General features: G+C 52.2%; 4 protein-coding genes and 2 long non-coding RNA genes across 13 annotated transcripts; 3 read left to right on the forward strand and 3 right to left on the reverse strand.

Moving 5' to 3' along the window:
- Positions 1 to 1,719: 1,719 nt before the first annotated feature.
- Positions 1,720 to 70,556, forward strand: sema6cb (semaphorin 6Cb). Of its 4 annotated transcripts, XM_029838370.1 has the most exons (21): positions 1,720 to 1,945; positions 13,377 to 13,426; positions 33,441 to 33,534; positions 44,397 to 44,597; positions 46,561 to 46,675; positions 46,937 to 46,994; positions 49,013 to 49,069; positions 49,601 to 49,702; positions 51,401 to 51,491; positions 52,885 to 53,007; positions 53,101 to 53,189; positions 53,279 to 53,496; positions 53,983 to 54,114; positions 54,257 to 54,412; positions 55,786 to 55,962; positions 56,204 to 56,341; positions 58,601 to 58,678; positions 61,962 to 62,023; positions 62,219 to 62,269; positions 63,854 to 64,009; positions 67,532 to 70,556. In XM_029838370.1, exons 4-21 carry the CDS (start codon positions 44,456 to 44,458, stop codon positions 68,830 to 68,832), a joined length of 3,246 nt encoding a protein of 1,081 aa, XP_029694230.1. In that variant the 5' UTR covers positions 1,720 to 1,945; positions 13,377 to 13,426; positions 33,441 to 33,534; positions 44,397 to 44,455; the 3' UTR covers positions 68,833 to 70,556. The 4 variants fall into 4 exon arrangements, with proteins under 4 accessions (XP_029694230.1, XP_029694233.1, XP_029694232.1 ...); XM_029838373.1 differs by lacking the exon at positions 63,854 to 64,009; XM_029838372.1 differs by lacking the exon at positions 33,441 to 33,534.
- Positions 70,557 to 73,548: 2,992 nt separating this feature from the next.
- Positions 73,549 to 76,430, forward strand: LOC115250534 (uncharacterized). Of its 2 annotated transcripts, none has more exons than XR_003889110.1 (3): positions 73,549 to 74,002; positions 74,112 to 74,258; positions 76,062 to 76,430. It is a non-coding gene; the product is annotated as an uncharacterized lncRNA (long non-coding RNA). The 2 variants fall into 2 exon arrangements; XR_003889109.1 differs by lacking the exon at positions 76,062 to 76,430 and adding an exon at positions 74,366 to 74,922.
- Positions 76,431 to 81,743: 5,313 nt separating this feature from the next.
- LOC115250533 (uncharacterized) lies at positions 81,744 to 88,493 on the reverse strand. The gene is made up of 3 exons (XR_003889108.1): positions 88,366 to 88,493; positions 84,876 to 84,989; positions 81,744 to 82,085 (listed from the first exon to the last, which is right to left on the reverse strand). It is a non-coding gene; the product is annotated as an uncharacterized lncRNA (long non-coding RNA).
- On the forward strand, positions 88,465 to 98,949 carry ptpn23a (protein tyrosine phosphatase, non-receptor type 23, a). 3 transcript variants are annotated; one of them, XM_011605237.2, is made up of 25 exons: positions 88,465 to 88,696; positions 90,061 to 90,135; positions 90,408 to 90,535; positions 90,641 to 90,717; positions 90,875 to 90,924; positions 91,094 to 91,225; positions 91,306 to 91,386; positions 91,464 to 91,595; positions 91,683 to 91,730; positions 91,945 to 92,001; positions 92,075 to 92,133; positions 92,238 to 92,317; positions 92,424 to 92,538; positions 92,614 to 92,679; positions 92,779 to 92,924; positions 93,000 to 93,317; positions 93,392 to 93,546; positions 93,615 to 93,946; positions 94,021 to 96,430; positions 96,643 to 96,827; positions 96,902 to 97,006; positions 97,131 to 97,269; positions 97,349 to 97,456; positions 97,885 to 97,911; positions 98,005 to 98,949. In XM_011605237.2, exons 1-25 carry the CDS (start codon positions 88,613 to 88,615, stop codon positions 98,569 to 98,571), a joined length of 5,676 nt encoding a protein of 1,891 aa, XP_011603539.2. In that variant the 5' UTR covers positions 88,465 to 88,612; the 3' UTR covers positions 98,572 to 98,949. The 3 variants fall into 3 exon arrangements, with proteins under 3 accessions (XP_011603539.2, XP_029695259.1, XP_029695260.1); XM_029839400.1 differs by lacking the exon at positions 88,465 to 88,696 and adding an exon at positions 88,718 to 88,856; XM_029839399.1 differs by lacking the exon at positions 97,885 to 97,911 and having other exon boundaries at positions 88,613 to 88,696.
- Positions 98,947 to 113,780, reverse strand: scap (SREBF chaperone). 2 transcript variants are annotated; one of them, XR_003889107.1, is made up of 24 exons: positions 113,592 to 113,780; positions 110,480 to 110,680; positions 108,466 to 108,586; positions 108,065 to 108,222; positions 107,617 to 107,837; positions 106,938 to 107,043; positions 106,683 to 106,855; positions 106,193 to 106,319; positions 105,302 to 105,414; positions 105,135 to 105,229; positions 104,937 to 105,035; positions 104,636 to 104,848; positions 104,173 to 104,558; positions 103,945 to 104,094; positions 102,798 to 102,999; positions 102,614 to 102,729; positions 101,995 to 102,541; positions 101,825 to 101,910; positions 101,647 to 101,729; positions 101,404 to 101,570; positions 101,236 to 101,316; positions 100,944 to 101,150; positions 100,371 to 100,869; positions 98,947 to 100,125 (listed from the first exon to the last, which is right to left on the reverse strand). XR_003889107.1 is itself a non-coding variant. In XM_003965824.3 (23 exons), exons 2-23 carry the CDS (start codon positions 110,599 to 110,601, stop codon positions 100,624 to 100,626), a joined length of 3,819 nt encoding a protein of 1,272 aa, XP_003965873.2. In that variant the 5' UTR covers positions 110,602 to 110,680; positions 113,592 to 113,780; the 3' UTR covers positions 98,952 to 100,623. The 2 variants fall into 2 exon arrangements, 1 of the variants encoding a protein (XP_003965873.2); XM_003965824.3 differs by having other exon boundaries at positions 98,952 to 100,869.
- A 113-nt stretch (positions 113,781 to 113,893) lies between these two features.
- Positions 113,894 to 115,862, reverse strand: elp6 (elongator acetyltransferase complex subunit 6). Its single transcript, XM_003965811.3, has 7 exons — positions 115,570 to 115,862; positions 115,414 to 115,492; positions 115,273 to 115,343; positions 115,061 to 115,185; positions 114,734 to 114,938; positions 114,500 to 114,661; positions 113,894 to 114,372 (listed from the first exon to the last, which is right to left on the reverse strand). Exons 1-7 carry the CDS (start codon positions 115,621 to 115,623, stop codon positions 114,247 to 114,249), a joined length of 822 nt encoding a protein of 273 aa, XP_003965860.1. The 5' UTR covers positions 115,624 to 115,862; the 3' UTR covers positions 113,894 to 114,246.
- Between the last annotated feature and the right edge of the window lie 1,827 nt (positions 115,863 to 117,689).

Below are 117,689 nucleotides of genomic sequence, written 5' to 3' on the forward strand. Positions count from 1 at the left end.
TGAAGTGACTGGTGTTGTTTACTCAGCAGTGACGGGTGATGACCTTGGCTGACCCTCCACACCTCTGCTGCTTCACTGGGAGGCTGATTCTGCTTCTGTCAGGCAGAAACGGAGCCATTCCCTCTCGTTTGTCCCTCTGGTTTCTCCGAGGTGGGTGACTCAGCCATTAGAAAGGCTCGCCCCACGCAGCTGCAGCATGGGAGGGATGGAGCTTCATCCTGGCTGATGCATCGCCAGCATGGTGGGAAGATCCATGTCTCAATGCTAAGCTAAGCTAAGCAGCCTCTGCCTGCAGATTCAAATTGGCCTTTGTTGAAGGAAGTGAGCTGTACTCAGGTGCAGGTTAGCTCCCACTTTGCTTGATTATTTCTATATTTTCTGAAAATTGCGGAAACGATTCAATTTCCCAAACTGTGACTGTGCCGTCTGCTGCTGGAGACATCTGAAGAGCGCCGGGCCCCCGGGCGCTGGAGGTGTTTTACATGCAGGATGCAGCTCGGTCGCTCTGAAGAAAAAGAGCCAGGAAAATGTGAAATATGAGAGCAGCCTTTCAGGCCCCCTTACAGGCTTGGACCAGAGACTCCAGCAGTCCGCGTGGATCTCAGCGCTCCGAGCTGCTCTCCCGTACAAAAGGGCCCCACCGCAGCGTCGCCAAACGACCCGAGCAGAGCGCGTTAGCTGCAGCGTTGTCGCTGCGCTGACCCAAAAGGAGGTCGTGTTACTTGTTCAACAGTATCATAACTGGGGTAGACAGTGGCTGCAGGAGCCCCACCAGCTCCTTTTCCTCATCACAGGGTTAGCATTTTAGCAAAAGACTGACGGGCATGAAAATGAAAGTGATGAAGTCTGAAGATAAATGATGCCACTTGCACTCGGCCGTCTATGAGATTACCCTCAAACGCCGAGTCGACCTTTGTTCCTCACAGGTGTCTGAGTAACGTTTGTGTGTAAATAGTTTAAATAAAGTTTAATTTAATCATGCAAACAATGATGGATTCAGGCACGGTATAATTAACAAACCCCCACTTCATTATTCCGATTTAGCTGCAACCTTCAAAGTTTAATTGGTTTAAAATTGTTCTTTTAATTGGTCCATTGATACAACAACATTGGAATATGATTGTCAGCTTTGATTAAAATGGCAACTCAGATATCCCACAGGGTTTTGCTTATTCGTATCTAGACTAAACATCGTTTATCTGAGCACTAATTTTTTGCTAATTTTTGCTACTGCTCAACAACTGTGATCATTTTGCAGTGTAAAAGAAATGCAACCTTCGTACAATTGACATGCTATTGTATGCTATGATCCAACCCTTAACCCCAACGTTGTGTGGTGGTATTTTGAACATTATATTTGATTTGTGACAGTAATTATTGAGGCTAAATTGAAAAGTCACAGGCAAAAACCGGGCTAAAAGCTCAAAAGTGGGTTATAAAACAACCCATTTACCGCTGTGGTTCACCATTAAACAAACTCCTCCCACAAAGTGAAACTATGCGCGTGTTTAAAGCTTAAATCTCCTCTCCTGCCTTCTGATTGGCTGCTCACAGTAACAGGCTCCAACTTTCTGGCTTCCAACATCTGGGAAAGTGAGCCGCTGTGGGCGGGACAAAACCGACCAATGGGCGCAGAGGCAGTCTCGACGCCGAGCCCTGATTGGCTGTCGCAGCTGTCAGACGCGTGCGGGTGGGCGTGGCCTGGGCGGCTGCTCGGCTGTTGTGCTCTCAGTCTGGATCAGGTCTCGTCGCAGCATAGAGGGGCGCCGCTCCGCCGCTCCGCCGCTCTGGGATTAACTAACCGCTACCTGAAGAAAACTAGCCTAAACTAACCCAAGTCGCCCCCCGGGCGCCACTTCAGCGCTCCTTTCCGGCTCCGTTTAGCGAGAAGGCGACGGCGGGGGTTCTGCGTTCACAGCGGGGGAACGAGGAGAACAATAAAAAGGTGAGCAGAGGTTCGGTTCGGTTCGTTCGGCTGGCGGACGGTTTCAGAGGTTGTTGCTGCAACCTCGGCTGCAACAGTCCGGGTCTGAAACTTACCGCACCGGAGTAAAACCACACGCCATCACCACGTAAACCAGAGCTAAAGTGTGTTTAAAGTCAGCGCAAGTTGCGTTCACGGTCCGGAGCGTCGGCTCGGCTCGGTTCTGGCTGGCTTGGCGGTTTTCGCTGGCGCGACGCTGTTTCTGAGGCTTCCCCGACAGTTTCCCTGTTATTATCGGGATGATTTCGCTGCTCCAGCGCACATTTCTGAACAATATGCGTAAATAAACGCCTCATTAATTCGCGCCCGCAGCGCCAACTTGAGCAGATATTGAACTAATAAGACGTCTCCTTGTGTGGCTCCGCGGTAATTGAATTTGGACACCCGGGTTTATTTTTTCCTCGCCTGTGTTTGGGGAAAAAAAAATCAAGATCAGATTTTGCAGATTTATGGGGAACATATTAAAGCCGAGCGCAGGAGGATCGTGATTGCTTTAACCCCGCAGCTGCTCATTATTGTCTCCGGGATCTGCGGGATTATTTGCAGGTTGGAGCAGCAGCAGAATCCCATTAGACAACGTGTGTTTTTGCCCTCGGAGGAGCTGTTCCCTGGAGCAGCTGGTGGTTATTTGTGTTGGAATAGATGCTGGGAGCAGCTCCGGAGCTCATCCTCTGCTGGAGCGGGACTGAGAGCTGCCTCAGCAGCCTGGTGTGCCATCAGCCCCTCGGAGGGTCTTCGGTTTCAGCCCGACCTCGGAATATTCCACCGCGTTCGTCTGTAATCTGTTATTCCCTGTAATTCCCGGCGTCTTGCGAGGTGACATTCTGCCCTCTTCTGTCGGAGGGGCTGCTTCCCTTCTGGTCGACCCTGCAGAGTTGGAGAACGCCGAGTGACCTCTGTCGTGTTTGGGTTGTTGTTCTGGAGGAACCACCAGGCTCTCCGTCTTCCCGGTCACCTGGTTAAGGGGAGACACCGCGGTCGGGTCTTGTGATTCGTCTCCAAGCTCTCTGTCGGCCCTGCAGCGTCTCGGCTACAGCCGGGGTATCGCAGCGCCATCGGGCCGCCGCGGGGCTGCGGTTTGTTCACCGCCGCCGCTCTGTGACTGAGCCTCTCTGTGTTGCTCAGAGGTCACGGCAGGAGCCGCAGGTATCACTTCCTGAGTCCACGAATCCCCAGGTTAGTTCTAAAAGTTGGGTTTTAAATCCCAAATAGCATTAAATGGCAGAAATGCTAACACTGAGAAGTGAAAACGTTAGCTTCCGTTGCTGCAGGGCGAGTCATGCCCCCCCCCCAACGGCAGGGGGCGTGACATGCCCCGCCCCCCAACGGCAGGGGGCGGGGCCCAGCGCTTGTCACGGGACGACTGAGTTTGTAGCGCTTATTTGCGACGATGCTACAGCAGGCAGGCTCGTCACCGTGAAGCTCGCTTTTCCCCCCGACAGACGAGTTAAATGTTTTTGAAAAGCGCCAAATGGCGTTGTTCATTTCCCCGCCACCTCTGACGGCCGGTCGCGCCTCGCCGCGCCGCGCTCCCGTTTACCGGCCACATTGCTCAGTTAGCACGGGCGATGGAGCGTTTTTCCCACTTAGCTTGTTTTTTTCCAGATTACCATTCCGCCTGCTGCTTTTTGTTTGAAATGACAGGAAGTGGGGGCAGATTCCATCACCCCCTAATGGCTCCTCAGGGTAATGACGTCTGAAATGGGCTCTAACCGAGGGGGCCGCGGGGCCGCCGCCCCTGGGTGCCATTTCCATTTCCATCTTCCCAGATAGCATGTTGATATCGCCCAGTAAAGTGTGGGTCCCCCCCAGTTTGGACTGGTCACAGATGACACCTTTGATCACCATTATTCATTAATTATCCGTTTGTTGGGAGCAGGTTCCTGTCAGATATTGATCATTTCAGAATTGTATGGCGATATTGATGTATGTGGAAACGCCGGGAGCCTCGGGTTTCATTTCCGTCTAGACTGGTTACCCCTGGCAACCGGACAGCCAATAACATCCTGGTTTCTTCAAGTGGAAAAAAAATGGGGGAAATGAAATAAAAATGAGACGGTTGTGCTTCACAGCCGGGGGGGGGGGGGGTTATTACCTGTATGACCTGCTGCCCCCCCCCCCCCCATGATCCAAGGGGGGCACAGCAGAGCGGCGGCGGCTAATCTCTCCGTGGCCATCGGGTCTGGTCTGGCCTGGTCTGGCCTGGCCTGGTCTGGTCTGGTCTGGTCTGGTCTGGTCTGGTTAGGTTAGCAATCACATCAACAACAGCATCAGGTTACACACAGGAAACAGGTTAACCTGCGGACCCCCCTCAAGAGGGCCCTCCATCACTGCCCCCCCCTCCAGCAGCAGAACCAGCAGGAGCACTGGGACAGAGGGTTAACGACTGGTTATACTGGGACAGAGAGGGTTAATGGACTGGTTATACTGGGACAGAGAGGGTTAATGGACTGGTTATACTGGGACAGAGGGTTAATGACTGGTTATACTGGGACAGAGAGGGTTAATGGACTGGTTATACTGGGACAGAGAGGGTTAATGGACTGGTTATACTGGGACAGAGAGGGTTAATGACTGGTTATACTGGGACAGAGAGGGTTAATGGACTGGTTATACTGGGACAGAGAGGGTTAATGGACTGGTTATACTGGGACAGAGAGGGTTAATGGACTGGTTATACTGGGACAGAGGGTTAACGACTGGTTATACTGGGACAGAGAGGGTTAATGGACTGGTTATACTGGGACAGAGAGGGTTAATGGACTGGTTATACTGGGACAGAGAGGGTTAATGACTGGTTATACTGGGACAGAGAGGGTTAATGGACTGGTTATACTGGATAGAGGGTTAATGACTGGTTATACTGGGTAGAGGGGGTAACGACTGGTTATAGTGGGTAGAGGGTTAATGACTGGTTATACTGGGTAGAGGGGGTAACGACTGGTTATAGTGGGTAGAGGGTTAATGACTGGTTATACTGGGTAGAGGGGGTAACGACTGGTTATAGTGGGTAGAGGGTTAATGACTGGTTATACTGGGTAGAGGGTTAATGACTGGTTATACTGGGTAGAGGGGGTAACGACTGGTTATACTGGGTAGAGGGTTAATGACTGGTTATAGTGGGTAGAGGGTTAATGACTGGTTATACTGGGTAGAGGGTTAATGACTGGTTATAGTGGGTAGAGGGTTAATGACTGGTTATACTGGGTAGAGGGGTAATGACTGGTTATACTGGGTAGAGGGGGTAACGACTGGTTATACTGGGTAGACGGTTAATGACTGGTTATACTGGGTAGAGGGGGTAACGACTGGTTATACTGGGTAGACGGTTAATGACTGGTTATACTGGGTAGATGGGGTAACGACTGGTTATACTGGGTAGAGGGTTAATAACTGGTTATACTGGGACAGAGAGGGTTAATGACTGGTTATACTGGGACAGAGGGGTAACTGGACTGGTTATACTGGGACAGAGAGGGTTAATGACTGGTTATACTGGGACAGAGGGGTAACTGGACTGGTTATACTGGGACAGAGAGGGTTAATGACTGGTTATACTGGGACAGACAGGGTTAATGACTGGTTATACTGGGTAGAGGGGGTAACTGGACTGGTTATACTGGGACAGAGAGGGTTAATGACTGGTTATACTGGGACAGAGGGGTAACTGGACTGGTTATACTGGGACAGAGAGGGTTAATGACTGGTTATACTGGGACAGAGGGGTAACTGGACTGGTTATACTGGGACAGAGAGGGTTAACGACTGGTTATACTGGGACAGAGAGGGTTAATGACTGGTTATACTGGGACAGAGAGGGTTAACGACTGGTTATACTGGGACAGAGAGGGTTAACGACTGGTTATACTGGGACAGAGAGGGTTAATGACTGGTTATACTGGGACAGAGGGGGTTAATGACTGGTTATACTGGGTAGAGGGGGTAACTGGACTGGTTATACTGGGACAGAGAGGGTTAATGACTGGTTATACTGGGACAGAGAGGGTTAATGACTGGTTATACTGGGACAGAGAGGGTTAATGACTGGTTATACTGGACAGAGAGGGTTAATGACTGGTTATACTGGGTAGAGGGGGTAACTGGACTGGTTATACTGGGACAGAGAGGGTTAATGACTGGTTATACTGGGACAGAGGGGTAACTGGACTGGTTATACTGGGACAGAGAGGGTTAATGACTGGTTATACTGGGACAGAGAGGGTTAATGACTGGTTATACTGGGACAGAGGGGTAACTGGACTGGTTATACTGGGACAGAGAGGGTTAATGACTGGTTATACTGGGACAGAGAGGGTTAATGACTGGTTATACTGGGACAGAGAGGGTTAACGACTGGTTATACTGGGACAGAGAGGGTTAATGACTGGTTATACTGGGACAGAGAGGGTTAATGACTGGTTATACTGGGACAGAGGGGGTTAATGACTGGTTATACTGGGTAGAGGGGTAATGACTGGTTATACTGGGTAGAGGGGGTAACGACTGGTTATACTGGGTAGACGGTTAATGACTGGTTATACTGGGACAGAGGGGTAACTGGACTGGTTATACTGGGACAGAGGGGTAACGACTGGTTATACTGGGACAGAGAGGGTTAATGACTGGTTATACTGGGACAGAGGGGTAACTGGACTGGTTATACTGGGACAGAGAGGGTTAATGACTGGTTATACTGGGACAGAGAGGGTTAATGACTGGTTATACTGGGACAGAGAGGGTTAACGACAGTGGGACAGTGTTGTTCCTGTGCTTTCCTGCCTCTCCTCAGTAATGGGTTATTAGCTGTCAGCTGGGGGGGTAATTATCCTGATGTCTAAAGCAGGCGTGAGCGTGCTCACGTGCTCCTGCTGCGGTCGGGGACGAGTTTTCCTCACAGATGAGCTGACGAGCGTCGGACTCCTCGGGTTGTCGGTTCAGCGGAAGGCTGAGGAAGGAAAACAAAGATGGCGGCCAACCAGCACCTGGAGCTCTGACAGGCCTCGGGGTCCGTCCTGCAGACTGGCCGTCTTCCTGTGGTTGACTCACCCGCTCCGTACATTAACCCCTCGGCGGCCGCGGGGCTTCACCACGGCAACGCGGGGCTGCTGGCGTTAATGAGGCAGCTTTAACGAGAGCAGGAAACGACCTTCATCCTGCTGCCGCAGGTTTCCCTTCCCTCAATTTCTGCGTGTTTCTGTTCCCTTCGTCGCCCCCTGGTGACTCCACGGTCTCTGACCTCACGCCATCCCCTCGCCATGGCGACAGGACACCATCACGGTGACAAAACTGTGACCCGTTTGGCCGTCTGGAGACGCAACACCATGAAAATATCCACTTTAAGAAGCCTAACTAGGCTAATTAATTAGCAAAATGGGCTAACTGGTTTCCTGATCGTGGGATTACAACGATTATTTGTAATCTGGGATCAAAACGAATGCTAATCAAAGTAAAAGTTCCCCTGGAGGCAGGAAGCTGCTCCAGAGACGCATACTTGTCATACTTTCATGCATATTTCATACGAGGACGCGGTTAATGCAGCCTCATATGTGCAGGGGATTTGGGCGGGTTTAGAGGATTATTAGCTGATGACTCAGCGCTGTTCGTCCCAAAAACGCATCGCCCGGAATTCTGTTTGTTGTTCTGGGAAAAATCACCTGCGCCATGACGATAATGCCGAACTTTCAGTCCTGCTCGCTCTCGCCTTTTCCCGACGAGACGGAAGAAAAACGACTTCTGCTCGGACCGAAACGCTTATTGATCCTGTGCGTGCGAGCAGGAAAATCGGAATCTGTCCATAAATTAGGAGAATTCCTACGCCTGTTCGGACAGGAAACATGTCAGCAAATGCAGCAAAAACAGCTTTTGCATGTGGTGGTTCTACCTGCTGGTTTTCCTGCCTCGGTGGCCGTCACGTGCACGCTCACAGTCCCCCTCCCCCAGCAGCTGTTGCTGCAGGAAGTGTCTCCATCCATCTCTGTGCCGGGGGTCATTTCCCAGGGAAGCCCGTCTAGCCCGTCTCCTCGCTCCGACGTGCAACGGTAACGTTAGCCCTCGTCCGGGAGGACAGGCGCAGCGCTATCAGACACCCGTCGATAAAAGTGCACGTGTCTGCCGTCTGTGACGCACGTTTAAATCCCTCAGGTGAAGGAGGAAAGAAATCCGGGCCGGTTCCGCCTCGGTTCTGTTTGTTTAAACCTTAGCAAGTTGGACCAACTTTAGCGCCAGACCGGCGTGAACGTGACTGGGGAGGGAACGGCGACTCGCCGCCGCCGCCGCCACTTTGTGCAGGGGTGAGATAAGAACACTTCCTGTGTAGAACTAATGCAGGTAATCTGTAGAGAACGGCCCAAGGGGAGAACGCCGGTGTCGGGAACAGGCTGTCGGAGGAGCTGCTGCCACCATATTGTTTAAGTAGCAGACCGTGTGTGTGTGTGTGTGTGTGTAGGTGTGTAGTTGTGTGTGTGTGTGTGTGTGTGTGTGTGTGTGAGAACGTTGTCTCCATCTGCAAGTTAGAAAACTTCCAGTTTTCCAGTAACATCGCTGTTTTCCTGCTGGAAGACCAACAGTCAACAGGAATAAACCAGTGTCGGGGGGTAATTGGCTCTATCTTTCACCCCAGATTCCCACAGGATGCACCACCGGGGCGTGACGGCTGTGCCGCGGCAGCCGGAGCTAATCCGCCACCGTTCGACTCCATGTTTGTGTTTCCACAAACGGCAGCGCCGAAGTGGGTCCGACAACAAGCGGAAGTGTAGTTTTTATTACACAAGCCGCCTGGAGCAGGGCAGGACGTTCCAGTTCATGTTAGAACTTGAGTCGGAACAACTTTTAACCCATTAGCATCACAGCGGATCGTGTGCTAACCACCACCGAAGCCAAGGAAAACCTAATTTATGGAGCTGACTCTCGCCATAAAAGCATGAATGAATGCTCCGAGGGGCACATACGTGACACTAGCATGGCCGGAATAGACAAGAGCTAGCTTAGCATTGCTTGAAGTGTGATTTTTTTTTGTGGGGGGGGGGTGAGTGTTGGGAACCCGACAGGATGGCGATCACGGGACGTTCTTTAGCTCGTCCTCCCAGATGTTCCCGCAGATGTTGTTGTCCTGGCTGTTCTTGGCACAGCTGTCAAACAAACAAACCGGATTATTCTACTCGTGGTCCTGGATGGGCTGAATTAATGAGGCCTCCGTGGCGTCGGGCTGTGGCGTTCTCCTCTGCTTTTCTCCCCAAACATGTGTCGGCCTGTTAAATTTAGCTCCTGACGATCTGCGATGAACGAGGCCTTTTACCTGTGCGCGAGCGTTCGGGGGGGCTGCGGCTCGCTCCAGTGCAGCCCCCACATGCTGGTATTCCTGTCTGCTTTAGCGGTCACCATATGTGCATGTGCATATAGATATTTGGCTCAGGCGCCGTGTCAGAACAGTGCCCGCCCACATGCAGCCGGGCCGTTTTCCTCCGTTTCTCAGAACCCTGGCCCTGTTTCTATTGAACCGGGGCTATTTTTAAACCTCTGCGGGGCGGGTGGGGGGCAAACGCCGGGGCTTTTTAGGGGGGGGGGGATCAGTTGGTGTCATATGAATCCAACCCAGGCATCAGTCCAGGGTGAGTAAAACACACCTCCTCCCCCCACGCAGGCCCTGAACTCTGAGTGTGTGTTGTGACTCACTCCTGCAGCTGTGTGTGCACGGCTGCACGCTTGTGCAAAAATCACGTATCGATCACTTATTGTGGTGGATCGCCTTGTGGCGAGACTTCCATCGCCCGGGGGACGGCGGGTTATGGCGCGTTGCTACACAACGAGTCCCTCTCGCCAGAGTTTAGCCTCCAAATTTAGCAACGCGTCGTGCTAATGCTCTGCAGCGCCTGTTTGGGGTGATGGACGTCCACTTGGGATGTTTTGACTGGTGGGAGGAGAGGAACCACTGTCTCCAGACTGGGGGAGAGTCCGTGGAGCCGGCGCTGCTGCCGAGGACCGTCTGGAGGGAAATTGGCGGAACGTCGATCCGTAATGACGGGAGGTAATTTTAGCCGCGGCTGTGCTTCTCTGCCCTTGTGCCTGCAATCACGTGGCTTCATTAGATCAGGCGGAGCGGCGCTCTGCAGGCGGATGAACATCTCGGACCCCGGTGGGCGTTTGATTTCGCCGCCTGTCCCCCGGGGACGCCGTCCTTGCGGCGCTAACGTCCCCTCTGGCTGTTTGTGCTGCCTGGCTGATCTGATGGTTGGGTGGAGGTTCTTGCAGCATCGGTGGTTTTAATCCAGCTGATGAGTCTATTGACAGGAACAATGATGTTGCCTGATTGGAAATATCGCCGAGTCGTTTGTGAGGAACAAGCTTCACGTCAGCGCTGCTCCACAATGGCTGATTTTCTCCGTTTGAAGAGTAATCACGCTGGAAGCACAAGTTTAGCCTGAGAGATGACATTTAATCAGCTCCCGTGCGGAGTTCCATCCACAGCCTGGCGGAAATCACAAGTTGTGGAACGAGCGTCGGCACCAGCGCTTCTGGGGGGGGGGTTGTTTTCAGCGGAGCCCCTCACTGATGTGGAAATTAACTGTATGGAAGCGCCCGACATGTGCCGCCGACACAGGTCAGCTAACTGCGTGGAAGTGTTCCATTCAGAGGGAAGAGCGCTTTAATTAGGCCGTGCTCTTTTAATTAAGCAGCCAGCGCAGCGTCTGTGTCCATTTATCACCTGGTGAATGCAGCCTCTTTGTCTGCTCTCACTTCCAGAGGTCTCTGCTTCCCATTATTCCCGCTCATTGACTGAAATGTATTTTTACATCTTCTCCTTTAGATTAGCATGATAATACCCCCTGATGGGGGGGGGGACCATTGAAGAGCTTCTGCAGGACCTCTCATCACATTCTCCCTGGTTATTATCACCCTGAATGCACCATCGCTTAAGCTAACAGCCTGAATTCCGACATTTATCTCCAATATCATAGACTAACTGTCAATCGCGTTGGGAGCATAATGGCAAATTATCGGTTGTGTCTTGTTCCTGGGAGACCGAAGCTTCCCCGGTGTAATTATGCTATGCTAATTCAGTTGCTTCCATGATAGAACGAGGCCCCGGGTGTCGGGGGGGAAATACGTGTGAATTAATGTGTCGGTGTGTCCCCGAGGCCGAGACGCGGAGGGAGGTGGGACGCGGGTCAGGCCACCTTGAACTCCTCAGCTGGATTCATTTATCGGAGGTGGACGGGCCCGGTCCGGGGGCCAGGGGTCGCGTGTTCGGCCGCGTGTCCCTGGAGCGTGACCCGTATCCTGATTGATGCCCCTAAGTGGCTGTCATGGGAGGGATGGAGCGGGCCGTGGGCACGCCACTTTCCCCAGCGGCGCCACGCAGGGAGCACGTGTGGAACATAGAGACGGGGAGGAGTCGCAACACTTCCCTTTAACGGACAGCTGAGAGGAGAAAGTGCACGCCTGTCGGCCAGATGATCGCCGCTGTCCAGAACAGGCCACGCCCACACCCCCCTCCGCAGGATTTATTAGTTGTTGCCGACACGGTGGTCACGGCGACGCATCACCCAGCTGATCGGATACAACCAGCCAGGTGGGCGAGGAGTCAGGAAGTGATGTCACACGTGTCTGTTTAATGACATCCTGATGTTGGCGCTCGCCACACGGCGCTGGAATCCCCAGCAGACGTGTGACATGGGCCCAGCACATCTGCTAAGGGGGGGGGGGCATGACGGTACAGACACTGGCTCCAGCGCCCGTCTCTGTTCATGTCCTCGGCCTGGAGTTTCTTCGATTTCCTCCGAGGTCTCGCCACAAATTGTCGAATATCCCACTCAGAAACTCGATATTGAACGCACCGTCTCACTCGGATCATTACAAGTGTTTGATCAAGGTATCGATCCCACATTTAGAAGTATAAAAGCTCATTTTACAGCACTTATTTTACAGCCCGGTCCCAAAATGTGAACCGAAACCCCCATTAATCTTCATCTGGAGGAAGAGAGCCTAATATTCTCAATAATTAACCAAATAAAAGACGGAAAAACCCCAAAAACTCATTATAGTAAAGTGGCCGAGCGTCTGTCCTCGGGCTTAACCTGCTAACACTGTTCTCAGCCCAGCTCAGACACCCTGGAGTTTTGATCTGGGATGATCATCGACGCTGAGCCCGGCTGATTAATTAAACTGCAGTCTGGATCGTTTCAGCGCCCCAGCAGCAGTAGCCCGTAATGGTGCGGTGGTACCATTTGACCTCCAGCCTGTGAATGCATCACCGAGGAGGCTACTGTGTCCCTGTCAGGCTGCCCTGGGCTTTGCCTGTCCAGATCAGCTGTGTGTTCACGTTCACGCAGTTTACAGCCCAACGTTAAGGTGATAATTAAATTTCATGACCTTTAAATGTGAATGGGAGTTACTCAGTGTTTAATGGAGCCATTTTTGATTGGATTACATGAAATATTGAGCAGAATCACACTCGTGTTTTATCCCCTGGACTTCAGAGGTTCCTGAATCTGGCCTGAATACTTCCTGCTGAGGATGATGATGGTGACGGTGACGGTGATATTGTCCCTGTTATTGCAGACGGACAGACGCAGATGCTACAGTTGCTTTAGCATCGCTCTCTGCTAAGGGCTTTTCTCTCGGCTCGCCAAATTTGCCTGGTTTTTGTCCTTTTGTGTGTGTCTTCACCCGGGCCTGTCCAAATTTATTTATTTCACTGCCACAGAACAAGGACCATATGCTGCCTGTGTCATGTGACAAACCGCTGTTAGCATGTTGCTACCGGCTAGCCTGCTAACCCAGAGTCACCAACATCAGGTGGCTGGAGGTCAAACCCGGCACTGGTGTGAGAAACTGTGCACAATAATCTCAGTTTTCCACAACGTTGAGCAGGTTAATGAATTTCTGAAATTATAAGTGTGAATCCTCGCGTCTCCACATTTTGTGGATAAGTAAAAAGTCTGCCTGAGATATTCAGGGTAAACATAATCGCCAGCATGAAGCCGGAAACGGTATTTATTTGTTAGGTCTGCAGGATTTAATGGAAACCTGCTTCACTTTACACTTTATCAGTTTGCAAGAGAATAAATAGTTTCTGGGGTAATAATATGCAGCTTAGTTCAGCTTTGTGCTCTGGGAAAGTGAGGATGCTTCCTGGAATCCAATTTGCTCTCTCAGCTTCTTTGATTTGTTGAAACGTGTGTGAAAGTGTCCTGATTGGTGCGAAGGGCTCTCATCCTCGATCCGGCGCCGACACGGGCGCGATGCTGCTGCCAGCTCCACTCAGCGCCGGGACTGGGATCTAGGAGGAAAACCCGGCTTGATTGCTCCGACTGCTCACAGCTTCTCTGGGCGAGCTGAGCCGCTTCACGTCAGGCGCAGATGTAGCAGTGATCTCTTTATTTCTGCTCCGCAGACTCGCTGACAGCTGCCGTCTCCGCCGTCCTGCTGCCGCTGAAGGTGAAGGTAAGTGAGTTTGTTCTGCTCCAGGCACGCTCCATCCCACATGAGCGTTCATGCCCACTGCAGTTTTACGCTCGTTTGTGTCCGTCTGCGTCGCTCTGTTGGGACTGACTCTGAAAGCGCTGTCAAATAATTCAGGGTGCAGTTCCACCCCGATGCACTAGTGGGCAGTAGTCGCCCTGGTTGGCGGCGGCGCTGGGCTTCTTCCCGTCCTCGTCGCTGCCCCCCAGCATCAGTGGTTGTCCTGGAAGGTCAGGGTGACGCCGGCCGAGGCCACAGGAGAGGAACACCTGCCTGTTTTGACTGTTTTAGTCATTTCTGATGAGCCGCTCAGCCTGTTTGCTCACCTGGTCGGCGTGGGCACTCGTCTCGGCTCTGTGTGTGGGGGGGGTTGGACAGTAAAGGACGGGGGGATGACGGGACGCCTCTCGGGAAGACTGGAAACAGATGGGTGACCGGATGAGTCTGCTGCAACCTTCAAGTTGGACAAAGACAGGAAAATGTCTGGGACCTGTGCGCCGCCGCCGCCGCTGTTGCCAGGCCGGTTAGAGGGTTTTATTTCCTGAACCAAGACCGCGGTGCTGAGGAGATTTGGAGCCACTTCATCTTCTCCGGCCTCTGGAGGGAACCACTTCATGACAGTGAGTGAGCAGCGCTGATCTTTTGTCAATAGTTGAAAAGGGACGTTCCTTCATGCATCAGGCGGCACGCTGAGAGGAAAACAGTGGCGAGCTGAGCTGCACAGGCCTCTGGGGGCTCTGAGCCCCAGCAGGGAGAGCAGTGATCAGAGCTGGAGCTGGTGGGGGGGGGGGATGAGAGGAGCTGGTGGAGGGTGGAGGTGTCAGGCGTATAATTGGGGTGAGGAGATCTCAGGGGTGGATGGAGGGGAGCTCTGGAGTCTGAGGTGCTGGTGTGTGTCCGCCCGGCTCCTCCTCACAGGCCCACACCAACACAGGCACCAAGGGCAGAACTTCCAGCTGGGCTCCTCGGCTGATGAGACAGAAGAGCCCATTATTGGAGGAGCACCACACCCGGGATGGGCTATTGATTCATCCTCCCCACCTTTCTGGGAGGGTTCTTTTTTTGGAGTTTGCTTAAAGAAAAAGACTTCCCGCCTGTGTTTTAGTGGCGTGTGACTCCTGGCTGACGTCAGGCGGTCGGACGTGAGAGGAATGGCTTCTGTTCGGGCTCTGAACAGCCCAACGTCCACCCTGACTGATGCACTCCCGTCTGATGGCCAGATTACAGTGCCTGGTCTTTTCTGCCCTTTTAAAGTGTTCCATTAGCATCTCGGAGCGGCTGTATCCATAATTGAGGGATTCTTTTTTTGGGGGGGGGGGGGGGCTATTTGTGTGAAGCAGGAATCCTGAGACACATTTCAGTGATTCCACAGGTCCAAGCTGGACTCACTTACAGGGAAACCGCCACCTCTCCCCTCCTCTTATAGTTTGGTTCTCTTCCTCTTTGGTTTTTGTTGGCTACCCCCAGCTCTGGCTGGAGGGGGGGCTGCTTCCACATATAGATTCCTGGTGGTAATGGCAGCGTTGCTCCTCCAGCTCTCCTCTGTCCTCTCCCTGCTCGCCCCACAGAGCTAATCCTCTGACTGGTCATGGTCGGAGATTGCGCTCTTTCTTCCCAAAACCCTTTGCTGGCTAGACTTCAAAGTTACAGGGATACGTGGAGGGTCGGGGGGTGGGGGGGGGGATAATGAGGTGCAGTGTTAGCGGCGATGGCGAGGTGGGGGGGGTCACCTCGGCTTTTTCATGTGCCGGTCCCGAGGTGACCGCTGTGGTCTCTGAGGAAAGGCGCCAGCTGATTGGAAAATTCAAAGAGGCAGTGTTTGGCGTGTGGATTAGCATTAGCATTAGCTTTGTTTCACTCCCTCAAAAGTGGCACCGGAGGATGACTCACGGAAACATTTCCATTAAAGCTCTAATTTCTTCAGCAAGCGACAGTGTCACAGCTCCTCCGTTGCTGTATAAGAGCTTGCTTCCATTTGTTAGCTAGCTGCAGCCCAGTGTGTTTCTCTTTTAAATAAGTGGCTCTAATCAAGTGTCTTAATTGCTTCAACAATGCGCGTCTCAATCCTGATTACAAATGCAGATTTCCCTCTGCTTTCAAACTTCCTGTTTTGCTTAATGAAACGCAGGTAATTACGTTTAAGTGGCCTCCTGAGGTTTGGGATTACACAGCATTTACTTTGTTGATGCGCCGCCTCTATAAGGAAGCTTGATTTGACCTTTGTCTCTCTCTCTCTGTCCCTCTCTGTCTCCTGCTCATGGATGTCAATAAGCCATTACAGCTTCACCCTGGCGTAACCCTTCACAAAGGTTTGTTAGATTAGCAGCAAAAGGGGGATTACCGATGTCGTTAATTCTGGCTTCTTTGGTTGCCGTGGCGATTAAGATTAATCTCATCCCGTTGAGCCGCTGTGATTAGCATGGCTCACTTTAAGTGGAGGGTGGATGATAACTGCACCACCGGGGTACCATCAGGCCCCAGCTTTATTTACCCCTCCGAGCTGTAAAGCTAACTCGGGGCTAAGTTGATTAGCTTATTTTCCAACTCGGTTTTTGCACAAAAGAAATTTGGGGATTTGTAGCTTGAAAGCAAAGCAGATTAAATTCCAGGCCAATAGGAAGCAAACAAAGCATTGTGGGTAAGAGGGTGCAAACGGACGCCGCGCCACTCTTGTTGTGGTTAAAGAGAGGCCTCGTCTGATGGAATTATCCTGGTTCCTCTGATTCTCTTCCTGTTTGTTGAGCAGATGTGGGCGGCCGCGTCTGATCCGAACTTTCTTTCACCTTCTTAAAGATTTAGACTTTGAGGGAAGCCGGGTTCTTTTCTTTGTGCGCGAATGATTGGGCGGAGGCGTTGATGGAGCCCCGGGTCTTTGATGGGCTGCCGAGCAGGAGACGTCCCCATCCATCACTCCTCGTGAGCGCTGTTTACAGGATCCCTCTGTGGAGCATTAAGGAAGATGGCGTTATTAATTGCTAATGTATGCCGTCTGAACGGCTAATTTGCCCGTTGTTCCGCCGGAGCGTGAGCGCCCTGCTGGAGGTTGATGGAGGATGTTTACCGAGACGGTGACTTAAGACGCCTCCACTGATGCCCTCAGCTTTTAACTAATCGATACGTTTTGATTGTGGAGGCTTTAGAGCCACAGATGAATGTGCCCATTTATTTAAACGGCACCAGCAGTTGGCCCTCACAGGACCCCGCACCTTGGCTCTTGTGGGCCGGTCACAGCCGAAACGGCCGCCATCAGAGATCACGCAATCAGCCCGTGATCGATTGGGAGGAGCCTGATGGAAATCGGATTCTTATTAGTATTTTTGCTGTGTGCTTTTGCCCAGAAGAGCCTCTAAATAAGCCGCCACTTTTCTGTAAATGCAATTTTCTCATGTCTGGCCCGAATTAGGCGGCACTTTATCACAACTGTACCCCTGCGCCGCGTGACCCCCCTGTGATGGATGAGTCCTTTGTAGCGGTCGACACAGGCGCACGCGTTGATCACATCTGTCTGCCCCCGCCCCCGCCCCCGCCCGCTCTTCCCGCTCACCTCCACCATCTCCCGGCGGCTGGTGCGCGTGGGCGTGCGAGACGCGCCCGCCTCCTCGGCAGGTTCGGCCTCTGCTCGTCAGGACGGGCGGCTGCAGGCTCACACCCAGACTTCCTGGTGCACGGGAAGGATCCGCAGAGAGGCGGGTTAAGCGCTCTCCTCGGATGAGGGGGGCGCGAGTGGGCGGGCAAGATGCAGAGCGAGGAGGAAGCATTTGAGAAGGTGAAGAAGGTGATTACAGAGGGCCCGCTTCACAGGAAGTGACACGGGAGGACGGGGCGGATTTATTTTTTCCTCTGCAGCATCTTTATTTTCCCTCTCATCTTCCTCTCCATTGTCCTCCCGTGGTCTTCCGGCTCACCTGCTGCCTCCGCCTCCACACACTCCCGCGAGTGTCCTTCAGCTGTCTCCGACTTTACATTTGTGCGCCGTAAACCCGGTTTTAGTTCTTTTTTGAGATCTTTTCCGATAAAATAATTACGAAACCGCAATAATTGTTTTAACCTCCATAAATTCGTAGGAACGAAGAGCAAAAATAAGTCTAATTACTGCTGAAGGAGCGGTTTGGAGGACGTCGGGGTGTCGGCGGGATCGTCATTAGCGACGGTCTCTGAAGACGTTCTTGCAGGACCGGGCTCTGATGATTGCCTCAGCGAGCTGCCGGGGGCAGGCGGCCGTCCTGGAGAGGAAGTCCGTGCAATCAGAGGCTTTTGGAAGCCCAGGGAGAGGCTGGAAAAGTCATTCAGAGAAAAGCCTCCTGTCTCCTCCGCCTGTCAGGTCTCTGTTGCGTGTGAGCGTTGCGGCTGCGGGTCATGTGACCGGCGCTGCCGTTGTGAGTCACGTGTGGTTTCCCTGCTGGATCTGTTGTCGCACTCTCCTGCCGGGTCAGCGGTGACGAGGCAGGCGGCTGAGGTGTGGTTAAGCGAGGGTCCCGTGTCCGGACTCCAGGCTGGGTCGTCCTGAAGGTCGTTGGAGCCAGATGAGGAACAGACTCACGACTGCAGCAGAACCGGAACGACGGATTATTCCCACGTCAGCCCCGCGTGGTCACGGTTCGAGCAGATCGCCCTTTCTTCTCCCGTTTGTTCCGTTTCATCACTCATTTTCATGACGAGGCGCAGCGTCAGAACCTGCTGCCGATGGATCTCTTGACTCATTCCTCCACCCTGTTTGCAGCCTGTGTGTGTTGGGCTCCACTCTGGTGTGGATGGGGGCGGAGGAGTGCTGGAAAAGGCAGGAGGGCGGCAGCAGCACTCACTCAGCGGGTCAGAGCAGGTGAGGGATCTGCCCTCGGTCCAGACCAACCGGTTTGTGACACAGGAGAGCAGCCAGTGGAATCTTCCCTCTGGCTCTGTCAGCGCCAGCGAGGCCCCTTCATGGTCGGGCTGCAGGTGTCTGCAGATGGAACCTGTTCTTTTTGTTCCGCCTTCCCTCCAGCAGACTGTAAAAGCTCGGCGCCTAAACTCTGTGTCGCCTTTTTGTACCATTTGAATTTCTAATTTTCTGCTTTGCTGAATTCATCGCCGCGATCTGCTCGTTTCCAGCGCGCAGACATTTCGTTTGGTGTTTTTCTTTAGGCTCTGTTATCACATTCCACATCTCTGACCGTTTACTGCCCCATAATTTCAGGCTCTTTTCTTTATTTCCACCCAAAGGTCAGTCGCATAATTCTGAAAATGGGCTCAGAAGCACTGAAGCCGTCTTTTCAAAGCCAAACTTTGCTGTCTGCTGTTCCTGCCGGGCAGCTCTGCCTTTTATTAAAGTTCATTTGCAGAGTTTGATGAGGCTGCCCCAGCGGGACGATTAGCTTCCTCTCTTTTTTTGATTTGCTCTGCAGCCACATGAAACCAGCAGGCTGATGTTGTCTGGAGGCCAAGGCTGGAGTGGAACTTGACGCGTGTGCTGAGGGAGTCGCCCTTCTTGCCTCCGCCACCGACCCTCCGGCCTTTCTTTCTGCCTATCTGCCCCCCCGCGACTGCACTCAACTTTCCCCCTTTTCAAATGGTAATGGCACTGGAGCGTGCTGGGGTCCTTCAGCCGACTCGCCTCTTTCTTAGAGGAGAATTTCTGGACAGTCGTGCTGCGTTTGTAAAGTTCAGCTCAGTGGGCACGCAGAATTATTTCTTTTGGCTGAATAATTTTTGGTCCCGGCAGCACCTCACAGCCTCTGCTTTTCCTTATTGTGGAAGAGACGCCTGTTTCTGGGCCCGCTCCACCCTCTCAGCGCAGCCTTGCGCAATCCAAGACGAAGATGATCAAAACCCGAGCTCCGCTCAGAGGGCGGTTCCTGGGATCCTGCTCCACACCACACATCAACTACACACGGAATATTTTACTGGCTGCTACGAGACCATGTCGAGGCCAAAAACTGTCCACTCTGAGAGGTCAGCAGTAGCTTTAGCATTAGCATTAGCAGCACCAGCAGGACCCTTCACGCCCAATGGTGACTTGGGTAACAAGTCGTCTAGAAAGGTGATGCCAAGTCAGCTGTGCCGACTGTTTGTGCTGCCGTTAGACTGAAAGCGAATGGAGGCCGGAGTTTCTGTTAATGTTGCTACAGGAGCCCAGAAGGGACAAGAGAGGAAGTCCAGTTCAGCCCAGCGGGACCCTCTACGGGGGCGGACCTTCGATATGTAAGCTGCCAGTTTGCATTAAAAAGCCCCACAAAACCAGCAAGTTCCTCTCTCTTCACTCCCCCTCTCACCAGTATCAGTGTTTGAACTTGTATTCAGCTTAAATTTGAAGAGGGAGGTGATCCTGCAGCTCCACTCTTCCAAGGTCGGCTTCTCTAATTAGCAGTTCTATCAGCCCGGGAATGACGAGCAGCAGCTGCAGGCTTACTTTCTAACATGTTTTTATGACAAACACGCTCTTCTTTTTTTAGTTTTTTGGGCTTCTCGGGTCGTGAGAGAGGCCAGAGCAGCCGGAGAGTTCACAGAGAGGGAAGTACAACAATCCTGAGCTCGTTCCAGGATCTGACGCCGAACTAACGGAATACAGGAGAATGATCCGGAACATGCAGCTCGGTGTCACTGACCCAGAGTGATGAGGAAGAAACAAAAGGTTAAGATTTATGGATGAGCACAGTTTCACATCAGGACTTCTGATCTGAAGCCATAAACCTTTCCTGAATCCTGGACCCAGGATCTGATCCCCCCTGAACAGGACCGCCACGGCCCAGAGCAGCACCTATCATTGTGGCACTGTCGACCCCCCCCCCAGACCCTTGTTACACTCCCACAGGTGTGTTGAGCAGCAGCTTGTGCCCAACGACGGTTTCCCTCTGAAAATGAGCGAATTCAGCGTCGGTCTTTCCCGTTTCGGAGCGTCGGTCTTTCCCGTTTCGGAGCGTCGGTCTTTCCCGTTTCTCGTCTATCAGAATCAGATTCAGAGTACTTTATTGATCCCTTTAGGGGGTGTCCATTAGGGAAATTAGCATCTCCAAAAAACGTACAGCACTGTACAAAATTACCCACCACCACTACACCCCATAAAAACCTATTAAAGATAATAAAAATAGAGTAAAATAAGAAATAAAATAGAATAAATAAAAAATAGAATATAAATATAAAAAAAATAATATCTAAGGCAGCAGAGATCCTTGTTTGACGTTGTCAGGACGTTATTGGGAACCATAAGGAGGCCTTTTAGCTCCAGTAAGGTCTCCTGCTCCTTTAAGAGTGTCACACAGTTTTAAGCCTCCCCATCATTAAAGAGCAGGGTTAGCAGCATTAGCTTCCCTCTCAGCTGTTTCTGCCTTCCTGTTGAGTGCCCCCCCCCAAACAGTCAGTTGAGCCTAGCAAATGCGGCGACCCCTGCAGGCTTCATGGATGATGTGACGGTTGTATCATCCCTACACATAATTTCCCCTTTTCGCTGCTACTTTGAGCTTCTTTCTCATATTCATCGTTCATTAAGAATGTATGAATCTGTAATTCCGGATCAGTCGGCTGAAACGTTGCCAGGAGGGAGGCTCGGAGACTTATGATGAATTCAGAGGAGGACTGGTGGCGCTCTCGCAGCTTTTCTTAGACGCCGTTCCCACTCAGGCTCCCACTGGATTCGGCTCTTTAATTGAATGCCGCCTTTAAGCAAATTGTTCATAATTCATTACTGCACCATGATGAGAAATGAAGAAATCCCGATGTTTACGCCCGAGACCGTGTTCGTCTCGGTGTTTCCGCTCATTTTTTAAAAATTTCATCACTCGTTTGTACCCCTTTTGTTCTCTGCTCCTCGCCATTAATCACCCCCAGAAACCTATCATTGACTTTCCATTGACATGCGCTGTAATTGGCTTTTAATCACCATTTTACATCATGTTTTGATGTTCAAATCAAGGGTGTCGGCGCAGAGAGAGGCCCCTCTTCACGTCCCCGCTGACATTCAGCGTTATCGGTGCATCTCCAAAGGCACAAAGACTTATCGACGTTCTGAGGAGAGGCTTGATTCAGCCGGTCGGAGCTGAGCTTCTGAAACGACGACTCCTGAAGCTCAAGGTTGAAGCCGGCTGAATGGCTGCTCATCTGACGGCAGAGCCTTTATCGCCATCAGGAGTCTTCCCTTCCATCAGCTTCTGTCAGGGTCATCGATGCTGCCACGCTCCCAATTGCGGCTCTGCAGACAGACACAGCGAGGACATGTTGGGAAGCTCCGTATGGGAGTATTTAGGCCTCTGCCGGTGGGAGGAATGGGCTCTGTATTGATCGGCGGCCATCGCTAAGCGCGTTGGCAGGTGGCCACAGCAGATGAAGATGTGCCGCTCAATGAGCCGGGCTCGGGCCGCCGCCTCGGCTCAGCCTCCTCACTCATTCCCACGCTCTCTGCTCGCGCAGGGAGAAACACCAGAGTCTTTCTTTTGGGCCTCCAGGAGCTTTGGGACCGTTTGGGACGTGCGGATGGTTCCGGAGCCGCGCTGGGGCTCAGCATGTATGGGGCTTCTCTTTCTTCTGACCCCTCTCCTCTCCGACCATCTTCTGGCCGTTGTGGGACAAAGGCGCCTCTTTTCAGAGCCGCGCACCAGCCGTCAGCCAGCGTAAACCCTTCAGTTCCCGAGACCTCAGATGGATTTTTTTATTTTCCGTCCCTAATATGACTTTTTCCTCACTCCTTTCATTCTCTTCTGGCATCTAGAGGAGGGAAAAAAAACCTGTTGCTGGTGGAAAATGGAGAACAGAGCCGACACTCTTCGTCTTCCTCTTCCTCCCAAACCCTCCATTGCTCTGAGGTGTCAGAAACTTTATTTCTTTTGGTTTTAGATTAACCTTCATGACAAATCTGGCTGGAATCCTGCACCTAGAATTCTCCTCTTCTGGGCAGAAAGGCTCCATTTCCAGATCCATTCATCCAGCCTTATTAATTTGGCTGGAGATGTGTGGGGGTCTTTTTATGAGCAATGGACGCCCTGTTTTTCATGATGAATGACTTCAGGTCAGACCGTGGCCTCCAGATTAACTGCCAGGCTGCAGAGACCACAGCTGATGAAGAAGAACGCTGCTCAAAGGCGTTAAACGCTCTGGAATTAGACCAGCTATCACTTTTTTTTCATTCATCTTTATTAAACAGAAGTAAAATAGTTTGGATGGCTTCCGTGAAACAATGACCAGCAGGCGGACGGTTCCGCTAACCCTGAAAGCTACGCTAAGGCCGCCTTCAGCTCCCAGTCGTTATTGAAAGATGACACTGCTAAATTCCACACGCCGGACCTTTAACGGAGCCTCAGCGAGGTTTCATTAGACGTGTCACATTATCTGAGCGTTGGACCTTCGGAGGCGGTGAAACCAGGCTGATAACGAGCGCGGCCCCCTGAAAGGCCACCGCTTTCTCACCGTGTCATGTCTCATTACAAACCTCGGCAAATTCTGTTTGGGCTGCTCCTCTGGCCTCTTATCAGACCTGCTGCTGCGGGAGTCTAAAGGCACCGTCAGACAGTTGGCTGTGAACATTGGTACAAGCCAGCTAAGTGCTGCCGCCATCTCTGCCCCACCATCCACAAGCGCTTTAACAACATCAATCCTGGTTCTGCACCGCTGCACCATTGTAATTCATTCCTGCTGATAGAAAAAAGAGGCTCGACAAGAAATAGAGTCATTCATCAAATAGTAAATGGCTGAGGAGGGGAGGAGAGGAGAGCAGAGGAGGAGAGGAGGGAGGAGGGGAGAGGAGAGGAGAGCAGAGGAGGAGAGGAGGGAGGAGAGGAGAGGAGAGCAGAGGAGGAGAGAGGAGAGGAGGAAGGAAGGAAGAAGGGTGAGGAGATCCTAAAGTGACTTGAACTCAGTGGAGGAAGAGTCAGTGCAGTAAAGGTTGTGCTGTCTGTCAGAGCCTCCCTCCTCCCTCCTCCCTCCTCCCTCCTCCCTCCTCCCTCAGGAGGTGACATCGGGGCTGCTTCATCATTAATATTCCATCTTGTACGCCGGCGCTCCTTCAGACGTGTTTCCTCTGCCTCCGTTGTCGTCGTGGCCGCTGTCGAGACTGTTGGGGTCTGTGTTGCGTGACGGCGCTCGCCTGCTCCTGCCGCCGCCGCCGCCTCAAATGTTCCGCTGAGGTCGTTCGACCCGGCGTTGTCGGGCAGCGGTAACCATGGCGACGGCGTGCGGCCCGCGACCGAACTGCACATCAGGTCAGTCAACGAAATGTGAAATGTAACTGGTATCTGTGCAGCAAAGCATGCTGGGACATTTGTACAGGACAGTGCCTGCGACACAGGCGATGACAACTGAGTGGGAGGAGCCACAGTGGGAGGGACCGGGGTGGGAGGGGCCAGAGTGGGAGGGGCCTGATGGTAAATACACACCTGCTCCGCCAGTGAAACAGACAGGAATCAGAGTTGTGGCTATTCCGTGCAGGTTATTAAAGCGTGAACCAGTCAGCGTGATCCCAGTGGGAACACCTGGTTTTCTTGTGTGAAAGTATTGGATTTTGTTCTAAACATGGGCGGTTACACAGCAGGAGCCCACGCAGCAGATTTAATCCAGTTTAGCAACAATGCAGTGAATCGCGGGGCTGGTGGTGGTCTGGCTCTACAGTTATTTATTCATCACCTCACTGTTCGGCTGCTTATCAGCAGCACAGACGAGTGCTGAGCCGGTGGAGATGACAGAACTGCTGAATCCGTGAGCCCGGAACAATAGACGCTGAAAATGAGAGTGGCAGTGTGGGCCTGAGGTGTGTGTGTGAGTGTGTGTGGGGGGGGGGGGGGGTCAGGGCTGTGAAAGATGGATGCCGCACAGAGCCGGGGCCGAAAGTGGGACAGCTCTCAGAAGGACGGAGGCGCGGGGCAGAGATACCCAATCACCCCTCGGTCCAGATGTCAGAGGAGGCAGGATTATCAGCCTGGGCCCATTCTCCCTAAAACTCTGCTACATTCTGCTGCTCCTCAGTCTGAGCTGAGGTTTAGGTCCAGTTGAATCAACAATGCGTTCTCTGTTGTGTTTGTGTGCTGCTGGTGGACCCCCCCCCCCCACACACACACACACACACACTCGCACTGCTGGTAAATTCCACTGACATTCTGACATTTACCGTCTTTGGAATTCTGGTTGTTTACTCTGAGTGTGAGCCGGTCCCTCCTGGCTGGTTTCCACCGATCGATTCCTCGGCCCATCCGGGCTCGTTGGCAGGGAGCCAGAAGACCCCTCACAGCGGGGGTCTTCATCAGCTTCCTGCGTCTTTATTACCTCGTCCACCCCCCTCACTAGCAGCACTTCCTGCTTCGATCATGTGACCCCTCGGTTGTCTGACGATCATTTGGAAGCAGGTCCCATCTCATTCTCAGTGGTTTGCAGGGGGTGTTGAGGTCACTTGTAGTGGTTTTCTGGGGGGGGGGGGGGGGGGGGGGTCAGGTGTTTCTCTGTGAATGGAGTGGGTCTGCAGAGAGTCCGCTCTGGCCGGGCACAGGCCTCCGCCTGTTGCTGGATCCCAGCTCTAAGCCCATTTCACGGCCACAGTGGAGCCATTGTGCCGCCCGGTCCTGGCTCACCCACCGGCCCTGCTGAAGGCTGCATCCCAATTACCTCCACCAACGTGCCAGCGGGCGAAGAAGGGAACTAAAGAAGTGTTTGCTCACTTTCTGACTCCGTGGTCGTGCCGTCCTTGTTATTCACAGCCACAGGTTGCAGAGACGCCGGCGCCGTTGCATCCCGCGGACATCCTTGTGATTATCCATCTTTACAGAATATCATCAGCCTTAAGTGCTCCGTGAAGGAGCCATTTCAGCTGGGCTGAAAACATCCCTGACATCCTGACATCTTGCTATTTTATCAGCCTTCAGTGGTGCTTCTTTCAGCCCGACGAGCTCACTGGCGCTGGTACGAGCCCTGAAGGAAATGAGCACTGTCAGAGAAGAGTTTGAAGAGCTACAATTAATTCCACTGGAGACCTCGCCTGTCTTCCGCTAGGCTAATGTTTATTAATAAAAACATGAACACAGGTACACCTGTGTGGGTTGTTGAGGATTTTATATTCTGCAGGAGAACGCTGCACCGGTGAGCCAGCTTTTCTTATGTTTAGCATGTGGCTTTAGCTGTAATGCAGCAGCAGCTGTTAGCGTCCCCCCCCCCCCCCACACACACACACACACACGTCCTTCACTCTTGAACTCTGGAGCTCCTCTCAGCTGTTTTCTATCACACTCATTTCTTTTGGGATGCAGCTCAAACATCAGGTGACGTCAACACCCCAGCCCCCCCCCCCCCCCCCCCCCCCCCGTTGATCTGTCACCGCCACCCTGGCAGCATCATGTGACCTCGGAGCCACATGACTCTGGAGAGCATTAAGATGAATGCAGCCGTCCTGGCGTCAGATGATGAATGGCAGGCTCCTGGGGAGGCTCTCCGCTATGTAAAAGAATCGCTTTCATCAATCAGACGTGGGGGGGGGGTGGGGCAGTGGCATTATTGCTCCCCAGAAGATGAGCCTGTCTTTGTTTGCTGAGTTCTGAAAGCTGGATGGAGGAGCCGTGGGTGGAGGAGTCAGAGGCGCTCTCATTTAGTCGGCAGCCTAGTGGACGCTAATATGGAGGTCTGAATGAAACACCTGAGATCTCACTTCCACACCTTCGTGAAGTCCCCCCCCCCCCCGGCGGAGCCGCCTGACGGGAGCGCTGCTCTGCTTCTCCAGCGCTTGATCAACCCTGCAGGTGACTGAGCTTCAGGGAAACGCTTTCATTTCCTTCTGGTTCCCCCTCAGAATCCTGGGATCTCCTCCTGATCAGCACCTCTCCTGTGTTTTGACCTTTGTGCAGCAGGTGTAGTCACATCTTCTCTGACCTTTTCTCTCCGGTGTGACGGGTTCCTTCCCCTCCTCTCCTGCTGGAACTTTACCTCTCTGTCGCCGTTGCTACCCTCTCATTCTCCCTGCGTGTGGCCGCTCAGTGGTGGCAGTTGTCTCAGCGGGAGGGGGGTTTAACCCCGGCTGTTGGGGCAGATAAGCCTCAGCCTGCTTCCCCGCTGTTCCTCAGCCACACCTGCGCCGTCGTGGACGTCTGCTCCTCTGCAGAAGCTCCAGCTGCAGCGTTTTCAGCATAGTGCCTCAGTTACGTTCCACACAGTCACCTGCATTTAAATAATCCAAAGCTGCGCTAACCTTTAGAAGGGGTCTCCTCGGTTGTTCCACTGATGCAGCTGAAGGAAACAGCAGGAGAGCAGCGGTGGTCCGGCTGCTGCATTTATTAAAGAGGAACCTGGGCTCTGTTGTTGCAACCACAGGCCTGAAGCGACCGACACACACCCTCGTTGTGCCTCCAGCCTTACGTAACAATTAAACCTTAAATGGTTTGTTTCCCTTTTAAACCTTCAACTGTGAAACCTCGGCGGCATTAGCAGCGTCCTGGTTTTAGACACGGGTGTGTTGGCGCCCGGCTGGTGCTGAGCCGCGCCTGTGCGCCTGCAGCCACGGGAGCGGCTGCCTGGTGGGAAACGGGCCGCTAAAGGTCAGCGGAACGCTGCGTTGTTGCTCTGCGGAGTGGAGGGGAAACGTTAGCGGCGGCGGAGACGTGTGTTTTCATACGCAGCTTTTCTGTGTCGTGAGGGCTTTCTGGGTTTTCCATTAAGGCTTTTTCTGTCGGCAGCGTGTCTTCCAGCTGACCTGTCGGTGTTATTCAGCTGACAGGGCTGTGAAATTACCCACCACGGGGCACCCCGGGCCCCTCTGAGTGCCCCCCCCCCCTTCACGCTGTCGCTTCCCCATCCACCTTCTTATTTCTTGGACGTCACCTCCTGGTGACCTCATGTTCTCCCATATTCTCGGCGCTCCCTCTCATATAGGCCCATTTCCTCCAGAGACCCGGTGCTTCCTGCTTGGATCCTGTTTGTGCGCCTTCAGTAACGTTCGCTTAATGCTCCGAGAGTGCGAGTCAGACCCTTGGATTTCCACAGACCCCTGAAAATGTTCCAGGAATTGTAATAGCCTATCTCAACAGTCGGAGCTGCTCTCTGTGATTTTTTGGCTGCGTCTGATCTGTTATGTTGGGAACGAGCGTGCCAACATTTTCCCTTTGTTTTCTCGTTTTTCGGTCCTGCAGTAAATCTATCGTTTATTCTCTCCGTTCTCAGCCCTCGTCTGTTCCCACCTGCGCGTCTAAATCTATTTTTACTCCGTCAGTTTGATTCCGGGAGCGTGTAACGGCTCCCCTGCTCGCTGCTCCGTGCTTGAGCGGCAGCAGGAAGAAACGATCCTCACGACTCAGACATCAGACCCGGTGACAAATGTGGCCCCAAACACGGAAGACCACGACCGGGCCGACCCGGCCTCCCCCGGTGACCATGTTAGCCACCGCTGCTAACAGCCTGCTAGTACCATGACACATTGGAAGCATCAAGTGGTTTGTGTTTCCATTAGAAATGTTGGAGCTGTGGAGGAGCTCGATGGGGGCTGAACGCCGCCCTGCTAAACCTTCTCACGTGAAGTTCAAGATTTGTTGTGTTGTGCTCGTGCTCATCTCTCTTCCTGTTGGACTCATTTCCTTGACTTGGACAGGCCAGCGCAGCTTTGTGGCGACATGTGAGGGGTTAGCTGTTCTGCTTCAGCCTGAGCTCCACAGAGCTGAGATCTGCTCCCAAGACTCCAGAACCCGCCGGTGACTTTGTTTTAGCAGCTGCTCCTGAAAGGAAACGCTGGCGTTTTATTTTTATTCAAACAGTCGGGAAGCAGTGCGGAAGAAAGGAAACATTAGCTTAAACCGCGCTGTGCCAGAACTCTAAAGTCACGCTGGATGTACCAGTGGGTGGGTTCTTTAGGATTATCTGGGGAATGTGTCTGAGTTTGCTGCTGAGAGGAACTATTCTGCCGCAATGCTGCGCAAATAGTGGAGCCGCTCGTGCGCCGCTAGGAGTTTAGCCGCGGGACTGTGCTAATGCAGATGCTTTGTTGAGGATGAAATCTTGTGAATAATTATGAGGAGACTGTGAACAGACACTTAAAGGTGTGATGTTTTACTTCCGTTGCCTCATAAAAGCGGTGGGAGCTCGAGTGCCTGTGTGAATCTGGCACTGTTGTGTTGGGGGCTGGAGTGTCAGGCGGGTCGGGGAGGGAATGCCGCCGTACAGGAAAGGCTGCACGTGTGGAATGCTGCCCCGTGGAGGATGAGTGATCGGCCCAGGAGCTTTCAAACCTCTGCTTCTCTGTAAAAGGTTAGTTACTTTAGCTTTTACCGCCCGGTGGAGGTGATTGTAGACGGGCGTCCTCTCAAACCAGCAGGATGGAGGAGAAGAGATCTGCACTCATGTCTGTAAGTAAAGGCTGAACTCAGGGCAAGGCTCTATTGATCCCACAGCCCAGAGGTCACAGACTCAAAAGGACTCCAATCAAATTAGAGAAGAAACACTGAAACGTGTGCAGGAGCCAGACTCACCTGCTCTGATGCTAACTAATTAGGAAGTGTGTGAGTAGGAGTCATTGTTTAATTCTATGGGGACGCTAGCACAGCAAGGGTTGGACAGTATGATGGTGATAGCAATAAATGGAGTCATTCAGCAGCTTCCATTATGGTAATTAAAGAATTGAAGTCAGAACGTCCACTTGACAACCTGAACAAGCGTCTGTGCCTCGGCGTCTGTGCCTCGGCGTCCGTGCCTCGCCGTCTGTGCCTCGCCGTCTGTGCCTCGCCGTCTGTGACGTCAGTTGTTGTTTCTTTGACTCGGACGTTCTAAATGTGAAAGGTTCCACTTCTGAAGCAGTGTCCTGAAAACGAGCCCAGACCTTTTCTGTTGTGTTTAGTGTTGTAGGAAAGGCGACTCAGAAATGACTGGAAATGGCTGCTAATTTTGGGAGCCGCCCAGCTGGACTGTGGGGGCTGAGTGTGGGGGGGCTGCCGGGGGTTTATGAGACAATTAGAAATCTCATCCAGCTTCCAGATGCTTTGTTTACTGAGGCGCTCAGGGAATCTGGGGGGGTGGACAGATACTGTTGACAAGGCAACCAGCGCTCATTATCTGGACGGCTCCGCGGCGAGGAGGACGGGTCGGACCCTGGTCTTCACAGCCCGCTGTAATCCTGGATTTACCTGTCTGCGGCGCCGTCCTTCCACGTGTCCCGGTGACAGGATGACACGCCGCTGCCAGCACGCGCTGGCGGCGGCGTGCGTGGTTGCTGCTGCGGGTCAGGGTGGGGGTCGTATTTGGGGGCGAATCGTTTGAACGGGGGTCAAACCCAGAGGACTGTGGGTGAGGACGGTCCACAGCGTCCTGTCCTGGGCTGCCTCTGCCTTGGTTAGGTGTCTGTGTCGGAGCTGCTTTGGGAGGATCTGCTCGGCTGCGGGTGTTTGCTGAGGGGGGGGGGGGGGTAGTGCCTCCCTGCCTGCTCCCAATTTGCATGATTTTGGTTTCCGTCTCATTTAGTTGGCAGAAGAACTTGTTCAGCTCAACCTGAAACCTGGAGGTTTTCACCTCAGGAGTATCACCCCCCCCCCCACACACACACACACATGCACGCAGGCTGACAGAGGACCTATTGATTTAGGAGCAACTCATTATGGAGAGGACATACAAGAGGGCAGTTCTGCACAACCTGGAGGGGTAAAAAGACAGAAGCTGATATTTTTTAGGCTTTGTGAGGCGACTGCATTATTCCTGTTGTACACACACATCAGACACTCTTAACGCTCTGAAGAGATTTTTTTTAAAAAATGGAATTTTCCTTTTTATGCAGTTGGAATTTAGAGATGATGTTTCAGGAATGAAAACCTTTGACTCTTGAATCGTTTATATCAGTCAAGTGTTGCTCAAATGTCCCAAACCTTCAACTGCTCTGCTCTGGCATTCTCCAATTTAGCTGTCAGGACAGCACACACACACACACACACACGCACACGCACACACACACACACACACACACACACACACACACACACACACACACACACACACACACACTGCTCTTGTTTAACATGCACATTCATATGCAGGATTCTCTAATCAGATAGGAGAAGACAGTCAGATCCAAACTGACGTGTCTCACTGTGGGAGGGACACAAGTGCTGTAATTGTGATGCTGCAAGATGAAAAGATAAAAAAAACCAACACACACACACGCGCGCGGAGTGTGTGCATAAATGTGTTGTGAGCGTTGTTCATGCGAGGCAGCTGTGAAGGAGAAAATGGGAGCCTTTCAGTGTTTTTAATAAAGACGCAGGTTGGCAGGTGTGTGTGTGCGCGTGTGTGTGTGTGTGTGTGTGTGTGGGGGGGGGGGGCAGCCTCTTCCGCTGATTTATAAGCACACTGCTCAGCAATTACATATGGGGCTGAGCAGATAAGAGCAGCGGCGACGAGCTGCTGCGTTTCAGTAGCAAAGACCAACGCTCAGGTGTGAAGGTTCCATCAGGTGTTTCAGGGTTTGACCTTGAGACAATGTCGGGCAGGTTGAAGCCCTCAGCCCCCCCCCCCCCACTGGTCACAGTGAGAGAGCGCAGTGAGGGAGGCCTCGTTCCACAGCGCCAAAGCCCAAAGGCCAGTTGTCAACCGGCGGTGGAGGGAGAACCACAGGGCGCCAGGCGGGGCGGCTTGGAGAGAGGACGAGTCAGGGTCGCTTTCAATTAGCACAGCGTGTCCACACGGCAGAGAGCCACGGGGGTCCGAGGAGGAGGAGGAGGAGGAAGGGGAGTCTCCTGCCTTCAGGAGAAAGAGCAGTTCCAGTCTGGAGACCAGGCGGGCCAGCTGGACCTGTCGGTGTCTGCAGACTGTCCTGGTTCTGATGAATCAGGACCTGCCTTTGCTGTGGTCTCATCCTTAAACAGATCAACTCTCGTTCATCTGAGAGCTCCCGCTCAGCAGAACCGACCCGGACGGCGCTCTTCACCCTCGCGGACGTTGTGTTGTTAATGTGTCCCCGGGCACTCTTCTTCTTCTCCTTCCTCATCATCCTCGCCGTCGCCCGCTTCCAGAAACGTCGCATCTGCTCTGCTAAACGCACCGATGCATGCTGGGACTGCTACTCCTGGAGCGAGCCGAGCAGAACGCGGCCCTACGTGGGTTTCCGCCAGAGGTCGACACCCACCCACTTCCCTTGGAAGGCATGAGCCTGCGCACGTGTGAGGCTTTTTATGTAGAGAGTGGGTGTAGGTAATGAGTGTGGCTATACCAACCTGCCAATTAGCCTCATACTCTCAGTTCCTGCGCGCCCGCTTCGCCAATTTGCGGGTATAAAGATGTGATTTTTGTCAGCTGGTGTTTGCAGGATTTAATTAAGCTAATGCTGTATTTAGTAAAAGTTTCTCTATAATGGGGCGGAAACTGTGATTAAACACAAGCAGGAGTGCAGTAGCGGTGCTACGTAAATACGGTCCTGCGTAGCGCCAAGCTAACGCCTGCTGGTTTCTATAGATCCAACTCCAATGTTACAGTTTGACAGGCATCTTATTGGCTTTGTCTCCAAAGCTCAGCAGGGACACACACACACACACACACACACACACACACACACACACACACACTGCATTTAGACCAGATTATCTCAGGAAAACAAACTAATGGATCTTATCATGCTGCATTTGTCTGATAGTTACAGCTGATGAGACTCAAATGTGGGAACTGGAGGGGAAAGTGCGGGAGAACGTGGAACTGGTGTTGGATTTAAGTCTGTCCTCATTACACGGACTCCTTTTACCCTGTCAGGCTTTGAGGAGAAATGGATCTCAAAAATGTCTGTCTTTAATCAGCTCTTTTTATCTGCTGCCTTCACACTCGTCACTCCATTAAATTCTCCACATTTTCAAAAAAGAAGGCAATTAATCTAATTAGTAATCAGTCAGCCATCAGACCTCCTGCCTCATTGGTGCTAATGGAGGCTATGACAGGCCTGGATGTTGCATTATTAATAATTCCATTCCTGACCCCTTCCCCCCCTCCCACCCAGCCCCTACTCGACTCACCACCGGGGGCCATTGATCACCACAGCAACACGGCGAGGACGGCTTCAAGTCCTGCAGGGACATTTATAGCTGTGGGCTTCCAGAGAGGTCCAGAAGGCTGGTTCGGTTCATGTGGCTCACCTTAGAACTATTATGGCAGGATGGGGGGGGGGTCTCTGTCATGCAGGTCCTCCTTTGGTCCTCGTCTGTGCTTTGAACAGTGGCGCAGCAGCTAATGCTAACACAGATTTACAAACGGCCTTGCAGATGCGTGGCGGCGTCCTGGTTCCGCCCTATAGAACGTGGCTCCTCGCTCTCTGCCGGTGCGTTTTGATGAGGAAATGGTGCGTCTGAAGCAGGAAGTGCGTCGTAAAACCATGGAATGGAAACGTGTCACTCCTCAGTCGTTTTGATGACATCGTCGCCTTTAATCCCTGAGAACAACGTTAAGTCCTGGTGTTGTAGCCTAACCAGCTGTGACTTAAGCACCGCCCCCCCTTAAGTGCTGCCGCACGGGTTAGATCACCATTAGCCGACGCGCCAAGGCTGTCACGCCGCGTCGTTTGATTGGCCTGAGGTTGGGTTGGTTAAGCGTTTACGGGCCTTTGGTGGCTTTGTGGAGCCATGATGGCGGCGCAGCTGCCAGCGAGAGCTGAGCGTCATCCACACCTCCTGACCTCCAAACCTCTTCCCTCGTGGATGCTCCACCCGCCCGCAGAGGTGTTGGCGCTGCCGTACCCCGGGGCACCCGCCATTATTCACTCCTGGTGATCGGGTATGTGTTCGGGTCGCTGAGGTCGCAGGACCAGGAGCAGCCGCTGGCCTGAGTCGCAGGAGTCGATCTGTGCTTAGCTTCAGGTGTGTTAAACGTGGGGCGCGTGCACCAGGGGGCGGCCACGGGCACGTGCTCCAAACAGGTCGGTGGACTTCAGGTGTCAGTAGGTGTGTTGATGCGTATGGAGGCAACCAGGAAGCAGCTCTGGGGCTGCTAACGTCAACAGTTAGCACATCTGGCTGTGTTTAGCTCGGTTGCGTAAGAAACCCAGCTGCGTCCACCACAACTCTTCCTATCGTGTCGACGTCAGCAGTCACCCTTTTTTTCTCTCTTTCAGGAGGGTGCGATCTAAGAGGGGACCCTCAAAGGGGGGTACCGACCCCACGACCAGCTGAGCATCAGTGGGTTGGAGAAGCTTTGGACAGGACCTGGTGAGTTGGGGTTTCTCACCATGTGACGCTGGTTTTAAGCTTGATTGTGTTTGTTGCTCAGAACGATGCTGGTTCTATACTTTAATTAGTCTCAGAATGTTTCTACCAGAAGATCAGAACACAGCCGGCTTGAGGCGATATTTGCAAATATTTGTCTCGTGTTTGTATGAAAAACCTTTAGTGGTGAAGCTGAACAAGCTTCATCCATCGATTGTTTGGGCTGAAATGAAACTTAAACTGGGAGGAGGAACCAGGTCCCAGCCGACTGGTGGTTCTGGAATTCTTTGTTTTTGTTCTGTTCTGTTCACACCCGCCAGGGAATTGAGCAGAAATGTTACCCAGAATGCTGCGGGGCGGTTGGGTTGACCCTCTCAGAGCCCTGTGAGGTCCTGCTAATAGAGGAAAGTAGAGGTTTGAACAGCGCTCCTCTGTCCTCGCCATCCTTTTGAGCGTTTTATTTATGTATTTGTCGGGGAGAGAGCGTCTCCGGGGAGCTTCAGTCATGATTCTGCCTCCCAGACACACAGATAAATAAACCCCCGTGCACAAGAACCTTGTTTTTGCACGTTAGCGCCTGATTCTGACAGTACAAACGCTCAGATTGGACAACCTCTTTATTCACGTGCTCTTTCAAATCTCCCCAATTGTGTCCCGATCCCTCATCCGGCCGGCCGAGGACGTGTGTAGCGGCGCCGTGCACGTCACTGGAAGTGAACTGACACACACGCCACTTTCCCAGTGCAGCCTGCTGTCAGCAGCGGGACAATGAGGGGCTCGCTGAGGCGCCACGGCGTGCCAGAATGAGGTTTTGAACCCTCTGTTGGGTGGCGCGAATGGGGTTTTTCTGCCTGTCCTTATTGATGACACAAAGTCGCATCAAGGGACGGTGAAAGCGGGACCGAACGGCAATCAAGGCGCGCGCAGGCATGAAACATGATCAGACTGAGCAGATGAATGGACGTATTATCACGCCAAGCATGCGAGAGATGGAGGCAGAATGAGCTGCATTACTGTCACATCCTTCAGCCGCACGCCCGACAATGGCGCCCTGTCCTCCCCACCGCCAACTCTGATGCATAGTTTGGATATATGACATTTAGTTTGATGCCATGTGACTGTCAGGGTGGGGGGGGGGAGATCATTGTTGACCAGGAGACGCGGGAGGAAAAGACTCCAGCCAATAATCTGCCCGGTAAACCTTCGTGATGTTCATCCACTTTTAGTCTTTCTGGTTCCCACCCTCCCCCTCCACAAACTTCCCTCCTGCTTCCTCTGAACAAGGGCACCGATGCCCCCGGATGTGCCCTGATACACCGGCAGGAGGGGGGGGGGGTGTGAATGGCTGCCATCCTGTTTGTGGCTGCGACTTGAATTGATCTTTGTGTTGCTGCCTCTGTGCCTTTGGATCCCCCCATTCACGCTAACACGCCCCATCTACTTGAATAGCAACCCTTCCTTTCCCATTAGCATCAATGATGTGCGCAGCGGCAGCGCTAGCTAACTGGGGGGGGGGGGGGGGGGGGGGGGGGGGTGAAGAGGCGGTGGGGGGGCTGGGCGCGCTGACGGAGCCCGGTTGACTGGTGGGATACGCCTCCACTGATGTACCCTTCTGTCTGCCGGCTCTTCTGGTTGCACAGTGTTTACCCATGAGGCTTTGCTGCAGCAAATCCCCTGGGTGTTTTACATGGCAGCGTGACTTTTGTGGAGATCACAGAGTGTCTGACACGACAGGCGCTGCTCATTAAAGCCCGTCCCAAGCGTGTAAAGAATATTCCCAAATTTCATTACAGCTGTGATGGCGAGGGACTAAAAACACACACGCGTCTCTAACGGGAACAATTTGTCAGCTCAGAGAAGAGGAAATATTCAAAACGGGCAGATAAACATGCTTAAAGGTCAACAAATAAAGGCAGCTTAACTTGTTCATGCTGGATCTCTGGGGGGAAGATCACATGCTGCTTAAATAAATGACACTTTTTCAGATTCAGTGTCATTTAAAAAGGAAAATCCAGAGTAATAATTGCTCTCCTGGAGCCAACGTGCACGTGTCTAACATGGTTCTTCTCCCTCCTGCTGGCTGTAGATGGTTGCCTGCCGTCTGTTTTTAGCAGCGTGTCGGTAAATGGAGGCTGGCTTCTCTGCTGCGTCCTGTCCTGTTGGATCGGAGTGTGAAATTCCCGAATTATCGGCACTTTTCTGCCATCCAGTAGCAAAGGTTTCACCTGGAGACTCACCAGCTCTTCTGGTGTTTGCGCAGATCCAGAGTGGCTCGTAAAAGTGCAACGCTAACGTGCGAGTTGGGAGTTGCGCTGAGATTCCCCCTGCGGCGTCTTTTGGCTGCTCGGCTGAAGCCGCAGAAACGCTGGTTTATTTTATTTAACGTCGGCCGTCTGAGGAGTTCTCAGGTGAAACCCTCCCAGTAGCTGCTCCTCTTTCCCACAGATCGCTAACGTCTTAATGACGTGACAGTGGCCGACCCAGTTGTAGCCCCCTAAACCAGAGCAACACTTCACAGGCACGGCGCCGGATTTCTCTGGTATTTCTCATCTTTCTGTGATCTTTCAGGACGGAGAACATTTCAGCTTCAAAGAAGCAGTTTGCTGCTTTTATCAGGGAATGTTCCTCATGACGCGACCTCATTTCCAGCCTCTACGCTTAAACAGGCTGGGACAAGAGTCGTGCTGTTCCAGGCAGAAATACAGGCTTGTCCTGGAATATCCGCACCTTCTGCACACCCCAGAACCAGAACCTTTGAGCTGAGGTGTGATGAGGTCTCAGACCAACTGTGGTAGATGGCGGGTTTGAGGGACTTGTGGAGGTGAGGAGAGCGTTTTAGACGTAAGAATGGAAGATTCCTTCCTGCCAAAGGTTGGTCTGCTCCGAGCAGAACCTTCTGTGAGTGAACGTGGTCTCATTTCTAAAGGAGGTGATTGAACTACTTTTAAAAGGAGCAAAAATGTGAAACCATCTCATTACGCAGACAAGATGCTCATTATGGAATTAGGAAAATCAAGGGAAACGCAACAAAAACCACCAAATCATCCAGTAAAACCAGGCCAACGCAGCAGAACCGGATGGGCCAGAGTCGTCCTCCGCGACCCCACTGAAGCTCATCTTCGGCCCCGGGATCGGTTTCAGCACCGGTCCAGTCGACTGTGGCCAGCACGGAGGAGGAGATGAACACGACTCAGTGGATTCGCTACGCTCAAGCGAATTACAAACCCAACTCAACTTTCTTTCTTTTTTTCTTTGGCAAGGCAGCAATCTGTCCCAGTTTCGGGCCGGAGCCTCAAAGCCTGGTGTTTTTAATGAGAGAATGTGCTCCGTCATGGAGAGCGCCGCTTTAGAGCCGCGCTGTGACGCTCTCAGGCTGCAGCATATGGCCGCCGGGCTTAAGCACACACAAGACATCTGCAGACACAAGCGCTGAAAATGAAATCGCCCAGATTAAAGCGGCCCTGGCTCAGCCTCTTCCAGAGGAACGGCTCGTTTGTGAACAGCAGCGGCGGCGTTCCGACCGGAACGCTGCGAGTGGCGTTGGAGACGCAGCAGAAGACTGCGTTCGGTCCGCCTGAAGTATCAAACACTTGTTTGGAGATGCGACTTTACACCGAGTTTGTCGGGGAAGAGCCCATAAATCATCTCCAGCAGGTTGGAGCTGCTCATTGTTTCAGTTTTTCCTTCCTGCTCATCCGGAATATTGATGCAATTTGTTTAAAAGCGCATTAGTTGCCATGTTGGCGGGGGGCCAGCGGGCAGAGTCCGGACCTGGAGCGGCGCTGCTCTCAGTCTTTATGACAACAGTCAAGTGAGAAGTTCCAGAGGCTCCTGTCAGAGTTCCTCCATCTTCAGGCTGGAATACCAGCCTGCCAGCTTTACTCCTGCTCAGGGAAGTGTTTACCTGTCCTCTCAGGTCAGACTGTTGGGTCCAGATTTCCACCTGGAGTTTAAATAAAAGGAAAAGTAAAAGGTCTCCTGATCCAAGCAGGTTTTCCTCAGAAGATTCCCTGCTGCGTAACCTCAGATCTTCTCTCTAAAAGCTGCTTGATATTTCAATAATATTCCCGCCCTCCCGACCAAGAGACTTAAATCATCTGATAAAACATACGTTGAGCGCCGAGGTCACCGTGGCAACGGAGCGGCCGGCTGGAGAACTCCCAGAAGAGGAAGTGCCGTCGCGCGTGGTCCCTGGATGCGTGGATCCTCTCATACGGCCGCATCCGCGTCCGTTTCCCCCTCAAACACTTGAAATCCATTTCACACCACGCCTGTGTTGTCCTATATGTTTTCCTGCTCCGGCTTTGTGTCTCCGAACACCTTCACAGTTCAGCGAAGAAGCGTCTAAAAATAATTGCGAGTGAGATAAGAGTTTTGAGAGCGGCTGAGACTGTTGCCGTGTGGGCGTCTGTTGGGTTCGGGCTGCAAGAAGCAGCGCCGTTAATTTGATGCTTTGTTTATCGTGGTTCAGAAACTCGCATCTTTAGGCGGCCCGTGGAATTTACATGGCTTTTTTAATGTTTAAAAGTTTGTTTGGAGGAGATTCCGCCTACGCAAGAAGCCGCAAAATCTGAGGACGCCACCTAATGGCCCACCACGGTAGACTCACCAGCGCCACCTTGAGGCTCGGCTGCATCCATTTGGAGCCCTGTGTTATTGGTTCTGGAAGCCCGTTTTACCTGTTGGCACCTATATTTCTGGGTTTTGCTTCCTTGTAGCGTAGCATCTTAGCTCGCTAATACATTTAGCGTGTAAAGCATGAAAAATTAGAATGTGTAGAACGTGTCATCATGTGGACATGAACGGACCACTCAAGCTCAGGAGGAGGAACACGCTTAATGGCTTAATGTGTTTGTTTGCTGATCCAATGATTAACAGTTTGATCTTCTAATACAGTAGATAAATTCTAAGGGGTCGTCGCTGATTCTGTCCTTGAAACGCCCTTGAACAGAAGCAGCCTTTCTCCTGACACGCGGACGCGAGGCGGAGTGAAAAATGGCTGCAGGTCACCTGGTGAACGCTGACTAATGACGGGCTCCAACCCGACAAGCTGAGCACATTTATCACACTCCGACCACCCGGGCTCACGCCGCCGCCTCGCTCTGCTAAACGCGCCCCCGTTTGTCCCCTCTCAGGATTCCTGATTCCTGTTATTACTATCATAACCTCTGTAGCGGAGCGCCAGGAGGGAGGGGACGGGAGCAGCCGTACGTTTGTTTTCATCTGATTTCCTGTCGTTGATCCTCCGCTTCCTCCCTGAGCGTAGCGGCGCAGAACGCCGCGGGACCGGAGAGACGGATGAACGCCGCGCGGGCCGCTTTGATGCCGGCGTTTGATTCACGGGGCGACGCCAGGTTTAGCGTAAAGACTGCCGACTCCCAACTTGAAGGGTTTCCAGGTGACGGGACGTGTGATGTCGGCGTGGCGCCTGATATTCGGAACAAGCGTCTTCATGTTCCACGCCGCTCCGCTTCATCCGATCCTGTCACGTTAAACTATTGTTTTGTTCTGTCCAGCTTAAAGGGGGCGTCTAAACCACCTTTCATAGACCTGTAGGCGTAATCAGGCCGCGCTTGGCGGCCGCGTTTGGCGAGCGTCTGCAGAGCCTCACTAATCTGTGGCGTGCACACTTCTGGCTGCTTCCCTGATTGAGGCAGATGTTAATTCCTCTGGATGTAGGACATCGAATTAACACTGAAGCGGGTCAAACCATCTGTGCTAAAAATACCACGTATATTTAAATTACCTTCTTGGGTCCGTCTGATGGCGTCACTCGTGCGTCACCTGATTCTCCTCACTTTGGACCACACGTCTGAGTTCTGCGGCCTGTCGTTAAAGCAATTTGCCGCCGTGACGCTCGGGGCGATGAAGCGGGAGCTGCCGACCTGAATCTGAGGGGAACGGATGATTCCAGACCACTGCTTCCTCCTCCTCCTCCTCTCCACCGTCTCTCCCCACCTCCGTCACCATCGATGGCGGTAATGTGCTGAACCGACGACCCCCCCAAACATTCGGCGCCTCGGTGATGTCACCGGTGGGAGGCAGTAATAAGAGGTCAGCTGTTACCATCGGCCACAACGGTCCCGTATGATGAATGGAGCTCAGGGATGTAGCGTTTGGGCATGAGAAGCCTCCCATAATTGTCTCCAATCAGCTCCTCTTGGTCCCCAAGACAATGATAAAGGGTTTAATCTCCCGCCAAACGGCGAGCCGCGCGCCGCCGTGATGATGCCATTATCTCTGGAAGCCGCCGCCCTGATGTATATTTGCCTGCGCCCACTCGGGCTGCAGAGCTCATCCATGTGTAAATGCTGGATACTTTTGTTCTGAAAGGCTCCAGATGTGCTCCCCAACACGTCTCCTCGCCAGCGCCATCCCTCCTGCTCATCTAGGGGCCGTACGGGTGCCTTTTTTTATCGCTTCTGCTAACGCAATGTTTGAGTTTTCTTAGCATCTGCTGGTCAGAGCCGGTGGCTGTGCACGTGGTCAGGTGTGTCTCATCAAAGGCCGTGCGAGAGGAACACCTCTAACTTTGGCCTCTTCTCACACCTTCTCGCTCACCTCGGGAGCTCCTCCAGGGACTCTGCTTGTGCTGGAGTTGATCGTCTTTCTGACTTTGACTGCTGGGTCAGACCGAAGTTCCTGAAATAGAAACACATCAGCTCTGCCTCGCTTTTCCTCTGGCCGACTTCGGGGGGAATCAAATTATGACGCCTTGAAGGGATGATGCCTGGATTTCTGTCAATACAGACTTCAGGTGCTGTTTCTCAATAACACTGTGAATTATTGATGGTGGAGCGATCGAGAGGATCTAAAATTCACTTGTGTGAGGAGCAGTGATCGATGGCTCGCAGAATAATTTAGACGGAGCTTCATGGTTGGGTGACGACTTTGGGGCGATTACGCTGAAACGCCAGCCGAGGGTTCAGGTGCACCCCGCCTGGCTCAGAAGCTCCACCAGATAAATGTAAATAATTAGCACGAGGCAAAGGGGGATGAAGAACATTCCTTCATCTTCTCGTTCCTCTGTTGAGAAGCCGCTCCCGGGCTTCTCCGCTCGGGGTGAAGACGGTGGAGAACGCCTGCTGAGGTCTGGATCCATCAGAGAGGCTCTCATGCACCGCCCGGCCAGCTCGCTGCCTCTACAAGGACTGGGTCTGACTGCAGGCAGAGGTTTTGGGGTCCATGTAGAAACTCCTGCGTCCTCCTGTTTTGGCTGCTTCGGTCCAAACCACCAGCTGATCTCTGGGGGTTCTGCTCCGTCTGACACCGGGTTACAATCAATGGCCGCTCTGACAGATCGACGGCTCCCTGCCTGAACTCCAGAGCTCCCGAGGTTACGGCAGCGCTCCTCTGTGGACGGGTTGAGTGGCAGTGATGGCCGAGAACGTCCCGGCGTCCCCTGACAGTCGGACCTGGACGGCCTGTCTGCGGCAGCGCCGCGAGGACGAGACTGACACCAGACAGCTGACACAAAGCCAAGCAGTAAACAAAGAGGGAGCCAGTAATTCTGCTCTTCTCTGGGGGAAAAAAAGAAAAGCCAGCCGTCATTACAGAGATGCTAAGAAAGGTTGCCACGGAGACCCGTCCAGCCCCGTTTCCATCCGACCCGAGTGTCTTCAACGACACCACCGCAACTGACGGGAAGTAAATCGCAGGTTTTCTCCCAGCCTTCTGTCCTGAACAGGAAGTCTGCTTCGTGGTCTCCTTCCACGCTCGTGCACGTCCCGTGCACGCGTGTGTCAGACAGTTTTCTGCAGGTATGGAGCACGTGTGTGTGCCTTGTCACACTCTCACCTCGAAACCGACCCCAGATCTGCAGCTGTGAGCATCTTCTTTTAAAGACTTCCTTAATTAAAAAGGGTCTCTAACCACACGGGGGTCTCTGCATCGTCCACCCACTCCCACCTCCTCTGGGGGATGTTCTCCTAATTATTGCCCGGTCCTCCTTGATTCCAGATCCACTTTGCCGTGACGACGCGTTCGTGGTTAGCCATCGGAAATGTAATTAGCAAACTTTCTGCTGCAAAGTTGAATTGACTGCTGGGTCGAAAAAAAAAAAAAGTAGCTGCAAGTGGGAATAAAGGAAGGAATCTATCTTTCCCGAAGGGGCCCTTGTGGCCGATATTCCTTGTTTTCCACCACGCACCAAGCCTGAGCTTGGAGGAGTCGGCCTAAAACCATCTCTGAGCAGATGATCTGCTGTGTGATTCGTGTCATGGGACCACCAGGAGACGGTGGCCTGACCAGCCCTGCAAAAGAGCAGAGCAAACAACTGGGCTGGAAGCCTCAACAACGGCGCTCTTGTCTCGCCCAGCACCCTTCACATCATGTGTTGTTTTTCCTCCTGTCACATTAAAATTCTCATGTGGTGGTTTAGACGCTGACAGGAACCGTTGGGCAGGTTCGTGTGCGTGTCATGAGGGAGCTGAGAGGAAAAACAGCTCAACATCCTTTCATTGTGTTGCGTAACTGCTGTCACACCTGTTTATGGGAGCGCTCCCTCCATACGGTCACATGGTTGACGGGCGGTTGTCATGGAGACAGCCATGTGATTGATATCCTCTCGCACTAATAACCTTTAATGATGAAGCGGCTCCAGGTCCTGGCTGCGGCTGCAGCTCCAAGGCCGGAGCCGTCACACACCGGCCGCTCCATGTGCAAAAGCAGAACTCGACCCGTCAGAACCAGGAGTTCTGGGAGGGTTCCTTTGTTGCTGCGGTGACGTCGTGGACCGTGTCTGAGGGCCCACAAATCATGACTATCATATCTGGGACATGTTGCAGTAGAATTTCAGCTGTTTTCTTCGCGTTTTTATGACGGCTCCAGAACAGGAATGTGTTCTGAAACAGCCCACTGAGAGACGAGGCTAATGTGGCTAATTGTGTTTAAAACTGTCGGGGCGGTGGGAGAGATGAGATCATTATACTGGCCGAGGTACACAGCACAGACGTCAGGCTGGGACTGGAATGGTTTCACAGCCAACGGGCTGAGAGCACAGCTATCGGAGGCTAGCAGATTAGCTGAGGAACACTTTCACTCCTCGGTTGTGTGCTGCAGGTGTTGGCAGGAATCTGGCATCCCGGGAGGAGGCAGGTTAATTAAACTGCTTCTTCCTGCTGATCTGTCTTTAGTTTTTGCAGCAGCTGAAACTTCTGCAGCCGCCCAGAGTTCCCGTTGACACCCGCTAAACACACAGTTCTGTCAGATGCTGCTTCTGTCCCACCTGCCCCCCCATCACCCACACACCCTCCCCGATCCTGCAACACAGAGGTCAAAGACAAGATGGAGGAGCGGCGGCTCATGTCGCTGGGGCAGCTGCTGCCGAGCGTGTGGGACGTCATTAGCTCAACTGTGGTTTAGATTAGAATAACGTAGCGGCGCTGGTGGCTAATGCTTCACAGCCCAGGCGTAAACACGCTGGAGCGGAGCAGCTGTGTTCCTGACATCCCTCTGTTTCACAATGCGACCTTTAGACGACCCCTGAAGATGGTTCCAAAGCTCAGACCCGCCCAGTCGGGGCTCAATTAACCTCGGCTGGCTCGCACGCTTGTGCTGGGGCTGATTTAACCTTTGTCACTCCTCAGAAGTTTCAACAAGCATAACTTTAGAAGTGTAAACCTGATTAGATTAGGATTTCACTGGTGAGGAACTAAACCAACCCAGAGCTGATCAGGTCGGAGCAGGTTTATAATCTTCCTAACCAAATAAATCACGCCTCCAGCCTCAGCCGGCTGACTGCTCCGGCACCATTTTATGTTTCTCTCAACGGCATCAACGCGCCTTTAATTGTTTTTGGATCATCGCAGGCTTTTCTTCCTCTGTTTTCCTTGGCCTGTTGCCTTGTTCTGCTGGCCCACGGCAGTTCCCTGACACAGGGTTGGTCCTTCAGGCACCCTCTTTGTTCCTGTCCTGTTGAACCTGTCATCAGCTCCTCCTGTCTCCACACGCAGGAGGAGACATTCCCACGTTATCTGCACCTTCGCCCTTTCTCCCTCCGTGCACAGCGTTCCGTGCACAGCGTTCCGTGCACAGCGTTCCCTGCAGCGCCGTGGCGTTCCCTGCAGCGCCGTGGCGTTCCCTGCAGCGCCGTGGCGTTCCCTGCAGCGCCGTGGCGTTCCCTGCGCTGGGTGTGTCCCCGCAGGTATTTGAGTGGTTGCTCCACCTTCTGCTGCCGGCCTGGAACAGTTTATGGTGGTTGGTATATATAGTGTGTGTGTTCCCTGGGACAGAGTAAACAGCAGCCGCGGCCACACCCCCCTCGCCGCTGTTACACCACGTTTGATTCCCCCCCCCCTCGTTAAATGCACGTTTCCTCCCTGCATGTAAACGAAGCACGGAGGGCCGTTAACAATATTGATGAGGGATCGTGTCCCGTTGACTCGATTTTACAGACCCACTTAAAATCATTCGGCCACACGTCTGGTTGCCAAGTGACCCGGCGCATAAAATAACCCCCCTCCCCCTCCCCCGCCCCGTGGGGACGCGCTTCTTTACTACCTGCAGGTCAACAAGTTTCAAGATCCCCCAAACGGCTCTTTAATGCGGCTGACGTGGAAAGGTGGTGTTTTATCCTTGTGAGGAGCTTCTAATCCCAGCTCGGACGGGAACGTTGAAGCGTGTCATCGTTCCACGAGACTCACCGTCGTGGTGCTGAATGTCCCTCGGAAGCTTTCACCTCTCCATTTACGCAGGCTCTCTTTGATCAGCTGCTTTGATTGTTGAAACGCTCCCCTTTTCTCTGCTCACTTCCTGCTTCTGAATGTTCTTGTATCCTGTCATTTGGGAAAAACAAAAAGCTTTAAAAAAAGTTTGAACAGATCTGAAAACTCTTCTGACCCTGACGACCTTTTGTCTCTCTTTAGGTGGGAGGTGGAGTTGCCGCGGGCCATGAGTTTCTGCTGAGGTCTCATCTTATTCCAAAATGAGGCCGACGCCCAGCTCGCCTCGGACGGGCCTCCCCGCCATCCTAGCTTTCACCTTCGCCGCCTTCTTACCTCAGCTCTCCTCGGGGGGCACGCCGTTTCCCCAGGACCTGGAACCACTCAGCCATGTGGGCAGAGAAAGTAAGTTCAGAATCTGCTGCGTTACCATGGCGACGCGCCTTTCAGAAGTAGCGCTAAAAGCAAAGCAGAGCATTATGACTCTTCACTGGGGAGCCGGGAGAGGTGGTGGTGTTAAAGTGGATATTCACAGGAAGCAGGCGTGCACGCACTTATTTAGCACCGGCTCCTCCAGGTCCGTTGGTTTCCTGTTCCGTTTAGCTCCAAGAACTGAGGACAAGGTGCAGTTTGGAGACAAAAGGTCCTAATAAAGAAGCTTTTTATGGAAAGTGCTGGAGACAAAAACATCTGTTTTGCATTTTTAGATGTCTGGGTGGCTAATCAGAGCTGATTCAGAGTGAAGCCAAAGGCAGCTGATTTCTCTCACACTCCGGCGTGTCCTCACAGGAGCTGTGAGTTTAAAGCTTGTTTTTCCTGATGTTTCCACATCAGGAAGTACAGCCGATCCACGCAGCTTCACCTCACCTGTAACATGAGCCTGACTCAGCAGCTCACCTGTTGACCCCATGTACCTGGCTCCCCCAACCACCCTGAAGAGCCGTCAGAACCGCCGCAGAGGTCCGGTCTGCTAAAGTAATGGCCCATAATTGATTTAGGAGGGCGCTGAGAACATGGCCCGCATGCTGTAATTGATCTATCTGGAAGAGAGCAACGCAGCCATTAGCGGAAATAGCTGCGCCCATAGTGCTATATGTGGAGGCCGTCCCAGGTGTAATAGGAGCAATTTGTCACCTGTGGCTGCAGCAGGTGACAGTGTGGTCCTGAGGTCCCTCACAAGTCCGGGAGAGCTCCATTATGGACCGCAGCTCTTCATCAGGCCGAAGTCTATGAAATCACATCTGACTCACTTTCTTCTTCCGGGCCTGGAGCGTCTCCTCCTGACGGGCGTCCGCCCCGTCTGAGTGGAGCGATTAGTAAACCCAACCGGTGCACAGGTGATCTGACAGAGATGATTTACTGTGTGTTTCTGGGGTCTGAGGCGGCCTGAGGATGTAAGATCCTGGTCTGGTTCTGATTCTCCACGTATCCTCCCAGAAAAGGTGACCTTAGGTGACCTCTATCTGCTCCTCATCTTCACCCTGAGTTGTCCCCCGCGGCCCTCCTCTTCCTCACTCAACTTTAGAGGATGTGAAAGTGCTGAGGAGTAATTAGAATCCTCCGGTGGAAGCACCGCCGAGCCTCTGGAAGAGCTGGTACAGTGAGGTCCGGCACTTAAATCTTTAAAGAGCCGATCGGCACCGGCGGTCGGAGGACTCCAGGACCCCCGGGTGGGAGAGTGATTGCAGCTGCTGCTGTAATCCTGGGGAGGGTTGCTAATTCAACAAAGGCTGGGCTCAGACGGGGGGTCATTAATGCAGCCATTCGCTGATCCAGACCCGAGCTGAACCTTTAGAACGGTTCAGAACTGGAAAGCAGCAGGTGATGAGGAGGCAGCAGCAGGTCCGGCCAGTCTGATTTCCGGCTCACGCAGACTTTAGCAAACGCTTGAAAAGCCGTCGCTCTGCCAGTGAAAGTGGAGAACGTCACCTCCTGTTGGCTAATTAATCTCTCAGCATGACTTATTAAACCGCTGACATCTGTTAACGAGCACCAGAGTCCAGGGAGCCACGTTGCCGATATTTAAAGCACCCAGATGTTCGGGTCAAGTGAGGTCACCAATGCACAGTTGTTTATTTAAGTGCTGCTATTGATTTAAAAAGGAGGCTGACTTCTGTGACACGGTCGGCTAATTTGCTGAGGTGGATGCTCCTCCGACGCCCCCCCAGCTCATCCACCTCCACAAACCCTCATCAGCATAGAGTATTATTCAGAACAAAAGGCCAGATGTTAGCCTGGGTGTAGTGATCCTTTTAGGATGTTTGTTGTTTGGACAAACACAACTCTACTTGTGAGGGTATTTGTTGGAGAAGCTCTAATATTTGGATTAAAATCGGGCCACTCACGGCTTCTCTCTTCTCCCTGGCAGCCTCCTACCTGTACCCCAGCTTCCAGGGGCTGATGTCGGACAACGACACGGTCCGCCTGGGCCTGGACTTCCAGAGGATGCTGAGGATCAACCACATGCTCTACATCGCTGCCCGGTAGGTCGCCGCCTCCTCCTAAACACAGATCTGATCAGATCCAAACAAGGATCTGTGGCAGCACCAACAAGCACAATCATTGATTCCAGTTCTTCAAATGAATATTTCTGCTCGGCTCATCTGCTCCTCAAGCTTAAAGCTACATGTATGCTAATAACTGAAGCTCTCCAAACACTTGGAGATAGATTTGAATACAGCAGGTTTGACCAGAGGCCACTGGAGCTGGACTTTACCCCCCCCACCTGCCTCTGTCTCTTACAGGGACCATGTGTTTGCTGTTAATCTGGCCGTGTCCTCTGAGCAGATAACCCCACAGCAGGTAGGAGAAACGTGTGTTCCAGGTGAGGTTCTCTTGTTTACTCGCCAGATCCCCGTCTGCTCCGTTCAAGGATGGAACGCGCTCTTTAGAGACGCCAATGAAGTCGCGTTGAGTTTTATTTCCTCGTCATAATAGTGTGATTACCGTGTTATTACCAACACCTGCCGGCAGTGGAACAGGTGCTAATGAAGCCTCTCCTCCAGCGTATCAGTCCTCTACGTGAACATGAAGGAGCCTGTCAGGATCAGACAGCGGATCAGCTGCTTTTCTTCAGAGGAAGAATGACCTTTTTCTCTGCTATCTTCTTCTTTATGAAGCCATCTCTCCTCAGAGGTGCGTCTGATGTGAGCAGAGAGCAGCCGCTGCCTCCTATCTGCGTCTCATTCCTCAAACATGGCCGCTCCTTCATAAAACCCTCCACAGATCCGCTCTTTGTTTGTATTTAGATCAGGGAGCAGCTCGTTATTCATCCTGGGAGATCAGGCGTATTGATTAGAGTTACTGGGCTCTTTGGCTCCTCCATCTTTTCTCGGCTCCTGAAACATTTTTTTTAGCTGTTCAATCAGACCCGAGTGGCCACGGGTGTGACATTAACTATGGAAGCCTCCGCCGACCGTCCCTCCATCCGTCTGAGTTTGATTTTCCAGGTGCGGTCCTCTCCCTCGCATGTCCGATCCTCCGCCGGGGCTCGTCCTTCAAAGCAGTTTTTCATTTTTCTGACGAGGCGTGCTCTTTTATATTCCGCCCTTCGCCAGCCTCCGCGTCGCCACAGGTGATTATTACTCACCCAGACGGAGCTCGGATGAGACGGCCGCCATTATCATAACGCTGACTCCCTCCGGATCTTTGGTGTCGTCCGCAGCCGTTCGGTGAGCGCAGGTTTATCAGGACGGGGGGACGGTTCCTCTCCTCCACTGCTCATTAGCTGGCTGACTGAGCTCAGTACTGGCTGGAGTTTAGTCAAGGGGATCGGATTTGTTGTAGAGTGTTAAAAAAGTTGAGTATCATAAAAAGTCGTCATTGTCTTAATGAGCCGGAGTCTTCGTATTTATCATAAATGAAACGCTGACATTTAATCATCTGTAACCATCATATGACATTTAGAAATTAATGAAGGGACTATCAAAAAAGACTGAAACTAATTTTCTTTTTGATGGATTAATCAATCAAAGCACGGCAATTAATTCGCCCAGTTCTGATTATGACAACACAAGGTGTGTTGGGGGGGGGTCTGGCAGTTTTAAATAGATTAATATCTTCATTTTCCCTTCAAAGCTCTGCTTCCCATTATCACACTGATGTCAAACATTTAAGTTGATGTTTACTGTTGCCATCATGCTCCAACTAACATCTTCTAAGCTGAGTTTGTCTTTTTTTAGCTAATTTGACCCCAACTGGATTAAAATACTTTCATAATAAAAATTCACTATTATTGCCATAAAATTACCATAGAAACAACCAAAAAAGTTTCATAGTTAGCAGCCAAGTGAGAGCTCACGTTCTGTTTGCTGGCTATTAATAAAGATATTATTAAAATGTATAACTTATTATAAATATAAATTATTCTAAATATATTAATAAAGATACGATATGGACTGGAACCGCAGTGATGGCGTCCTCGGTCAGGTTTCTGAGGTCTGAGAGTCTGATAATTTCAGCAGTACCTGCGACTGGAACAAAAATAAACTGTGTGTGTGTGTGTGTGTGTGTGTGTGTGTGTGTGTGTGTGTGTGTGAGAGACAAAGGCATGGCCGTGGTCAGGAGGTTAATTGGAGCTAACGGACTGCTCGTCACAGTGACAGCAGAGCACTGCAAACATCTTGTATGTGTGTTTTGGTAGCTGTTTATCTCTGAACAGCTTCGCCGGGCCTTTAGTGCCCGAGGCCTCCTCGTCTTCACAGTTTGTGTTTTTATGTTCGCAGCAGTTTATTGATGTTAATGAGATTTTCATCACAGCTGCGGTGCTGACAACGGGATCACGTCTAAGTTGACGCTTTGCTGCTTGTTCTTCCTTTCAGAAACTGACTTGGAAGACGAAGGATGTGGCAAAGTGCACCGTGAGAGGGAAGAACAGCGTGAGTACTACCTCCGAGGAAACACCTCCTGATCAATAAACGGCTCCGAAGGGGCGCGGCCGCATCACCTGCGCTAGCATTCCGGCTAATTCCTGCCTGCCAGTGCATGTCTTGAGGCAGCAGCCAGCCGAGCAGTTGTAGACCTCAGATCCACACCCGCGTGAACAGATGCAGCCTGTTTTGTTAGAGGCGCTGAAACACAACGTGAGACTTTTACTTCCAGCGAAATAAATGGAAAAAAAACAAGCGGCGGTTCACGTGTCGCAGCCACACAGCTGCATACTGGAAAGTTAAATGGTCTGAGTAATTGGATAACTGGGCCGACAAAACATCGGAGCGTGAGGTTCTCGGCAGAAGTGACCACAGAAATGGTGGTAATTTCAAGGGCAGGTTATTTTTGACTCCTCATCTGCACAGAGATTAGCTTAGCTGTTGGCAAACCGCGTGCGTGCGTGTGTGTGTGCGTGTGTGTGTGTCCGGCTTTGATTCGTTCATTCACACAGTCCCAAATGTGTGTTTTGTCCCTGACAGGATGAATGTTACAACTACATCAAGGTGCTGGTGCCGCGCAACGATGAGACGCTGTTTGCCTGCGGCACCAACGCCTTCAACCCCACCTGCCGGAACTATAAGGTGAGCTTCACCTTCGCCACCGCCACTTCACGGCCGTACGGATAAGCAGCCGACGCAGACCCCAAACCGGATCTGACCTGGGTCACCGTGCTCGCGTCTTTGTGTTGCTATGGAGGATTTAGATTATCAGACATCTTCTTTTTCTTCCTACATGTTTCAATGTTTAATATTTAAAGCCATTGTGGAGCTGCTGTGGTCAAAACTCTTTCAACCAAATTCCCAACACAGTTCTGCCAGGGGGGGCGTACGCGTGCACGTGTGCAGAATGAGGCCAGCAGGACGTCCATAACCACAGTGCAGCTGTGGGACTTTGTTGTGGACGGAGACGCATCCATCATACACTCTGTCAGCTGTCAGGATGGATAGAAAATGGTGCCAGACTGGTGCCGTGCACGGTCAGGCTGGACGCAGGAGCAGCGACCTGGATACTTTCCAGGGGGGTTTCATGTCCCAGGATTGATGCAAGGGACTCCTAAAGAGCTCTGTAGGTCCTCCGTCCGCAGCCGCCCTGTTTGTCCTCCTCATCGGGAGGAAGCAGAACGGTTCGGTCTCCTCAGGACATCAAAAAACAAGAACCGCTCTCTTTTAATTTGCTTCGGGGTTCTTATTTACCTTCTTTCATCCATCTGCTTCCTGCTTTCAAGGTCTGTCTGGAGAAGGCAGGAACCTCTGGCTGAGCTGCACTTAAAAGCTTTTTCTCTTCGTTCCTAAATTGAGCACTTTCCACCAAATGTGACCGGAGCTGTTTTGTTGCCGTTCTGGCCGACGTTGATCCAATTACAGCCGCAGCGCCGCAGCTCCGTGGCGCCGGGCCGGGCCGGGCCGGGCGCGGACACGCACCTTCTTTTTTCTGGCTCATGAAGCTCGGATAGATTTGGTCCCACCTCTGATTGGACTGTGGCGTGTTCACAGCCAGCTGCAACTTGTCCTACATGAAACCTGTCAGGACCGGCCTGCCCCCGACACGTGAAGGTCCTGATCACCAATAACCACCAATAAACTGTGACACCTTCCACCGGGACCGTTTTCCCAGGCTGTTTATCTCCTGGCTAAGCTCAATGCGGTCCGTTGAGCCGACCGTGGGTGATGAGCCTGAACCAGTCAGCGTGCAGCCTGGATGGTCAGACTACCCCAGAACAGGAGCCAGACTCACCTCTGAGAGAGGGTTTCTGCCCCGTCAGGTCGTTCCTGTCTCGCTGGTAGACCAGATCCAGCATCCAGCACCGTGTAGCTCGTTAACCTCCGGGATTGATCCTGTCCAACGGGATAAAACATCAAAGGCAGGCGTGTTTGAAGGCAGATGACGTGCCGGTGTACCGGGGTCACCTGTAAACAGAGCGGCTCCAGCAGCCTCGTGCACGAGGGAGGAGCGGTTTGAAGCTCCTCGGTGGAGCATCAGCAGCGTTAATGAACTGATAATCTGCTGCCTGTGTCACCTTGTTGTTACCGAGGGCGACGGAGAAACGGGCTGGAACAAGTTACAGCAGCGGGGCGATAAACCCTCAGACTTCACCGCTCAAATAAAGCCAGGAGCAACGCCACGGCGCTCGCCACGTTGATGTTCCTGTTTTATGGCGGCTGCGTCCTTTTGGTTTTACAGGTCTATGATCCCGGTTCTGTGTTAACAGTTGTCTTTTATGTCCCCGGGCTGGTTTTATGGTTCCGTGCGTGTATTTATGAAGGATTTTCTTCTCCCAGATGGCGACACTGGAGCAGGAAGGGGAGGAGGTGGTGGGACAGGCCCGCTGTCCATTCGAGTCTCGCCAGTCCAACGTGGGCCTGTTTGCAGGTGAGCGAGGACGCCCGGAACACTTTTTATACCCAAGCTGATCGCATGGATTTATAGAGGTGAAACACGGACAAAAACACCATTACAGGAACAACAGGAAGACGGAAACGGTCACGCTGGAAGCACAAATGCTGTTTATTGTCTCTCCACGCACGCCGTTGATTCATTATTTTATGTGTTTTGAGGTTGAAATGATGGCCAGTAATAAAAGGGTGAATAACAGATTTATCAAGCCTGTTTTTGAAGGAAAGGACAGAGTTCAAACACAAAGAATGAAACAGATGGTGGAGGCACATCAACGCCCAGAACATGGAAGAAGCAGATGGGTTTTTAGCAGCATCCATAAAGATCCGACTGACTCGGCACTTTTTTCATGCGCGAGGGTGACGCGTCCAGACGGCTGCTGCAAGGCCTGCTTTGGTCCCGCGCGTCCTCTTTTGGCAGGCAAAGAGGGACAAAGAAGTTCTGAAACGTAGACACGACAGTCGGTGCGGCAGATGAAACGCAGGTTGCTGCTGAAACACCAGCGTCGAGGCTGCTGCCGCTGCCTTTGCCCTTGAGCCAGGCAGCCGTCGGATCGGCCGCTGAAATAGTACTGACGGGGAGGAGGAAAGTGCTGAAAATGTTGTTGGATCAGTTTTTGGCATCCGATGTTGCAGGATCAAACGCTTCATAAACGTCAAACCTGAAGTTTTGCTGCAGGAAAACGGTTTAAATATTGGAAGATTTTATCTGGGAACAGTCAGAACGTCCCCTCGGGTGACCTGCCAGGCCTTTGGTCTTTGTTCCTCCAGTGTGTCCTGGGTCTCCTCGTGGAGGTTTCTGGGCGGTAGGTTCCCTGAAAGCCCCCTCCTGGCAAAGAGGAGATTTTGGAGCTGACTGAGAGGAACAGTGAGGTGGAAACACAAAATGAATCTGCTGTTCTCGCACGTTAGAGCTGACGAGGTGCTTCTCAGGGCCGGCGCACATCTGCTGGGTACGATTCAACACTTTCTGCTCTCTCATTTCGCTGGATGTTGTCAAAACCAAATGTTTCTTTGAAACAAATGACACATTTCGATTTGGTTATGGCTCAATAGTACGGCAACCGCTCCGCCTCAGCCATCAATCGGGCTGAATAACCACAGGAAGTGATCAGAAGTGCTGGATGTGTGGAGGAAGATCGCGGCTGGGGGAGGTGTGGGGGTGAGAGGGGTGAGGAAGCTGATCCTGCAGCTTTCCTCTGACATTTCCTATGCAAAGTTCAGGCACGCTGGGTGTTATTAAACAAGACGCCTGTTCTCCTCCGCCTGTTTCTAAAGGCCAGTGAAAATCACCTACCTGAATAGACACTTGAAAGGAGTTTCTTTCTCCTCAGGAACGCTGATCCCGCCCGTGTGTTCTGTCTCCCCAGGGGGCGATTTCTACTCGGCCACCATGACGGACTTCCTGGCGAGCGACGCGGTGATTTACAGGAGTCTGGGAGAGAGCAGCCCGGTTCTCCGCACCGTCAAGTACGACTCTAAATGGCTGCGAGGTGAGCGTCCAGCATGCTCATGTGTCAATTTCAAGCTAACGGGGTTGTGGCGCTCCGGCGGGGATGGAGTCTGAGCCTCTTTGTGTCCCACAGAACCCCATTTTCTCCATGCCATTGAGTACGGGAACTACGTCTACTTTTTCTTCAGCGAGATTGCGGTGGAGTACACCGCCCTGGGCAAGGTGAGGGCCCTCACCTCCCTGCTCCTCTTTAATGCAGACTGAAAGGAAGCCAGGCTGTGAATAAGAGTTCCCCTTCCTGTCGTCACCAGGTGGTTTTCTCCAGAGTCGCCCGGGTTTGTAAGAACGACAACGGCGGATCTCCGAGGGTCCTGGAACGCTACTGGACCTCGTTCCTCAAAGCTCGGCTGAACTGCTCCGTCCCCGGCGACTCTTTCTTCTACTTCGATGTCTTGCAGTCGCTGACAAACGTGCTGCAGATCAACCGCCGACCTGCCGTCCTGGGGGTCTTCACCACTCAGGCCAACAGGTGAGGAGGATGGATGGGGGTGGGTGTTGGGGGTGCTCTTCAGTCTCTAAATGAAATGATGAGCACAGCTGAAACAAATTAAGGATTTTTTTGATACACTGGCAGAGGAACAGAGATGGATCCCTGAGGAACGCCTCAGAACCGACATCAGTTTTGTATATTAAAACTTGGTAATAGCGGAGTCCTTCTGGGACCCATCCTTCTGTTATTAATGTATCTGAGAAGGGCCCCAGACCTCAGAACTGGCTGTGATAATGACATTCTTTAGGTTGTTCTGGGAAATCTTCCCCGTCTGCGTGACGAATGGGACATTTAACAAGTAAACATAAAATTAATTCCCGGAAAATGTTCTTTGAAGACCAGCATTGTTGACAACGTAACAAAACGTAGGCAGACGTGTCGCACAACAAACAAATCACCTTCTTTCGCGAACAGAGAATGTCTCTGACCTTCATCCGTGCGCTTTTACGCTTTTTCTCTTGCCAGCATCACCGGTTCAGCCGTCTGTGCCTTCTACATGGACGACATAGAGAAGGCTTTTAGTGGCAAATTCAAAGAGCAGCGAAACAGCGAGTCGGTGTGGACGCCCGTCCCGGACGAGCAGGTCCCAAAGCCCAGGTGAGGGACACGTCTTTCTCTGTCCCTGCTGCTGTTGTTCTGCACAATCATCCACAACAATAAACAGGCAGGGACACAGGGCACCTGCCTCCCGCCTGTTTCCACGGCAACAAACGGCTGATGGGACGTACGTTTGTTTTAGACCGGGCTGCTGCGCCGGCGAGGGCTCGGCCGCCGCGTACAAGTCATCGACCACCTTCCCCGACGAGACTCTGACTTTCATAAAGACGTTCCCACTCATGGACGAGTCGGTGCCGTCGGTCAACGACAGGCCGTACTTCACCCGCACCACCAGCAGGTACGGCCCCGACATAAGTGAGGCGTTATCAGAGGAATCTGCCGTTATAGATTATCTGTAACCATGTTATTACCTTCAGGTGGGCTGTTTAAACGATACGGCCTCATCCCCCAATGAAACCCATCAGATTTACTCTCCCATCGATCTCCAGTTACATCAGAAGAGCGGCCTTGCTGCCCAGAGAGCTCCACCTGGGCAGCTGCTGTGTGTAGGAATAAGGGACTGATGACTCTGATCATCGGATCACATGATTCCAGGAGATCCTCAGATCAGGAATTCAGCTCAGTTCACACAGAGAGGACGGAGCTAAACTGTCTGTGCTGCTGTGTGTGAGATATTAGCTCAGAGGGTAACTGGGTGCATTAAATTACACTGTGTGTGTGTGTGTGTGTGTGTGTGTGTGTGTGTGAGTGATGCATTTTAGCTGCCACTGGTATCAAATGACAATGGACCAAATGTTGAATGTCTGATTGAGTGTTTCAACCTCAGACTTTGGTAAACACTGCAGATATTCATCTCACACACACACACACACACACACACACACACACACACACACACACACACACACACTCTATGCTTGCAGAGGCAGAGCCAGGCTGACAGCCAGCCAGACACCGCAGTGGCTCCACACTGGGGAAACGTTCGCTGCTTCGCATCTGGGCTCCAAAAACATCCCATCTGCCTCTCGCCTCTCCCCTGAGAGCAGATAGATAAATGAAATCTAACCAGCAGCGTCTCGCAGTACTGCAGAGTCATTGTGGGACGTGCTGGCCAAGCCGATGTGGGTAAACACAGCAGGCTCAGCGGGACCCTTCAGGGAGGGACAGGGGTGAGGACACGCAGGCTGATGTCAGGAGAGTGTGGGAAGGATGTGACCGGGTTTGTTAGAGGAAGAGTGTGTGTTCAAATCCCAGAGCTGTCAGTAAGTAAAGCCGTCCTCCTGTTAAACATCCAGCGGGCTCAAGGTGCCCTTCAGCACCAGGCTTAATCCTGATCTGCTGCGGTGGATGATGCTCCGAACGGGGGGGAAAGTTCCGACCAGGAAAGATAATAAACCCTGGCTGGACAGTTGCTAAACAGCAGGACGGACGGGGGGATCAATGGGACGGCTGTGGGTGGATGGGAGACGAATTAAAGGGAGCGGGAGCGGATGTAGGTGCTGGAGGAAGCACACCTCGTTAGATGAAGTGATTGATTGCACAGCGATGAGCTCAGTGTTCGCCCACTCTTGTTCTGTTTATCAGGGGAAATCGACTTTGACAAAACAACAACAGCGCCGTTGACGTGCTGACATTTGGCAGCGCCAGGCTGCTCCTTTGGCCGCAGACATCAGCACGTTTCTAATCTCTCTGCTGCTGTTTGCTCCGCAGGTTTAAGCTGACCCAGATAGCAGTGGACACGTCTGCGGGGCCGTATAAGAACCACACCGTGGTCTTCCTGGGCTCGGACAACGGCCACGTGCTGAAGGTCCTGGCCAGCACCGAGGGGGCCAACGCCTCCTTCAGCACACTGCTCCTGGAGGACATCGACGTGTACAACCCCAACAAGTCAGACCATCCCTCCTTTTCATTTCTTTTTTCCCCTCCTTGCTCCTTGTTTGACCGCTTTCTTCTCCTCCTCTGCGGAGCCGTCGTGGGGCCGTGCCCCCCCCCACCCCCACCCTCTATTGTCATGCGTTGCGTCACCCCGCGCAGCCACGGGGGGACGTTCTTTTGTTGTTTTCTCTCGTAAATTCTCGTCTTTTTCCAGAGCAAACCTCTGATCTTGGCCGTTTCCCTTCTTCCGCAGATGCGATGTTCGTGGAGAGGACCGGAGGGTTCTGGGCCTGGAGCTGGACCGGGACCATCACGCCGTGTTCGTGGCATTCTCCAGCTGTGTGATTCGTGTCCCGCTAAGCCGCTGCTCCGACTACAGCACCTGCAGGAAGTGAGTCACCTGTGGAGGAAATGAATAAGAGGCTGGTACAGACCAAGCCCAGGTCTCTTCAGAGGTACCTGTGAGCTACGTGTGTGCTCGGGGGTGTGCACAGCACAGGTGTAACGTGCACTGAGGTCAATCGCAACATTGTAGCATTGTCTCAACAGCTGGAGGATCTATTCTAGCGGACGGGATCCTGCCCATTATTTAGATCACATTAGAGCTCCATTTGCAACCCCATCCAACTGGAGCAGGTGATTTGTAACAAGTGTGAGCTTTGTGTAGTTTTGCTAACAGGACAGTGAAGAAGAATGAAGTCAGGAGGCAGAAATCCTGCTTCTCTGCAGAAATGACTTCAGATAACAGGAGAAGCTGCATCAATTTCCTCCACAACCACCAATTGAAGGAACGCGTCGGCTCTCTGTGTCGCCCACGACATTTTCCACAAAAGCCTGTAGAAAAATAGCAGATGTTACGCTGTTATCTGCCTGGTTCACCAAGGCCCAATTTCCCCTAAAAAGCCCTGACGACGATAAGAGCGTCGATGTTCCCGCCTGAGCGTGCACGATGGCGCGTCTTTAACACTTTTCTGTTTTTAACTGGGCGATTGTGACAGTTAGACAATAACATGTTTGTGGGTTTAGAGGCGCCGTGTCTTCAGGTGAGCTGGAATCAACTGTCGGGTAGCAGCAGAATCCCGTCTGAAGCAGTAAATACGAATCCTCCCAGCAGCTGCTTCCTTTCCTTTCCTGCCTTTATTACATTTTTACAGCCAGACCGGAGTTGTTTTTGTCCCACTGCTGCTAATTTACTCGTTCCGTGTTGCCTTCATGAATAAAGGTCAATGAGAGATGCGCTTACTAAAGCATCACAGGCTCGGTACTGGATAAACACAGTTGGAACTGGATCTCCCTGTTCAAAGCAGAACCTTGAGTGCGTGTTGTTTGTTTCTCTGCGTGGACGGCCTTCTGCCAGGCCCTGCTTCAGCCCCCAGCTCGTATGCTTTCTCCCCAGATTCTGCGTCTATTTTTGGGGCGGTGAGGAATGTTGCCCCGTGCAGGTCAGAGAACAGATTTCTCCTCGGCTCCCCCAGGGAATGCTAGCATGCTAACCCCTGGCCGCAGCGGCCTGGAGGAGCTCAACAACGTTTAGTCATAAATTGGATTCAGCTGATTGGCTGGCAGCCAGCGTGGCGACGGCCTTGTTTTCTTTTTCCCCCTGAAGTTTGAAAGGGGGAGAAAAGAGGAGGGGGGGGGGGGCGTGGTGAAAGCTTATGGAGCGTGTCCATGTCCAGATCCATTTTAGAGACTGGAGTTTCAGCACAGCTCATCCCAGGATTAGGGGGCCCGTAAGGCTCATCAGCACGGAGCAGCAGCTCAGGTTTCATGTCTGCCCTCCCCCTGAATGTCTGCCCCCTCCACACACACACACACACACACACACATCAGATTTACACCACCTCTCATCCTTCTTTGCTTTTTCTGCATCATCAGGACTTTTTTCTCATGCTAATGGAAGTCCTGCTGCCAAGATTTGCTTTAAAAACATTGTTTTTAACTGCATAATTGCACTTTTATTTTGAAAGGAATTGAATTAAAACACAGACACAGACAAGCAGCTACTTAGTCTGGCTTAAGTGTTGGTTTAAATATTGGAATAATTGCTGCTGTCGGTGAAGATAAATTCTATTATTCTGTAATTAGACTGAAAGATTAATGTTTCAGTCTTTTACAGTCACTTTTGTTTATCACATCTTTTATTCTGTTAATAAATCATGATGCTAATCCCTGCAACTGCGTCTGATCCAAGTCCAAAAGCCACCACAAACCGACCGTGGTGGTGCAGGAAGGAGCCCTCCGCGGAGGTTTGTTAATGTCTGGTGACGCCGGGACGCTGCCGCCTGTCGTCCCTCGTTCCTCGCTCACGTCGGTGTTCTGAGGGTGGAACCGGCGTGGCGCCGAGTTCTGATGGCCGTCGGTAACTGTAGATATTCAAGAGGAGTCCTGGGAGCCTCGTTAAAAGGCTTTGGTTCCTCCGAGGTTTTTATTCAACACAAAAGACTAAAACGGTGTTTTAAGTGAAAGAGGGGAGCAGGTGGACGCCGCTGTCTGAGAGACTTTCATTGTTGTGAAGGGTACGCCGGTAGTTTTCAACGTTTTCGAGAGGTTCCATCTCCCCGCGTGCGTCTGAAGGTCGGCGCCGGGCCTCGGCTGAAGGTCGGCGCTGGCGATCGAGCTCTGAGAAGCTGTCTGGTTTCTGTCTGTGCAGGAGCTGTCTGTCTTCACGGGACCCCTACTGCGCCTGGCTGAAGTCCGGCGGCTGCGTCGCCGTCTCGCCCGGATTCAAGTAAGTGGTTAAGGGTGGTCCTGTGGGAGGGGCATTGGCGGTCACATGACAACAGAGGGGCTCCACTGTGGCGTGACTGTTGCAGCTGCACTGTTCTGATTCATGGTTTATTAAAGTCTTCAGTCAGGAAGCGCCAGGAGACAGAAGCGTGCAGATTAGCTCCCTGATAAAAACACTCCAGCGGGCCGTTTGAGCGCTTAATTCTGCTGCGGATGAACTGGCACTAATGAGGGAGTGGAGTCGGGGGTGTTTTGGGTGGATGCGGTCTTATAAAGAGGTTATTAGAGCTGCAACTCACTGTCACAGCGGGCAGATTTGCAAGTTGGTCAATAACGTGTAGCCGAGCAGCTGCAGGAGCCATCATCTCCGCCCCCCCTTCAGCCAGTCGTCTCTCCCTTAGCATCGTCATGCCGACGCACGGGGTTGCACCTATCTGTCAGGGATGAAACAAATGAACGTGTGGCTGGATGCACGAATGGATGAAGAGGCTGACAGACAGCTGCAGGAGGAAGAGGAGCGTTCAGAGGAGGAAGAGGAGCGTTCAGAGGAGGAAGAGGAGCGTTCAGAGGAGGAAGAGGAGCGTTCAGAGGTGCTGTTTTCTCCCCCTATCGGCATCCTGACAGTCAAGGACTCATCACGTCCTTGTTGATGTACAACCTGTTCCTGGATCACCTGCTGGGACGATTCCTACCTCTGTGCACCGTCTGACTGACATCACACACACACACTCTTTCTGTGGTTTCCCTTCTGCAAGTAGTTTCTATATTTATCAATTTCTGTTTCTAAGCTCTGCTGTCCTCAAAAGTAACCAATAATAATGCAAACACGACTGTGGAAACTAGGAAAGTATCAGATATTGGATATAAAAGGTCATTTTCAGTCTGCATTCGAGAGCCTGTGGGGGGTCCAGGAGGACCTCATCACACTGCCATTATTGTTTCCATCTTCATTAATAACTTCCTTCTACTTCAGTCCAAAATCAAAGTACCTGATCAGGGCAGACGACAGTGTTATTGAGGAGGAAGACTGACACAAGTCCTCACAAGTATAGGAAGATGGCGGATCGCTTAGCGTTTCTCTATGGCCTTCGATTTATGGTTCGTTGTCATGGCGCGCAGGACTGAGACGCTGTAAAACCCAGCGGACCAGAACGTAAAGAAGATCAGCCAAAATATCCAGTTTAGGCCTACAGAGGGGGGGGGGGCACGGAGGAAGAGGAGTTTTATCAGTCTGTTTCAAACATCACAACATCTGTTTTTCATTAAATCCACCACACGCATGATCGTTGGTGGACCGGGTCCTGGTGGACTGGGTCCTGGTGGACCGGGTCCTGGTGGTCGGGGACGAAGGGGAACCGGGGGATGAGGTTCTGTGGACTGAGGTGCAGAATCAGACAGTAAAACCCTGGAAACACACGTGTTTGTTATTTTACGGCTGTTTCACTGCTGCTCTGCTTCAGACCTCTGAACCGGAGCCTACGGAGCAACATCTGAGGCCCACGCTGGACCTGCAGCGTTCCGAACATAAATAACACATCCAAAGAACCATTCGGACGGAGCAGATGGTCCAAAAGTGTTTCCGCACCTCCAGGCGTCATTCTGTTTACATCCAACCGGACTAACTGTCTGTTCCGGTGTGAAAACACAGAGTGAGCCAAAACCTGGAGCAGGATCCTGGTCCAGCAGGATTCAGCTGGACTCACGGCCCACACTGGAGCCCGGCGGCACCAAGACCATGAAGAAGAAGACTTATTTTGACCATAAATGCTGACGCCCGCGCGGACTTGAAGCCATGTGAAGTTCCGTTCCCGGGAACGTTCTGGAAGGTTCCCAGTTCTGGAAGGTTCCCAGTTCTGGAAGGTTCCCAGTTCTGGAAGGTTCCCAGGAGCAGCAACAGGTTCCCACGTCCCTCCCGTAACTCAGCCGCCGTCCAAATGATCCGGACAAGGCCGGCCGGTTAAACAAGATGAAGGAGCCGTTAAACGCCGCCGCGTCAGCGTCTTTTATCCCCGACCGCCAACAGCGGCTCCGTCTGAGGCCAAATCATATTTACGCTCGGCACTGGACGCAGAGCGTGATGACAAACAAACAAACAAACAAACACTTTAGTGTGGGCTTTCAATGCGGATCTTTGCTCCGTTATTAAATCCGGGCCGTATCGATCTGCAGCGCCGGCTCCTTCAGACAGGAAGCAAATCTAACGGCGTGTCATCCATCAGGTGGCGGCGTGAAGTCATTAACGCGCTCTGCGACCTGTCATGTGTTAATGAGCGCACAGATCTGTCATTAATTATGGGATGCTGCGGTGAAGCAGGTGGAAGCTCGCTCAGATTGGCAGACGGGCCCTTTAATCTGGGACGGCGCTCCGACATTCCCGATGCAGTCGGATGGCGGCGGAGACAGATGTGAGAAATGCCAGACTGACGCTGACGGGAGCCCCTCTGGACCTTCAGGTCAAAGGTCGCTGCCGACACACAACCCCTCCCAGTCGTGACTCCAGCCGCAGCAGGAATGTTGCTTTTCCACCCCGATAAATGGAGGCGGACTGACTTCCTGTTCTCCCGTTGCTTCTCCGTCACGGTGGTTCGTGTGAGGACGGGAAACGTTCGTCGCATCTGTGGGTCGAAGCATCTGCCTGGGCTTCCTGATGAGGATGATGATGATGATGACCGGTTGGTTCTGGAGGTGTCAGAACTCTGCGGTTCCCCCTGAAGCCGTGTTCTGCCCTCCCACCTCGTCCTTGGTTCCGGCTCTGTGAAACAGGAAGTCCGGTTGTCACTGGAACACAGGAGTTCCAGATGTTTGACAGAACAAAGCTCAACAAAGGGCTGAGGTGCAATGCATTGTGGGACGCCTCGATGCTCCGAGTCAGGAACGTTGAGGAGCAGCTTCTCACCGATCTGCTCCATTTAATGACACGTTCAACGAGTGAAGCCCGAGGTCGTCTTTGTCCTCGGCGTTCCGTGAACGCGCCTGGAGCGTCTCCGCCCGCAGGCGGCGGTTTCAGCCCGAGCAGGTCCGAGAGCCCGAGCAGGTCCAAGAGGGCGAGAAGGACGAAAACCGTTTCGCCGCTTTGCATCAAACTGGCTCTGAAACCTGCTGAAACGCCTGAAATCCGACCTTGGAGGAGGACCCAAGGTCGCTGTTCCCCTGCTGGTCCCGGCAGCAGAAGGCTCGGCTCGCTCCGACCTCAGACGCAGACCTAATTAAACTTCCTCACGCTGCACTGGGCTCCCAGAACCAGGTTCGGGGGATGGGCTGATCCCTTACTCTTTGTTTTCCAGAGGCGGCTCGGAGCAGGACGTGGAGAACGGCTACCACCAGCTCGTCCCTGACACCTGCCACGGTGAGACGGCTCGTTCAGCCCGCCCACGGGATTTTGCTGACTCGGCTAAAAGCTGCAGCGATGCTGAGGAGATTAAAAAGTGCTTTGATTTTGTTCCTTTAATCTGCCGGAGAACTCTTCTGGTGGAGCGTCTGAGGCGCCGCTTTAATAGAACGCCTGATAAGAACTAAAGTCGTGTCTCTGTTGTCTTTGCAGACGTCCTGGCAACCACTCGCAGGCAGAACACGGCGCTGGACTCTGCGTACGGTCAGTGGACTTCCTCTCTATGGTGCCGCGGCGCCGTGGGCTCCTCCTTTATAAACCTGCCTTTTTATCCTTGGAATCCCCCCCCCCCTCCCCCGACCTCGTTCTTATTCCGGTCAGACGCTGATGTCGGGACGTTAGCCGTTTTAACCTGATGCGGCTATTTTTAATCCCACAGACTGGCAGAAAAGACTGAGGTAAAAGGGTTAGCATGCTAATCAGCTAGCCTGGGTCCAGTCTGGGTCGCTGTGGTCATGTGACCTTAAGTCCTCCATGTCTGAGGTCGTCCTGGAACAGATGTAGTGATGCTTTTAATGTGGGAGGGGGCGTCTGCAGCGACGTGACCACGCAGAATCCTGCCTAATTCCCAGTATCAGCAAGGATCATCCTCCCTGTCACGTCCCATTACCAACCCCCCCCCCGGCCACGCCGCACTGCCCCTGGCAGCCCCTCCCAGCAGCAACGGAACCGCTGCCAAAGCCAAATGGATCAGAGCGAGCAGGCGCTGCTCCAGGGGTGTTTTAACCGCCGCTGCGACATTTAAAAACCAGTCAGTTTTAATGGGAGACCCACCTCTCTGCCTCTGGGGGGGGGGGGTGAAAATGGCAGCAGCTGATTGGTGGATGTTGGCCAGTTAGGCTGCGTGGAAGCTGAACTGGTGCGATGGGGACCCGGCGTCTGAGGCGGCGCCGCTAAATGCCCCCCCGCCGTCCGCTAATAATTCGGCCGGTGCAGATGGCGAAGTGACGGGGCGCCACATTAAGAGGGAGCGGCGTGGACGCCGCGCTGAGAGCGAGCGCGCTCTCTTCCTCAACATTACGGCGCCTCGTTATCGCCAGTGACGGCACGCCGCCGCTCGTAACCTCAAGGACGCTAACAAGGCGAGGGAGGCCAGGACGTCGCTTTGATGACGACGCTCAGCGTGCACGTGCGTTTGTGAGTGTGATGTCTGCGGAATCCAGTCAGTAGGTGGTTAGGCTCCGCCCACCCGGGCCTCTACCAATCAGCTGCTACCAGACTGAACAAACTGGCCAATCAGGAGAGACCAGTTAAAAGACACCACTGGGTTTGTTGACTAACCAGTTACACTAAACGGGTGCTGAGTGATTGTAACAACCAGAGGCACCAAAGTTGCCCCGCCCACACCGGCTGAGCTGGAGGCGACGCAACTGACTGTGTCTGAAGATGGTTGCCGTGGAAACTGCTCTAAATGAACGTAAAGCGCCGCCCCTGCTGCTGGGAGGCTTCAGACAGTTCTGATTGGCAGCTGAACTTTGACCCGGGACAGGTAACGGTGACAGTGGCGGCCCAAGTTGCCCCGTTGCTTCGGCGTTGCCGGTCTGAGTTGCTTCCTCCATCTGTGTGTGCGTCCGCTGGTGAAGCTTCCTCGCGGTGCTCCTCATCCTCACCGGGGCTCCATGTTTACGCTGACTCATTGTTCCCCCTCAGGACTCCTCATGTCTGAAGTTGACTCTCCAGGCTGATTCCCATTTTCACTAATCATTCACTCTGTTGCCCCTCCTCCTTCCTCCTCCTCCTCCTCCTCCTCCTCCTCCTCCTCCTCTCCCCCCTTCGCTACAACCACAGGGAAGACCACACCCACAAGTGCCACCACAACCTCTAAAGGGGCAGCATTTCCAAAGGAGGCAGGTGACCCCGAAAGAGGTACAGGTCCCGATGGCCCTCTCCCCACGGGGGGACACGGGTCACCTGACTCGGAGCCAATCAGTGTGGAGATGGAGGGTAAGGGGGAGGGACGCCCTGTCCTCAGTGAATCCCAGTCCCAAACGCCTCATCGCCCACCACTAACCAGCCTGACCACTAACACGATAACCACGCACCAGTGCTTCACGCTGGCAGAACAGTCTCCTGATGTTAGCATGCACGCATGAATCCGGCTAGCTACATTTTAAAATGATCGGATCATTCTGGCATTGACAACAGTCAATTTCCTTGGAATTCTCCAAGTAATAACAGTTTAAAGTGAATGTTAAAAAAAAATGGAACTGGTAGCTTTTGACGCTAACGTTCTAATCTTTGGAACTGTTCTTCCGGTATGAAATATCACTTTCATTAGCTCACTAACGCTTAACGCACTAGCCAAGCTAATGTCTTAGCGAATGTTCATGCTAATAACTTTGGTTTGTTTTATGTCTCATTAGCCGTAGCATTGCAATCCTTCAGTGTCACTGAAAAACATGTAGTTTGTTTAGCTACATGTAGCAATTTATTGCCTTAAATAAATAAATAATAATGCACTTCCTCTAATTAACTCTTCAAATTAGCCGGAGAAGCAGGCCGCTCCCGTCTGGATCGTCCTCATTTTTTATTTCGAAAAGTCCCTTTGTGGTTTCTGCTGAATTAAAGTCTGAAGCTCTACGTGAGCGTTCATTTACATTTATAATCCTCATCGTTCCCATCGGAGTTTGGATCCATCTCAGAGTTTTATCTGTTCTCCCCAAATCGACACGTCTTTACTGCAAAAATGGTTTAATAATGTTAGAAAACCAAATTCAGTGAGGATACGTGGCAGATAGATCAACGTTAGCTATCTCGCTATATATTTGGAAAACAGCTCATTAGCTTACCATGTTAGCTAATAGTGACAGTAGCTGGTGGGTGAAGGCTAAGTGTGATGGATCCTAGCTTTGTGACTTTGACGAGCGGATTTTAGAATAACAATTATAATTATTTGAGCACAAAGAATTTTTCTTAAATGTTCTCATCTGTTTCCTAAAATCCACAGTTGGTTGTTTTTTACTTTCTGATCAGACGTTAAGGCAGCGATAAACGACGCCACCTACAAAACCGTTGAATTTTTCACCACGTCTTGATCTTAATGATCACCACTCGTTATTTCTCACATTTTTAATCTGTCAGTTTGGCGCCGGCTCATTAGCGTGCGGTCGTCACGTGAAGGTTTTTCAGGTCACTTCGCTCTGAACGTCCCCAACGTTTCAAACGGGCGTCCCTTCAGCTCCGTCAAGCTCCCCTGGAGTCACGGCGAGGCGTTAGCCGCACGCCGTAAAGGTCCGGCTATGGAAACAAACCCTAAAGTCTCCTCACAGAGCCGCCCCCATCGGCAGCTTCTCCGTCTCCACCCTCACATGTTCCTCCTGCCTCGGTCTCACTTTTAAGGCTCGATACTCTCAAAATAGATCTTTGGAGGACCACGAGGGTCACGTGACCTCTGTTATCGGTTCCGAGCGGGGAGGGGGGGGGCTGCGGGGGCTGTTCCTGTCTCGTTTGCCGCTCTTGGAATGAAGTAGCCATTAAGGGAATAATTACATGCACTCGTGAGCTCGCAGAAGCAGAAACTAATTAGAGTCTTTTTTTTTTACTCTCCATTTGCCAAAAAGGAGAAATGAAACGGGGGCCAAGTTGTTGTCTGTGTTCCAGAGCGTCTAATCGCCCCCGCGAGGGAGGGGGGCCGAGAGGAGGGTTCCTCACGTCGGGACTGACCTTGGACACGTTAGCGTCCGTTAGCACTTCTTTTAAAGCTGCAGGACCAGTTCAGATTCCTGGTAATTGGAGTCTGAACTGGAGAGAAGAGCTGGTCCATAGACCCAGTCCTGAAGCTTCTTTAGATGCTGGAGCTCCCCACAGATCCAGTCCTGAAGCTTCTTTAGATCCTGGAGCTCCCCACAGATCCAGTCCTGAAGCTTCTTTAGATCCTGGAGCTCCACACAGATCCAGTCCTGAAGCTTCTTTAGATCCTGGAGCTCCTCACAGATCCAGTCCTGAAGCTTCTTTAGATCCTGGAGCTCCTCACAGATCCAGTCCAGAAGCTTCTTTAGATCCTGGAGCTCCTCACAGATCCTCAGATTACACTCCAGATTTTAATCCAGATTTTTACTGGACTTCATCAAACCCGTTTGAGTTGTTTTTGGCTGCTCTGAGGTTTGCAGCTGAGCAGAACATCCGGATCCTCCCGGAGGTTCGCTCCAGCCTCGCTGTCACTCGTCTCCTTGCACACTCAGGTCCTGGAGCGTTGTGATTGGTCGAGGGCGGTGGGCGTGGCCTCGCAGCTGGTCACTCCCAGAATGTTCAAATGTGTGCTGCTGGTTGTTCCAGAGCCAGGAACCTGTCTGAAACGGCGCCCGTGCCCCCCCCCCAGCTGCTCCCCGCACCGCCAGCCAGCTTTAAAGGCTTCCGTTTCACCGTGAGCGGCGGCGCCATATGTCCCGCGTCCCGCTGATTGAGTCATCGCTCTTCCTCACGCAGCGTGTTGTGACAGCTCGTCGTAGGCTCCACGTTTGTTTACCACAGCGTCTCGTTTGACCCCCCGTCAGAGCGCTTGACTCATGCACCCCGGCCAGGAGGTGACCCCCGGTGATGGGTGTGGGGGGGGGGGGGGTGACTCAGCGGTGAGAGGAGCTGCAGGGCTGAGAGGAGGCAGAAACATGGCGAGATAAACGCTGGGCTGGGCGGAGCCTCGTCGATTGTCCCCACACCAGGACACAATCAGAATTTATGGCTTCTTAATGTGGTCGTAAGTCGCAGCGGCCGTCAGAATAAGTGGATCAAACGGAGCCTTTTACACGGCCGCCGCGTTCGGGAAGATTAGCACGCCGCAAATCAGAGCGCGGAGACGTGTGACGGCGTTTAGGGCGACGCCCACCTCCAGCAGAGGAGGGGAGCTCCAGCCGCAGGTGCATCACGCCAGGCTGAAGAAGGAGCTCAGCACAGGAAAATAAGGTTCTGTGCTGAGGTATCCAGGTGCATCACGCCAGGCATGGCTGTCATCAGCATGTCTGGAACACCTGCGCCCCCCCAGGGGAGGGGCGGGGGGGCACGGACGCCACAGATGGCGGCAAACGAGCTCTGACGGGCCCCGCCCCGCTTCCAGGCGTCATTAGGCTAACACGGCGCCGGGGTCACAACACCCACGGACGTTCACACGCCGGATTTAGCGCCGCTAAATAACCCAGCGCGTTATTCAGCCCGACTCTCACGCCAGAGAGAGGAGGACGGCAGGTTCCCGCCGCCGAAACGCCATCAATATTTCACGGCGAGCGGATTTCCTCCCACCCGGCAGCTCCGTGGCTGCGCCCGTCTTCAGCAGAGCGCAGCTCCAGGAATAAAAGCTCTATTGATCCTCTAACAGTGGAGGGATGTGAGGCTGGGGTTTAGCTCAAACATCTCTTTCATGGGAGCAGAACCCGTCTACCTCGGCTCCTTCTCGGCCTCAATGAGCTCCTGGAATTGTGTTGAATTCCGCCGTACTCGGGGAAACTCTAACCCAACCCTCTTCCTGTTTCTAAGGTGTGAGGCGGCCGCCAGAGCTGGACAAGTCCAATCACAGCGTCCACTACACCCTGCTGATCGCCTGTGTTCTGGTGGCCTTCGTGCTCGGGGCCTTCCTGTCTGGGTTTCTGGTCTCCTGCTACTGTAACCACACCGGCCACAAGACCAAGAAGCTGTCCAAGGACCCGGAGGCGCCCATCCCACACGCCCTCTCCCTGCGCAGTCTGGCCAAGCTCAACGGGCTCCTGGACAGCCAGAGCAAGGATGAGAAGATGGAGGTGTCCTCCCCACAGATCTACAACTCTTTCTTCAGCAGCAGCAAGGAGCACCACCCATCCAGGAGGCCCCACCACCACCACCACCACACAATGGGGGACCTGGTGAACGCCCACCACCACCTGCACCACTCCTCGGAGCTGTCGGGCCTGCCGACACCAGACTCCACCCCTGAGCTTCCCATAAAGAGCATGAAGGCCTTCAGAAACCAGTGGGAGAAGAACCAGAACTGCAACAACGCCAAGGAGCCAAAGTCTCACAACATGGGCTCCCGGCCCGGCTCGGCCCTGCTCCACCAGCAGGTCTTCCCGTACTCCCACGGCCTGTCCAACGGGCCGCCGCTGGTCGGAGGCCACCTCCAGGCGGACGAGCGCAAAATCCCCAACGTGGAGCGCGTGCCGCCGCCGCAGCCGTTCCCCGAGGCCTGTCAGAAGGTGATGGAGGTGACCTCGCTGGACGAGCTGCTGCGGCACATCCACGAGGGCAGCGGCAAGAGCTCGCAGCTCATGAGCCCCACGGGGCTGCTCGCCAGCGGCGGCCAGCTGCCGTTCTCCAACCGCATCCAGCCGCAGATCCCCGAAACGGAGTCGGCGCCGTACTACAGCTCGTCCACGCTGCCCCGGGACAGCCTGACCCGGCGCATGGACGTCCCCCCGGACATCCCGGCGCACCACCAGTCCACCCTGGAGAGGAGGCACTCCTCCCAGAGGCACTCGCTGATGACGGCGGCCGGCAAGATTCCCGGCGGAGTCGGGATGATCCCGCGCCAGCACAGCTTCAGCCAGCGGAACGGCGTGCCCCACCAGCCGCCCCCCCTGCTGGCGCGGATGAATTCCACGGGCAGCGCCTGCGAGGTCCACTACCCCCTCATCCCCAACGGGTACCTCACACGCCAGCAGGGCTACAGCGCCGAGCAGCAGGAGCTCCCCCACCGCGGCGCCATCGTCCGCCGGACCTCCTCCCTTAAGCCCGACGTCCCCCCCAAGCCGCTCTTCATACCAGCCACGTCGCCGGTCAACCAGCAGGGGAAGTTCAACTACTGAGGAGCCTCCCTCGCCGCCCCCACCTGAAGGAGCGCCGCAGCGTTGAGGATCACAGGGAAGCAGCTCACCTGTGGACAAAAGCCTCAGCAGAACCTCTGCCCCCCCCCCACACACACACCCGTCCCTTTTGTCCCGAGAATATCTTTGTACCATATTGGTATTGCTCAGCTACTCGCTATTATAGGACTGCAGAGTCGGCGGCGTGACGCCCCCGGACGCCGCCGCCACCGTCCCCGGGTGGATTCACCATGAGCTGAGGGTTTGGACACGTTGGACCAGATTTGACCGTGGTCACCTTAAGGCTCCTGCGGCGTTTAGATTCATGCTTTTGCTTAACCTTTTTTGATGTAGTGTTGGTAACCCCCCCCCCCCCCCCCCCCAGATGTGTTTATATTATGCATGTGTGTGTATATACATGTGTGTTTATATCCACACCGTATATGTATACATATACATATGCAGTTTATGTAACCTGTGGTGAAAAAGGCCCCCACAAATACCCATGTTCTTGCCTTACCAGACTCCAGCTTTGGGTTTAGTCCCCTGACGCCCCCCCAACACCCCCCCCCCCCCCCCCCTTCCCCGGGGGACCTGCAGCTGATCCAGATTCAACAACGCAGCTACACGTTCGTTACACCTGAACAGGTCCCTGGGATGTTTTTCTTCTGATTGGTGCTCCACTAATGGACAGTCCTCCAAACGTTCTGGGCCCCCCAGGGCCAGGGCCAACCCCCCCCCACCCCCCCGGGCTCAGGAACAGAGCCCAGAGACAGTACTGCCGTTCCTGACTAACTTTGTGACTCTCGGCTGTAAATAAAGGAATACGTACTAGCCAAATTTTTACTGTATGTGTAAATGTGTGCCTTATTTAATAATAGTGTGGTGTTGGGGGCGGGGCCACCGTAGAGCATAACTGTTGGATCTTCTGTTGTTGTTGTTTACATCCTGTTGTAAATCGGAAGAGTTTCGCTCCAGAATTAAGAGTTAGCGGAGCTAAAAACATTGTTTTATTTTCAAGCTTTTTTTTTTTTTTTTACAGAGGAAATTGATGCAAATTAAACGATTGAACTATTATTTTTTCTTACATGCAAACTTAATTTTGGAGTGAAACTCTTCTTTTCCCCAAACACACGAGCCTGCAGGTATTTCTTTGTGGGGAGGGGCTCAGCTTCCTGTGCCATTGTTCCCCTTCTCCTTTAGCTGTAGCATTAGCTTCTCTGCGGGGAGCCAGCAGGATGGACCGGTGTGCTGCCTGTTCCTCTGAAGGTCACCTGTGTGACCTCACACTGGTGACCTTTGACCTGACGCCTGGGGGCTTCTCTCTGGGCTCAGGTGGATCCTGTTGCCTGGTGGGTGGATTCTGCCAAAACCAGCACTGTGATTGTTTCCCGGTTCTGAGAGCGTCCGTTTGACCCGGAACACAAACGTTTTCCCGCCAATGCGGGTCTTTGATGTGTTAACGAGCATCAAAGAGATTTCCCAGCCCCCAGATGCAAACCGTCCAGGCTGGTTCCAGATCTGGGATGAGTCCTCCCAGATTGGTTTTTGGGTTTTTTTTGATCCGCCTCTCGAAGCTCCATCAGGATTTGATTTGGTTTGGTGTAAATATGTTTGTGGGGGGGTGATTTCTCTGTTTGGGTTGGAGGCTCCGCCTCCTCAGTAACTGACAGAAAAACATTGTATGTCTCTTATATTAGGAATAAAATAAAAATGTGACACAAGCAGCTCAGGGCTGGTGAATGTTGGGTCACCTTGGGGGCGGGGTCACCTTGGGGGCGGGGTCACAGCCACATCAATTACATTTAGGGTTTAAACCTGATGTTAGAACCCCAGAACTTCTTTCTGGTCTTCAATCATTCCCTATCACAGATCATTCCCATTTTTAGCTCCAGACCTGATTAAATGAGTCAGAATTAGCCTGATTGACTCAGGTGAATTCTGGGAAATTTTCCAGCCCCTCCCTTCACTGTTTTTGACCAACCTGAACAGGAGTCGACGCGTGCTGTTTTCTTTTTTCAGTCATTATCAGTCATGTTTGACCTTTTTACTGTTCTAATGAGGCGCTATTGATTAATATTGGACTGTGTGTGTGTGTGTGTGTGTGTGTGTGTGTGTGTGTGTGTGTGTGATTGAATTCCAGCAGAATCTCCGCTGCTGATGGGAAAAACAATCCTAAATCCTCATAATCAGTAGTTTTCTCTTTGATCTCTGATAAAGTGCCTCCACTGGTTCCTTCCAGGGGCAGAACTGCACCAACCGGACCTCCGGGCCCGTTTCAGCAGGAAATAAGACAAACGCTCTTAATTGCCTTTTAGCATCTTTCTGATGAATCCGGGCGTCACAGCGCCCCCTGGAGGTTCCAGCAGGCCCATCAGTCCCAGGAGTCCTCACCTCTCTCAGGGTAGAACCTTAGGTTCTGTTCAAACCCAGGGGGCTCAAATGAAGGGGCGGCGCCGCAGCGAGCGGACCTTAAGTGAGGTTTGTTGAGCTCTGCTTTCATCCGGAGGTTCTGGATCTCCTCCCGCCTGGGCGGGCCGTGAAAGAGACGACCCAGAACCTTCCGCATGTCCGGATTCTCATTAACTTTTGGAGGCTTTGAAGCTTCCTGTGTGTCCACATCTGAGGATTTCATCACGGTGCGTTTGATGACCCCGTAACCATGGTAACGCCTCGGTCATCCACTGAGATCAGAAACCGCACAGGCTCCATGAGAACCTGCGGACTCCACATCCTCCAGTCCAGAACCTCCAGTCCATGTTTGATGTTCAGAACTGGACCTCCAGCTCTGACCAGACGCTGGAGCCAGGTTTGAACTCTGAGAGTGTCGAGTCAGCACGTTAGCGCCTCTTCATTAGCAACAACACAGCTGTCCAACAGTGGGGGGGGGGGGGGGCGGCCTGTCGACCCCCCTGAAGCTACAATTAGTGGATCCTCAAAACTAGAACCCTCCACAGGAACCACCAATGTCTGAAGGTCCCTCATACTGGGACGAAACCAGAACCAGCATCTGAAAATCACAAAACCTGCACCGAGCCTCTCCCTCCTCTCTCTCTCTCCCTCCTCTCTCCCTCCTCTCTCTCTCTATTCCTCCCCTCTCTCTCTCCCTCCTCTCTCTCCCTCCTCTCTCTCCTCTCTCTCTATCCCTCCTCTCTCTCCTCTCCCCCTCTCTATCACTCCTCTCTCTCTCTATCCCTCCTCTCTCTCCCTCCTCTCCTCTCCTCCTCTCCCTCCTCTCTCTCCTCTCTCTCTATCCCTCCTCTCTCTCCTCTCCCCCTCTCTCTATCCCTCCTCTCCTCCTCTCTCTCCCTCCTCTCTCTATCCCTCCTCTCTCTCCTCTCTCTCCCTCCTCTCTATCCCTCCTCTCTCTCCTCTCCCCCTCTCTCTATCCCTCCCTCCTCCTCCTCTCTCTCCCTCCTCTCTCTATCCCTCCTCTCTCTCCTCTCTCTCCCTCCTCTCTATCCCTCCTCTCTCTCCTCTCCCCCTCTCTCTATCCCTCCTCTCCTCCTCTCTCTCCCTCCTCTCTCTATCCCTCCTCTCTCTCCTCTCTCTCCCTCCTCTCTATCACTCCTCTCTCTCCTCTCCCCCTCTCTCTCTCTCTCTCTCAGCATCTGTTCTGTTTGTTTTATTCACACGCCCACACCGGACGCTCGCCCGTGTGGTTTGTGGACTTGTGGGCCGCAAACTGTCGCACATTTGGAGGCTTTGACATGTTTCATAAGCACTAGTGAGAAAAACACACACACACACACGTACTGTTGCAAACACACAGTCACACACACACACACACACACACATGTACTGTTGCAAACACACAGTCACACACACACACAGTCACACACACACACAGTCACACACACACACACACACGTACTGTTGCAAGCATACAGTCACACACACACAGTCACACACACACACAAACACACACTGAGCGCCGACTCTTCCTGAAAATGCTTCCAGTGGCACCCGTTCCATCTGTCCCTCTGATAAGGCCTCGCCGGCGTCTCGCCGTATCTCCATGAAGGAGCTTTTCCGCTGGGGCGAGCGAGCAGAGGAGCGACGCTTGTTAAACGGTGCTGACGGGACGTCACGTAGCCCCCCCCCATCAGGGGGCACCAGTCTGGACCAGCTGAGCCCCACCTGTTCTTGTCCTTTTCATGTTACCTTTGTCCCACTGACCCCTCCCCCAGTTCATTGGCTCCGCCCCTCTCTTGACTGCCATCGTGGTCACAGATAAACCCGTGCTGGCGTTTGATGGTGGCACGTGTGCTGACTGGGACGCCGGTCTGGTGACCAGCTGCTTGGTACTGGTCCCAGTCTGCAGCCAGGTAAACAGGAAGTACCACGGCTAATCACTCTGTCCAGTACTGGATGTGGTACCAAGGTCGTCCACCAGAGGGCTGAACTGGTTTAACATCTTAAATATTGTATTTTCTATAACAGCTTGATGTTTGCCAACTTCCTCTCACCCTGATTCACTTCCTGGCCCCGCCCACTGCTCCGTCAACTGACCCCGCCCACTGCTCCGCCCACTGTTTCTTAGCACCACTCTAGACTTTCCTTCTTTCCCTCTGGCTCAATTTTTCCTTTAAATTACATCCTCAAAATGGTGCCGCCATCCCAGTATCATTACTGTTGTCGTGGCGATGGAGGAGCCGACACTCCTGAGCGATGTGGGTTTCTCTGCGAAGATGCTAACGCGCTCAGTCTTTGTCGGGCTAAATGAGTTTTCAGTCGGCCGTGCGTGAAGAACGGAGCGGGGAACAGGAACCATCGCCAGGATTCACCCCATTGATTTTCCTCTTTTGCTACACGTTGTTTCTTGTTTGGTGAATCAGCGGGGGTGCATCATATCACTCACCCGGGGGGGGGCAGCATTAGCTTAATGAATGTGTGATGATATACTTTAGCGTCTGCTGCACGCGGCGCTGCTCCTTGCTTTGTGCTTCATTACTGCACAGTTGGTGAAGTGATTGAATTAATTGTTGTAAACGCTGACAGAGAGAAGAAGAACAAAGTCTTTCATCAAAGCTTTGATTCACCGACTCGCCAGTTAGCGCCCAAGCTAATCAATACGGGGATCAATTAAACAGGGAGGTGTAATTATATTCCAATTAGATTAGCGTTGGACGCTGTCTGTCTCCGTGCTGCTGCTCTCCTCAGGAATATTCTGGTCTTCAGCTACTCATCGTTAGCATACGTGCTAATTTTACATCACTAAAGGGAGACGATGAGGAAACGTAAACGTCTGCCATTAATTTTATCACCTTTTATTGCCTCAGATGAAACCCAAAGAGGCGCGGAGAGAACACGGCTCCACCAGGAACCTTCTGCTGTAGCATCTGCGCTAACGATGACGACCAGGCAAAGCTCCACATTAAGTGTTGCTGTCAAGTCATCAGTGTGTGCGGTAACCATGGTGACGGAAGGTAATCGTGTTTGTAGTTATCCCTTTCCTGGAGTCCGTTTTTTTTTTTTTGATGGTTTATGGGATGGAGAAGTAGCACATTTGAACAGGTTTTATTTCAAACCCCAGAGACAGATTGGACAATCGGAGAACATCTGCAGAACCTTCCTCAGATCGTCAGCAGCAGTATCATAACGCTATAATTAAAGTCCTGTTACGTAACGTGAGCGCTACATCGAGGATAAGCTGTTCCGGATCAGGAGGAGCGGGAACGTGGGCCGAGGAGAACATTGTTCTCTGTCAGGAGCTTGAAGAAATCAAAAATGATGGCTCCTCATCCCGTCGTTACCGAAGATGCTGCTGATGTGTGCTAACACAGGAACCGCTAGCGTCATCTCAAGCCACGAAGCAGGGGGCGGAGCTTAGAGTTTTCCTTCTGGGGGTCCGAGCGGATCACGTGAGCGGCTCCACGTCAGGTTTTATGGCTGATGTTTCAGGTGAGCACTCATGTGGTCATGTGACTTCAGCCAGAACAGCCCGGTTTGCCGTCATCAGCAGGGGGCGGGGCCTAATGACCCTATTATAAGCATCAAACACCGGTTCGTGTTCAGGTTGATTGTTATAAGCGGATGCTAACGTGGACCCAGATGCTGCTAACGTGCGCTAACTGCTAACGTTACGGCTTCATTTCTCCACCTCTAATCTGCTTTTTGTCTCATTGTTCTCGGCCGTTCCGGCTGAATCTCCCTGTGTTGGTTCCGTACCAGCACATCACCTGTATAAGCGGATTGGAGGTTTAAACGGACCCGTCCAGCCATCATCTAGCAGCTCATCCTTCTCAGGTTCACCCGGGTCGTCCCAGCCGGTGCCGGTCCAGCTTCCTCTCATTAACATCTGAGCCGGTTCTGGCAGCTGTTCCCCGTAAATCCTCTGTGGTCATGACATCACCAGAGCGTCATGGATGGTTCTTTTAGGGTTCTTTACACCTCAGCGATGGAGCTTCTCTGTGACCTCTGAAGCTATCCAGGCGTTGAGTTCTAAATAAAAACAGAGGTCACAGGTCATCAGATGCTCTGTGTGAACTTCTTTTCATGGTTGGAGGAACAGAAAACAGCAGTGGTGTTTTGATTTTATGTTGCTTAGTAACAACAGATTAGCCAAAATATCAGCGCGCCGCTAATTTAGCTCCAGGCTGCGTGTTTTTATTCAGAACGTAGCAGATTCTGACCTTTGACCTTCAGGAGTGTTTGTGAGTGTGAGCAGCTGGGAAATGATCTGGGCTGGTGTGGAGCCTCTTCCAGGCTGCCTGGACTCTCAGAACCTCCTCTGCTTCTGCAGCGAGGCTTTGATTCTTCATCAACAGGAAGTAATCATAGCGAGGAGCAGAGGTGGGTTCCTGACGTGTTCCTCAGCTTTTCTGAGGAACATCTGAGCTCTGCTGCCAGAGGTCAGAGGTGAAGGAATGCTCCTGAAAACTGTCGCTGTCTTCCTCACAGTCAGTAAATAAAGCGGCCATTCCCTGCCCGTCCAACTCATCAGAACCATCAGAACCGCGGGATGTTCCCAGAAGATGCTGATACGTGGTTAAACACTGACACCCCGTGGTCGATGGTGGAACTGCAGGGACCACGTCTCCTTTTCCTGACGCTCATATCAACGAGCCAGTCCGGGCAACCGTCGTCATGGTTACAACAAACGAAGGGGCGGGGCCCCTCCGTGGTTGCCGCCATGTTTTTCCTGCCTCTAATGATGATTAATAGGACTTTTCATCCATTATCTTTGAGTGTTGCGTAACTGAAGATGTTATTCTGTGTTCTCACCACAGGGCAGCAAATCTGACACGCTGGTGCTTTAAAAATTAGATTAGAGCTTCAGCGTCTGACGTTCTGATGTGGATGAACAGAAAAACAAGATGTTCTGCAGAAGCAGCTGAATGAAACAGACGCTCTGAAAGCCCTCGATGATTCCCGTGTTGCTCCTGGATGTTGGATTAGCAGAAACGCTCCGGGAGGAGACGAGCTGAAGGAGGAACAAAGCCATTAATTAAGGCCTCGGAGATCAGACAGCAGCGATGGAGACGAGTGGGAGGAAGACGAGTCGAGGAAACTGAGAAGCCTGGAGAGCAGCGAGGGGATCAATAACGCCTTGAACTTCTGTTTGATGGCTGAAGTTTCTCCTCTCGGACAACTTGAACTTGGAAGTTTGCAGGACGAACAGTCGACACGTCTCTTCACACTTGCTGACCTCGTCAGAAACGTGATCTGTGGACTCTGTGAAATCTCACTGATAAATACACCTATGCTAATTATGCTAATAACCCCTCTGTAACACAACAGCCAAGTGGTTTTATTCATCGTTATTTTAACGTCCTACTTTGACTCCAGATCTTTGTACGGACAGTTAATCTGTGAACATGAGCCGGGCCGCCGAAGCTCCTAATCCAGGGTTTAAACCAGGCACCTCGAGGATCAAAGCAGGGAACTGTTCAGAGAACAAAGGCAGTTTCCTGGAACATCAAAGCTCCAGCAGTGTGTCATAAGAGAGGGAGGATTAGAAATGACAGATTAACGCTGCAGACGCGTCTTTGATGATTCCGTCTCCGACCCAGAACGTCCTGAGTTCTTTCTGTGATGTTTATTCGTCACTCCGGGATCAGGAAGAGCCGAGGCCTCAACAGGCATCACTCTGGCTTTTATTTACAGATTTGGAATAAAAGATAAACGTGGTTCGCCATGCAAAACCTCTGAAAAGCTTCCAGTGTTCTGCTAACGTTAGCGTTAGCTGGGACGCTTCCTGCCTCCTCTTGTTTGGCCAAACTGTTTCTGTTGGACGGGTTTGACTTCGGCCTCCTTCACAATAAAAGCACCATTTTGACCTTTCTCCATCTGCACTCGCTCGAGGGTGAAGATCACAATGTTCCTGCATCAGAGAAATTATGGGCATTAGTGCACGAGCGGAGCGATCCAGCTGATCTCTGCTGTCTGCCTCCAAAATAAGAACAAAGCTGTAGTAATTAACAAAAGTGGATTGGAAGGACATAAACTGGGCTTTTAATTAGCTTTAAAAAGTAAAACTTACTTTTTTTCCGAGCATCCCCGATTCAGGAGCAGCAGGATTCATTTGTGGACCATCTGTTGGTCATATTTCCCATCAGCCCCTCTGGTTCTGTTCTTCTCAACTCCTCTCAGCTCTGCCCGTCTCTGGTTCTTCACCATCTCTTCTTTCCATCTGCCGGCTCCTCCGCTGTGCTTTGTTTTCCACGAGACATTTAACTCCCAGCATCCTCCAGCTGCTGATGCTGCTTCCTCTGAGGAATGTTTCTCTCAGAAAAAGATCTCCGGCTGGAGGATCCAAACACTTCCGATGGGAGATCTGGATCTGCAAGGAACCTTCACAGGGAGACCTAGACCAGTAGATGTGAGGACCAATCAGCTGTTGTCCCGGAACAGCCTGATATATTTTTACATCAGTCATGAGTGAAATGTGAAAATTTGCCTCCTCGTCATTTGTTTACTCTTTTATTTTAAATAAAGCTTTTTCAGACTCTGCTGCCAGCGTCTGGAGCCGAACCATGGTCCAGCGTGAAGGTTGTCTTTTCAAGGTATGTCCAAATTGTTTCCATCGGTGTCCGCGTGTTTAATTTTCAAGATTGTCTACAAAAAGGGAGAATATACAGATTAAACCAGCCGTTTGTGCCAGCAGTTCCCCCAAGTGTCCACTAGGTGGGGCTGTTGTGCAACTGTCTAATAGCGCCACCTCATGACCTTACGTAATAACTCTCGTTCGTTCTCACGCACGCTCACACACACACACGCACACACACACACACACACACTCTGTTTCTTTTTTGTCACTCGCAATCTCTCTCACTTACTTTCTCTCTCTCTCTCACGCACACACACACACTCTCACACACACACCCAGCGGTGACCCCTCGGTCCGTGCTGGGATGTTGTCCCTGTCATGGCGACACAGCAGCAGCACAACTGTCACATTAATACTCGCAGGAGAAAAATCTGCTGCTTAACATTCACGACACGACCTGACAAGCCTCCTAAATCTCCAGCAGATTCTCACCATAAATTCTGATCTCTCCGCGTGTCTTTAGCTACATTTAAATGCTCCGGTTGCTTAGTAACAGGAGGCTTCTGCGTTAAACAGTTCTCTACAGTGAATGCTACAGTTTTTTCTGCTCAACTCTCGTTGGTATTTTCTCAAAAGGTGTATTTTGAGCAGGATAAAGACGCAGTCGTGTCAATAAAAAGCAGCTTGTTTTACTTCTTCATTTCATCCCGTCGAGTTAAAAGTTCCTCCACAGATGTGACACCAAACCTGAACAAACGTATCTTTCCCACCGCTTTTCTCCGTGAGTGTCTCTGCTTGTGCACCTCCGTCGGCAGCAGCCGTCGCGTGACCCACCTGGAGGATTGCTATGGCAACAGGTTGCCAGTAGCGACGGGGTACCATCGCGGCGCGCGCTGAGTCGGAGCCGCGCGTCACGAAAACGAGCGAGCAGCAGCGGAGGGTGAGGTCCGCGAGGCTTACCCGGATTCAGCCCGCAAACACGCGCACACCCGCCGCGAGGCTGCTGTCTGGAGCGCGAGGACACTGCGCGTTGCTGTTGTTCCGGTTTAGAAGAAAGAGCCGAAGCGGCAGATCTTTAGGGATGGAGATCCGCGGCTGAGGATCCCCCCCGCCCCCCCCCACCAGCACCAACAACAGGTTAGTGACCGACAGGTGACCGCGAGCACCTTTCTGTTTGCGGCGCGTGCGTCTCTTCCTTTTGTTTGTTTGTTTTTTGTTTCGTGTTTGTTATGAGGGTGTGAACACACGCATCCACGTGCGCACTGCTCCCCCGCAGGTTCACGCACGGAGCCCGGGCTCATGCACATTCGCGCCGCGGGCGTGTCAGCCTTTAATCGGATTATAGTTGTTCACCCGGACGGCGGGATCAAATGACGTCACTGACATTTGTCTCCCCGTGACCAACGTCCGTGATTTGGTTACATTCGGACATTTAGACCAAAACCAGCGAGTTCTTATCACCTGGATTCATTTTTAATGACATAATCCGATCAGAAACTGGGATTCCCACCAAGAGGGAGTCTCAGGCTCACCTTTGGTGATCCAGAAGGTCAACTTTTCCTCCTTTTTTCCTCTCCTCCCGTCCTTCTGGTCGTTTTCCTGACATGGGCCCATCTTGTCGCCATGGCAGCAGCCACACCTGAGCCAGAACCACCAACACAAACCAGTGGGGCTGACAGCAGCTGGGACTTTTCCAGCTTTGTGTCCAACATGAGCAGGATGATCCTGCCTTTAAAGTCCTTCATTAACACGTTACTCCACAATTATGAAGCAGGTTGTCCTCAGACTGATAGCTTTTCTTATAATTAATCATGATTATTCATTATGTTATATATGACTTTGTAAACGAGCCGTTATTTATCGTGATTGTTGATGAGCTGATCTTCAAATACAACTGAAAAACACAACAGTCAAAGTCCAGGTTATTTAAAATGTTTAATTACTCATCATAGAATAACAATTCTGTCACATTTAGGGATAAAAATCCTGAAATATTTAAAGCAAAAATGCACAAAAGGGTAAAACTGAGACGAAGTGATCCAATTTAATATTACACATCAGAAACATCCATTAATGTGAGTTAATTTTAAGACATTTTATGTTGGTTTTGCCCTAAAAATCTGTTCATTATTGTTAAATAATTCCGATGTTTTCATCTTAAATGTGCTGAGAGTGATAACTTTGACAAACCTTCAGATTTGACCTGTGTTTTGATGTTCTGAGCTAATTTGAGCTCATTTAGAGGGTTTGGTGATTTTTAGATGGTGTTCAGGTGCTGCTGCTGTCATAAAACAGTGTGTGTGTGTGTGTGTGTGTGTGTGTGTGTGTGTGTGTGTAGAGTAAATGTTTGAGACTCATATATAAGCTGCTAGAAAAGGCCAAAGCGCCGATGGGTGCTGACATCACTGCGTCCTTGGAGGGAAAGAAGACGGAATTCTGACTTTGACGTTTACGGACCAAGAAAAGCAAACGGATCGTTTCTTATCGTTTTCCATGGGGGGGAGGAGGAGGCTGGCTGAGGCGGCTCATCTCTCCAGTTTTAAATGTGATGGATGACAGACGGCTGATCAGTGAGGCGGGAACGCTCCCCCCCCCCCGAGGCGCCCCGCTGGGCTCTGAACGCCCCCGGGAGAACCAATGAAGGCTGTTATTGAATATGGTGGCAGTAACCAAGATTAAAGCAGCTTCTGAAACTGATCTTATTTTTAGCATCAAACCAGAAACGTTTGTCACTAAAGTAAGTTGCTGGTTTATGATGATGGTTAATGAAGCAGAAACACTCGGAAAATGCTTTAATTATCAAATTACTCTTTTAAATTACTCTTTTATTTCAAGGATGTGAGACTGGTGTTTGACTGAGTGAAATTCCACAGAAAAGTCCCAAACTGGTACCTTTACTCATACTAATCCACAGACGGTGAACGGGTAAAGGGTCCCCCTCCGTGCCCAACTGTTGCTCCACCATCTTTGAGTTCATCTGGTCACAAACGTCAGTGTTTAAACGTAATAAAGGCTGGAAAAATGATGCTTTTATCACCTGAGAACGGAGCAGAATCACAGATTAGGAGGCGCATCGGTCCGGTTTGGTGCGTAGGATCGTATCAGAGACGCAAATGCTTGAAATTTGTTGATCACAGACTAGAAACGTCTCGCTGCCGCCTTGTTTTTGTCCCTCCACCAGCAGCTGTTGACTCTCCACCTATTTGGCTTCTCCTGCAGGGCCTGACACCCCCACCCCCACCCCCACCCCCACCCCAGGGACCATCTTCCGCTCCAGAGTCGCTCCACCCGACAAAGAGCTGGAGCCGAGACGCTCAAGCATGGATGTGCCCAGGATGGCCGAGGGCCTGTTCAGCAGCACGCTGTCCTCGTCAGGGGGGGGGCACCACGTGCCCTCCTACCTGACGCTGGAACAGAAGGCGGCCTTCGTCTTCGTGCTGCTGCTCTTCATCTTCCTGGCTCTGCTCATTGTGCGCTGCTTCAGGATCCTGCTGGACCCCTACCGCAGCATGCCCTCGTCCAACTGGACAGACCACACCGAGAAGGACACGTTTGATTACCGCATCGTCTGAGGGGGGGTCGCGGGGTTGGAGAAATACCAGTCAATGAGGATGAAGATGGATTTGACCCACGAAGAGCTGCTGGTCCGCCAGGAATCTCCTGAAAGCTCACTAACACGATCTAACAGCTTCTCCCTGCCAAACCCAAAATGTTGCCACCAGGACCAAAACCTGCGGTGGAAGCCACGCCCCCTACCCAAGCCCCGCCCCTTGTCCAAGCCCCGCCCCATCCATCGTCTCTCTGTGCTCTACCTCGTTCCCCCTCCATGTGAAGACTTTGCACGCATCTCACACAGGGTCCAACCTCTGTTGGCGTCCGCAACAGCTGGACAGTAACAGTGTTTACATCTTATCATGTTTACGTCTTTGGATTTTTATTGATGATGTAGACAATCAGTGTTAAAAAACAGTGAGAGACCCGTCTGTAGATACGTCGTTTTGTTCCGAATGGGCGCGACCCACTAGCGTGAGGATGAGTTTGATGCCTCTAAAGCTTTTAAGACTCCCGTCGGGGAATCGGCGACCGAAACGGAAAAGTTGTCCCTTTAATGTTGAGGAACGGTCCGGCAGATAGAGGGCGCTAGTGAGACTCTCCACCTGTTCTGTGTTTGCGATCTTTAAAGCGATGTTTGTCTCGGAGCGTCTGTGGCGTCTGCGTCCTTAGGTGAGGTGGCGAAGACCCCCTCCTGTGCTGTACCGTGTGCCTACCACAAATAAAAAAAGAAAAAAGAAAGAAAAACACTAACTTTGATGTTATAGACGATGAAAATGCGATTTCGTCACTTAATGTTTGATCGTGTCCGCTGAAAACAGCATTTTACTGCCTGCTTTGGTACACTGACGGTTACCGCGGCTGCGGAGGACGATGCAGTTGTGCATTCTCATGCCATCAAACCCTTTATGAACTGGTTTGGTTGGACTGGTTTCTTTCCACTGTGCGCCTTATAGTGTAGACTGTTTACAGTGTCGTAGATCGCAGAGACACCCAGAAAAATCGCCGACGAAACCGTGTCTGCAGTTCACGGAGATGCCACCCCGCTGGGAAGGAGAAGAGGCCCCGCCCCCACCCCCGCCCCCACCGCCCGCCGCTCTTGTTTCTGGCAGGACAGGAAGTGACCCTGGAAACTGTGCGTTGTCGTGGTGATCTGCCGTGGCCTCCTACCTGTCGCAGGTGTTGTGCTGAGGCGACGTGCCTCTTTCGTGTTTCCTCTCTGTGCTGGTCAGTGGTGAAGCGCTTTCAATCCCAGTGTTAGCTGTGGCGCAGCAGCTACTTCCTGTCCGTGCCACGCCCAGTCTGACCGAGGGCGTCTGGGTAACACGTCCAGACAAGGTCGTGCGTTCGGGGCTGTTCTGTCATTTGAGGCCATTCTGCAACGACTCCACCACCTGTCGGTCACCTGACGGTCACAGATCTCTGGTTCAACTACGCTGCAGAAGAGCTTCATCAAGAAATCTGCAAACTTTTGCATCCAATGGGAGGAGGCACCAACTCACCTGTGTGCTACATTCTTAAATAGCACATCAGATCCCAGTTAAACCTCCCAAAACCCGGACTGGGACGGCCCATTTCTGCCAGATATCAGCAGGTTTTGTCCTAATCAACTAATGTATCGGCTAAATCGTATTTAAATCTATTTTCAGCCAGTCTTAAAATGGCTTCAGATGACAGCTACCTGTATAAGAACATGCTAAATGACCACAGCGTCGTGTTATTCAAACGCCTCCTCGGGAGTTTATTGTACTTTCGTGCCACAGTTTTTTTTCCTTCCCTATTTTTTATTTAAATAAAAAGAATCACAAACTGCCAGTCAACGTGTTTTATTTCATCAGCGGGAGGTAAAAATGGACAGTTCTGACCTTTAAAGGCAGCATCGCCGCTGTACTTCTATCAGCGGTGGCCAGCATTAGCAGCAGGTGTCTCACATGGTTTCCTGTGAACCCAGAAGCCTTTATCTCTCTCACACACACACACACACACACGCACACACACGGGTTTCCAGGCTCTGGGCCCAGCCTGCTCTCTGAGGCGAGACCCTTTGGAACACCGTGCAGAATAACAATCTTCTGTCTGACAGAAGACACCGATGCGGCGCCGTTGTCTGCGGCGGCATGGAGAGCAGAAGCAGCAGCATCATCGCTCACAGCGGCGGGTCGGGGCACATCCTGGGCATCCGCGGCGTGTTTGTGATTCTGCTGATCCCTCACATCCATTTCCAGCCTCCACGTCTGAAGCCGATCAGAATTTTAAACGCAACCTCGTCCCACTGAGGAGAACCAGTCTGCACATCTCAGGTGACGTAAGAGAGACCGTCTGGACTGTCCAGAGATGGGGGGTGTGTGTCCAGAGGGTGAATTCAACATTGGAAAAAAGTGCTGGAAAGAACGCCATCATGTTTCACCCACTGGAGGCGCCTCCTGGAGGCCCCTCTGAGAATCACAGCAGGTGTTCCGGGCGCCTTGTCTCATGCGTGTGGGTCTCACACAGGAAGTGAAACCATGTTCTGAGCAGCAGGAACACGTAGACGCTCAGATTGTTTAGCAATGAGAGGAGAGAGACTCATGATCCTGTCGTTCTGTCAGAGATCTCATTAACTAACAGCAATTATCATCCAGATGTGTCTGGAGCATCAACACGCCACCGTCATGTTTTACACAACCTGACTCTTATTAAAGACCAATGATGATGATCCTAATGTTTAGGTTATGTAATCGGTTTTCTCTCCTCTGAGCGCTGCGAACCTCGTTCCAACTGCCTCATTTCTCTCTTGGGCATCGAGTTAATGAGACGATCTCTGACGGCTGGAATAAACAGCCTGTTGGTGAGAAGGCTGTTGATGCTGGCTGACTGGTTCCACAGTGATTGCTGGGAACTGATGAACACTGCCCAATTCTGAACCTGCTACATCCTCAGATCAACATCTGTTGGACGTTTCATTAAAACATCAGACATCACGAGTCTGTCGCTACGTTCTACGCATGATTAATGAATGGTGTTGCCGTCGGGCCAGAGAGTTTTCTGTAGCGTACCGATCAGGGCCCGTGTGCCTCAGGTTGCGGACCATCAGTCTTACCTCAGGAACTGACTTATTAAGAGAGGAAAGATAATTAAATGGACATCCAACACCCAGTTGCTCTAAAAAGAGAAGATGGTGGATTCTCTCGACAGTGACTTGCACATCTGACTGTCTGACCTTGTCTGACTTTGAGTTTGGAGTCGGGAGGAAACGGCTGCACTCAGGGAGAAAAATGTGAACATAATTTTACCAAACCCGCAAGAGCTAAAGGACAAATCGGACGAGCCGGATCACCAGAAGTCGTTAGGATTCATCCTGTGGGGCCCATAAATGTCTGAAGAGAGTGTCCCCTGGAATGATTTCAAAAGTGGACAAATGATGCTGACCTAAGAGCCAAACTGTTAGCCTGGCTAGAATAGAGATTAGCGGATAGCTAACTCTGTCATGATGGGGAGAATTCAAAGTTTGATGTAAAACAACCTCAAGAAAGGAGAGAGATCCGTGCAGATGACGTCATTACTCTCCCCAGGCAGGCTGTCATGATCCTCGGGGCCGTGACGGATGAGGCGGCGGCTGATCTGTCAGGAGCTCCTGCTGGGAGAGCCAGATTATGAAGGTTAGACGCTGAAAACCAGCAGCGGACTGTGGGATCAGCTTCCTCCCACCTCCCACGTCTGAAGCTGTCAGATTTGTGTCGGCCTCGCTACAAACACCAGCCGAGCGACGCTGTGCCCACATCTCAAAGGTTTTTGAACCTGAGTTTTATTCTGCTCAGTGCTGGACTGTCGGCCACTGGGAGCTGCCCAGTATAATTACGGTCATTACTGTTGGCAGAAGACGGGGCTATTTGCAGCTGCTGGATGAAGTTTCAGCTGGCTGAGAAAGAAAAGAAATCTGCCATTTACATAAATTATTCAGTAAATTCTCTCCCCGGGAAATGTTTAATTCTCTTTAACCAAATGAAAAATACTGGCCGAATCTTTTTGGTCCTGAAAATTTGCTTGGAGACGAGACAGAAGAAAGGGTGATTTTATTGTTGCCTAAATCTGTTACAAGTAGCCAACTAGCTGATAAAGAGTCGGTCTGTCGACATTACACAACAGCTAGCTATATGTTTCCATGACAACCACAGCCTGAAAATAAGGATGAAATTAAGAACTTGAATTTAAGAACTTTGCTAAAAGTTATGGATTAAATAACTATACTAAACCGGTGAAGGCGATAGCTAAAAGTGCTTGTGAGCTGGATTAGCCGTGGAGCTAAAGTTCTAGTCTGGTTGAGTGAGTCAGCATAAAGTTCCATCATAGCAAAAGACAATAGCTAAGTTAGCATTGATGGTGAACATCTCTGCTAACACAATATAAATAGCTTAGGTTAGCACGCTAACACTTTACTCCTGCTGTGTGAATACAGCCCGTCATGTTTATATTTAATTCTGCCCTAAAAAAGTCAGGAAATATTTCAGTGTGAGGAAACTTGTGCTAATATTTTGATTAGAGCTGATGAAATCCACATCAAACAGCTAAGAGCTGAGAGTTCTGCTGATCCGGAGTGATGAAGAGCCGTAGGAAGACTCCTGACCTTCAGGCTAAGCTTCACCGTTACCTTCATCCTCCTCATCATCAGACAGCCTCCACATCAGAGTCCCGCTGCCTCAAACCACCTCTGGGAGCTCGAGGAGGCGGGTTGGAGCTGGAGAATCAGAACCTTTCATTTTGATTCTTATTCTGCTTTTGGCACTGGCCGAATCAGAATCAGTTTCTTTTCACCTCTGTGGATAAAATCAGTTAAATATTCTCTTCATTTTAGTCTTTTGGTGTTTTATTTATTAGTAATATCGTGGAGAGACCTAGCTGCCCACTCGCTCTGCAGCCCTGCTGGCTGCACGCTGCCCTGCGGCCTCCGTCGCTATGGTAACGACCCTCCATCACCCACCACATGCTGTGGTTGTTGTTTTCGTTCTGGGCTCATGTGACATCCATTCTAATAGTTGACCTTTTTGGGGGGGTGGTGAGAGAAGACCTGTGGCTGCTGTAACCATGGCAACATGGGAGTAAGTCTGATTGGATTGTTTGAAACCTCCTGGGTTCCACCGGAGCACGTCTGCACCTCTCTGGTCTTTTTACCCCCCCCCCCCCCCCCCCTAATCTCTCCATTGTTCTCCTCTACTCTCACCTGTCACCCTCTCTTCTGTCTCTCTCCTCTCACCTGTCTCTCTCCTCTCACCTGTCTCTCTCTCTCACCTGTCTCTCTCCTCTCACCTGTCTCTCTCCTCTCACCTGTCACCCTCTCACCTGTCTCTCTCCTCTCACCTGTCTCTCTCCTCTCACCTGTCACCCTCTCACCTGTCTCTGTCTCCTCTCACCTGTCTCTCTCTCACCTGTCTCTCTCCTCTCACCTGTCTCTGTCTCCTCTCACCTGTCTCTCTCCTCTCACCTGTCTCTGTCTCCTCTCACCTGTCTCTCTCCTCTCACCTGTCTCTCTCTCTCACCTGTCTCTCTCCTCTCACCTGTCTCTCTCTCCTCTCACCTGTCACCCTCTCACCTGTCTCTGTCTCCTCTCACCTGTCTCCCTCTCACCTGTCTCTGTCTCCTCTCACCTGTCACCCTCTCTTCTGTCTCTCTCCTCTCACCTGTCTCTCTCTTCTCACCTGTCTCTCTCCTCTCACCTGTCTCTCTCCTCTCACCTGTCTCCTTTCACCTGTCTCTCTCCTCTCACCTCTCCTCTCACTTGTCTCTCTCTCACCTGTCCATTTTCCTCTCTCTCTCTCACCTGTCTCCCTCTCACCTGTCTCCTTTCACCTGTCCATTTTCCTCTCTCTCCTCTCACCTGTCTCTCTCTCACCTGTCTCCTTTCACCTGTCCATTTTCCTCTCTCTCTCTCACCTGTCTCCCTCTCACCTGTCTCCTTTCACCTGTCCATTTTCCTCTCTCTCTCTCACCTGTCTCTCTCCTTTCACCTGTCTCTCTCCTCTCACCTGTCTCTCTCTCACCTGTCCATTTTCCTCTCTCTCTCTCACATGTCTCTCTCCTCTCACCTGTCTCTCTCCTCTCACCTGTCTCTCTCTCAGTCATCCTCTCTATTTGATTTTTGCTTGCCAAAGTCACCAGCCTAGTGATCGACAGGTAAAGGTAAATACTATAAAGCTTAAAGCCTTCAGTGCTCAGTAGACATGTGTCCTTTCATTTACCAATAATTTTGTCAAGGGAACAATTAGATGGCTGTCATTGCCTCAGAAAAAACATTATAGCTTTTATGTGAATTTTGAAGAGTTTTCCCACTTATAATAATACACTTTAATCAAGGATCTAAAATGTGAATCCTGAGATGAATCAATAGATTGGGCTCATTACAGAAGTGCTGGTGCTTGGACCGAGCCCCAACGGTGCCTTTAGATGAGCTGGGAAGGACATTATAAACTGTCTGGATTAGGAACATGATGCAGTGCTCCTCCTCCTGCTCACCTTCCTCATCACCATTCTCATCATCATCATCATCATCATCATCATCATCATCATCGCCACATCATCTTCTGTCTCAGCAGTGCCATCTGCTGGCGCATCTGATTAACTGACCCGCACAAAATGGTTGTTTTTTCTTCTAAACTCTTTCTCAGCTGCTTCTCCATCATTATGCTTCATAATTAATCGGTTTTACGCTTCACAGAATATTCCGACAATTTTATGTTTGTATTCTTAAACGTTTGTGCTGTCTGACTTTTGAAAGACCATTATTGATTTAAAATAACTGAATAAATCAAAACACTCAATTCATTTAAGACTCATGTAGAACCACGCACCTGTTTAGTTATTACGCTAGTTCTTGAATATCACTTGCCGATTGTAATAGTTCTGATCAAGAGTAAGTTGATATTGGGGTGTAGCACTAAAATAGATTCATATCAATTTGCTACATTGTGACGTCTCTCTCCACATTAAAGAAACATGTAATGAAAACGGTATTTTCCTACCTGGAAACGGCTTAACTGGTAAGAATCCGTGCTGGATCAACGCGGTGACTACATATCCCACAAACCCCATCGGCCATATAGCACCAGTGTCACGTGAATGGCCGACTTCCGGTTGAAGTGTAAACGGATACATGACACAGTTCTTTGGAGGAACGCTGTCGTTTTTTGGAAAACGCTTAAACTCCACAAATTACTGAGGTGATTTTCGAATCGCAGCGGCTGACAGGCCCTCGTAGAGCCGGCCACAATGGAGGCGGTCCCCCGTATGCCGATGATATGGTTGGATCTGAAGGAGGCTGGGGAGTTCCAGTTCAGCCCGTCCGTCAGGCAGGTGAGCTGGGTGTGGAGTGAAGCAACAGGGCTGAGGTCCAAAGTCACCTAAACAGGGATTATGGAGCACTGAAAATCCCCGTTAACGAGCTAGCAGTCACGGGCGTCCACATTAAAAGTTCCCAGGCACTGTTTCACGGTATAACAGAACAATCCAGAAGGTATGATCGCTAGCTAGCTAATGTTTGATCCAGGCAAACCCCCCTGACCACCGCCTTTGTTTGCTAACGCTAGCTAACATTAGCAGTGGGACGCTAACAGCTCATATCAAAGTTCTTAATTAGCTTTACGTTTACCTTTTCACTTTTTAAACGATCAACTATCTGAACGATGTGAAGAAAGTGGTAAATACTGGTACTTTAGCGAGTTTAGCTCCACATTGAGGGCAGAAGGAAACAAGTGATCTCATTGTCAAACGCACCTGACCAAAGCTGGTTACTGAGGTGAAACATGCAGCCTTCACTAACCTTCAAAAGTCACCTTAAAGCCACACAAAGACGAAAAATATATTGACCCAACCAAGTGATTGAGGAAATTCTAAATGTTACAGCATTGCAGTTTAGTAAATGTGACTCTTGGGAGTGAGATAAATTGCTACGTTCAGCTTTTAATTTATTGGAAGAATGATCATTTGATCAATTTAGCATAACTTTAAGACATCAACTGTATAAGTCCAAGGAATCAACAAAAATCATTCACGTTTAAAAGACCAAATTTAAGATGTTGCAAGAAAGAGAGGATGGCTTGTTTGTCCCATTTACTCCATTCCACGAGTAACTGGTGTCAGAGTTCGAAGTTCGTTTCAGAGTTAGAAACTGGCACCACTAGTTAATCATATAAGACAAGTTGTGTTTTTAATGTGTGCCAGTGAAACGCTTCTGAGGGCTACCGCATGCCTTATTTTCACACTGCATTTGGCTGTTGTTTGCGTTACACAACTGAAAACCTAATTTTTTATCTCGTGGCCTGTTTTCCAACGCCACAGATAAAGTTGCTGACCTTTGCCCTCCGAGGTTGATTCCTTGTGAATAGTACGAGATGTTTGATTCCTGTCTTATTAAAACACACTTCAATAAACTTTGGCCTGCAGAAAAAGGTTCAGTAATCGTTCGTCTTTAGACCTAATAAAATGTAGAAAATCATAATAGAGCTAAAGGTTCGTAAAAGGTCTGTTGGTGTTGCTGCTTGTTCACTTCCTGACGTGGCAAAGCATGATGGGAAATTCTTTTCCTGTGGAAAGATCAAAGATTTCTGTTTTGATGATAGTTTCTGATTCTGGACAGCTTCCACTGTTAAAATGATGTTTTTCTTTGTTTAGCATTGAGTGTTTGGGATTTCTTCATCTGCTTTTTATTTGGTCCTCAGTTCATCCTGAAAAATTATGGAGAGAATCCCGACAACTACAATGAACAGCTGAAGAAACTAGAAACACTCCGGCAGGTACTCCATCACAACATGTCAGCACCCATGGAATCAAAAACTGAAATGCTGGAGGAAGTGTGAGTGGATGAAGGAATAAAGGTTCCTAGCAACCAGCCAGTAACATAATTAATAAGATGATGAATGTTTGTAAGTTAAAGACAGAGAGGAAAGAATGAGCCCTAACTGGACTGACACTACTATCATGTGTATGATAATAAAAAGGGTAAATTTGACAAAGATCCTTTGTGACCTGCCAGACCTCTCTCTCTCCCTATGTCTCTGTGTCTCAGAGTGCAGTAAATGTGACGAGGGATTTCGAGGGTTGTAGCACACTAAGAAAGTACTTTGGCCAGCTGCATTACCTCCAGAGCCGAGTTCCCATGGGAACAGGCCAGGAGGCTGCTGTTCCCATCTCATGGTACACAAACACACATTCAGTCCTGTTGTTGGCCTGAATACTGAGTGTTTGTCTCCTGCGGTAACTGAGTAATTTGTTGTTATTGACTATTTTTGATTGCCGCAGGACTGAAATCTTCTCTGGAAAAACAGTCTCTCATGATGACATCAGCTACGAGCAGGCCTGCATCCTCTACAACCTCGGTTAGTCCAGGATGAACGTTGGGCTTTTTCACGCCCTTTTCCCACCGTAACGGGAAGGTGCTGATGTGCACGAGTAGTTCAGGAAGAAGAATTTTAAACTTCAGAGACATAGTTGTTGTTTTAAGACGTTTATGTTTACAGATTTTATTCTTCGTAGGAGCTCTGCACTCGATGCTGGGAGCCATGGACAACCGAGTATCTGAGGAGGTGCTCACACACACACACACCCACACACACACACACACACAAACTTTATGCATTTTTCGTCTTCATATAAAATTGAAAGCCTTCTTTCTCCTGCTGGTGGCATCATCCACAGCCCTTCAGATGTGTCTCCTCCTCTCTGACCTTCTCTGACCCTCTGCTGCTTGTCCAGGGTATGAAGGTGTCCTGTACGCACTTCCAATGCTCGGCGGGGGCCTTCTCCTACCTGAGAGATCATTACAGCCACAACTTCAGCGTGGACATGAGCCACCAGATACTCAGCCTCAACATCAACTTGATGCTGGTGGGTCTCACGCGTGCAGGTGAACACAAATGTTCCTGTGGAAACAGGACATGAAAAAGATTAACCTTTAACCTCCACAGGGCCAGGCTCAGGAGTGCCTTCTGGAGAAATCCATGTTGGACAACAGGAAGAGTTTCCTAGTGGCTCGCATCAGTGCTCAGGTGCTCTGGTTTCCATGGAGACGTTTGGGCTGTAGAACTACAGAAGGGAGGTATTAAGACTGTTGGTGTTGCTGCAGGTGGTGGATTATTACAAAGAGGCCTGCAGAGCTCTGGAAAACTCTGAGACGGCGTCCATGCTGGGAAAGATCCAGAAAGACTGGAAGAAACTGGTCCAGATGAAGATTTACTACTTTGCTGCTATCGCTCATGTGAGTCTTTCTCTGTGTGTGTGTGTGTGTGTGTGCGTGTGTGTGCGCGTGTGCGTGTGTGTGATTAAACATGATTTTCTTTTGTAGCTTCATATGGGAAAACAGTCTGAAGAACAGCAGAAGTACGGAGAGCGGGTAGGACAAAAACTCATTATTACTGGTTTTATTGACATATTTATATCGACATAAGTTTTATACTCCTTACATTTCCTTAAATAAAAGAATTCATATGTCTGAAATAATTTATAGTGGTCAAAATCTTTCTCTTTGCCAAAACGTAAGAAGCCGGGTGAAAACTTGTTTGGTTTTCCTGCCGTTTGCTTTGCTGATCACGCTTTGTCTGTCCCAGCTGGCGTATCTGCAGAGCTCTTTGGACAAACTCAGCGAAGCCATCAAACTGGCAAAGGTAGACCTGCGGGGCTTCTGATGTTCCTCTGTTGCTGCTGCTTCTGGTCTTTAATCCTGGTTCCTCTCCTCAGGGTCAGCCCGACAGCGTGCAGGAGGCTCTGCGGTTCACCATGGATGTCATCGGGGGAAAGTGAGCCACGCGATTTCTGAGGATTTTATGGTTTTATTATATAGATTTCATGTAAGCTTCTGAAAGAATGGACAGTAAAATGAGGCTTGATGTTCGACCCGCAGGTGTAATTCGGCCAAAAAGGACAACGACTTCATCTATCACGAGTCGGTTCCTTCGCTAGAGACTCTGACTTCAGTCAAAGGTCTCAGAATAAATCTTCAACCATCTTAAATGCCCAAAGTTTTATTGACTGGAGCACATTTTGATGTAGCTAAAGATAGTAACCCCAGTTTCTTTTGCTCTTCCAGGCGCTCCACTGGTCAAAGCTCTTCCAGTTAACCCCACAGATCCCAGTGTTACTGGTCCAGACTTGTTTGCTAAACTGGTGCCCATGGCTGCTCATGAGGCCTCCTCGCTGTACAGGTACGGCCCTGGTTTACAGCAGGTGCAGGAACACCTCCGTGACTCAACGTGTGTCGTGTTTTTCTGCTCTTCCAGTGAGGAGAAGGCCAAACTGCTGCGGGATGTTGTGGCCAAGATCGACAGCAAGAACGAAACGCTGGAGTGAGTCGAGATTGTTGACGGTCTTTCGTTCTCCACTCATGAATATTGGAATGCTCTGAGAGCTTCCCTTGAGCTGACACGTCTGGTCTGGTCCTGCAGGCAGTTCATGGACTCTCTGGGCTTGGAGCCCGAGTCGGTGGACAACCTCGACATGTACAACCACATCCCTCCGGTCCTGATGGAGAAGTGCGCGGCACTTAGCGTCCGCCCAGACACTGTGAAGAACCTCATCCAGTCCATGCAGGGTCGGTGGACACCGCTCGTCTCCGTGCAGCCGCGCCAAGCGCCTGTGCTCAACGTGTCCTGTCGTGCTTCTGTAGGGCTGTCGGGCGTCTTCACCGATGTGGAGTCATCGCTGAGGGAGATCAGGGACGTGCTGGAAGAGGAAGAGGCCGGAGAACGAGCCATCCAGGAGGTCTGTGGACCTGCAGCGGGCAAGGTGCACCCTGCCGCTCAGGCTCAGGTGCTCGCCGAGATCAGGAGAGACCTGGAGAAGTACATGGAAGCCCACGAGAAAGCCAGTTTCACCAACACGGAGCTTCACCGCGCCATGAACCTGCACATCAGCAACCTGCGCCTGCTGGGAGGGCCGCTGGACAGTCTGAAAGAGGCCCTGCCGCGGCCTCAGCTCAGCGAGGGTGAGCGCGCTCGACCAGCAGCGCTGCTGATGCGTAGCATTAAGCAGAGTTTGAGTATGTGTGTGTTTCTGCAGAGGAAGTGGCTGGGCTGCAGTGTATGAAGCGAATCCTCGGTAAAGTTCAGGAAATGAGGGAGCAGAGAAGCTCTTTAGAGAAGCAGCTCCGCGATCTCATCCAGCAGGACGACATCACCTCCACCCTGGTCACCGCCGAGAGGGCAGACATCAAGGTGTGCGACCGTTCGGAGCCACATTTACAGGGACCCGCTAAGCTAACCTCAATTTTTATTCGTTCCAGCGCATTTTCGAGGAGCAGCTCAAGAAGTACGAACAGCTGAAGGTTTACATCGATCAGAACCTGGCGGCTCAGGAGAACATCCTGAAGGCGCTCACCGAGGCCAACGTCCAGTACGCCACTGTCCGTAAGGGCCTGAGTCAGACCGAGCAGCAGTGGAACGGCACCGTGCAGGGCCTGGTGGGCTCTTATGAGGCCTACGAGGACCTGATCAAGAAGTCACAGGAGGGGAAGGAGTTCTACGAGGACCTGGAGGCCAAAGCTTCACGTCTGTTGGAGAGAGCAAAGACTCTGTGTCAGACCAGGGCCGAGGACAGGAAGCCGATTCTAGAAAAGTAAGACTGACACGCGTGAAAGCAGAGTTTAATGAGCTTAAAGTTGATGGTGACATTTCTGCTTGCCTCCACAGAGAGCTTCAGAAGAAGCCCCCGGCACGGCCGACGGCAGCGAAGCCCTCTTTGAAACCCAAGTCTTCTGATATAGAATCAACCATTGAGGACCCCGAGTTGGCCCAGCTCAGCGCGGCCATTTTGGCTCTAGGAGGTGACCTGCCCGAGGAACTTCGTAGCCTCCCACCTGACATGGCCTCCTTCTCCACTGCTCGTCTGCCAGGACCTGACAGCCTGCCCCCCCCTGCTGCTAACCTGGGTGGCAGCAGCTCTTTGCCTTGGCCCGGTGCTCCTCCGGTTGGTCTCCCTCGTTTCCCTGCCAACCTTCCTCCTCCAGAACTTTTAGCACGGATCGCCCAGTTTCCGGCAGGCCTCCAGGGACCCCTGCACCGGGGTCCTCTCCCCCAGATGCCACCACAGTTATCAGCCCAGACTACTTTGCCAGGTTATCAGCCTCCAGCGCCTCAGCCCAGACCTGCAGCCCCCGCCCCGGTTCGGCCCTCGACTACCACTGTTGATAGCATCCAGGCCCCCATTCCCAGTTATGCCCCTACACCACACCAACCGGTTCCCCCGATAGCTCTATCTGGCTACCCAGTGCCCCCGCAGATGGCAGCATATCCCCACTTTATGCCCCAACCAGGAATGTCCGTTCACGGCCCGGCCCAAACACCCCCTCCCCACCCACAGCAGCAGAAGCAACCCCAGCAGCAGTACCCTCAGCCCAGTGGGCAACAGTTACCTCTGGGTTACCAACCGGGTCCGAGGCCCCCTCTCCAGACCCAACAGGGTTACCCACCTGGTCACATGCCCCCTCAGCATGGTGCCCCCCCCCAGTATCAGCATGCATTTCCAGGTCACCTGCAGCCCCACCAACAAAATGGCTTCCAGGCCCGTCCTCAGATGCCCCAAGGCTTCCAGGCCCCCCAGGGCTATATAGGCCAGCAACCTCCTCAGATGATGCCAAGGCCACCTCAGATGGTACACCCACAAATAACCCCCACTTCTCAGCCTGCACCGCCTGCACCGCAGGCCTATCTGCCCCACCCAAGGCAACAAGCTCCCACTGGACTTCCCCAACACATGTTGCCCCAACAGCCCCAGATCCAGATGGCTCCTAATGCTCAACAGATCCCTCCCCACCCTCACATGCAGATACCAGGTGGTCCAAGAGCGCCAATGCCACCAACTAGTCAGCCGATGCCCCCAGTATCGCAGAACTACCCCACTCCTACGGGCCAGCACATTCACCCCACCCTGCACCCACAGATGCCCCCAGCCTCACAGCCTCATATGATCCCTGGTCCTCAGCCCCACCTGCAAAGGGCCCCCCTGCCACAGATGCCCCCCAATGTGTTACCTCCCCAACATCACCCTCACCCAGGACACCCCCCTGTGTCAAACATGCCCCAACAGCCCATGCGGATGCCCAGCCAACCTCAGACTCAGACCCAACATTCCGGAGCTGTCTGCTATCCTGGGGGGGCTCCGATGATTCCCCAGCAGCCTCTGGTGCCCCAGCCTGCAGCTTCACAGCCTTCAGCCATGTACCCCTCAGCTCTCCCAGCTAATGTACCACCAAGTGCCCCCCAGCAGAGCCCTGCCTTGGGCCCCCACATTGCTCCTGCCCAGCACATGATCCAGCCTTCTCCTGGTCAGTCCCCAAACGCCGTCCCTCCCTCACCCGCTCCTTCCCCCTCGCCATCGCCCTCTCCCAGTCCAGCCTCTTTAGGGTTGAACCCCCAGCAGAGACCGGCCCCGGCCGCCACCCCCGCCAACGCGGGCCCGTGCTCTCTTCCCTCCCCCTCCACCACCTCCCCCTCCACACCACTGTTCCAGCATCAGAATTCAAGCACAGACGATCTCCTCTCCTCCAGTCCTGAGAGCCAACCCGGGGGCACCAAAGCCCCCACCAATGTCCTCCAGCCCACCAAAGCTGACCCGCAGGACGGGGAGCGCCGGAAAAAGAGCACCCAGGGCGTTCTTCTGATCCAGGGGGACCCGTATCAAGCTCCAGAGCGGGTAGCCCGTCTCCACGGCGACCTGGAGCGCTACAGATCCCAGGTCAACTCCCTGGAACACCCATCGGAGAAGGAGGGCGGTCTGTCGGTGCTGGACGCCCGCTGGAAAGAGCTCCAGGACCAACAGGAGAAAGACGCCCGGCAGCTGTCCATCGCCATCGCCCGCTGCTACACCATGAAGAACCGCCACCACGACGTCATGCCGTACGACGTCAACCGCGTCGTGCTGCAGTCCGGCAAGGACGACTACATCAACGCCAGCTACGTGGAAGACCTGTCGCCATACTGCCCGCGTCTCATCGCCACTCAGGCGCCGCTCACCGGCACCGCCGCCGACTTCTGGCTGATGGTGTACGAGCAGAAGGTGTCGCTGGTGGTCATGCTGGTGTCGGAGCTGGAGCTGGAGAAGGTGCGCTGTTCGGGTTGTTTGTTCACTTTATTCCCTTCAGCGCCCCTCTGGGATTACTGCCCCCTGCTGGCTGGAATCCGAATAGCGGCGGTTTGAAAGTAAACTGTTATATCTGGTTGACGTAGAGAGAAACGAATCCACCAGAGAGCCGTGTTGAGTGAAGCTTTTTCCTTCAATATTCACACTTCTCGGTCCTTTTATTGAACTCTCAGGGGAAGGTCGTGCGCTACTTCCCGACGGAGCGCGGCCAGCAGCTCTCTCAGGGGCCAATCACGCTCAGCCTGACCACGCAGAAGTCAACGGCCACACACGTGGAGCGCATGATCAGCCTTCAGTACCGCGACCAGAGCCTGAAACGCACCGTCGTCCACCTGCAGTTCACCTCGTGGCCCGAGTTGTGAGTGGCATGTTTGCATTGTGGGCGGAGCTTCTGCATCGGCTGATGATGTGTGAATCCTCGTTTGTCTTCAGGGGTCTCCCCGACAGCAAGAGCAACCTTCTGCACTTCATCCAGGAGGTCCATGGACATTATCTCCACCAGAGGCCCTTACACACACCTGTGGTGGTGCACTGCAGGTGAGTGTTCAGGCCGTGTCCCGGACTGCACCACTCAGAGTTCCTGTTTACACCAGGAGTCATTTATTTACTCTTTGATGGCGTCAAAGAACCTTTTTTAACAAAACTCTGGTCCGTGTTGCAGCTCAGGGGTGGGGCGCACCGGCGCCTTCTGCCTGCTGTACGCCGCCCTGCAGGAGCTGGAGGCTGGAAACGGGATCCCAGATCTTCCTCTGCTGGTGAAGAAGATGAGACAGCAGAGGAAGAACATGCTGCAGGAGAAGGTGGGCTAGCTGGGGGGGGGCAAGGGGGGGTTGTCATGTGACATTACAGACGCTGATGTAAATATTCTGGCGTTTTTAGCTCCACCTGAAGTTCTGCTACGAAGCTGTGCTGAAACATGCCGAGCAGGTTCTTCAGCGACACGGCATCACGACCGCCACCTGCAGCAAGAACAGTGCAGCCACAAAGGTTACGCACGCACGCACACACACGCACGCACACACACACGCACGCACACGCGCACACACGCACGCACACACGCACACACAGGGCAGTGTGCTGGTTTCTGTTCTGTATCTAGCTGGTGTAAACCCTGAGCCAGGTCCCCTCCATGGCTGTTAGCTTGTTGCTCCTACAGAAATGTACGTGCCGGTTATAATCTCGTCGGCTACTTTAGCAGTATAAAATACTTCCAATACTCGTCTTTGAACTCATCTACCACTGGAAAAGAGTCCATTCTTGGGATTGTTGTTCTCACCACATGGGCATATCAGTCGTTGCACACTGGATTCATAATTCCAGAACAAATTTCAGTTTCATTTTTCTGAATCTGGTCTAAGGTGTAAAATTGACTAGTTTGTGTTTGTTCCTATGCTGCTCACCTGCTCGTTCTGAAGGAATTCTACGAGTTCTGCTCAGACGAGGTACCTTTTTCCACTTGTCAGAGCAGATGTGATGCAGATGACCGTGACGTCCTGTTGACGTGCTTCTGACTGTTTGCCTCTCTCCATCTTTAGCCATACTCCAGGCCGGAGTCCCAGCAGGACCTGGTCCTGGGGGGCGACATGCCCATCAGCTCCATCCAGGCCACCATCGCCAAGCTCAGCATCCGTCCGCCGAGCGCCACTGACTCTGCTGCGGAGGAGCCGGGAGGCGCCACTTTAACTGACCTCGATGCCCTCATGTACCCCTGCCCTGCCACCGATCCACACCCCCCTTCCTCCTTTAGTCCCCCTCTTGCCTCTCCAACCGATTGTCCTCCCTCCTCGCCGCCCAACGGGCTGGAGGCCAGCCCACCCTGCGCCACGCCGCCGCTGCCTGCACCCAACCATCAGCCGCTCTCGGAGGCAATGTCCACCGTCTGCCCCCCCTCCGCGGCGCCGGCCCCGTCGTCACTGGAGCTCCTGGCAACGCTCACCCCCGAGGCCTTCTCCATGGAGGGAGGGGGGAAAGGGAAGCAGCGGGTGACCAAGCAGAACTTCCTGCAGCCGGCCGAGGGTCAGGGTCTCCACAGGACCCGAGGTGAGGACGAAGACGACCCCCTCAGCAGCCTGGACCCCCTGTGGAGCCTCGGCAAGCACTGACAGACACGGGCTCGCCACCAGATTCAGTGAAGACATTTTAGCGTCCTCGGGTAAACGACTGACCAGCGGCGGGCGGGTGTGGGCTTCGGGATGATGTCACTATGCACTCGTCTTTAATTCCTCCTTTTTTTTTGTTACCTTCCTGGTGGACGGAGGGTTGTACTTCCAGCTGAGCTTCTCCCAGCATGCACTCCAGTTTGTCCTCATCATTTTAATGGCTTAATGCAGAACCAGAGGAGCTCTGAAGGTAGGCTCTGTCGTCACGGTAACAGCAGTAAACTAATCCACGCCTCTAATACCCTCCGTCTGTAAATATCTTAGATTGTTTGAAAAATGGTCACTAATGTAAAAAAAATAATAAATTCAACAGACAGATTATTTGCGGTATCAAAGCCTCTTTATTTGAAAATTAGTAAAAATTCTGTCACTACAAAACATTTTCCCGCCCTCCTACAACCATGGAGGGAGGCGGTGGGAGGAGCCTCTGTTCAGCCCGCCCACGTGAGCAAGGCCGCTATTAAGGTCTGATATGATGTACAGGAATGTTAGAACCTGTTTCTTCTAGGGCCACACCTTTACCTCGCTGTTCACACCCGTCACAGTTTAACAAGATCCTCCTCCAGCTCTTAGGTTTACATGCAGCATGTTAAAAAAAAAAAAAGGAATTCTAAATTTAAGTTTAGGAATGTCAACGTTACACCAATATTAGCGGTTTAGCTTAGCATTACAGAGATGGTCGGCTTTAAGAGTGAAACCAGTGAACATCAAACATTTAGAATTGCTCCCAAACCTGTTTAATCCACAGACAAAAGCACCTAAAACTGCCAGTTTCTAATGTCTTCACAAATATTTTACTACCCAAACAACAAAGTAAATAACTTCAAGTTGAGGAGGCCGCGTGTCTGACCTGTGACGCAGCCTCTCTTAAACCTAAACGCTGTTAGGGCGAGCAGAGCGACCTTTGACCTGCTCCTTTCAGCGTTGGTGGCGTTAATGATGTTGGCGAGCGCGAGTCGGTGTCTGCGGCGTTACGCTTGCAATGTTTGGGGTTTCTGGGATTACATTCAGCAGATTAGAGGGTCGCTACAGTCTTTCACAGCAGGTGTAGCTCAGGCACTGGCCAGCAGGGGGAGCCCGGCGAGGACTGACCAAATCTTCAGGGTTCACCTTTACTGTTGCAAATACTCTAACTCACATTATTAGTTCAATCCCCCCCCCCCCCCCACCCCAAAAACAAAATATGGATAGTCACCTGCTACGGGGGGAGTCGTCGCTATCGCTCATCATCCAGAGTGACGGTGTCCAACTCGTCACTACGGCAACGGCGAGCAAAAGTTAAAACAGTGTTAAGAAAGTGCATCGACTCAAACGGACCTCCGTTCTGACAGAAGTTAAAGTTATCGAAGGGCAAAGGAAGCCAAAACCACAGAGCAGCAGCAGCACCAGTCGTCCTAGAATCCCAACAACCTTCCCAGTGTTTCCAGTTCCAACCATTGGGAGACCGCGTCGCTTTTTATTGTCTGAATATGGAGGATTAGAGCCGGGATTTTCTCTCTGGGAAGTGCAGATTAGAAAATGTGATCTAATTTCTCTTCTTGAAAAGTGAAAGTTAGACAGTTTTTGTTGGATATTCGTCACAACTGTCCCAACTTGCTTTCTGTACTCAGGAGCAGGAATTAAACACATCAAGTTATTCAAAACTGTTACCACTAATAAATAATAGATTTATTACATATAAAAACACCCTCCGCTAGAGGATTTACAGTAATCATCAGTTCTCACAACGGCGTTGTTCTCACGTTTACTGCGCAGCACCTCGTCACGCCATCAGGGTCTCCGTGGCAACGGGTCGCAGCGGGAATATTGGAAAAATAAGGGGGCGGGGTTTATCAGCAGCATAAAGGGCCGCGCGAGCACACAGTGGCTGATTCTGGCCAGAGTCTTTGTCGATGGTCCGTCACCTTCCAGCACTTCTGTTCTGCTACTGAAGGATCTCCACAAAAAAGAAACAGTCTGAACGTCACCGTGAAAATGTTCACCAGCAGAGACTCGTCAGTCCAGTTTCTCCAGCACCGACGGGACGTAAACCAGGCTGAGCTCGCTGCCAAAATCGCAGACAATGGCGGCGTTGTCCAGCACCAGCAGCTGGCGCACGCCCTGCCCGTCGCTGCTCTGGCCCAGGTACACCGTCTGCAGCAGGTCGCCGAAGTTCAGGTCCCAGAAGGAGACGCAGCCCTGGCCCCCCGTCACCAGCAGAGACTCCGAGATGACCCCCAGGCTGGCGCCGCAGCCTACGTCCTGGTCACAACACAGAAGAACCTTCAAAACCACGGCAGCAGATCCTCCTCTGTGATTGGCCGGCCCAGACCTACCTGCTGTATGGAGTAGAGTTTGATCCCGGTGCTCCGGTCCCAGATGCAGATGAGGTCGTCCAACCCTGAGCTGATGACGCAGGAAGTGGTGCAAACCAGGGAGGTGACGTCGCCTCGGTGCCCGTAAACGTGGCTGACGCGGCTGCCCGTCAGCACATCCCACAGGCAGATGGCGCCGTCTTGCCCGCCGCTCGCCAGACCCATCGTCTGTTGGGACCAACGATGAAAACGTCACGTCCACATCTGACCGTATTCATTTGCTGGTGCCGTTACTGTGAGACAGGAAGCTGACCTGGTCTATGTAGATGGCTGTGATTCCTCCGGAGTGACCCTGCAGCGTGAAGAGACAACAGGAATCCTCCAGGCGGTAAATCTGAAACAGCAGAAGAAGAAGAAGAAGAAGAAGAAGTGGCGTTTCCTGTCCTGCTCCTCGTCCCACCACCCCTGTAGACGTCCTTACCCGGACGGTGTGGTCCTGGCTGCCGGTCACGACCCTGCCCGCTGCCGCTCGCAGCACCGTGATGGGCTTTTGGTGAGCACACTGCACCGAGCGCGTCAGCTGGCAGCTGATCACGTCCTCGCTGCTGTAACACGGGGACAGCGGAACGCTGCCCCTCCCAGGACCGCCTGAACGAGGAGAACACGCAGTTTTCCCCCGACCTGTCCAGGTTTATCGAGCAACATTAGGGACGGTTCCTCCTACCTCTGTACTGCAGCAGGCAGGGAGGCTTGTTGATCTCCACGGTGAAGAAATCCAGAGATCCGTTGAGTCGAGCTGCGACGATTCTGAGGAGGGAGAGCAAGTGACAGAGATGCGGGGGCGTTAATCTGGCTCCACCCGAGCAAACCGATCCATTCATGGCTCCCAGCAGGAGGTCAACCTGTTGTTGAGGAAGGCCAGAGCTGTGATCCCAGAAGTTCCGTCTTCGTTACTGCAGCGTAACGATCCTTCCGCTGCGTCCCACAGCTGCAGCCAAGAGACGTCAATCACCACTAAACCAATGCTTTGATTTTCTCAGCAGGTCAGGAAACGACTGAATAAGTGACGCACCTCCAGTTTCCCGCTGCTCCTCCCAGCAGCTATCAGGTTCCCTCTCAGCTCCATGGCCCAAACTGAACTCTCCCAGTCCGGCGTGACTTGTCCCCCCCCCACAGAGCTTTTCTCTGGGCTCAGGAATATGGTCGCGTCCCCTGAGCTGGGGCTCCTCTGAAGCGGCGCTGCCGATGGTGGCGTGGAGGAGTTGGAGGACGGAGACGCGTAGGTGGAGGGCGAGGGGGGTTCGTGCTCCATGTAGGCTCGCTCCACCAGGCCTCCGAAGTCAAAGCCCCCCCTGAGTGGGGAGGAGAAGTGGGAGGGCGGCTGAGAAGCGAAGTTGGTGTCGATGAGGGGGGTGAGGTCGGGCTGGTCGGTGAAGAGCGTCGGGCGGGTGGGGGTGGAGCGGCGCCTCACAGGGCGGCCGTCCTCCTCCGACAGGTCGTCGCAAACCAGGGAATTACATCCCGACTCGGAGGCGAAGAATTCTGAATCTGTGGTGGCGCTCAGGCTGTCCCAGCCGTCCCGCTGCTCCCAGCAGCCACTGCTGCTGCTCCGCCTCAGCCTGGGGAACAGAGAGGGAGGCGATCCTAAACCTGACCCAGTCCCCAATCTGCCCACAGTGGGAGGTTCTCACCTGTTGTTGGGGATGACAGTCAGGCAGTCGCCAGTCTGGGCGTCCCAGACCCGAATCTGTCCGGCCAGGCAGCAGCTCGCCAGCAGCATCCCGTCGCTGGCCAAACACTCGATGTCCTGCAGGACAGGATCAACGGAAATGAGACAACACCCAGGACGGTTTGTGAATGTATTTCCTTCCTCACCATGCTGTGGCCCCTCAGCAGCAGAGGGGAGATCTCACTGACGGGGGGCGAGTAGCCGTAGTCGTCACAGGGGAGGTCCCCCCGCCGCCTTCGGCCGTGAGCCGCTCCGTTCTGGCCGTAGTTCCGTGGGCAGAGAACCCGGTAAAGACAGAAAAGCAGCAGAACCAGCAGGACCCCCGCAGCCAGGCCCAGAGCCGCCACCCTGGTTGGGAGGGAACACGTCAACGGTCAATAAAATGTCAGCTTTTCTGTTGTTGTTGTCACGCTTCCATTCCATCCACGTCTGTTTACGCCAGTAAACAATAACCCGGCTGTGACGTGAGCGAGCGGAACTTATCGCGTCGGCCTTCTTCCTGCCTCAAGGTCGCCCAAACACGCGGTAAACTCTTCCTCCATCTGTCCTCAGCCAAGGCCGTGACCTTGCCCTGATTTCAGCTGATAGCCTCCATATCTGCCGTTCAAAGAGGAACCTCGGCTCTCAAGGTGAGCTCGGCACCTTCCGCAGTGCTAAACTACGTTCATTTTACGATAGATAAACACGAAGTGTACGCAAAGCCAGGCAGTCAGGATGAATAAAGAACCACCGGCCTGGCAACACTAACTCAATCAGCTGTTTAAATCCTTTGTATAGAGAGGTGCAGCTATTTGTCAATAGCACCACTAGGGGGAGATGTTATGCACCAAGAAAATCTTTAAACCGTAATCTCGTTTTCTCTAATGGATTTATCCTGTTCAAGATTAGAATCTCATTAAAAGACAGAACCATCATAATGAAAAGGCTGAGCTGGATATGAGCTGAAGTCATGTTTGGTTTCACCACCAATCTGGTTACAAAACAAAACAAACAGCTGTCCCAGTCCGGCAGGGACCGTTCTTTTTCCTTTATCTCTAAAGATTTTAAAGATAACCATCAGTCCAGAGACATTTGACACAGTCGGCAATAAACCCGCAGACAACTTTTCCTGGCTTTGAAATAAAAAGCAGTAAAATAGGGACACTGATGCTCTTATTCTGCAGTCAGACAACATAAAGGCCAAATAAATAATGTTTTGGCCTCTTCTCCTGTACACACATGTGCAGCGTTGCCTCTCAGTTGTGTGTTTGGACTCGGATTTTGTGGCGAACAGACAGAAGAGGGAGTACTGACTTGTAGAGGGTCAGGTCTGTCTGCAGGTCAGCAGGCAGTTTGGGGATGGGGGGAGGAGGGTGCCGGGTGTCCTGAGGATGGCGCGTCTCAACGGCCTCCTGGGGGCTCACGTGAACGGTGACGGGAATGACGGGCAGGATGCTGATGTACCTGAAACGTGACAGACGGGAAGTGAAAGCGGGCAGGATCCAGATCCAGGCGGACTCGAACCTGCCTGAGGTGACGCACCTCTTGGCCAAGGTGATGTTGTAGTAGCTGAAGAGCGAAGGCCAGTGCCTGAACGACAGCCTCCTCCAGCCCTCCTCGTCCTCGGCGCTCCAGCTGATCTGAGGAACGGTGGGGGAGGCCTGGGGGTGCAGGCCCGCTCTGGCAGAACCGTGGTGTCCCTCCGACTGGTTGTCAGGTAAGGGGGTTGGGTCTGGTGCCGGGTGGATGCTGAGGGTGCTCGTGGGGTCGTCTCTGGTGAAGACAGGCGCCACTCCCAAGTGAGGGGGGAGACCCCCGGCGCCCGGATCTTCCAGGGGGCTCTGCTCGGAGACCTGTGCAGCCAGGTAGGTGCGTATTCCAGCCGGGTCAGTATAGACGAGGATCCCAATCCAGATGACTGTGCCCGCCTGATGGAGGGACCAGATGAGGTGAGAAAAGTTAAACGCCAACAACGGGGGGGGGGGGGGACGCGGCCGACACTGACCATGATGATGCGCTGGGCCAGGCGTGTGTGGGCCAGGAAATAAACCACACGCAGCCTCTTGGGGAGCCTCAGGGTCCTGAAGGCCGGTGTCTGCAGGGTGATGGTGTGGGGAGAGGGTCGTGGGGGCGGGGGGACGTCGCGCGGACGCAGAGGGCCCGGCTTGTGCGGGGGGAGCCCGGCTTCTGCAGGCAGGCGGCGGTTCAAGTCGGCCAGCTGAGGGGAGGAAGTTCAGGAACACAGCGTTTGTATTTTCAAGAATAAAACGTGGGTGCAACGTGTGCGGGGGCAGGAGGGGCCTCACCTCCATCCGCCGGATGTCGATGGAAAGAACCGTGGTGAAGAAAAACATCTGCAGGAAGAAGTCGGACACCAGCCCCACGACAGCAAACAGACAGAACTCCTGAAAACAGAAAGAATTCCGGATTGTGCAAATCCCACATCTGCATAAAGAGGAAAAGGAAACTTTTTGTCTTTGTCAGAGATGAGACGTTGGCAATACCTGGATAGCTGGAACCAGGGTAAAGTATCCAATCAGGATGATGCACAGCTCAGTGGCCATGTTCTTCATGATAGACCAGCTCTCATTACTAAGACCTGCACACAAACGAGAGAAACGCGGATTTGTGACGGGCGATCAAAGGAGGAGGTCTCACACATCGGTTTTACCCTGAGCGATGCGGAGTTTGACCTCCAGGTCGACGGGAGTGGACACCACAGACTTGGTGAGGACCAAGACGTTCTCCAGACCGATCACCACCACCAGGTATGGGAAGATCTCCCTAGGGAAGCGGAGGAAAAGGGATTAGATCTTTGAAAACTAAACAGAACCACATCAAACGGTGACTAAATATTTGACAATTCTCTGCCAAGAATTACTGATATAAAAGCAGATAAGCTTGTGTGGGAGAAGAGCTGCAGCAGCAGGTCACAGGAGAGTCAACAGGTCAGGAACAAACACAGGAGCAGCCGACACACGTGTGACTTAAGCAAACACGCCCAGTAAAAGCAGAGCTGACGACCACGCTCAGCGGGCCAACGCCGCGTTACCGCCATCACGCCACGAGGTCGGCTTTTTAGGCTGTTCTCGAGCGATTGGACATCAACATGTGGAATCCCCGCCCACCCGGGAGCCCCACCAGTATCCACACCCCCGCTTCCCTTTAGCCTGCCCGCAGTAAACATTAACACAAATCCATGAAAGGTCAAAGCAGAGGCACTGGGAGGTCGACGAGCCTGCGTGTGTGTAGGACTGCGCGATGATATCTGTCCTTGTCGTTCCGTGAACAAGATAAAAAAAAGATCAGGATAAAACCGGGTTGACCCATTTATGGGAGTCAACAAAAGACGTGAGATCAGAACAGACTCAAAAATGTGATGCATTCTATTCCTGCATTTCTATTCATAGATAAAAGGATTCTCCGACACTCATCAATCTATCGATCTAAAATACACTCCAAAATTGTGTAACAGTTCTCAGATCAGTGTGACCAGTTCATCTCAAAACGCTCCAGTTGCAGCTGGAACCAGCCACCTGCAGGTGCAGCCAGTCGGTCTTACCCTCCGTTGAGTGTCGGTGTGAGTCCAAAGAGCGTACAGAGGCCCACAGACATGAGCAGAGAGCTGAGGACCGTTACCACGGCAGCCAGCGCCAGACCCCACTTTGACTTCACCATGTCGATCTTACCTGCAGACAGGAACCATCAAAGAGGATCGTTACTGCACCAGACTTGGTTTGAACCTCAAATGATCGGATAATTCAGTCCGTTTTTAATAAACAATAAAACTTCTCAGTCTTAAAATGACAAAATCCAGGTTTTTTTGGCCACGTGAGCCCAAATAACAAGAGCTGACTAATCTAATGAGCTTCCCCATGTTTGCAGAGGCGAGGGGCCGAGGGCCGTCTTACAGCGGCGGACCGTGTTCCTGCGGGAGGATTATCCCTCGGACAGGAACAACCTTGGCACACATGCACACGAGCTCACACGAGGGCAGGTGTGAGTGAGGACGGCTGAGATTAGAGTCACGCGGAGCGCACGGCCGCACTCACGCGTGGAGAAGTAGATGTAGGCGAAAAGGATGATGTAGGTGGTGACGAGGGGGATGAGCTCCGCGATGCCGATCTCCTCCTTGAAGTGGACGTGAACCATGTGGTCGTCCCGGAGGCTGCAGTTCGCCGATGGATGGAGCTGCTTTAGACGGGCCCGCAGGCTGCCCAGGAACCTGAATACAGGAATACCGTCAGCAACTCACCGAGACCTGCTGCGAAAGGACCGAGGGGAGCTTTTATTTAGCCGTCACTCACCCAGCGTTGTATCGGGACAGCACAATGGTGATGGTGTACGTCACAACCCTCTTCCTGTTGTAGTGACTGACCCCGGTGTGCTTCCCGGGGACCCCGAACAGCACATCTGAGCAGACGCACACACAAACACACACCATGCTCACGTGTGTTCCATTCAGTGTTAATGATCCAGATTCTAACCACTCCTCATCTCATACTGGTTGTCTAGTGTCAGGTATAAACTGGAGGTGGGCGGTCTGTGGGGACATATTTCACTCAACTCTGCCAGACCTCCACCAGCTCCACCCGAGTCTATCTAGAGGCCCAGTTTGTGCAACACGTCTAAATCAGCTGAGCTGCAAACCAGTGGCAGAATGTTAAGAGGGCTTTGGCCAGGAGTTAAGAGGGCTTTGGTTCACTGTGTCAGTGGGCAACATTTGACAGAAAAAACATTACTACAAGCCCATGAAATGAAAACGCCTGTTCTCTGTGGCTGTGGAAGCAGCTTAGCTGCCTGGTACTGCTAATTCTCCACTCGCTGCATTTCCTAAATCTACTCACTGATGACATACGTTCATATGACTCCTCATCAGCACGTTCCAGATTCACACACAGGTCCAGGCTCCCTGTCTGGCCCGTTTGTTCGGGAACATTGAGCAGAAATGGACTGAAACAGAGAGGCGGTGAGCCCCGGCTGTACCTCGCAGCGTGGCCGATGTGTGTAAGCCCTTTGGTTCGTGTTTCTGGATGGTCTTCAGGAGGTCGGGATCCGAGTCAAACAGCTCCCGCTGGTTCTGCCAATAGTTTCCAGGGGAAAGAAGCAGGCAGCCGTGCTCAGGCAGCACCGACTGCATCCGCCGCAGTCCTGGAAACAGGTCGGTCACCTGGAGACACAGGGACTCCAGACTGCGAGACCCAGAACTGAGAGGGGACAGGAGAGGGAGGCGGGGACAAGAACCAAGCATCGGAGGTTACACATGCCCTGAGTCGGACCTCTGGCTCGTTTCTGTCTTTGACTTTAAACTGTTTAAGAGCTGCTGAATCTGATACTGTGACTCTTTCTGTGTTTGGACTGTGGGAGGCCACTGCCATACCAGAACCTCCTCAACTGGACCGAGGCCCGTGTTGCAGTAAGGCAGAAATGTTACCTGTCAGAGTGGATGTGGTTCCGGATCTCCTCCAGCAGGCTGAAAGCTCGGCTCAGGGGGGACCGAAAAACATCCACCGGCACCAGGCTGCTGTCCCACGGGGACACGGCCGCCTTCACCAGCACCTGCTGGATGTAGGCGACCGGAGGGCCCCGGTACTACAGGACACAGACCCACAAACTTGTTAGTTACTCATCCAGAAAGACAACAACTGTGCGTGGGTTTTCAGGGGCTCCCAGGAAATGAAAGCTCCTGCTCCACCTGTTACTGACACATTATTTATGAGCCTCCATTGTTAGAGTGGAACCAGTCTGTCTGCATGTGGGTCAGAGCGGGGAGGTCAAAACCGTCCCAGCTCTGGGCTCCTTCTGAGACGGGTGTGCGTGAGAAGGGTCTCCTACCCATTCAGGCCGCTCTCCCAGCTCTCCTAGAGGTTCATCTGAAGGGACGCCGTAGTCTCGTACCCCTGTGGTGAACTCCACGGGGCCAGTCCCGGGCAGGGGCAGCCTCAGCAGAGGATAACTGGAGGAGAAGCAAGGGGGGGGGGACCAAGGTCAGAGAGTACAGTCAGATATGAAAGACCTGGGACATGTCTACCCAGACATCAGAGCTGTGTGGAGAAGATGGACTGTTCATTTAGACACAGAGGAGAGGAAAGAGGCCACACAGGAGCCACACAGGAGCCACACTCATTCCTCACTTCCAGAAACACACCTCAACGTTTCCCAAATCACTCCTGTGCTTCCTGAAAACAGCTGCAGGAGATGTGAGGCCGTAGGTCATTTCCCAGGTGAAGCCATGAGAAAAACCATGGGTGTGAACTGTGAAACAAGTTCCCTTTCAGCGCCAAACCACCCACTCCCTGTGTGTGTGTGTGTGTGTGTGTGTGTTAGAAAGGGCGCGTTCTTTTTGAAACACTGTTGGGCAACCGTGACAGCCAGCTAACAGATGAAGCTTTCAGACGAACCAAGCACGAGGTGTGGCTACTGTGTGTGTGTGTGTGTGTGTGTGTGTGTGTGTGTGTGAGTGTGTATTAGAGATTAGAAATACCTGTTTTCTGCTCACTGTTCATGTTTAACCATGTCAAAGCATTGACAGACATACAGCTCATTCCAGTTTAACCACAATCCTGACAGGAATGCTGGCGCTGGAACGTCCCCGAGCTCAGACTGAAACTGTTCAGCTAGGTTTCCTCATGTCCACAGTGTCCCCGTGTCCCCACGTGTCCCCACGGCTCTCTCACTGAAGCAGCGTTGATGTTGCCGATTGTCGTCCTAAACTTGTAGGTCAGCTAAAATCAAGTTATTTTGGCCTAAATGTGGGTAAATGTCTAAACTGTCTGAGAGATCAATGTTTGTGTTTGATTAGAGGCGATCACCTGCGCACACGTCCTGCTGTCACCAATACTGATCAATGATCCTATCAGCTTCCACGCAGACACTTCTGGGTTGGCGCTTTGTCATTACATATTTTTTTGCCTTACCTAAACGCCCCATCTGCCCCCTCCTTCCCTCCTCTGCCCCCCTCCCTCTCCAAGGTCACTGTACATCCACAAAGGCCTCTTTTGTGTGGAGGTGCCCCCCTCCCACCAGGCAGATGGACCAGGACAGGCCTCCCATTCTCACAGGGCCATTTTCTCACAGCCCCTCTGCTCCACCAATGCCTCTGATATCCCCGTTTCCAACATCCCCCCCCCCCCCCCCCCGGGTGGCGGTGGTGGTCACTGGTCCCATTGGTGGTCACTGGTCCCATTGGCGCCCCCCCACTGTGAGGTGCTCCGAGGACATCACGCAGCTCCTGTGTATACATTTCAGCCCGCTGCAGTGGCTCCACAATGGCTTAATAATCTAAACTCTCTGACCCGTGTCCTCCCCTCAAGAGCAGAAGGTGTGTGTGTTAAGTGGATGTTTGTCTCCTACATCAGTGGGTGTGTGTGTGGGTGTGTGGGTGTGTGTGTGTGTGAGTGTGTGAGTGTGTGTTAAGTGGATGTTTGTCTCCTACATCAGTGGGTGTGTGTGTGTGTGTGTGAGTGTGTGAGAGAGTGTGCAGATGGATCTGTGTAATTGTCTCTGCTGCCCAGTAATTGGACCTCTTCCTGTCTTTAACTCAGGCTCCTGTTCCAGCGGCAGCTCACCTGGCCCCGCCCCCAGGTTTAGACAGGGCGGAGCTCCAAACACCTTCAGGCTGAGTCATAAAAGCAGCAACCACGGAGGCAGCTGGAGCTGATAAGACGCCACAGACGGCTGCTCTGGCAAGAGAAGGGGGCAGTTGGGCAACACTCGGGTGTTGCCCCTGGTCACGTGGGCGCCGCCAGCTACTTCCTGCCTCAGTAACGGTCTTATTTCTGTTTCTAAGGTTGGTTGAGAGCAGAGTGAAGGTGCAGGAAGTGATGGGATCTGCACACACTGAACCTACCAGCAGGTGAGGATGCTGGCGGAGGTGAAGAGGATGATTGGTACCGGGTAGGAGGCACACAGCAGCCCGTGGCGGTAGAACGCCGCCGAGATCTTCTCTCGCAGCTGCTCGCGCAGCGTCATCCTGGGGGAGGCGGTCAACTCCCGGCCATCAGGACGAAGAGCGCGGCTGAGGGCAGAGCGCCGCGGGACATCCGGCGACCTGCGGGGACACGGAGGTCCAAGTTAAACAAAACTGCTCGTTTGTTTGATCGAGCACCAGCGTGATAAAGCGACAACACAACAGTCACACAGGTGGCGGCTGTGTGTGCCCCCCCCCCCCCACCGCCCCCCCACCAGCGGGGTGTGTTTCCTGGAATATGACTTCACATCTGTGTGGAAGAAGTTCCATCTCAGAGGGAGGTTCTGTCCTCTCCACCCTGAAACGCTCCGGCAGTTGGTGCACGTGTCGTTCACAATGAGACTGGTGTGTTTCCAGTCCACCTCAGACGGCCCCTACAGCCCCCCCACCCCCCTACAGCCCCCCCACACACACACACACACACACACACACCTCATTCACCAGTAAAAGAGGAGCAGAAAAGATCTGAGAACCGGATCACCAGCAGACTTCAGGTCCAACTCAGAACAGAACCTCAGCGAGCAGGATTGATTGGGGGGGGGATACCAGGCAGTATCAGGAGGCCTGAGGCCACCCCCCCTTCCTCCCCCACTCACAGCCCATAAAGAGTCCAGTATGTCACAGTGTGTTGAGACATTGACATGTCAGCAGGACTGACGGGGACCTTCAGCAGCCCCACCCCCCCACCCTCAGATGCTCACTTTTGTCCTGGGGGGGGGGCTGAAGGAGACATTCAGCAGGACAAAGTGAACATGTGATGTCATCAGGTCGTCTTCGTGTGGACGAGAACGGTGTGATTAAACTAAAGCGAAGAGCTCAGGGTCTTCACCACAAACATGCGTCTGCAGTGATTTGTGCTGAGCAGGAATAATCCAACAATGAATGGTCTATTACCCCCCCCCCCCACAACACACACACACAATCAGAGCAGAGGTCATTGAGGAGTTAAGCTGCAGCCCCGTCTGAACAACGGCCCCTAAAGGCCAGTGGACCTCCTCCCGGGGCAGCCCAAGACCCCCACCCGCTGGGCTGCAGGGCTCCAAAGGCATGCTGGAGGACAGGACCTAGCAGGCAGGACATTAACACCTGTCACAGCATGTCACCATGGTCCACAAACGCTCCAGCAGCTTCAGGCCGTGTCCACGTCTCTGCCCCAGCATTAAAAGCTGCTCCACGGAGACGCCACCAGTCCTGCAGGAAGTGCAGGGACGAGCGGGACAGAGGGACCAGGCTGTCAATCAGTTACTTCCTGTCACCATCCACAGTTGGACATCACTAAAACTCGCCCTCACTGGGAAGCTTGAAGTCCAACTTACTGCTGCTTCTAGTCATGAGAGGGTGGACACCTGAGAGGGTGGACACCTGAGAGGGGGGACACCTGAGAGGGTGGACACCTGAGAGGGTGGACACATGAGAGGGGGGACACATGAGAGGGGGGACACCTGAGAGGGGGGACACATGAGAGGGGGGACACCTGAGAGGGGGGACACATGAGAGGGTGGATACCTGAGAGGGTGAAGACGTGAGAGGGGGGACACATGAGAGGGTGGACACCTGAGAGGGTGGACACATGAGAGGGTGGACACATGAGAGGGGGGACACCTGAGAGGGTGGACACCTGAGAGGGGGGACACATGAGAGGGTGGACACATGAGAGGGGGGACACCTGAGAGGGTGGACACATGAGAGGGGGGACACCTGAGAGGGTGGATACCTGAGAGGGTGAAGACGTGAGAGGGGGGACACATGAGAGGGTGGACACCTGAGAGGGTGGACACATGAGAGGGTGGACACATGAGAGGGGGGACACCTGAGAGGGTGGACACCTGAGAGGGGGGACACATGAGAGGGTGGACACATGAGAGGGGGGACACATGAGAGGGTGGATACCTGAGAGGGTGGACACATGAGAGGGGGGACACCTGAGGGGGGGACACCTGAGAGGGTGGACACCTGAGAGGGGGGACACCTGAGGGGGGGGACACCTGAGGGGGGGACACATGAGAGGTTGAAGACATGAGAGGGGGGACACCTGAGAGGGTGATGCAACAGTGTTGCAACATCAGCAGCTGGGATGGTGCAACCACGTCCAACGAAGCCTCTGAGTTGAGCATCACATCCATTTAATGTAGAGTTATTTCACATTAAACATGAGCACGAAGGTGAAGCGGCAGAACTGCTGTCCAGCAGAAAGAATAAATAGCTGCATTAGGCGCATCTACACCATCTATTTATTCTAAACTTTTCATGGGGCGTCTAAAAAAGCAGCCGCTGCCTGTTTAATTGTCTCTGTCACCAGCTCAGGGAGCACCGCTAGCTAAAGTTATCCTCAGAATCTGCCCTGCTCACCCATAAAAAGGACTGTTGGCTCCAAAATATCACTGCTGGCTCCAACCACACAGGCTTCCAACATTCGTCTTAAGTTACTGAAGATGTTTTAAACTACACAACTTGATGAAAACACTGGTTTGCTAATGTTAATTACAACAGATCTCCAGCAGTAGCAGCACAATTACAAAGAAATTGTAAATACAGTAGCAGCAAGCTAAAGGTTAGCTCAAGCACCTAGCATCATCCGAGCAATAGATCCACTCAATGAACTTAACCGGCTTCACGATGACAACGCTTGAAAACACACCGAAAACTGACGAAACGACAACTATTGTGGTTGTTGTATGACACAAAGGCTGGGTTTCACAAATTCAAGTTTAACGTCTTGGAAGCAGCAATACACTTTGCACCCAACCACGCTTTAAGTACAAGATGTAGCCTAGGTTAGCTTGGTTAGCATCGTGGCGCATTAGATTACAGAGCAGCTTAGTTGGCGAATTTCAAGTTTTCAAACCGCCCAGCCCCAAAGACCTCGCAGCCATGAATGCAACGACACCGGGGAGCCGGGTCATTAGACATCACCCGCGGCTCCCCACGCTTCACTCCGCGGTGGAGCTAACTAACGCCGTTAGCATTTGCTAACATCGTGCACAACACTTGCCTTGGTAAACCTCCAAAGATTCCCCAGGCGTCGTGGTTAACGCGGATTTCTCGAGTCGTTCCCTCGGCGTTATTCGCTTGTTGGAGGGTGGCAGAGAAGCAGCGGCGCTAACTTGGTGATGCTCTCATGCCGGAACTGTTTCCAACATTCTGGTTGTCAAACAGAACACAGACCTCTTCCTCGTCCCCGATGATCCGGCGGCCTGGGGCCGGGCGCCCCCTGGTGTCCTCGCCGGGAATTACACCACGCCGCTTCACTAACATAAACGGTGTAACTTGTTAATGATCATTGTCCATAGAATGTGATTTGAGAACCGTTTATTGATGTGGCAAATAACACAATAGCATGTGTGCCGTCATAGCACGAATCCGTTTCAATTGTTTCATTTCTGTGTTTTGATCCAACCAGCTGTGTGATCGGTTTAAACGTCTACACAGCTACACGACCGACGGCGCTGCGGAGTCCTGAGACCACGATAACAGCTGGAACGGCACGGCGTTTAGCCTCCAAACCAGGTCGATGACACCAGCAAACATCCAGAGGTCAGCAACTGACCTGGCAACCCAACAACCACCGTTTGTGTTGCTCCGAGCCCACGCAGCCGTCACATGAAGTGACAAGAGGCAACTGTGGCGACTGGGGGGTAGGGGTGGACTTAGAGAACAGCGCTGGAGGTCCCGCGAGCAAAGAAGGATGCCCCTTTATCGTGGACTTTGTACTGAAAGAGTTTGCTTGGTGTGCACTGCCCGTCAGTTTGTTTCTGCCTCCAACACACTTCCACCTGAAAACACAAAAGAGGGATGAAACCTTTACAGGCAACAGTCCGCCACACCTCCATGACCATGCACATGTTAAACCATTCACTCACATCTTTGAAAAGCTCAGACCATACGCACACGTGCACACACCTGTCCATGTATGTCCCTGCAGAAGCCGGTGGGGAGACCCTGTACATGAAGAGCGATGCTGCACTGGTGGGTCAGACCCTTGAGGAGATTCTCCGGGCCTTCGTCATCTCCCTCGTCCTCCTGTTCCTCCCCATCGCAGCGTGTCAGCATCACCACGTTACCCTGCAGGTGCTCAGAGTTAACAGGCAACACACCGCTCTGATCAGACACAATGAAGCGACGTCTCACTCTCACCTTCAGCCGTGAGCAGACGGTGGCTCGACAGTAATGGCTGAAGTCCAGCACAGCTCCTGCGCTGACCCCCAGACTCAGCAGCACGCTGACATCGTCCACCAGCAGCACCGGAGGCCCCCACTCCTCTCCCCCATCTCCATCTGCAGCGCCGCTCAGCCTGGAGCGAACAAACTGGTACAGACTCCTCAGCCCAGCAGCAGGATCCCTGAAGACGCACAGAGAACACAACATTCCCAAAGTGAGTGGTTCTGACGGCAATACAGTCCAGAGACTCCAAAAGAGATGAAAGATAAATAGTCCAACAAAGGGAAACGTGGATCGCTGTACCTGAGGAAGTCCATGGCTTCGCTGGCTTTGCTGCTTTCCTGAGGGATCAACACTGACAGCGAATCTTTGAGGCCCTCCAGGAAAATCAGCTGACCTTTGTCCTTCGCTTGTGCCAGACTCACACCCTGACCATCATCATCATCATCATCACCAGCTGATCAGTCTGAGAGTCAGACGTATTTTATACACCACTGAGATAATCTTATACTCACCAGTCTCTGACTCACAGAGCTGTAATGGTTGAGGGACTGGACCAGACCCAGAAACAGCACTTTGCATCGTGCTGCAGCAGATAAACGAGCCGTTTTAACTCAGGTCTGATCGTCAACAACGTCCATAAGACAACAACTCACCTCTCAGGTAAAAACATAGGAAATGGTGAATGAGGAACGAGGCGTCGCTCTGTCTGTCTGTCACCAAGATGAACTCCCCCTGTAACGTTTTTGATCGACACATATGAACGTCATCACACACGGACAATGTAAATAAAAGTGAATCTAAATTCCCACCTGTGTGAAGCTGTCAGGAGAGGCGTTCAAGATGCTGTTGAGCTCCGTAAACATGGCTAACTTCACTAGCAACTTTCACAGTTTGCTGAATAAGACACAACTCACAAAACATAAAAAATGTATGGCTTGGTATAATCAATAGGTTATAAGAGATTATGTTCAAAACTGGGCCAAGTATTATACGAATTATTAGAATTTTGACTTCTTTTCCTGCGCTAGCCACAACGCTACCGTAAAATAGTACACTAAGAATGTGAAACAAGACATCTCACTCTACACCAAGCGGAAGTGAAGTTCATCGCTATTGCAATAATATGTCGCATGTACTTTTATATTTGTACGTAAAATTATAATGTTAAACCATTAACTGAAGGTTTCTTTGTAACTTTGTATTCAGATAATTGAAGCTAATTTTTAAAAAAAAAAAGAGGAACAGCTTGGTGTAAGCGTCTTGATTTCATAGATGATCTTTGGTACAGCTCAATTTCTTCCTCTTGTCATGTTAACTTTCATTCGAATGGAGATGGCGCCATCTATTGGCGACAAAAACAGTTCACTATTTAACAGTAATTGTATTTATCATCCTTTTTCTGGCGATTTAAGCTTAAACACTTTATAAGTCAACCAATATTTTTACTTCTTTTTACTTACATTTCTGAAGTTATTGACAATAACAAGATAATCATTCCCAGTGAGTCATGAGAAGTTATTATATATTATTTTCTCTGCCTTGATAGGAATTGCTTGATTTTTGATTCATGATAATAAACACATCATCCTCATTCCCCATCATGCGTTTTGAATTAATTTTATTGAATTATTGGATTCTGACATAGAAATATAAATTTTGAGAATAAATTACATCTAATCAGTATTAATAGACACATTAGTCATGGTTGTGAAAAAAAGTCCTTTCCATGGTCTTTTACAGCTCATTTACAAACTGTCCCTTTCTGTGTTCAAGCTCTGGTCTCATGTCAATCATCCATTTTCTCATAACTATTGATCGCAACACTAAAATATAAAAAGCTCAGAATGTTTACTTGACAGATGGCAGCATGGGATTCTGAGCTTCTACAAACATAACCCCAAATCTTAATTTTAATCTCCAAACATAGTTCATATCTGACTAATCTCCAAAAGCAACGTCAGGCCTGCAGACATCTGAGCAGCTTCAGAGCCACGTCCAAGTGGACCTGCACACACACACACACACACACGTATGTCTCACGTATATCACAAATTTATTATTTTCCTTCACATCTCTAATAGTGATGAAGGCGTTTGTCCACCTGTAAAATCTAAGCAGACAAACAGACTGCTGCAAATTACAAACCAAATTAAGATGGATTAAATTTCAGGAGCTCCAAAGTTCAGGTGTGGAGACCCCACTGCATGGAGGCCCCAAGCTCTGGCCCCAGGCTCTGGCCCCAGGCTCTGGGCCCTGGCTCTGGCCCCTGGCTCTGGCCCCAGGCTCTGGCCCCTGGCTCTGGCCCCAGGCTCTGGCCCCTGGCTCTGGCCCCTGGCTCTGGCCCCAGGCTCTGGCCCCTGGCTCTGGCCCCAGGCTCTGGCCCCAGGCTCTGGCCCCTGGCTCTGGCCCCAGGCTCTGGCCCCAGGCTCTGGCCCCTGGCTCTGGCCCCAGGCTCTGGGCCCTGGCTCTGGCCCCAGGCTCTGGCCCCAGGCTCTGGCCCCTGGCTCTGGGCCGATGTCGCCCATCGCAGGGTAGCAGTGAGTTGACAGGCTGGCAGAGCGACCACGGTGAGGATGGGGGGCGCATCTGGTCCTCCCACTGCAGGAAGTGGGCCGGTGGTCCGCTGGGTTTTCTCAGAGCCGTGGAGCAGCTGGAGGTTCTGGGGTGGGTTCTTTTGGGCAGTCTGTGGATGTAGACGTGGTAGTGGGCATAAGGACTGCTGGAGGACTTTGCCTTGGTCCTCTTGGTGAAGTGGAACTCCAGCTCGATGGTGACCTTCCGGTGCAGGAACAGACAGATTAGACAGGTAGAAGAAACAGACCTACAAAATCCCTCAGCATTACAGGAAATGACCACAGTCTGACCCACAGCAGCAGAACTCATGATGATGTCTACAGAGGTCATGACCCCTCACAGTTGGAATCCAAAC

Source organism: Takifugu rubripes, chromosome 7 (genome assembly GCF_901000725.2).
Source record: "Takifugu rubripes chromosome 7, fTakRub1.2, whole genome shotgun sequence".
NCBI lineage: Eukaryota > Metazoa > Chordata > Actinopteri > Tetraodontiformes > Tetraodontidae > Takifugu > Takifugu rubripes.

Bases quoted from the DNA above. Each gene is read 5' to 3' on its own strand.
- ptpn23a (XM_011605237.2), top strand. From the start codon at position 88,613: ATGGAGGCGGTCCCCCGTATGCCGATGATATGGTTGGATCTGAAGGAG. The intron at 96,431-96,642 runs GTGCGCTGTTCG...TTGAACTCTCAG, and splicing joins CGGAGCTGGAGCTGGAGAAG to GGGAAGGTCGTGCGCTACTT. The intron at 97,457-97,884 runs GTTACGCACGCA...CTCGTTCTGAAG, and splicing joins AGAACAGTGCAGCCACAAAG to GAATTCTACGAGTTCTGCTC.
- sema6cb (XM_029838370.1), top strand. From the start codon at position 44,456: ATGAGGCCGACGCCCAGCTCGCCTCGGACGGGCCTCCCCGCCATCCTA. The intron at 44,598-46,560 runs GTAAGTTCAGAA...TCTCCCTGGCAG, and splicing joins CAGCCATGTGGGCAGAGAAA to CCTCCTACCTGTACCCCAGC. The intron at 49,703-51,400 runs GTGAGCTTCACC...TTCTTCTCCCAG, and splicing joins CCACCTGCCGGAACTATAAG to ATGGCGACACTGGAGCAGGA.
- scap (XM_003965824.3), bottom strand. From the start codon at position 110,601: ATGACGCTGCGCGAGCAGCTGCGAGAGAAGATCTCGGCGGCGTTCTAC. The intron at 107,044-107,616 runs GTACAGCCGGGG...GCGTCTGCTCAG, and splicing joins CACATCGGCCACGCTGCGAG to ATGTGCTGTTCGGGGTCCCC. The intron at 102,730-102,797 runs GTGAGGAAGGAA...CCTGTCCTGCAG, and splicing joins TGCTGAGGGGCCACAGCATG to GACATCGAGTGTTTGGCCAG.
- elp6 (XM_003965811.3), bottom strand. From the start codon at position 115,623: ATGTTTACGGAGCTCAACAGCATCTTGAACGCCTCTCCTGACAGCTTC. The intron at 115,186-115,272 runs GTGAGTATAAGA...GATGATGGTCAG, and splicing joins GCTCTGTGAGTCAGAGACTG to GGTGTGAGTCTGGCACAAGC. The intron at 114,662-114,733 runs GTGAGAGTGAGA...GAGCACCTGCAG, and splicing joins CCGTCTGCTCACGGCTGAAG to GGTAACGTGGTGATGCTGAC.